Below are 144,179 nucleotides of genomic sequence, written 5' to 3'. Positions count from 1 at the left end.
TGATGTAGGAATGTGAAAGTCTATTGCATGAAAACTTTCGAGTATCGTCATTTGAATATCCAATTGATGCATTTTCATTGGAAGACATTATAGGCATTGAAGGAATATTCAACAACCATTTGGCATCAGATTTCCAAACGAGGGTTGGATAAGGCTCTAGTAGATGGAAAGTCGGACATAAAGATGAGCTTGTTTCAAGATGCTAAAAGGGAGAAGCATAAAACATTCCCTAGAATTGCAAAGGTTGATGGCAGGAAGTGTAAATTTGATTTTGAAGTTCCAGATTCGAGGACGAATCCTTTCGAAATGTGAGAGGATGATGTGATCCGGGGCAAATCATTCCAATTTTTCGCGGAGTCTTCTATTATGGTTAAAACACTTTATTTTGGTAACTAATATATTTGTTTGGACTTCCCTTCCGTGTCGGACACTATACATAGAATTTTATTCTTTTTAAAATAGGTTTTAGAATTTTAATTCCTTTTTAATTATTCCCTAGGTTTTTTGTATAAATAGGAGTTTTCTTCATAATTGTAAGAAGAATTTTGATATTGAATTAATTGAGAGGAAGGATTGCTTTCTTCTTATTCTTCATGAACAATCAACGAACTTAAAAAGATTAATTTTGTGGCTTTCACCAATCAAGGGAGATTCGTAGATTATTTTGTGTTCACAGGAGTCTATGTATTCTTGTAATTGTCTTGGTTTCTTGGCTCAATAATTTATTGGATCAATCTTACAAATCCGTGTTTTGGCTTTATAAATCTTGTAATCAAAAGGTCAGCATATCATTGTGATTGTGTTGGTTGTTTGATTAATTATTTTTGGGTCAAATCCATAAACCTTACTGTTTGGAACTTTCTTGGGTTCGATTTCATTCTTCTACGGGTTCCATAGTGTTTTGCTACGTGGGTCCGCATCTGGTAGCCAATAGGAGATTCCACTTTGCAAAAATCGCACAGTAGCAAGCAAGGAGGGTTTCCTTTTACAATTATGTGATTTGGAGTTTTGGACAATGACAATCAAAATATATGGATTGGACCTAATATTTTTAAATAAAAGAGACCCATCAATCACTCATGAGCCCAAATAAAAGGGCCTAAACTGAAAAATAAAAATAAAATTAAACCAGTTTAAACTTGTCTTTCCCTACTTCTTTCATCCATAATTCTTCGACCTCTGCAACTGCAAGATTGGTGTGGCTTTCGGCACCCGGCGGCTATTGATGATTCTGGCGGAGCTAGCACTTGCGGCTACACCCCTTCGTCGGGTGTTGGCTCCGCCACTGCTAAGGTTGCTTTTCATGACACGATTTTTTGCTAAACTCTTGTATGTATTTAAGCTTTTGTGTCTTGGTTTCTGTGACAAATAATCTCACATTTGCTTCAAGCCTTTCTTATTTATTTATTTATTTATTTTTTGCGTATTTGCACATCTGTCGGGATTGAAAACTTACTATCACAATAGTACCATTTGTGGTTGTCTAAGGTAAAAGTTTCAAATGATACAATTTGGTATGTTTGCATATGTTTTGAATCTTCTGTTCAAAATGCTAGCTTAAATTCTTATTTTGAACCAGTATTCACTGTGCACATTGATCAGAATATGGATAATTTTGAAGTAGTTCTGCTAATTGCTTGGGTGTGTATTATTCAACTGCGATTTTTTTCAAGAATGACGTTATCTAGCACCACCAGTCTAGATGATTACACTCGATAGATTTAATTAAATGAATAATGGACATTGCATTTAAGTGAATATATAATTTAATGTGATACATTTGACACCTAAATTAGTGCTTGACACCAGTTGTGTTGCATAGCATTCCTCTATTTTCGATGCAAGATTTTTCAATTAGCTTTAGTTGATTTTTGACAGTGTGCAATGACTTTACTTGTATCAGTGGAACTATCCGTTAAATCCTATTTTGTAAGAACTAAAATTCTATCCTTGTGTCTCAAGACTTATTTGAGAGAGAAAACTCCTTGCAAGGTTCTATATATTTCTCTGAAAGATTTGATGTTATAGTCAATATAACCAATGTACATGTCTATTCACAAAGCAAGCCTCTTATGAGTTATATGAGATTCATTTACAAAGTTGTTTCTTATTCATACAAAAGTTAATGTCCGTCAATCAAAACTTGCGAGTTACATAAGATTCATTATTCAATCTTTTTACTGAGTAATATTATTCATAGTCAACGACTGTAGTAGTAGTCAGCGAATGCAGTATCATCCTTATGTGATAGTTTATTATTTAAGCCAACATAATTATAGAAAATTAATGCATCAAATAATAAGCTACTACATAGGATGACTATTGCACCACTGATTATGAAGTGCATTATTCAAAAAGAAAGGTTCATCTTGTTAATATTATATTTCGATTTTTTGACCCGACAGTCTAATTATTATAAAATATTGATAAATACACACTATAAGCATATCTGTCCCACATATTTTTTGAAAGTTAATATTTTACTAGCTAATTTTCATTTTTTTTTTTAAATCTTGACTTGAATATTGTTACAAAAAAAGTGTATATCAAATTTAAACACGTCCAAACATATTCATTGAAAAGAAACATGTAATGATAATCAAAATTTAAAAAATGTTTTTCCGAAGACAAACGTAAGACTTAACAGATAATCTACAAAGTAACATCAAAAAGTTTAATATTGTTTTATTTGTCAGCTTCATAACCCAGGAACATGACACTGTGCAATAATAGTGTAAAATTTTAATTAAAAGATATCTTATTAAATTTCTCTTAATGCACTTAAAAATCCACATAAGTGGTACGTGTTTACTGCGTGGGCTTCAGTTGGATTATGAGATTAATATATTCCATTAGAGGGACAAAATACAGCTTTCAAGTAACGTCATTTACTACCATCAATATTTAATTATAATTATTTCATTAATTAATTAATTTGAATTGTTTATTATCACTTAGACTAAAAATATAATTTTGTTGAAGATAAAGGGTCTGTTTGGAAGTGATTTTGCGAATTGATTTTTTGACCGTTAGGAGAAAAATGGGGTCCACTTGTGAGAGAAGAAGTCAAATATGACGGCTGAAATAGTGAAATAACGGTCAAAAAATCAATTTTTTGAGTGAAAAAATGGGCCCAAACAGACCCAAAATATAAAATTTCCAGATTTCTGGTTGTGATCGATCGGCCGACAGTCCCCATACAAAATAAGTGATTATTGCTTTAATGTTTCTAGAACATTTTACTTGTATGAAGTTACGTGCCAGCAAATATATGGTGGGGGATTAAGATGTACTTTTATAAAACTTGGGAGTAACGACGATATAACATTCAAAATTAAATTTTAAAGTAATTGAGTATATGCCTCGATAGAATAATGTTACACGGTACTAGTGGGCAGTTGAATCATCCCACATTGTTTAAAGAATAAAAATGCATTATAATTTCATTGGACAGTAATTTAACCGTCACATTAATTGGTACTAAGCACTACTAAGAATCCGTTTGACATCGCTTTTGAAGGACAAAAGGATCTTTCAAGATTCAAAAGCTACTTTAAATCTGTTTGACTAATTTTATAATAGAATTTCTTCTAATTAGAAGAGTTTTTAGAGAAAAATTGTAACGTCCCAATTTTTTTATTAAGCATGAACACGGGAACGTTACGAAAACTCATTTTTCTTTAATTAAAAAAAAAATGCGGAATTATATAAAATTCTTCAATAAATAAATAATTGTAACGTTTAAATTAAAATTATTGAAAGCGTATCTAACCATAAACATAAACTCCTAAGTAATTCAAATAATGCGTTCTAAATTAAAATAAACAAATTGCTAAATTTAAAATGGCAAACTTATTTCTTTTTCTCTATTCTTTATCCACTTGGCAGTCCGCATCAACAATTCTCCACTGTTCCAATCGACCCGAACTAATCTGAAAAATTAATGTAAGAGTGAGTATTAAAAATACCCAGTAAGATACGTGCAAATTTCCATACACAGGTATATAACAAATAAATAATACACTTCATACCGCTCTTCTCTTATGGAGTATATCGGTGACCAAGCGACACACCCATCTTAGGTCCTCTTAATTTTCATGTAGAAATTTCATCTCTTTCTCTAGAACCCGAAGGTCCACTAGCATTCCATGTATATTTAATCGCATATAAGAGTATAAGGAAACGTAAACACTTTGCACATAAATGTATCTTACTTCGTTGAATCTACAGTATGTTGAAAATCGTTCCTCCGCTTTGAAAGTATGTGATTAAAATACTCGATGTATGAAATTCTATTTCTAATGCTGCTTTCTATCTTCGTTTTTCTCTCCTTTCTCTCTCTTTTATCTTTCTCTTTCTCTATTTCACGTGTGAATTTTTGGTGTGGTAAAATGTGGGATTCTAGCCTACTAATTAGTCAGCACTGCCTAGAATATTTAATTAAAGGGAATTATATTAATTCTTAATTCTATTTAATCTTGTTTCATTATTCCATGACGGCTTTTCCCGTAAAATGCCTCAATCCAGTATAATCTACAGTTATTTTTCCCTTATCTAAACATCACGTGGAGTCTATCAACTCATAAAGTCAAGTAATTAAATAATACTAAAATAATCAATCCCTAAAATCAAGGAAACCTACCCTTCTTTTTCTCCAAAATCAAAGCAAATAATTATTAAAATAAACCTACTTCTTTTTATTTATAACCATTTCTATACGTACACACCATACAAAATCAAGACAATTCCATGTACACGTGTCAACATCACATCTTCCTTCCAAGTTTTAATTGAATTTGAAAACCAATTTCTTCAAATCGAAATTTCTTGGTGCTGGGTTATCCAAATCGACTATTTCTCGAGCCTAAAATTCATAATTAAATACTGGCTATCCAACGAGTATAATATTAATATACTTATTTTTTACTCTATCGAAATTTAATTTTGACTCAAAGTATAAGAATTTAAAATATATTACCTCTTAGTCCCTCAACTTTTGAAATAATATAATATAGATATTAAATAAATTTTTATCAAAAATTTTGAGATGTTACAAAAATGATTTGACGTGACTTTCTTTAAAAGTATTTTCGAAATAAGAAGCTCTTTTAAAAGTTATTTTTCAAACAAAACTAAGACAGCTTCCTAAAAAACTCTTTTACAAGATGTGAAAGTGAAATTAAAAGCAAAAATCATGTTAAACGGACATTAAATTGCTAGATAGCATTAGGAGCAATGGCATCTAACACTTATATATAGCCTCCGTTTGTTTTTCATTATTTGTCCATTAAAATAAAAAATACGATCGTTATCCATCACATTAAGCCGTTATATTTGACTTTCTATCTCTTGTGTGGAGTCCATTTTTACATTAATATTTATCAAACGGGACCATAACACCAATCTCCGCGACAAGATAAATCTAATTTTTAATAGTTCAATTTATCAGACATTGCTATATATATTGTCGTTTAAATTAAAGTTAAATCATAAACAGGATGTAAGAAAAGACTGACTCGTGTTAAATAATGTTATTGTATTTTGGAAAAATATAATTGGCGAACTAGAATACTAATCATTTCCCTTTTGACCCACAAAGTCAAATCATCAACACTGAAAAACCTTTATTAAAAAATGTGCAAAAAACTATATACCACGTGGCATAATAAAAATGGTTGAGCTGAATTATAAATATCAAATCATGGAGACCCTTTCATGAGTACACAGCAATTTATACGAGCATCGGCACTCGGCCGTCCTTAATTTCTGGTCCTGAGAAGTAGCAGAAAAAGCAATTCACATTGCAAGTGCAGGCTAGCAATCCAATTTCTTAAAATATTTTAAGGTACGTTGATCTTGCTTAAAAGTCGCTTAAAAATTGTTAAAAGTGACACTTTTGTAGAGTCGGCCATGCGATAATATAGTATTTTTGTATATTGGTTCAGTACATATTTTTCAGCTGGAATTCATTTCTGCTATGAGTTCTTATTCCTCCTTATACATATGGAGTTTATGATTTTCTTGATTAAAAGATTTTGCTTCTGATAATCTGTTTGAAAGATTTTTTGCTTATTTTCTGTTAATCTGTTTTAACTTTTTTAGTCAAAAAAATGTTTGAGCTTTTTTAGAATATACTCGAAAGTTTGTAAAAAAGTAGTTTTACTTTCTTTTAAGAAAAAGCCAAGCATGTTCTTCAAATGATGCCAATTCCTATAATGTACACAAGCAATGATTATAAGAAGAACTATGAATAACGCAAATTGCAAGGTAAATAATTACGCAATCCTCATTATTATGATTTAGCACCCATTCTCCTTTTAAGTTAAAAGGATTATTTTTAACTTATTCGAAAATCCAGAAAAACGAAAAATAATCAAGATTATAATTCAAGATATATTACATTTTCCTTCTTTCATTTTTTGGGTCAACATTATGATCAATGAAATTTTAATTTCTTCACTTTTTTATTGCGACTTGTTACTCTTTTGATCAAGACAAGTGAATCTGACTATAACCACCACTGTATAGGTGTTATGTATATCAATCATGTTACATGTACAATTGACATTGACAATTTCGATTGACAACTACGCACATGAGAGAAGGGCTGATGAATAAAAAAATCGTGAACCCTTTTTTGTAAGAAAGTTGTCAATCGGAGTTGTCAATCTCAATTGTACAATTAGAAAAATTCTATGTACATTAATAGGAATGAGAACAGTTTGGAAATTTGTGTGTGTGTGTGGAGAATTTTGTCTGGTTTTAGATAAAAGAAAAATTAAATAAAAAATCAGCCACAAAAATGGAGAATTCAGATCCACCTATTCATGGCAGATGTCCAGATTTATTTTCACATGTAATAGGATGAACTGTTATCAACCTCCCTTATTCTATCCCCCAACATCCAGGATTAATAGAATCATATTAAAACCATAATTTTTTCGATTAAGCATTTTTATTTTTATTTTTTGAAATCCTCTTGAAATAGTAAATTCAATTAGAATTTTATTACTGTAAATTAATGTCAGAGTTTAAACTCCTTCCCCAAGCACACTACTCGCTCGCGTTAATAATAATACTATAAGGGTATAATCAACAAACCACTCGAGCTCCGGGTTCGATCATTATGATAATTTTTTCCCCATTTTATCTGATATTTTTCACAATTTTCCGTTTAGACTTTTTGTTTAAACATGAGGAAGCAGAATTCAAGACCTCGTCGCCAACAATCTGAGGTATTGTTATATCTTTTTTCAGATTTCCCATTTTTAGAATGATTACTTTCTGTATGTATGTATTTTATTTTATTATTATTTTTTCCCCCGTTTTCTTGTTTCCTTTGGATAACTTTAGAGAGATTGCAGAGAAGTTGGGCTGAAAAATTGTGTTTCGGTTGCACATGCCTGCAGCTTTTCTGGGCTCGAGTGGTTATGCGCAAGTGGCTCAACCTCACCACCAACAATTCCGATTTCTCCGCTGACACAGACTCCGATGCCGATTCCGATTCCGATTCGAACTCCGACCCAGGTCCACTTCCGTAGACCATGATCCTTTTGTATTTCTCACTTCACATTTGACATATTTAGTACATAACATTGGACACACCGAATGTTATGCTAAATAGAATTTTGATTGTGTAGTAATATTTGATTTACAATGCCAAACAATCGAATAATGTATTATTTCTGCTTTAAAAGTTTTAGTTTTTCTTTTTGGGTTTAGCAGAAAATTGTCAATGGCCGGGAGAATCGCGGTTTAAGAATGATAGAAATGATGCCTATGGCTAATGGTAGTCTGCCTTTTTCTAATTCAGGGTTTATATTTTCCCTTCAACTTTGTTAAGACCAGTTTTAATGTCTGATGCAATTTTGATGAACTTCTTCATTAGAGGGAAAAAAAAAAAAAAAAAACCCCAGAAGAAGAAGAAGAAGAATTTTGTCTTATAACTTTTTGGTAATAAATTGGTCTCAGACACCTGGGCCCCATTTGGTGTTCTTTTAAGTTTTTAGTTTTGAATTCATTTTCAATTTTCTGTTTTGAGGATCTTTTTTAAAATTGCAGAAATCTCATTTGATTTGTCATTTCTTTTGGTTTGGAATTTTTAGAAATTGTTTTATGACACTTATTCAATGAATTTGATTATTTGGTTAAATTTAATAAATTATGCTGTTATAGTATTAAACTATATATACATTTTAAGTGCTTGATTTTCCATTGGAAGGAGGAATTGGATTACTTTTACTTCTCATGTTTAGAGTGTTTTCAGTCTTTAGTCAAAAGTATGTTTTGAATTTTGTGTTATAAATTCAATCTCGTTTTCAAAAATGCATTTTCAAAACTACCAAACCAAATAAGTTATGAGTGTTTTACCAAAATGAAAATTGAAAACATTTTGAGAACAACCAACTAAATATTCCTACCTTTTCGGGCTGTGTGAATTTTTAACATTATATTATCGTGCATTTGAAATGGATAATTAACGTTGTCCATTTTAAATAAATAAATAACTAAAGGTTTTGTGTCTTCTTTGTCGAAAGGATTATGTTTTGTCTATCTAAGTGAGAAATTTTAAAGGTTCGAACCTTTTGAATTGCTCGCTAGGGGATTTAGAGCTTAAAATCTTTTGGCAACGTGGATACACATTTTAAAATACAAAATTTAATTTCTATTGATACTTTAGAGTTAATTGAATCAATGCAATAGACGGTGCCAAGTGCTCAATGAGAAAGTTCATGCTCCTTTGGCTGTTTTCTTCTAGGCTTATAGTGTGTATTAACCTTTCCTCCAAAATCAAACTTTCAAGATCCTTTAATTCCTAAATGTGAGTATTACCTATGCACTTTTGTATTCCAGAGGTTCTTCCCAGGATAAGAAGAAAGTCGGAGACATTTAGGTCTCAGTATATAAACACAAAGGAAATCAGGTAGAATTTCCTTGCATTTTGATGAGATAATGGTAAAGCTAATTTACAAATGCAAGCATCATTAAATTTAGGTTGAGTTAGTGGATTAGCTTTATTCTTTCTATTATGTCTTGGTCTTTTGCTAGAATATGTGCGGGCACATGGAATGTTGGAGGAAGAGTTCCTCCAGACGACCTGGATCTAGATGGCTGGTTAGATGTTGATGACCCCGCTGACATATATGTAATTGGGTAAGTATGTCACTTTTTCTTTCTTTTGAACGCTTCTTGTTTGTCATCTACAGTAGAACAGTCTCTAAGTTCATTTGTTTCACTTACATCAGTTTCCAACAGTTAATTATACTGCCTATCCATTTCTATCAAGGCCTCCTACTAGAATTAGGTTAACTTGCATAGGAATCAATCTTGGAATCAGCCTTAACGATCAAAGTCAAGTCAAGTCATGAGCCTGTATTAAATGAAGTAAAATTATTGGTCTTGATATGTTGAATTCCCTACACATTTCTTGTAAAAAATCCTCTTTTAAATAGCCAAGTTTCCACTAAATATTTATTATAGGGCTACAAAATTGTTGGTGCTTTCTTTTGATGCATGCATTATATACACAGTCTACAGGAGATTATACCATTAAGTGCTGGTAATATATTTGGCGCTGAAGACCGGCGCCCTGTTTCAATATGGGAAAACAGAATTCGTGAAACTCTGAACAAAATTCCGCAAGTCACTAAATTCAGATGCTATAGTGACCCTCCTTCTCCATCAAGGTTTAAGCCATCTGAAGATGCCCCAAACATAGATGAAATCTTACAGACTGACAGTGACATTGAGGAAGAAATCTGCCCACTAAATGAAGAATCGAATTTTGTTGATGAAATCAAGGATGGAACAGTCACAGGAGATAATGTTGTTGATCTCAATGCCCCTGTTTCCATTGACAAACACAACTTGGGAGTTTCAGTTGAAAAGGAGTTGCAAAGCCAATTTTCTTCTCCAGTCACCCTGGACAGATTGAACTGCTTCAGGGCAGAGGATTCTGAAGAAAATGTAGCGATACCAAGCACCCAGTACATCAATAAGTTAGCCAGAACGCTAAGTGGGACAGAACGGATTGGTTTAAGCTGGCCAGAGCCACCTCTACATCTTTTGGGTCAGCATGTTTTAGGGAAAACTAATTCCTTCAAATCCTTCAAAGCCTCCAAATCTTTCAGGACATATAGTTCTTTCAAGTCAAACATGGCTGGTGAAAATAGAATGAGACCAGATATAGCATCACTTGCCGAGCTTGACCTTGAAAGGCTGATAAACCGGAAAAAAAGGTCCCCTTACGTTAAAATAGTAAGCAAGCAAATGGTTGGAATTTTCCTTACCATCTGGGTTCGTAGAAGCATGCGAAGACACATAAAGAACTTAAATGTGTCTTCTGTCGGTGTTGGTGCTATGGGCTATATAGGGAACAAGGTTAGTTCCTTGTGTCTTCTGTCGGTGTTGGTGCTATGGGCTATATAGGGAACAAGGTTAGTTCCTTTTTTAAATCGTAGTTTGGAATTATAATAGTACTTCTGGATGTTCTTATTACTTTTTACTTTTCAATGTTATAGAATATAGATTGGGAATCTATCTTGTTATCTACTACTATTAACTACCCTCTGTGCTGTCATATACTTCAGATAGTTATTTTCTTATGGCAGTACAAGGATATATTTTCGTATACGAACTGCCAACTATACTTCACATTTGTGCTCTGAAGATTATTCAAATATAAACATACACGTATCTAGGATGAGAATATTGTATTTCTGACTCAAGAATCTACATTTGAATTTAGGATGATAATAAACGAAAAGCTGAAAATCCTAATCAAACTTTCTTCGGCAACCAGGATTCCCAGTACGATGGCTTGTATAGTCTTATTCATGTTTTATTGTTCTTCCCTTATCATTCAATTGTTTGAGCTGGCTGAACAAATGATCTAGGGAGAGGGAAGTATAAAAAAGGATGAAAAGTGTCAATCTTTAAGGTGACTGTTGATGAAGGTATCCATCTTAAAAGTTAATTTTCAGGAATTTTTTGAGCTGGCCGGATAAGCAATCTAGGGAGAAAGAAATATAAAAGAGGATGAGAAGTATCAAGGTCTACAAGACTTAAGGTTACTGTTTGTGAAGGTGTCCATCCTTGAAAAGTTAATTTTTAGATCAGCACTATAGGTCTTGAAGCTTTTCCTGAAACCTTCAATGCTGCCAGTATATGGGGTTCTTGTATTAATAAATTGGAGTCTTAGTTTCTAGTTATGTATTGAACACACATCTGACGACTGATCAACATAATTTCTACTTTTAGGATTTCCTTGTCACCCTGTAAAACTCATGAAGGCCTTCTTAGTTTTTTGCTATACTGTGAATGATGATGAGTATTTTTTTCATTTTAGAACCACGATATTTTTGCTCTGCTTAATAGAATTCTAAGTAGACAGAGCTGACATCCCCAATTTAGCTTAGCTAAGCTTTCCCTATATTATGCTTTGATGAGATAACATCAGAGAACAAAAGCAGCTGTGTTTGCTACTATTTTTGGTGTAAAATGAGCTAGCAATCTCTCTACACCAACATTCTTGAATCTTTTTTTTTTTTTACTTTATGAATATCCAAAAGTTGAATGTCCTAAGAAGCTAATCCTGGCAGTCCAGGCCTTGTTCAAACTAGATGTCAGATAGTTCTATAATCTGCTTTAGGAACTTCTTTTGGCACTTTAAGCTCTCATTGTATCAAGAAAATGATCAATGCTTTGTGCTTTTTCAAATATCATAACCGTCATTTATGCTTTCAGGGATCAATATCTGTTAGCATGTCTATATATCAGACGCTCTTCTGTTTCATTTGTACTCATCTCACGTCAGGTGAGAAGGATGTTGATGTAGCCAAGAGAATCACTGATGTCCAAGAAATACATAGACGGACGTGCTTTAATTCGCTTTCTAGTATTGGGCTTCCTCAAAGCATCCGTGACCATGAGTAAGCATACGGAGTTCTACCCATTTAGACGAGGCATTTGAGGAGAAACTTAGATACTTGTATTTTGCAAAAATTAGCAAAGTGGGGGAGATGAGTTGCTAAATGCTACATACTAAAGGCAGCAATTAATGGAGGGAAATGAGATAAGTTTTATAAATAATCTGTCACGAATGTCAAATAGAATAAAAAATTTGAAGAGTTGAATTTCTTGGATGATTGTTGACCATTACCTGATCATTGGTTCTCTGATTCCATGCTTTAGTTGATTCTAGATTGGAGGGTCTTCTAAAATGTTGTTTAATTTTTCAAATTCTAATAAATTGATGAAGGCTGTTTGCTCTGACCGATGTATTGAAATTTTCTGCTTGAAGAAAGCTCATATTTTATGCTCGGCAATGTCTTTGTTCCAGGTTTCCACTAAAATGGAAGCTTCATTTCGAATATGGGATTTGAATTAGATTCCTTCTATTTTCACCTAAATTTGTTTGTGTTATAATTAACCTTGTGGTAGTGGATCTCAACAGTAGACTTGTAATGAAGGTGTTAAGGAAATTTTATAGAGTTATGATTTTAAATTCTCAGTGCTGATAATTGAAGATTCAACTCCAATTTTCATATTTATAGCTCTACTTCAACTCACTTTTATGTGAATAAACCTTCATTTTGTTACGTGATTTTCTGTGACTTTCTTATCTGATCGCAGAAGGATAATCTGGCTGGGAGACCTAAATTATCGTATTAATTTGTCATATGAGGAAACAAAAGAGCTAATTTTGAAGGAGGACTGGGCTAAGTTAGTTGAGCATGATCAGGTGATTTTTTATTTATTTTTAGCTTATTACTATCCTAAGGTAGATTGAATATCAAAAGTTAAGTCTTGCTATGTGCTATGTATTTTATTTATTTATTTATTTTTTTTTTGGGAACTGCCAGTCAATTAATTTTCTAGAACCAGATGAGGCAACTCATGCATTTATGTGCGAATAAATATTTTTTAGAGGAATACAACAAAATCAGGGAATAACATTAATAAGCCAAAAGGCGTTGAACTGTAATGTAATTTTGGCTTATATTTTGATTTAATTAGTATTTGTATAATGAAAAACCTGGTTCATGTCATTTTTCATATTTTCAAATCAATGTTGACACCTTTCTCTTTTGGCAGCTCATCAGAGAGTTTAGGAAAGGTCGGGCATTTGATGGATGGTCTGAAGGTACTTTGAACTTTGCTCCAACTTACAAATATCAGACAAATTCAGACACTTACTGTGGAGAGGATTCTAGGGCTGGGAGGCGCACTCCAGCATGGTATGTATGTAGAATTTTTGCTTATTGAGGGTCTTGACACTTCCACTAAAATATATCTCTTGTTGTTTTTTAAGATGCAAACACTATTCTCTTAAAATACATCCACAAAGAATTGTTTGTTTCCTTTTTTGTCTTTATTCTTTTTATATTTTGTCGACTAATCTTGAGCCTGATAGAACTAATTGTAGTAGCATTGCTTATTTGCTTGTTTCTCGGATTTTGTTCTGATTTTGTCGTGCCTCTTACTAAATCTACATTTCCTCTTAATTTTGCTTCACTTATTTATGTTTTGGGGTCTTTGAACAGCTATATCTTATCAATGTAATATTTTAAAAGATACTTGGGGTAGGTAGACTGACATGGCATGAACTAGTTTGGATGTTTTAGAAATTACTTTCCCTATACAGAATATTAATCTCTATTATTCTTTAAAACTTTGCCTTAAAAAAAAAAAAGAAGAAAAAAAAGAATTTGCCTTTTTTATGTGTGTGTGTGTGTGTGTGTACGTCTACATTTGGAGACTGAAATTTGTCTTCCTCAAGAGAATAGTATTTTTTTTCAGTAAATAAAGAAACCAATATTTTTTTGAGACGTTTATGCTGGCATGGACTTTAGAAGAAAAGAGTAATTCTTAAAAGTTACCATGAATATTTTGAAGACACAGGAGCTGTATATGGGCATGGATTTTAGAAGAATAGAATAGTTCTCAAGATTATCTGTAATATGTTTATATGTGTGTGTTTCTTTTTCCATATTAATATTCACGTGCATGACCCGTGTAAATATTTTGTATATGCAAGAATACTTCGGAAGACTGGTTAGATAAACAAATCTTAGGTAATTTTTTTATTATTTACTGTTATCTGCTAATAGCAGCATGCAGGTTTGACTAATATATAGATGAGTTGGGGTGTTAGCAAGTTGAGCTAGCTCGGGCTCGGTTCGAACTTTTTTTGGCCCGAGCCTAGCTAAGCAAAAGCTCGGCCAAAAAATTAAGGTTGGATCTGAGCTTTTGGCTTAGGCCTTATCGAGCAGAGCCAGTTGGTTTTTTTTATTTTTTTTTTAAATTCTTTTTTTCCATATCTTGTTGCTGCTTGTTGAGGCAGCAAATCTGCTGCCGGTTAAGGCAGTAAGCTAACTCAACAGGCAACTTGATTTTTCTTCTCTTTTTATTTTATTTTGTTGTTATTATTTTTTTCAATTTAAATGAGCCAGCCCGGGCTCGAGCCGGCTTTCCAAAATGGGGCTCGGTGCCTTCGAGCCTCGAGCCAAGCCGGCTCGGGCTTTTTCGAGCTGAGCCACGGGCGGCCGTTGACATCTCTAGATGAGCATTTATATGTACTGGATAACAGTTGTACTCATCACGTGAAGAAGATACATGTTTTGTGTCTCTTACCTTCTATGTGGAAATCCATCTCTTTTTATTCATGTAATTTTTGTGAAGTGTCTTGTAACTTCCTTAATTTACCGAATTGGTGTGTTCATCATAGTCATACCTTAAACTTGCATTTCTACTTGCCATCCAGGTGTGATCGCATTCTTTCTTTTGGGAAGGGAATGAAGCTACTAAGCTATAGGAGAAGTGAACTTAGGCTATCTGATCATCGACCTGTGACTGCCTCTTATATGGTGGAAGTTGAAGTATTTTCCCCAAAGAAGTTGCAACGGGCACTCATTTTCACTGATGCAGAAATTGCAGAAGAGGACATTGAACTAGATGGAAATTGGTAGTGATTTGAGTCGGTGTAGATCAGGATAGGTGAGTACTGTACCTACATGGTAATGCGTTTCAAGTTTACAAATTTCGTGTGACGATCTTTTTCTGTATCGATGTGCAAATATTCACTTCTCTTGTAGTTGCTATGCGATATGACAACAGATAAAAAAAAAATTATGGCATTTTTGTAAGGTGGATTAGATAGCATTAAATAGTATGAAGAAAGAAAGAATAAGCTAAAATGTTGTTCATTGTATTTTCTAGTTGCTGATTACCGAGTGTAGCAGATGATCATTTAGAATCAAATCCAGAAATTGAAGGCAAGTCTTAGTTGGCTTTTGTGTATCACTATTACTTAACTACTCTTTGGAATGTATGTATTATGGCACTGGATATTTTACTTACTGTACAATGCATTTTTTCAGCAGCCTTAGGAATGTCAACTTGTGAAAAATGCAAGTCAGAACACTCTTGACAATCTTCAGAGGACAGAGATAAGAGAGCATCCAAGACATGACGGATCTCCTGGGGTCGTTTTCTATTGATTCTTCATTGTGACAGTGATTGAGCTTGTACATGAAATGGTTAGTTTGTCAACGTGCTGTAAATTCTTATTTTCCTTCCATTTTTGCTTGTAAGGTATTATTTATTGAAGGCATATATTTTTTTTTAATATTTTATTATTATTATTTTTTTATCAGTAGTTTCTATTGAAATTACAGATGAGTTCTAATGAGAGATGTTAAAGATGTAAAATATTTTCCTTATTTTTTTGTATAATCAGTTTCATGCTACTTTGATATTTCAATAATAATAAATTTTTTATTTATTTAAATAAGTACAGTTTAGATTTTCTACACTTTCTGAAAAATCTCTTTAGTTCATAATTTGTGTTAGAGAAAAACAGAAAAGCTAAGTATTTCTTTCATATTATTGTGGTGATCAAACATACAAGTAAGAAGAACTTGGGTCCGAAGGTTTTTATTTTTAAGGTAAAAATTGCGATTTCAAGTCGGAGTTTATTTAACCAGGGGCGGGAATATGAAGGGACGAGTGAGTGCGGTCACCTCCACTCGATTTTCAAATGCTGCTTGTTAAATCCAAATTTTCAGTTGGTTGTTTTCCCCCCAATTTATATGAAATAATTATTTACATAATTGTATTTCGCTCTTATTGAACCATAATCTTGGGTCTGTGCTTAGATATAACACGTGATAACTGTTAAGATTAAAGAACTCGTTGCCCAATCATTTGAAGCGTATAATGTTATGAACTTACTCTCCAAAAATTTGCTCGATGAGAACATGAATAAATGAGATATCACATTTTGGTAAAAACTATGCTAGCGGACATGCATATTTCTATGTACTTTCTACTTTGGGGTTTTGGCCACAACCTTAATACTTCAAATGGATAAAAGTACTCAAGTCACTGATCGAACGTTTTGTAACTTTTTATATCACCAAGGTAGCTTAATAGCTTTTATTGGTAATAGTTAGGCCGTCTTCCACATAGAAGGGAAAACCAAACTGACATGGTAAATAAATGCTATAGATGACAGAGAGTTACATTTTAGAATAATGCTATTAGCAATATTGGTATTGAAACACCAATTTAAGGGTCATAATGTGATATATTAAATTAAATATGAAATTATATGATTCATTTAATTGTGTTTATCATTTGATGTTACTTAGGTGTCATTTAGATTGATATTTTAACATCAGTGATGCTAAAATAGCGTAACTCTACGTTCTATTACTTTTTTGGATAAATTGCATTTGGGATCCAAATCTTTGAAGATTGTAACAATGAAGTCTCGAACATTTGATTACTAGCACCTGGAATTCCAAACCTTATAAACTTCTAAGCTTGAGGTCCTGTTGCAACGAAAATCATCGATTTGATGTTAAATGATAAAGTTCTAAGTAAAATGACCATTTTACTTTTAGTTTGATTTAAAACAAATAAGGATAAATTTCGGCTCTTGAATCTTTGATTTCTATTAACTTTAGTTCAAAAACTTACAAAAATCTGCAACCGAGGTCCTTTTGTAAAGGAAATCATTAGATAAAATGCCGTTTGAGAAGTCTATAAAATTTTATCAAAACTTTATCAAACAAACACTAAGGGTAAACTGATTATTTTATTCAAGACATAACTTTTAACGATTAAATTGATGATTTCCTTCCCAAAGGACCCATGGCACATACATTTGTAAAGTTTGAGACATTGGTTGGTCGAAATCATAGTTGCATGACCTATTGATACTATCTTCAAAGGTACGGGACCCTAGGTGCAATTTACCCTATTGCTTCATTAAAAAGTTACACATGATTTCCACATTTAAAAAATGTCAAATGTCATTATTTCATAAACTTATCTAAAAAATCTTATTTTTCTTGGGAGTCGCTATTTTCATTCTCCTTTTTTATACATCTATCCATTTTAATGAAATCTATCACTCTAAATTCATCTACAAATATTTATCCTCATTAAATATTTTTGCTAGACAAATGCTAGAAACTAAAGAAGAAATATCCACCACCAGAATGAGAATACCAACACTTTAAAGGTAAGCGTGTTAGAATTAGAGCAAAGTATCTTGAAGAAACTAGTGGTAATACGAATCTAAATAAGGCCAAAAAGGAAGATGAAGTTAATTTGTCAAAATCACATGAGAATGTAGAATTTAGTTCTCACCAATTCTCTTATGAAAGCAGCCATGTTAGCGCAGCTCAAATATATTCTACAGTAGCTTGTGAAACTGTTGACTCCAAAATTGATGAAGCTCTTGTATTTTGTCCTTTTACTCTCAGTTTTCTTACGAATCCAATAAGGTGATGAAAGTATCCATCTTATAAGTGAACAGGGGAAGATCAGGTTAACATTTGATGATTTTCATTGAGTAGGGTCCAACATGCATTTGAATTGAACGTTTTGGGTTTTGAGGGAAAAAAATATTTAAATTGAGTGGGGACTAATGTGCTTCAAGTTTTAAAGTTTGAGGACTGCATCTGCAAATTTCCCTAAATAATAAAATTTTGAGAGGTATAAGACGAGTGTTAAATTTGTTTCGAGTATCAAATTTATCTTTTTCAAACTGAAGTCTAATTTGCCTGCTTGAGTCTAATCAACCATCTCACCTATCTTTGTTGAACACGATTGGGGAATCAACCTTTATTTTGCAAGAAGTTTTTAGCTTCTCCCAAAGAAAACGGGAAGCAAAAAAATGCTAAGTACTCAATGCAAAGGTCCAAAGATACTTGTAAGAAATCATCCGGCAATTTCAAATATCTACGAGGAGAGAGTTATTTTGGTGAAATGGCATCAATGGGAAGAGATTAAATTAAATTTGGTATGGAGGGATGATGTGATGCGAATCCCGTAGCAATGTTGACTACGAAACCCACAACGAGATTGACGAACCCAAAAAAGTCAAATTAATCCAAGAGTTTAGAATTAACCCAAAAAAAGTCGAACCAAAAAATCCAACAAGAATGACGACACTTGAAAGACCCTTTGATCACGCAATTCAAGAATTAAATCCGGTTGTTTGAACGTCACAAGTTAACACTTGATAAGTTCGAAATTGTTCAATGAAGAACGAGGAAGAGAAGATAATACACCTCACTTTAATTCAATATCAATAATGTCAAAAGTTTTTAACAATTAAATGGAAACTCCTATTTATACTAAACCTAAAAACTAGGTAAAAATCGTGCAAAAGTCGATCATAATCCCTAAAATATGGAAAAGAATCAAAAACTAACAAAATATGGAAAATTGCCAAAATTAGGAATTTCGCCAAAAAAATTGTCTATGCGATCGCATAGTGTATTTTCATGCGGTTGCATGGTTCAGTTCGATTCGCTCCTTTGAGTTTCGGTAAACACCTATGCGACCGCAAGCCTCTCAAACCTATGCGACCGCATAGGCATAGGCTTATCATTTTCCTCCGTCTTCGGCTTTCGATATTAAATTGATCCAAGTTGACTCGGCCTTCGATCCGAACATGAAAGTTGCTCTATTTTGAGTCCCGAACATGGTTCCACCAATGGTTTCTTGAATGAGCAATCACATCGCTTATTTCACTTGCTTTGCCCTTGATCGCGTCATTGGTCCGCCATCGACTATCAACGGGTCTCGTCTCGCACTTGCTTTCGTCGGGCTCTACTCCTGGATCATATCATCTCCTCCCTCTTCAAAAGGATTCGTCCTCGAATCTGAACCTGCATCAAACAGAGAGAGATCAGATACATTAAAAGTAGCCGAAATATTGTACTCACCTGAAAGGTCCAACTTGTAAGTATTGTCGTTTATCTTTTTAATCACTTGAAATGGACTATCGCCCCTCGGTTGCAACTTGACCTTCCTTTGCTCCGGAAACTACTCCTTCCTAAAGTGCACCCAAACCCAATCTCCTGACTCGAATGTCACGCGCTTCCTACCTTTGTTCGCCTGTGACGCAACCAACTTACTTTTGTTTTTAATTTGCGCTTTTACCTTTTCATGGAGTGATTTAACCAATTTCGCCTTCTTTTTGCCATCTAAACTACCACGTTCATTTACAGGTAAAGAAATTAAATCCAAAAGAGTTAGTGGATTAAAATCATATACAATTTCAAATGGAGAATATGATGTAGTAGAGTGAACAACTTGATTATATGCAAATTCAACAAATGGTAGACACTCCTCCCAACTCTTCAAAATTTTATTGATTACTTTGCGTAACAATTGTGTCATAGTCCTATTCACTACCTCAATTTGCCCATCCGTTTGTGGGTGACAAGTTGTGGAAAATAGTAACTTAGTGCCTAACTTACCACACAAAACTCTCCAAAAGTGACTTAAAAATTTGACATCCTGATCCGACACTATACTTTTAGGAACCCCATGTAAATACACAATCTCTTTAAAGAATAAGTCAGCAATGTTCATGGGATCGTCAGTTTTGTGACATGATATAAAATGTATCATTTTGTTGAACCTATCTACAATCACAAAAATAGAATCCCGACCTCTCTTAGTCCTAGGTAAACCCAAAACAAAGTCCATCGAGATATCAACCCAATGCTCACTAAGTGTAGGTAAATGTGTGTACAAACCTTGAGGTAAAACCTTAGACTTAGCCTTTTTACAACCTATGCATCGACTACGAATTCGCTCGACATCACTTTTCATCTTAGGCCAGTAAAAATGCTCCTTCAATACATCTAAAGTCTTTTCAACCCCAAAGTGTCCCATCAATCCACCACTATGTGCCTCCCTTACTAACAACTCCCGAATAGAACAATTAGGAACACATAACCTACTTTCTCGAAATAAATACCCCTCATGCCTAAAGAACCTATCAATCGTCCCTTTTATGTATGACAAATAAATATCCGAAAATTCAACGTCTTTTTCATACAATTCCTTAATATGTTCAAATCCAAGTAGCTTAGAATCAAGAGTAGTTAGCAATACGTACCTTCGTGATAACGCATCCGCCACCACATTTTCCTTACCTTGTTTATACCGTATCACGTATGGAAAGGTCTCAATGAATTCCATCCACCATGCATGCCTTTTGTTCAGTTTACCTTGTCCCTGCAAGTGCTTTAGTGACTCATGATCGGTATATATTACGAACTCCTTCGGCCATAGATAATGTTGCCAAGTCTCCAAATCTCGAACAAGTGCATAAAGTTTTTTGTCATATGTAGGATAATTTAAAGCAGCTCCACTCAATCTCTCGCTGAAATATGCAATAGGCCTCCGATCCTGCATTAAAACTACTCCAATCCCTATTCCTGATGCATCACACTCAATCTCGAATATTTTATCAAAGTTAGGTAATGTCAAAACAGGTGCTTCACACAATCTACCTTTAATAGTATTAAATGCAAGTTCCTGCTCATCACCCCAATGAAAACCTATACTCTTTTTAACTATTTCCGTAAGTGGTGCGGTGATAGTGCTAAAATTTTTCACAAAACGCCTATAAAAACTAGTCAATTCATGAAAACTCCTAACTTCCGTTATGCTTTTAGGTATCAGCCAATCTTTAATAGTTTTTATCTTTTCATCGTCTACTTCTACCCCATTAGCACTAATCACAAAGCCAAGAAATATAACTCTATCCATACAAAATGTGCATTTCTTAATATTAGCATAGAGTTGTTCTTTGCTTAAAATAATTAACACACAATCTAAATGTTCCAAATGCTCTCCTAGGTCTTTGCTATAGATTAAGATGTCGTCAAAATAAACCACGACAAATTTTCCTATAAAAACACGTAAAACATGATTCATTAAACACATAAAAGTGCTAGGCGCATTTGTTAGTCCAAGCGGCATAACCAACCATTCATATAAACCATATTTAGTTTTAAAAGCCGTTTTCCATTCATCACCCTCCCACATATGAATTTGATGATACCCGCTTTTAAAATCAATTTTAGAAAATATGCAAACACCATGTAATTCATCAAGCATGTCATTTAACTTAGGTATAGGGTGACGATACTTTACCACTATGTTGTTGATAGCCCTACAATCCACGCACATTCGCCATGTTCCATCCTTTTTTGGCACAAGCAAAATCGGTACCGCACAAGGATTCATTATTTCCCTCACCTATCCTTTGCTAATTAACTCCTCTACTTGCCTTTGAAGTTCCTTAGTCTCCTCGGGATTACTTCGATAAGCCGGTTGATGCGAACCCCGTAGCAATGGAAACTACGAAACCCACAACGAGATTGATGCGGAACCTAAGAACGCCAATACTAACCCGATTTTGGATCTTGAACCCCAAGAATTGAACCAAGAAACTCTAGATTAGCGAAGAACCTAAAATCCCTTAATTACAATTAAAGAACCCACAATCCGATTGTTTAAAACGCCACAAGAAATTGAATCTTGATAAGTTCCAAGATTGTTCAAGAAGAATAAGAAATTGAAAGAACAGATTCTCTCTCTATAATATTATTCAAGCAAAAGTCCTTACAATGAAAGATATTCTGCTATTTATACTAATGAGTAAAAAAAGTCCAAAACCCATAAAATTATGGTAATAATTTGATTTCATAAGAATTCTATCGAAACTAGGAAATTCGAAAAAAAATAAAAAAAAAACGAATTTTTTTCATGTTTTTGTTCTATGCGGCCGCATAGTGTTAATCTATGCGGTCGCATAGAACAAGTCCCTACCTCCAATATTATCCTTGAGGCCATCTATGCGACCGCATAGGTTGTTTAACCATGCCGTCACATGGAACAATCTTCAGCTTCATTTTCTTTCTTTATCACGTTGATCCAAGTCCTTTCGGCCCTCAACTCCAACATGAAACTTGCTCCATTTTGCGTCTCGAACATTATGTCTTCATTGACTTGCTTGACGAGCAATCCCATCACTTCTTTCACTTGCTTCATCCTCGATCGCGTCATCGGTCCAGCTTCGACGATCAACGGATCCTTCCCGTGACTTGACGCTTGAGTTGTCTTGGCTGTTAACGCGCCTTGATTCATATCATCCCCTCCTTTTTCGAAAGGATTCGTCCTCGAATCTGAACCTGCATCGAAAAGAGAAAGATCAGCGACATTAAAAGTAGTTGAAACATTATACTTACCAGGTAAATCCACTTTATATGCATTGTCATTGATCCTCTCGATGATTTGAAACGGTCCATCGCCTCGTGGTTGCAATTTTGACTTCCTCTGTTCTGGAAAACGCTCTTTTCTGAAATGCACCCAGACCCAATCTCCAGGCTCAAATGTAACGCGTCTCCTTCCTTTATTTGCTTTTGATGCAATCAGCTTTCCTTTCTCTTCGATCTGCATCCTGACCTTTTCATGGAGTGTTTTCACCATCTTGACTTTTCGTTTCCCATCCAAGCTACCTCGTTCATGCACAAGCAAAGACATTAAATCCATAGGTGTTAGTGTATTAAAACCATAAACAACTTCAAAAGGAGAAAACGAAGTAGTAGAATGTGTAGCTCGATTATATGCAAACTCTATAAACGGTAAACACTCTTCCCATGATTTCAGATTTTTATTAATCACTGTCCTAAGTAGTTGAGTCATAGTTCGATTAACTACCTCAGTTTGTCCATCTGTTTGTGGGTGACAAGTTTTAGAAAATAATAACTTAGTTCCTAACTTCACAAAACACGCTAAAAATGACTCAAAAATTTCATGTCCCTATCAGACACTATACTTTTAGGTGCTCCATGTAAACATACTATTTCCCTAAAGAATAAGTTTGCAATATTAGTAACATCGTCGGTTTTATGACATGGTATGAAGTGCGCCATCTTACTAAACCTATCGATCACTACAAATATTGAATCCTGACCCCTTTTTGTCCTAGGCAAACCTAACACAAAATCCATAGATATATCTACCCAAGGTTCACTAGGTACAGGGAAAGTAGTATACAAACCATGGGGTTGAACCTTAGACTTAGCCTTTTTACAAGTTATGCACTTTCCACATATTTGTTCTACGTCATGTCGCATTTTAGGCCAATAAAAATGTTCCCTTAGGACATGGCTAAAGTCTTTTGAACCCCGAAGTGTCCCATTAAACCACCCCCATGTGCTTCCTTTACCAATAATTCATGCAAAAAACAATTAGGGATGCACAACTTATCTTCCCTAAACAAATATCCTTCATGCCTATAGAATTTATCAAATGCACATTTGTCACATGAAGCATGAATACTAGAAAAATCACAATCAGATTCATACATGCCCTTAATATGTTCGAAACCAAGTAATTTAGTACTTAATGAATTTAAAAGCACGTACCTTCGAGACAACGCATCAACAACTATATTTTCGTTACTTTATTTGTACTTGATGACGTAGGAAAATGTATCGATAAACTCCATCCATCTCGCATGTCTTTTGTTCAACTTACCTTGACCTCGCAAATGTTTTGAAGATTCATGATCGGTGTGTATCACGAATTCCTTTGGCCATAAGTAATGCTGCCAAGTCTCCAATGCTCGAACAAGTGAATACAGCTCCTTGTTATATGTCGGATAATTCAATGCTGCCCCACCCAACTTTTCGCTAAAGTAAGCAATAGGTCTCCTTTCCTGCATTAACACTGCTCCTATACCTATTCCTGATGCATCACACTCAACCTCGAATGTTTTATCAAAATTTGGTAATGTCAAAACAGGTGCTTTACATAGCTTATTCTTAATTGTGTTAAATGCAATTTCTTGAGATTCTCCCCAATGGAAACCTACATTCTTCTTTACTATTTTAGTCAACGGTGTGGTGATGGTGCTAACATCTCTTACAAATCGCCTATAAAAACTAACCAATCCATGAAAACTCCTAACTTCAGTTATAGTCTTAGGTGTTGGCCATTCTTTTATAGCTTTTATCTTTTCTTCATTGACTTCCACCCCGTTAGCACTAACCACAAATCCTAGGAAAACAACTCTATGCATGCAAAATGTGCACTTTTTGAAATTAGCATACAGTTGTTCCTTTCGCAACACAACAAGCACACAATTTAAATGTTCTAAATGCTCATCTAGGTTTTTGCTATAGATTAAGATGTCATCAAAATAAACTACAACAAATTTCTCAATAAAAGCACGCAAAACATGGTTCATTAAACGCATAAAAGTGCTCGGTGCATTAGTGAGTCCAAATGGCATAACTAACCATTCATACAATCCATACTTAGTCTTAAACGCTGTTTTCCATTTATCACCCTCCCGCATGCGAATTTGATGATACCCACTCTTAAGATCAATCTTACTAAAAATGCAAGCATCATGCAACTCATCAAGCATATCATCTAGCCTAGGTATTGGGTGACGATACTTTATCGTGATATTGTTAATAGCTCGGCAATCCACGCACATTCTCCAAGTCCCATCCTTCTTAGGCACCAGCAAAACAAGTACAACACATGGACTCATGCTCTCCCTGACATAACCTTTGCTCATCAACTCCTCCACTTGCTTTTGAAGTTCCTTTGTCTCCTCGAGATTGCTTCGGTAAGCTGGTCGATTCGGTATGACAGCTCCGGGTACAAAGTCAATCTGGTGCTCGATGCCTCTGATTGGTGACAATCCACTTGGCATCTCCTCAGAAAACACATCGTCGAACTCCTGCAATAAAGACTTAACCAAACTAGGGAGGGATGTGTTAGAATCCTCAAAATTGAGGAGGGACTCCTTGTACACTAACAATATCATTTGCCTATTATCGCTCATAGCCTTTTTCAACTCACTCTCTTTTGCATAGAAGTTGACCTTTGGCTTTTCTCTCCGCTCAGCTGACTCTTTTTCTCTCCTCTCAACTGACTCCTTTTCTCTTCGCTCATGTGGCTTCTCTCTCTTTTCTCCACGCTCATGTGGCTTCTCTCTCTTTTCTCCACTCTCAGCCACCTCACTATTTTCTCTCTTATTGATGGTTTCACTATTGCCTCTCCTTTTTTTCGACTCTCTTATTCTCTCGTCTTCCTCACTTTTCAGCTTGATTTGATCTCCATGCACTTGTGCCGGTGTTAATGGCGCAAGAGTAATAGTCTTCCCATCCTTGACAAAGCTATAACGATTCTTATATCCATCATGTGTGACCCTTCAATCATATTGCAAGGGTCTTCCTAACAAGATATGACCCACATGCATATGTACCACATCACATACTACTTTGTCACTATAACTCTCAATTGAGAAATTAATTAAAACTCTTCTATTCACCCTAACTTCCCCACTTTCATTCAACCATTACAACTTATAAGGCCTAGGGTGTCTTAACAATGCTAGTCCTAATTTCTCAACTAAATTTGTGCTAGCTACATTCGTGCAACTCCCACCATCAATAATCATACTACATACCTTATCGTTGATATAACAACGTGTGTGGAATATATTTTCTCGCTGCTGCTCCGAATCATCCACTTTGACTTGAGTGTTAAGAGCTCTCCTTGACACCAACGATTCCCCAACAGCAAACTCCAATTTTTCTTCTTCTTCAATGTCCTTCAATGCAGGCATGTCCTCAAACTCTCATTCACTTTCACTCACTACCTCTCCATTATCCAACAACACCATTACCCGTTTATTTGGGCATTGAGAAGCAATGTGCCCTAACCCCAAGCATCTGAAACACTTGATGTCTCGATTCCTTGATGGTTGTGAATTTGTTTTGGGTGCTGCTTTGCTAGCACTTTCTTCTTTCCCTTTCTGCCACTTATTCCTACCTTTAGGTACAGCTTTATCACCTTTGTTGTTATTGTTCCACCCTGGCTTCCAAGATGGATTAACACTCGAAGTTCTAAACGGCTGCCTAGCTACCCTTTTCCTCTTCAATTGTCTCTCTACCTTCATAGACACATGCAACATGTCTTCCAACTCCACATAATGTTGCAACTCCACTACATTGGCAATTTTCCTATTCAACCCATTCAAGAATCGTGCCATGGTAGCCTCCCGATCCTCCACCACATTGGCCCTAATCATGAGTATTTCCATCTTCTTATGATAGTCCTCTACACTTTTCGACCCTTGATATAGACCTTGCAGTTTTTTATGGATCTCTCTGTAATAGTGGCTAGGAACAAACCTCTTTCTCATCAATGATTTCAATTCCTCCCAAGTGCTAATTGGTCTTCCCCCACTCCTATGTTGTGAAATAATCACTTGATCCCACCATGAAATTGCATAGTCACTGAACTCCAAAACTGCTAACTTCACTTTTTTCTCCTCCGAGTAGTTATAACACTCGAAGATCATTTCAACCTTCCTTTCCCACTCCAGGTATGTCTCGGGATCACTCTTTCCTTTGAATGAAAGAACTGTCATTTTTATATTTTCCAAGTTTCCATTCAACTTCTCCCCGTGATCATTCCGACCCCGTCTGTCGAACATATCGCCTCTATTCCTCATCCTTCCCATCTCAACACTGTGAAATTCATCTTCGCCCATGTCACTCCCATATCCATACTCCTCTCGCCTTTCCTTCCTAGGCACCATCTATCCGGTCTTCTGACATTGGATACATCCACTCGATGCTCCCGACTAAAATTAGCCACCGATGTATCTAATCTATTCATCCAAGCCTCCTGCTTCTCCAACCTATCTCTCACATCTCCAAACGCCCTCTCAAACCTCTGCATCAAGTCCTCCGATGCATTATTATTATTACCTTGTCGGCTTGAGTTTGATTCTACTTTTTCTGACATCCTAACACTAAAAATTTTATTTTACTGCCTCACCAAAAGTCACTCGAAAACACACAAGAGCTTTTACCCTTTATTAAGCTCACCTCGCTGTCTTTTACCACTCAGTTCTTTCAGCAATTACTTCTAGGAACAATCAATGAACTCAATCAATCAATCAATCAAATCGTGTAGAATTCCCCAAACCGGATGTGACTCAATAATTGTAACAAAGGACTCAAAGAAAACTTTTAAAACTTGACTTGAATTGAAGGAATGGAATGATTCAATGTGTCCAAGTAATTTAGAAACGATATTGAATAATAAAAGTTGGTATTTGACGGATCAATAATATTTAACAAATTTTTTTTTACTATACGGATGAACAGTATTTTTTTTCAGATCCGAAAATTAAGAACAAAACCAACGAAGAAAACGAAAATTGATTTGGGCGAAAATTGAGCCCAAAAATGAAATTTGAAGATTTTTTATGAAACTTTTGGATCAAAGAATCAAGAAAACCTTCTGAACATAAGAACACAAGGAATTGAAAAAAAATTAGAAAACAAAGTATATAACCTGATTAAATTGGAGCCAAAACTCTGATACCAACTGATGCGAACCCCGTAGCAATGGAAACTACGAAACCCACAACTAGATTGATGCGAAACCCAAGAACGCCAATATTAACCCAATTTTGGATCTTGAACCCCAAGAATTGAACCAAGAAATCCTAGATTAGCGAAAAACCTAAAACCCCTTGATTACAATTAAAAGAACCCACAATTCGATTGTTTAGAACGCCACAAGGAATTGAATCTTGATAAGTTTCAAGATTGTTCAAGAAGAACAAGAAATTGAAAGAATAAATTCTCTCTCTATAATATTATTCAAGCAAAAGTCCTTACAATGAAAAATATTCTCCTATTTATACTAATGAGTAAAAAAACGTCCAAAACCCATAAAATTATGGTAATAAATTGATTTCATAAGAATTCTATCGGAACTAGGAAATTCGGAAAAAAAATAAAAAAACGAATCTTTTTTTCATGTTTTTGTTCTATGCGGCCGCATAGTGTTAATCTATGCGGTCACATAGAACAAGTCCCTGCCCCCAATATTATCCCTGAGGCCGCGACCGCATAGGTTGTTTAACCATGCGGTCACATGGAACAATCTTCGGCTTCATTTTCTTCCGTCTTTATCACGTTGATCCAAGTCCTTTCGGCCCTCGACTCCAACATGAAACTTGCTTCATTTTGCGCCCCGAACATTGTGTCTTCATTGACTTGCTTGACAAGCAATCCCATCGCTTCTTTCACTTGCTTCATCCTCGATCGCGTCATCGGTCTACCTTCGACGATCAACGGATCCTTCCCGTGACTTGACGCTTGAGTTGTCTTGGTTGTTGATGCGCCCTGATTCATATCACCGGTCGATTTGGAATCACAGCTCTGGGAATGAAGTCAATTTGATGTTCAATGCCTCGAATAGGGGCAATCCACTTGGTGCATCCTCCAAAAATACATCGTCGAATTCCTGCAACAAAGACTTAGCCAAACTAGGGATGGGTGGGTTAGTTTTCTCAAAATTGAGGAGTGATTCCTCATAAACGAACAAGATCATCTCTTTTCTCTCAACTACTGCCCTCCTCAAATCACTCTTTTTTGCAAAGAAATTCGCTCGTGCTTTCTCTCTTCTCTCAGGGCACTCTCTTTCTTTTATCTTTTATGATTGCTCTCTCTTTTTCTCTCTAATGGCCATCTCAATATTTTTTCTCTTTTTCTCCAACTCACTATTTGCTCTCATTTTTTTAACTCTTTTGCTCTCCTCTCTTCCTCACTTCTCAATTTTAATTAGTCCTCATAGACTTGCGCCGGTGTTAATGGCACAAGAGTAATGGTCATTCCATCCTTAATGAAACGATATCGATTTTTGTACCCATCATGCATAGCCTTCCTATCGTATTGCCATTGTCGCCCCAATAAAATATGTCCCGCTTGCATTGACACCACATCACACACTAACTCATCCTTATAACTCCCAATTGAAAAATTAAGTAACACCCTTCGATTCACCCTCACCTCGCCACTCTCATTCAACCATTACAATTTATAAGGTCTCGGGGTGTCTCAACAATGTTAAACCCAATTTTTCTATAAGAGATACGTTAGCTACATTAGTGCAACTACCACCATCAATTATAACACTACATAACGTATTGTTAACATGGCATCGAGTGTGAAAAATGTTCTCCCATTGCAACTCCAAATCATTCGCTTGTGACTAGTAGATCCCCAACCGGCCCTTCAACTTTTTCTTCTTCACTAACATCCTCCAACGCCGGCATGTCATCAAACTCGTCATCACTATCGCTCGCAATCTCTCCACTATCCCACAACACCATCGTTCGTTTGTTTGGGCATTGAGCAGCAATATGCCACGTTCCCAAACACCTAAAACATTTGATGTCCCGATTACGTGACGGTTGTGCCTCCGGTTTTGATATTGGTTTGCTAGCATTTTCATCCTTGTCCTTTTGCCAATCATTTTTACCTCTAGGTGCAGCCTCGTTTTTGTTGTTGAAATCCCACTTCGATTTCCATGTTGAATTAGGAGTTGAAGTACCTAACGGTTGCCTAGACGTCCCCTTCCTCTTCAATTGCCTCTCGACCTTAATTGCCACATGTAACATGTCCTCGATTTCCACATAGTGTTGAACTCTACAACATTCGCAATATCCCGATTTAACCCATTCAAGAACCGTGCCATGGTAGCTTCCCAACCTTCCTCCACATTAGCCCGAATCATAAGAATTTCTATCTCCTTGTGATAATCCTCTACGTTTTTCGATCCTTGATACAAACCTTACAATTTTTGATGGATTTCCCTATAATAGTGACTCGGAACAAACCTCCTCCTCATTAACACCTTCAATTCATCCCAAGTGGTAATTGGTCTTTCCCGACTCCTACGCCGTGATGTAAGTACTTGATCCCACCAAGATATCGCGTAATCCACAAATTCAAGCACCGCCAATTTTACCTTTTTCTCCTCCGAATAATTATAGCACTCAAAAATCACTCAACCTTCATTTCCCACTCTAAATATGCTTCCTGATAGCTTCTCCCCTTAAATTGTGGAATAGTCATTTTAATACTCTCCAAATTTCCATCTACTTCATCTCCCAAATTATTTCTACCCCGTCTTTCCATCTTATCGCACCTATGCCTCGCTCGACCCATATCAAAGACATTTTCATCAAAATCATCCTCATCACTACAATACTCATCTCGCCTTCCTCTCCTAGATTCACGCCTACCTGGCTCCCTAGCATTTGACATCTCCACTCGTCCCCAGCTAAAATTAACAATTGTAGTACCTATTTGCACCATCCATTCCCCTTGCCTATCCACCCTCTTCCTAACATCACCAAGTACCCGTTCAAACCTCCGTATCATATCCTCCAAAGCATTGTTTTCATTACCATTTCGGCTTGAGTTGGAACCTTCTCTTTCCGACATCATATCACACAATTTTTTTTTTATGCCTCACAAAAATTTCACTCGGAAAACACTCACTATGGCCTTTTCCCTCTATTAAACTCACCACTCGGCCTTTTACCACTCAAAGTCTCCCTCCAAGCACTTCAAAGAACCAAGTGAACTAAATCAATTGTTTTACCGGGAATTCAAACAAACCGAATATTAATCGAAGACCACGAGACTCAAAGGATTTAAATAAATGGAATAGATGAATGTTTTGACAAGAATATGTGAATAGACTCAATAGAAGATTGAAAGAATAGAACCCAATTGAATATCCCAAAGTCAAACACAATGTAAGAAGTGTTGTTGGTAGAAAAAACAAAATCAAACAATAATAATGTCAATTTTTTTTTTGTATTTTTTTTTTACTCCTTGATGAAAGAAGATGATTAAACTACCAACAATTTAACAAAACGACGAAAAGAAAAACAAGAACTAAGAAAACAAACTTAACGACTCAAACAAATAAAGAAAAGATATAACCTTCAATTAATTTGGAGCCAAAGCTCTGATACCAACTGATGCGAACCCCGTAGTAACGTTGACTACGAAACCCACAACGAGATTGACGAATCCAAGAAAGCCAAATTAATCAAAGAGTTTAGGATTAACCCAAAAGAAAGTCGAACCAAAAAATCCAACAAGAACGACGACGCTTGAAAGACCCCTTGATCACGCAATCCAAGAATTAAATCCGGTTATTTGAACGTCACAAGTTAACATTTGATAAGTTCGAAATTGTTCAATGAAGAATGATGAATAGAAGACAATACGCCTCACTTTAATTCAATATCAATAATGCCAAAAGTTTTTAACAATTGAATGGAAACTCCTATTTATACTAAACCTAAAAATTAGATAAAAATCGTGCAAAAGTCGATCATAATCTCCAAAATATGGCAAAAAAAATAAAAAACTAAAAAAATATGGAAAATTGCCAAAATTAGAAATTTCGCCAGAAAAATGGTCTATGCGACCGCATAGTGTATTTCCATGCGGTTGCATGGTTCAGTTCAATTGGCTCCTTTGAGTTTCGGTAAGCACCTATGTGATCGCAAACCTCTCAAGCCTATACGGCCGCATAGGCTTATCATTTTCCTCCGTCTTCGGCCTTCGATATTAAATTGATCCAAGTTGATTCGGCTTTCGATCCGAACATGAAAGTTGCTCCATTTTGAGTCCCGAACATGGTTTCACCAATGATTTCTTGAATGAATAATCTCATCGCTTGTTTCACTTGCTTTGCCCTTGATCGCGTCATTGGTTCGCTATCGACTATCAACGGGTCTCGTCTCCCACTTGCCTTCGTCGGGCTCGATTCCTGGATCATATCATGATGGTAGTGAACACACTGTATATAATGTAAGAGCAAAAAAGCAGAATTCGAGAGGAACATGCAAAGATAGGGAAAATAGAAAGTCGAGAACAAGAATTGATGAGAAAGGAGATGGGCAATGGAAAAACAGTGATGAATAGAAAAGAGTAGCGGGACGATGACAAAAACAATAAGATTGTATATTTGATTAACACTTGATTATTATAGATGCTTCAATAGTTACAAGTAAAAACTAATATTACGAATTTTAATTTTAATGCGCTCTCTCTCTCTCTTTTCCGATCACACATTCTACGATAAAATAGTATTATACGTAAACTCAAAACTTTTTTTTTTTAAATCACACATTCTCCAAAAATCACTATTTCAAATCACTTTTTTTTTTTTCAAAAATACATTTAGAGCATATTTGGTAATGATTATAAGAATTGATTTTTTGATCATTAAAGAAAAAAGTGAGTCCCACCTGTAAGTGAAACAATAAAAAATGACGGCTGAAATAGTAAAATAACGATAAAAAATTTGATTTTTTAGGACGAAAAATTGCTACCAAACCGGGGTTTAATGTAGCCAAACAGAGGCCAAAAGGCTAAGAGAGTAGACAAATTGATTAACGAATTAACGCTTTTTTTTTTTTCCTCAAAAAGCATAGAAAATATTTATTTTGAATTGTAGTTTACATTATATGGATGTTATAAAAATCCCTATGTTAAAAGAAGATTTAACTAAATGCTTGGAGTAGCTAGAAACTCTATGGAGCATTTCCATACGTCCAGCTTGAGTCTTTCGTGTCGCCAACTTGGATTAAGATCATAATTATAACATATTTGACCAGACTTAAAGAAGCTTCTTTTTGTTTTGTTCGACTTCAAGTAGAGTCATACTAATAAAAAAGACATTTTTTGACCCATTTATTTATCATTTCAACTAGGCCAAATGTGCCCTAATCAGTTAGGCCCTATTTGATTTAGAGAAAAATTAAAATTTTAATTATGAAATGTATGGTTGAAAATTTGATAAAAGTTGTGGACCTCATAGATGTGGTTGAAACTGTTGAAATTTTGCTTGAAATTTTGTATTATTTGGTGAATGAAAAATTAAGCCAAATTTAAATCACTTAAATACATGAATTATTGGAAAAGTGCGTCAAATATTATGAAATATTCTAAAAATTATTTGGCTGAAAATGTGTCTTTCTATATGAAAGATTATGACCATTGACATTATCATTTTCCAAAAGACGTGTCTCGTCTCTTTAAATATAGAAACTAATTCCAATAGTTATGTCTCTTCCATAGGTTGTGTCTTTTGAGACAAACATTTTCAACAACTATGTATTGACCTCATATGTTTGGATTTAATTTTTTTAGGAATTTCAATTCATTCCATAATTCTATATTATTAATTTTATGTCAAGTTACTTAAAATACTTTGTAGAAATGATTATGTCTTGCATCAAAGTCATGTTTATGGTAGAGAGGAAATTTCGTTCGAGTTCGCTGGTCAAAGTCATTTGGAGTGCTCATATGGCCTGACGTGATCGTTGTATCTTGGATGATGATTGCTGGAAAATCGTTAGCACCGATGCGAAGCAAATTCATTTTAAGGACCAAGTGTCAAATACTTACCTCAACCAAAAATTCATCACTTTCATCTTTCTTCCTTCATTTTCTGATTTCTCTTAATTATGGTTTGATTTCACAAACTGATTAACATTATTTACATGTTTGTTCTACGAGATTTGATTCAAAGAATAACTTGCTTTCGTTCAAGAATTGAAAGAGATGAATCCATATTTATGTATTCAGATTCGGTAACTATTATTGTTTTGCTTCACAAATTTTATTTCGGTAAGTCGAAATTACGTTTCGATTTCATGCAAATAAACGTTATGCTTTTGTAAATATAATATGCACATAATCGGTGTATTCCTTAACAGAAACTGAATTTAAGGAAAAATTAATTTTAAAAATAATGGATACAAAATTGGGGCCAAGTCCATGGTGACCCATAGTGGTAGTTTGTCCAACGCTTAGGGGTGACAATGGATCGAGTCGGCATCTACCCATGAGCTCAAGATTTTATTTTATTTTTTAACATTTAAAAAAAAAAAATTACTCTTTTGTTTCCATTTTTTTGTGAGTCCACGAGCTCGTGAACTTTAGGCTCATGGGCCCGGTGGTGAGTCGAGCGGATTTGGCTCACCTAACAAGTAGGCCCCTAGATTCGGGCTCGTCCAAATACGAGCCGAGCAATCAAGCCGACGAGCCGCTCGACTTGCTTGCCACCCCTACCAACACTTGGTGGTGAAAGTTAGGCCAAGAGTGTAGTACCTACATGAACTTTTTCTTCCTTGTCCTTGGTTTCTTAGATCTCTTGCACAAAGGCTTAAAACACATCCAATTCGACAATCTAACTAATAAACCAAGAGACGAAAACGTTAAGGGATGAATCATACATTGGTTAAATACCGAAATATAAATAAATATATGAGTTTGAATTATTCCTCTTTATATATTGAGCTCTTAAGATGAAATCAGTTGTAGATGAAGGCCTCTATTTTTTTCTTTAATTTAGGACAACAAAAATGTGTTCTGTATTCAATTTTATCCATATGAAACATTGGTAACAGGATAAAAATAAATGCGAATACACACACACACACACATATCCATTCCACATGATCATTAAAATTTAATTCTATTCATGGCTGACAACGTATTCAAATTTTTTTTTTTATAAACTTAGTATAGACGTTTTGATACATACTTAGCTCATGAAATGTCAAGTTATGCTTGGGAAACAGGCCAACGTAGGCCCTGTTTTTCCCCGGGGCAGGCACCCAACCAATATGTGTACCCTTGGAAAAACAGGGCCTATGTGGCCCTGTTTGAGAAGAATTATTGTGAAATGTCTATATACACATGCTTGTTTATCTAAAAATCTCAGTGTTGACATCGTATCATTTGTTGCCATCAATCATATGTCCATCATTTGGAGTCATTATCTAAACCATAATCAAGCAATCCTGAGTCTCTGAGAAATCTACCAGGATTTTGACCATTCTTTCTCCTTTGAACTTCACATAATAAACCTGACAGTATCAATAAATGTCGAGAATCTATCAGAATTTTTAGAATATGTTGCCGTTATCTAAAATTAAACTGTTCAAATTTTAGATAATGAAAACAGATGATGCATGTCAACACTGAGAATTTGGATAATCACGTGTGTGCATATATATACATTTTTTTTTGGGCATATATTATCTAGCCATGAATAGAATTTTGTTATTATGTATCATGTGTATCTACAGGTTTTTTTGGTGAGTTAAGCTACGCGTACATGATTTGTTTGCCAAAATTCTTACAGATGCACACTTGTCAAGATTTGATTCGTAGTTAGTAAAAAAATAAAAAGAAAAAAAAATACCAATCAGGTGTAGTTAGGGATGACAATCAAGCTCGTCGGCTCGGGCCGTCCGTTACTAGGCTCGGGGCTCGGTAGACCCGAGCCTAGGCTAGGGCCGAGCCCCATTTTGGGGACACGGGCTTTACCCGAGCCGGCCCTTGAGCTCACGAGCTTTTAAAAAAAAATTAAAATTTTGAGGCTGCTGCCTTTTAAGGCAGTAGTTTACCAGCAAAAAAGCTCGGCCATTTTAACCGGGCCGAGCCCGAACCGAAACTTTAGGCTTGTAAGCCGGCTCGGTCCGGCTCGTTTACATCCCTAGATGTAGCTATTGTTAAACAATAACAATCAACTTTAACTATTTATTAACCTATTTTCTCATCAAATGAAGGTTACGAAATCAATTTGATTGATTTTTCGATCAAAAGTACAATGTGAAATCTTTGATTTTTTCCTCTTCTTCTGTCCCTATCCCACTTGTAAAGAATCTATAAGGAAAAAGGCTTGTATACTTGGTTGGCTTTTTCCACTTTAGGTATCTATTTCCAATTATTATGTTACCATCTCGTAAGATATTTCTGTTGTCCAAAATAATAATCAAGATATTATTGCTGCCCCGCTCCAAGATAACAAGGGTTCTAGATTTTTCCATTTTGCCACTTAACTTTCTGTAAAATCTCAAATAGGTTACTTAATTGTAATTTGTGACAATCAAATTAATCACTTCATTAATCCCTTTACTAAATTTAACGTTTCAATCCTCCACTAGTAGCATGTTTAGATAAATAGACATTTAATCATGTTATGGAGGCAAAATCTTTAAATTTGGTATAAATAAAATGTTTGCTCCGTATTGAATTGTTGTCAATTTTTAAACACGGTTTATTCTCAAATTTTAGAATCACGACATAATTGGACTACGTGTTCATTGCAAACACAAGACATGTCACATTGTGGTCAATTTCTAATATCAACATAAGAGCCTAAGAATTATTTTCAATGTGGGTAAATTTCATTTTTGGTTGTTGAACTTTTCGGGAAATTTCAAGTCAACTATTAAACTTTTACTCGTCTTAATTGGATCTGGTTTTACATTGACTTAATAAAGTCACAAGACTTCTATTTAGTTTCAACTGGATCATTCAACTTCAATTTTGTTTTAGATTTTATCACTCAATTACCGACCCTCCAAGTTGAAGAAAAATAATTAATTAACAATCATATCACAATATATCTTCATAAAATCAACGTGTTACGTGCCAACTACAACTATTGCACGTACAAAAAATGTTAAATAAAAAAACTCATTATAGAACCTTTTAATCTAAACATATTGCAATAACTCTTGTGTTTCATTTTCGTTTTCAAGATACTAGTAGGTATTTGGGAAAAAAATAAGTTTAGTGACTCGATTGGGATAAATCAAAATTTAGTGGCCTAATTAAAATTTTAATAAAAGTTCAATGACTGTTGATGAAATTTACCCTGTAAAATCACTATCTTATACAGCTGTACTTGACAGAGGACCACAATTAATACGAAAGCCACTTGTCTAAGCTTAAGAACACAGGAGTGAAAAGACAGACTGATGTATTAAAAAATAATTGAGTGTTTTTGTTTTAATTTTTCAAATTGTCAAATCATGTATCTTTTGTGTACAGAAGTGTACAGACGATAGGGGGAACTCGTGATCCAATTGAGGTATAACCCGCGATTTACCCCCTCCAAAATTCTAGGAACAAGGATCTTGGGGGGTCCAGAATTTAGTCTAGTGTAAATTGGGATACATAGATATTAAAAAAAAAAGGGATTATAAAGATTTTTCTTCATTTGAGGGTTTGTCATTTTCAGTAAAAATAATGCCTGATAGAATCTTCACCACAGATTCTTTGCATCCCATCACTTCAATTCTTTATATTTTTAGCTGATTCTCTTTATCTTTATTTATATATTTTTTAAATTTACACTTTCCGTCCTCAATCTTTGGAATCTACCCCCAACCTTTTTTACCACCAAATATTCCCTAACCTTTCACATAACAACAAATCACGTCCCCATTGACACAGTTTGTGAGAAACAATCGTTTTATCATCCATGTACACCCTGCATGTTATTTCATTTCTCTCATCGTGTCTGAGACCAATGAAACCCAACTTTACGGTTGAAAATTGCCCACCAGACACCAAACCCTTTTTTTTGTTCTAGAATCGAATGAAGAAGATGACGAATTAAATTCAATGCCGCTTTCTCTGATAGAGAGCGTCTTCTTCTTTTTCATTTGATTCTTGAACCAAAAAGAGGGTTTGGTGTTGATGCTAATATGCACACGAAAAGCTAGGGATTCAAACTTGAAAGGAAGCTTTTCGTGGATGTACCGTTTGCCCCTTTCGACCTCAGATGCTGTGGAAGAAGTGAAATAATGTGTAGAATGTATGTAGGTGAGATAATGACAATTTCTCAAGAATTCTGTGAATAGAGACGTGATTTCCAATTAAGTGAAAGTTAGGAACATCTAAGGGTAAAAAAATGATAAGGGTATATTAGTAACTGATTGTAAAAGTTGGGGAGTAAAGTACAAATTTCCTTATTTTTTAGAAAAAAATACAAGTCCACTCTACATAAATTTATTCCATAACCCAATATTTTAGTCATTGCAGACAAGTGCCATGTCCTGTGTCTGTGTATATTCAAAGTAAGAACAAATGTTATTCCAATAATACATGGCTAAGGTCAAAGGCTTCTTGTATGGTGTATGTTTTGTAAGCTCAGTTGCTCTTAATTTCTTCTTTGTAACCAACTCTCTTTTTGCTGGTTATGAGAATAAGCAGTTGAGTTGGAGCCAAAGGGCTGCTGCAGAAGCTGAAGCAGTGGCCTCAGTCTCATGCTCTGGCCATGGAAGAGCATATTTGGATGGTTTAATTGTTGAAGGGAAACCAGTTTGTGAATGCAACACTTGCTATGAAGGTCCTGACTGCTCTCAATTCTTGCCGGACTGCGCTGCTAACGCAGAAAGGTACAAATCACTCCCCCTCTCTATATCGTGCGTCTGAACTCATTTTCAATCAGATTTAGATGAGTCTGGCAAGAACTCATAATCTGGTAATGAATTGTTGATCATATTTCATTTAAAAAAACCATTTTTTAACAATTCATTTGATAACTAGTGGGAGGCGACCATATTAATTAAAGTTTGTTAGGTCCAAATTGTATTGGCTAGTTCTGTGCCCAAAATCATAGTTTATTGAGTTGTAATTGAAGTAAAAGAGTTGAAGGTTCGAAATATGTTTTGAAGGTGTCAAAGACGGAACAATGAGAAAAAATCGCAGCAAAAACGCTCACTTCACGTCTAGCCACCACTAGAGTGGACGTGTGACCGCTTGAGCATACTCATTATTTGGCAACCCTAGTTTTGCGATTTTCAACAGAATTTAGAGTCCCAAACACTACATATTTTATAAATCCAAGGCCATAGTTTGTCCCAAACATTTCTGAAAATTAGTTGAGCCTTTATTTCAATCAAGATAAAACCTACAGAAATAAAATACATATTCTATAAATCTCTTGTCTCAACCTCAAGATCAAAACACAAAAGATCCAAAAATCAAATCTTCTACCAATAATCCTTTATAGCGAAGTTCAAGAGAGGTAGCTGGAGTTCCAATTGGAGAAGAACGAGGTTCATTCTTCGGTGATTTACAGATTGAATGGTCAAAGTTTACTAAGATTAAGTTGTGTCCAGACCAACTATAAGTTATTTTTTCTAGTGGATCGTTTTCACAAGGCTTGCCTAGAGGTTTTAAATCCTGTGAAGAATTCTTCAAAGATTTTTCCTTTATTACCATATTTGATGTTGATTTACTCTTCTGCTTTGCCATATGTCTCTTGATGGATAATTAGAGTTTAATTGGATTTAACTCTTCTTTCCATGACCTCTCTTAATTGAGATGAGAGGAGATTCAATGCTTACCAATGCTTCCATGAATTTGATCATGGTTTACAATTATAGCTTCCATATCTGTTTGTTTTCTTAAACATCTAGAGACAATAATTTGTGACTTGTTACTTATTATTATTTATTATTTTTAAATTTCTCATTATGCATCTATTCACTCCCTCAAGATTTTATTTGATCTAAGCATCAATTATTTCAAACTCAAACCAATATGTATTATATGGCAGATCCAATTGTCAGCACTGGCCTAGAAATAGTCCACTTGCCAACTTATAATCCTGTTAAAGATTATATTGATGTGACTACTGATTAATCCAATGGACCGGTCAATAGGGTGACGCCACATTGACCCCCTTATAGGTAGGGCCTACGTGGGCAAAACCCTAATCCAATTAGTGACTCTCCCCGTGGACAACATAGTGGGATCTCTTCGGATGTGACTTTCATGATTAATTAATCAACATAGTAGATAACTAGAAAAACAAAATACTGCAAGAGAACATAGGCTATAATCCAATAAAAAATGTGATTATATATCTAATTCTAATATAGTTGCTTGCTCGACAAGTGAACTGTAGAGAGTATTAGAAAAAGAAAAAGTATACTTATGTCGAGTTAAGCATACCAACCAACCAAGATTGACAATAAATTTATCTAATGCAGTGGGGATCCATTATTTTTGGAGCCCTTTTGGATGCAACATGCAGAAAGCAGTGCAGTCATAGTTGCAGGATGGCACAGAATGAGCTATGTATTCGCAGATCATACTTCAATATCACAAGTGCTTCAAAACCACATTCACAAAGTCCATTCCATTGCCAGAAATGCAATTACAAAAGGAAAATACATTGTTTTTGGTGTTGGCTCCACTCAACTCCTCTCAGCTGCAGTTTTTGCTCTTTCCCTCAAATCATCGTCACTTGCAAGGGTCTTTGCATCATCGCCTTATTATCCGGTTCGTATATTTACAATCTTCACTTTCAGGAAAAATTCTTGCAACTATTGAAGAACCTGGAATCCACGATCCACAGGTATATAAAACGCAAACGGACTTCTTCGAAACTGTTCACTTTGAGTTTCAAGGAGATGCATCGGTGATGAAAAATACTTCAGATTCTGGTGGAAATGTGATTGAATTTGTAACTTCTCCAAATAATCCAGATGGTCATTTAAGAAAGGCGGTTCTACCATCAGCGAACGCCATTTATGATCGTGCCTATTACTGGCCGCATTTTACAGCAATTCCTGCACCAGCAGATGAAGATATCATGATTTTCACAATTTCCAAGCTCACCGGCCACGCTGGAAGTAGATTCGGGTAATCACAGACTTACCTTTCCAGCTCTTCACTATTCTTATATTCTCGAAAATCTTAAACAGCCGGAATATTTCGATCTTTCGGTCGATTTTTTCCGCCTTTCACTAAATTTTAATTGCGGGGTGGGGTGGGTTGGGGAAATAGAAAATTACAAGGAATTTTTTTGAAAGTCTCGTGTAAAATCTTGAAAAATCTATTGCAAAATCTTGGATTTCAACTTTAGTGTGGGGACAGTGGACCACTGATATTCTAGCTACATTTGACAGAAGATTCCAGTATTTCTTAATGCAGATGGGCTTTAGTGAAGGATAAGGATGTTTACCTTAACATGTGCGAGTATTTGGAACTGGCAGAAATGGGCGTCTCAAGGGATACTCAGTTGAGAGCTCTCCAACTTCTCAAAGTAGTTCTTGAAGGTGATGGCAGCGAAATATTTCACTTTGCATATGAGAAAATGAGGGACCGGTGGGAAAAGATTAGCCAGACTGTATCATTTTCGAAGCGTTTTACTATCCAAGAAATTCCACCTCAATACTGCAACTTCTTTGAGAAAATCAGGGGTCCATCTCCAGGTGATCTTCACTTGACACATTCATTCCCGCACATGAAAGTTAGATTTTTGGTTCGTCAAATTTTGGCATGGTTTTGAAAAATCAAAAGGAGCTTTTGAAATTCAAAAGTTGCTTTTGGACTTGTTTGACTAATTTTATGAAACTGCTTCGGATAGTTAAAAGAGCTTTTAAAGGAATCTGATCCGTTGTGGCTTCCCCTAAAACCAAATAAATGTGTGTGTGGCTCTAGATAGGAAAACTTTCAAAGCTGACAGTTTTATACTAATGATCACAGCATATGTATGGTTGAAATGTGAGAGGGAAGAAGACACAAATTGCAATGATGTCCTAGGTGCAGCAAACATCATAGGTCGTTCGGGTAGGTTGTTCAATTCTGAAGATCGCTATGTACGTCTCAGCCTTCTTAAGAGCGATGATGACTTCAACTTGCTGCTATATCGTTTGAAAGAACTTGTTACCAAGGAAAATGGCACAGAAACAATGTGTTGCTGATGATCAATATCTGATTGATTGTTCAGCATATTATCATTGTGCAAGTAATAAAATAATGTAATTATCATATCTTGATGGAAAGTTCAATGCATACTGACCTTCTGTATGCTAAAACACATCCGGGGAGATTTCAGTATTTGATATCCGCACCTGTAAATTTCTTGAACTGCCCTATATTGGTTGCAAGTTGTAAGGTGTCATGAAACGATCTTTATCTTGAAAGTTCAGATCTTTTACTGCATAGATGCAGATAAATTGAATACAAATAACTTCTATAGAAATGAAGCCCCTTTTTGACTATCATTATTTGGGAAAAACTATGTTTTGAATAATGATTTTTAGGATAATGCATGGTTAGAAATGAAAGAAAAGTTTTGAATTTACGTGTAGAATATTTTTTTGTGTGAATGTATTGTTGAAAATGAGTGTGTAGAAAAAAAGTTTTCAAATAATAGATGTCAAACATGGGCTAAGCATGCAAGTAGCGATGATGATGCACTAGGCGATTAGCTAAACAGGATGCCGGTTAATTTTTTTGGGCTCTACTTGAGACATCTGAAAGAAGTAAAAGTCCAACAAGACCAGAAAATTCCACCTTATAAGGTAAACTTTCAAGTGCAAACTGGTGTTATTATTCGTTCGTCTTGTTCTCTACAAATACTGACTTTGGCATTATTGGAGAAGCGAAGAACTTCGCTCATTTTTTCAGGTGCTATCGACACCATAAGAAAACCATTATGTTGAGGAAAAATTAAGTCCCACAAGGAAATCCTCATACTCAAGTTTTGTCCACAACTAGCTTTATTTAAAATTATGTTAGTTGTACATCATTTGTGTACAATTTGGATCGTATTTAATAGGTGGCAAAATCGAGGTCATTGATTATTTAAGTGTTGGAGAAATCAATGGTAAAATTATGTGCCACATGGTAAAATGTAAAACAGAATGTCAATTTGAATGTATGTATAACAAAATTGCTTTATTTAACAATGTTTTCAAAATTGACTCGATCATTGACTTGAAAATGTAAATGGGTTAAGGGCCAAAAGGTCAAACTAGTGTAAAACTTAGGTTGAACTAGTTGTAATAAAAAATATATATACATACTAGAAAAACAAGTTAATTTTCAAATTAATTAATATATAGAGATGAAAAACAAATATATATACTTTGCTACATAAAATTTTCATTATGCCCACTTTTAATATCAATAGAGAATGAGACAATAAATATAGCAAAATCTTCAACTCATTTTAGTGTAATATAAAAATAAAATTAAACAAGTACAACATAATTCGATTATGAAGATCAATATTTCTAAATTATTTAACAACCTCATTCAATTAGAATTAAATTAATTCTTACATCTGATTTGACTATATTTTTATGACAGTTGCGACTATATAAGAATGCATTTGTGATTTATGAATACTTAAAAATCACGTAAAGTATAATAGTATATTTCTATTCCAATTAAACTCTACGATAATTGACACTATATCCAACTTATTTCTATCCCTTATCAATCTTTCAAAGGTAAAATAAGGTACCAAATTTATACAAGAGAAGCATAAACTCATGTCAATTATTCAAAATTAAAAACGTGCTTTGAATGTCAAAAATAAATAAAATCAAGAGTTAAAAATTTATGATACAAGATTCATCATAATCCCAACTCAAAATTAGTTAAGCCTAACATGCTCAGGATGATGATGATGATGATAATTCATCACCCAAAATTCTTGAATTTGATATTTAAATTTCTTGAATTCGATCTTACGTTCTTCTCAATCAATTCTCCCCTAAATATGTGTTGATAATTGGCTTTTATGCTAGTCTTCGAGAGGACCCATCCATATTCACTCAGTTATAACGCTATTTCCCAATTTTTACATTTTGGTCCTCATCTTCATTATTTTCTTGATTTTGTACATTTCACTTTGAATTAGTTCTATTTTGCCCCTTCTTGCATTAAATTTGAACCCATAAAAATTTTCAATCTTCATTTTGTGGTCCGAATCAACCATTAGAATGTTGTAATTTAGTCCCCATACTTTGTATTTTGTCATTTTTTGCTAATTTTTACTTCTTTCTTTCATTTTATCTTCCAAAATACACAATAAATTTGGCCATAATTTATCAAAAAATTTTGAAATATATATATTTAAAGCCCCGAACAAGTGTATAAAGTACACTTATCCCATATAGCACTTCATGTCACATAACATTTAGTTTCCTCTTGTACTATTATGTCGTGCCCCAAGACATCAAAGAGAAAGTTAAACCTCGGTTATATACAAAACAAATATCCCAAGACTTCTTGTTAACTATTTACATTTTTGTCTTCAACAAGCTTGGTTAATTGCAACAAGATTCACTTTTTGATCAATCATCTTAAGGGTGCACAATTTTTATTGGCAGCAAGATGGAACCCCAAGCCTTTTATGTGGCTCTACTACCATCTAATACTCTCCCATAGGTGATTTGCAACAAATGATACCAAAGCAGGATGCATGAAACACTGCGCCACGTACAGATTGCAATTTTGGTTTGCAAGCAATGGAAACTATGGCGAAAGAGGATTTGGGCATGGTGCAACGGGATGGGTGTAACAGTGAATGAGCTTATTTTCATGCTTGTTCGCTTTGTTCAAGTTCACGGTAGTTAGTACTTCAACATGTGGACAAGGACGAAAAGTTATATATATTCATTTAAATATGATCTTCAACATATTCAACCATATCAAAACACATAATTAGCTTGCCAAATGTCTAAAAAATGCAAGAAATGAAAGTTTCAAAAACCAAATATGAGAAGCTATGCTTTCTAATTACTTCAGCTAAACATAATTATATGAAATCGAAATTGGCTTGTGCTTTGAAACAAGAAGCTTAAGATGCGTTTGGTTTGTTATTCTCAAGCTATTCTTAGTTTTGAATTTTGCAAAATACTAAAAACATATTTGGTATGATATTTTTGAAAATACATTTTTAACATTTTGAGTGTGCCTAGCAAAATATGAAAAATAAAAATTTAAATAAAATTTTATTAAATAAATTTTAAAAATTGAAAATTTTACAAAATAAAAACACAAATTCTAACAATAAAATTTAAAAATGTTAAAAAAATAAAATCGATAAATTCTAAAAAAAAATAAAATTTATAAAATAAAAAATAAAAATTTTAGCAAAATAAAATTATAAAAATTCTCAAAAAAATTAAAAAAAAAATAGTTCAAGATATTAATGGTATTTGCATAAAAAGTCAAGAAAAAATATTGTAAAATTCACCAACTTTAAAATGTATATATTACTTAATAAAATATTAACATATGATTATTCTATTTTTATTGAATAATTAAATTTTAATGAATAAAATGTTATAAAATTCAAAATTTCAAATGAAACATGTTTTCTAATTTTCTATTTTGAGAAATAATTTTACAAAATGACATACCAAACGTATTTTTAGCAATCTTAAAACAGCCTATAGAAACAAAAAACTCAAAATAAATTCAAAACTCAAAATTGAAAACTGAAACATAAACAAAACGAGCATTTAGCTTCATTCTACCTCTACCCACGACAGGGTAATCTTGAAAAGTAACTTAAAGTAAATTTAAAATAGATATTTTTATTGACAAATAAGTTATTTAGATAGTAAAATAAGAATTATTTTTGAAAAAGGTAACTAGTTTACTTATTTTGTACTATGTAATCTGTGTTACTAAGCTGGCCATTGACATATATTTTAGTAAGAACATGTTTGTCACTTTGTCTAAACCTAAAATAAAATCATATTTTAATTCTAAAGGTGTGGAACCCTTCGTACAATTTACCCTATGGATAAAGAAGCCTGCTACAAAACTCGGGTTTAAATCCAGTGTCAAAATAACAACATCTCAACTTGCGATCTCGACCAACAATCAAGGGTCAAGGTGGTGCCAACACCTCGGCCAATCAACAGGACCTATCATAGGCCCTATTTGAATGGCAAAACTCATGGATAAAACTCCATTACTAGGGCCACATAGGCCTTGGCATTATGGCCTGGTAATACTAGGGGGCCCATTCAAATAGGGCCTATGATAGGTCCTGTTGATTGGCCGAGGTGTTGGCACCACCTTAACCCCCATTGGCCCCCTGTGATAGGTGGGGGGATATAGCAGGTTCTTTACCCTATTGCTTTATTAAAAAGTTACACATAATTTCCATATTTTAAACTTATTTAAAAATGTCAAATGTAATTATTTCATAAACTTAGCTGAAAAATCATTTTTCTTTGGGAGTGGCAATTTTAGTCACCATTTTTATATATCTATCCATTTTATTGACATCTACTAATATTTATCCTCATTAAATATTTTTCCTGGACAAATGCCGGAAACTAAAGAAGAAATATCCACCACCAAAATGGGAATACCAATACTCTAAAGGTAAGTATGTTAAAAGTAGAGCGAAGTATCTTGAAGAAACTATTGGTAATACGAATCTAAATAAAAAAGGAAGATGAAGTTAATTCGTCAAAATCACATGAGAATGCAGCAGTTAGTACTCACCAATTCTCTGATGAAAGCAGCCATGTTAGTGTAGTTAAAATATATTCTATTGTACCTTGTGAAACTATTGACTCCAAAATCGATGAAGCTATTGTATTTTGTCCTTTTACTCTCTATTTTCTTATGAATCCAATAAGGTGATCAAAATACCCATGTTATAAGTGAACAGGTGAAGATCAGGTTAACATTTAACAATTTTGATTGAGCAGGGTCCAGCTTGCATCTAAATTGAACGTTTGGGCTTTGAAGGAAAAAATATTTAAATTAAGTGGGGACTAATGTGCTTCAGGTTTTAAAGTTTGAGGACTGCACCTGCAAATTTCCATAAAACAATAAAATTTGGAGAGTTATAAGACGAGTGTTAAATATGTTTCAAGCATCAAATTTATCTTTTTCAAACTAAAGTCTAATATGCCTGCTTGAGTCAAATGAGTTATTCTTGGGTGACTCAGTGATATTCCCCGAGTCAAATCAACCATCTCACCGATCTTTTTTTAACACGATTGAGGAATCGACCTTTATTTTATAAGAAGTTTTTAGCTTCTCCCAAAGAAAATGAGAAGCCAAAAATGCTAAGTACTCAACACAAAAGGTTCAAAAATACTTGTAATCACAGAGCAATTTCAAACATCCACGAAGAGATTGTCATTTTGGTGAAACAACATCAATGGCAAGAATTTAAATTAAATTTAGTATGGAGGGACGATGATAGTGAACACACTGTACATAATGTAAGAGCAAAAAAGTATAACACGCGAGGAACATCAGAAGATAGGAAAAAAGAAAGTCGAGGACAAAAAGTGATGGGCAATCGAAAAGCGGTGATGGATAGAAAAGAATACCAGGACAATGACAAAAACAATAAGATTGTTTATTTGATTAATACTTAATTATTATAAATGCTTTAGTCGTTAAATGTAAAAACTAATATTACGAATTTTAGTAAGGGAAAATACAACTAAAATTTTACACGAATGATCTCTTGATCAAAATTGTGCGTAAATAATAAATACTAAACATGATGCCATTTTTTGTAAAATTGCATAGAGATTTTCGCTTTTTAATTCTATACAATTTTTAAAATTGTGAAAAAAATCGTTGCACCAGCCGGGAATCGAACCCGAGTCTGTACCATGGCAGGGTGCTATTCTACCACTAGATTTAAACAAATTTGATAGTCTAAAATATTTACAAATAAAATTGCCATTTTTTCCCTAATTTTCATGTACATATAAAAATTTCATGAACAAATTTCAATATTTTAATATTTAGAACAGAAGGAAGAGTAGTGTAACAAAGTTGTCGTACAATGTGATATAGCCCCCGTTTGGGTTTCATTTTAATTTGAATATATTTTCTTCTTTCTTTTTTTCATTCACATATTTTTCAGTAAATTTAAAACTTTTCTTTCTTTTTTAACTACACATTCTCCAAAAATCACTATTCTAAAACACATTTTAATGTAGCCAAACAAGGACCAAAAGGCTAAGAGAGGAGACAAATTGATTAATGAACTAATGCATTTTTTTCTTTCTCAAAAAGCGTAGAAAATATTTATTTTGAATTGTAGTTTACATTATATGGATGTTATAAAAATCCATATGTTAAAAGAAAATTTAATTAAATGCTTAGATTTGCTAGAAACTCTACGGAGCATTTCCATACGTCCAGCTTGATTCTTTCGTGTTGCCAACTTGGATTAAGATCATAATTATAACATATTTGACCAGACTTAGCTTCTTATATTTTTCGACTTCATCTAGAATCATACTAATAAAAAAGACACTTTTTTTGACTTATTTATTTGGCATTTCAACTAGGCCAAATGTGCCCTAATCACTTTAAGCCCTATTTGATTTAGAGAAAAATTAAATTTTTAATTATGAAGTTTACGATTGAAAAGTTGTGAACCTCATAAAATGTGGTTGAAACTGAATTTAAGGAAAAATTAATTTTTAAAAAAGGGATACAAAACCGGGGCTAAGTCCTTGGTGACCCATAGTGGGAGTTTGTTGAAAGTTAGGCCAAGAGTCTAGTACCTAGGTGAACTCTTTTCTTCCTTGTCCTTGGTTTCTTAGATCTCTTGCACAAAGGCTTAGAGCACATCCGATGCAAACAATCTAACTAATAAACCAAGAGATGAGAAAGAGCTAATATATGTTAAGGGATGAATCATATGCTGGTTAAAAATCGAAGTACAAATAAGTATATTAAGGTTTGAATTATTCCTCTTAATATATTGATCTTTTAAGATGAAGTTAGTTGTAACTGAAGTCCTTATTCGTGGTTCGTAAAAAAAAAACAAGAAACCAAAAAAACAAAACAAAACCAATCAAGCGTTGCCATTATTAAATAAGAACAATCAACTTTAACTATTTATTGACCCTTTTTCTTATTGAACGAAGGGTACAAAATCAATCTGGTTAATCTTTCAATCAAAAGTACTATGTGAAATTTTCGATTTTTTCCTCTTCTCCCATCCCTATCCCACTTGTAAAGAACTTGTAAGGAAAAAGCTTGTACACTTGCCTTTTTCCTTTTTAGGTATCTATTTCCATTTATTCTATTACCATTTTTTTCCTACATAACTAAAATAGGTAAGATATTTCTATTGTCCAAAATAATAGTAAAGATATTATTGCTGCCACTGCTCCAAGATAACAAGGGTACTAGAATTTTTCCATTTTGCCACTGAACTTTCTGTAAAATCTCAAATAGGTTGCTTAATTTTAATTTGTCACAATCAGACTACTAAACTTTAATTTATTAATCACTTCGTTAATCCCTTTACTAAATTTAACGTTTCAATCCTCCACTAGTAGCATATTTAGGTAAACAGACATTCTGTCTATTCAATCATGTTATGGAGGCAAAATCTTTAAATTTCGTATGAATAAAACTGTATGTATGCTCCGAATTGAATTGTTGTCAATTTTTAAATACGATTTATTCTCAAGTTTTAGAACCACAACATAATTGGACAACATATTTATTGGAAACATAAAGACATGTCACATTGTGGTCAATTTCTAATATCAAAATAAGATTGAGACATTAATAAGAGCGCAAAGAGACTAATATTGAAACTAAAGTGAAATTGTCACCAAATTGAGATTTTACTAATAGTCCATTGATTAAAAGTGAAACTAACCCTACGAATTATTTTCAATGTGGGCAAGTTTCATTTGAGGTCGTAGAACTTTTCGGGAAATTTCAATTCAATTATTAAACTTTTACTCGTCTCAATTGGATCTGAGTTTAGATTGTCTCAATAAAGTCACAAGACTTCTATTTAGTTTCAATTGGATCATTAAACTTCAATTTTGTTTTAGATTTTATCACTCAATTACCGACCCTCCAAGTGAAGAAAATTAATTAATTAACAATCATATCACAATGTATCTTAATAAAATCAACGTGTTACATGCCAACTACAACTACAGCACGTAAAAAAAATTTAAATTTAAAAAACTCATTATAGAACCTTTTAATCTAAACATATTGCAATAACTCTTGTTTTTCATTTTCAAGATATCAAATAGGGATTACTTAAGGCTTGGTATGATTTTCAGTAAGTAATTTTCTTCCGTTTGGAAGACAATATGAGACTAAATGTGACAAAGTAAGACTCAATCAGTGATTCATTTGGGAAAAAAATAAGTTTAGTAACTCAATTGGGATAAATCAAAATTTAGTGGCCTAATTAAAATTTTAATAAAAGTTTTTCCCTTTGATTATTGAATATAAAAGAGGGTTTGGTGTCTGATGCTAATATGCATATGAAAAGTTGGGTTTTCAAATTTGAAAGGAAGCTTTTTGTGGATGTACCATTTGCCCCTTTCGATCTCGGATGCGGTGGAAGAAGTGAAAAAATGCGTGGGATGTATGTAGGTGAGTTAACGACAATTTCTCAACGATTCTGTGAATAGAGACGTGATTTGCAATTAAGTGAAAGTTAGGAACATCTAAGGGTCAAAAAAATGTTAAGGGTGTATTAGTGACTGATTGTAAAAGTTGGGGAATAAAGTACAAATTTCCTTATTTTTCAGAATAAAATACAAGTCCACTCTACATAAATTTATTCCATAACCCAATATATTTTAGTCATTGCAGACAAGTGGCATGTCATGTGTCTGAGTAAATACAAATTAAGAACAAATTTTATTCCAATAATACATGGCGAAGGTCAAAGGCTTCTTGTATGTTGTATGTTTTGTAGGCTCAATTGCTCTTAATATCTTCTTTGTAATCAACTATCTTTTTGCTGTTTATGAGAATAAGCAGTTGAGCTGGAGCCAAAGGGCTGCTGCAGAAGCTGAAGCAGTGGCCTCAGTCTCATGCTCTGGCCATGGAAGGGCATATTTGGATGGTTTAATTGTTGAAGAGAAACCAGTTTGTGAATGCAACACTTGCTATGAAGGTCCTGACTGCTCTCAATTCTTGCCAGACTGCGCTGCTAACGCTGACGGGTACACATCACTCCCCCTCTCTATATCGCGCTTCTGAACTCATTTTCTATCAGATTTAGATGAGACCGGCAAGATCTCATCATCTGGTAAAGAATTGTTGATCATAATTCATTTAAAATACCATTCTTTAACAATTCATTTGATAATTAGTGGGATGCCACCAAATTAATTAAAGTTTGTTAGGTCCAAATTGTATTGGGTAGTTCTGTGCCTAAAATCATAGTTTATTGAGTTGTAATTAAAGTTAAAAAGTTGAAGGTTGGGAGTTTGTTTGAAGGCGTCAAAGACGGAATGAAAAAAATCGCAGCAAAACCAGTCGCTTCACGCCTAACCACTGCTCGAGTGAACATGTGACCCCTTGAGCATACGTATTATTTGGCAACCCTAGTTTGCGATTTTCAACAGAATTTAGAGTCCCAAACAACCCGAACACTACATATTATATATATATATATCCTAGGCCATAGTTTGTCCAAAACATTTTTGAAAATTAGTTGAGCCTTTATTTCAATCAAGAGAAATCCTACAGAAATAAAATACATATTCTATAAATTTCTTATCTCAACCTTAAGATCAAAACACAAAAGATCCAATTACTAAATACCAAAAATCAAATCTTTTACCAAATAATCCTTCATAGTAAAGTTTGGGAGAGGCAGTTGGAGTTCCCGTTGGAGAAGAACGAGGTTCGTTCTTAGGGTTGTCAATGGATTGGATTTTGATTCGAATCCGATTCGAATCCGATGAAATTAACGGGAGATGGATTTAAGGTTTCAATCCGATTAAGATCCGTATTCGATAATCCGTTAACTAAATGGAGCAAATATGGATATATGTCGATCCGATCCGATTTATTATAATAATATTATATATTTTATATATTATATCATAATTTATTAAACATAATTTTTTCCATTTTGAAACTTATATTATGCTTTACGCATAATTTTCAAATAATAAATAATATTAGATAATAGTATAATATTTTTAGTTGAAATATTCAAAGAGGTTTAATTTTTTATTAATTAAAATAAGATAAAAATAACTACAGTAATTTGTTTTATAACATCAAAAACTAATAATTAATATGTCCAAAAATAATTTACTTTGTTAAAATTGATATTGTTTTTTATTTTAATTTTGTTAAGGCTATGATTTTTAGTGAAAATAATAAAATAAACTAGTAAACACTTAGAATTGACAATTGAGTAGTATCCCACATTGAAAGACCACTAAAACATTAGAAGAGAAGTACCCTTTAAAAATGTAGTATCCTACATAGGAAGATTATTAAAATATTCCAAGAGAAATCTTCTTTAAAAAGAACTAAAAGAGCATCACTTGGATAAAAAAATTGATTTTGGCCTTCTAGTATATTAGGTGAGCCCATCAAGATAGTTTAAAAAAAAAAAAAATTTGGAAAAAATTGTTGGCAAAAAATTCGGATCGGATATCCGATAATATAGCAAATTGGATATGGATTTAACAATTAAATACCCGTTGGATTATTGGATTGGATAATTTTTCTTAACGGATCGGATCGAATTTGGACAGATCTGTTCCATATCCGATCCATTGACAGCCCTATTCGTTCTTGGTGATCAACACGAAGGGAAAAGAAATCCAGAGCTTTTGAAAAGTGCATGAGAGACAATTGAAGATTTTTCTGTGATTTACAGATTGAGTGGTTCGACTTTAATAAGGTTAAGTTGTATTCGAACCAACTGTAGGTTATCTTTTCTAGTGGATCGTTTGACAAGATTTGTTTTTATTTATTTATTTATTTTTATTTTTTTGAGAATCCCTGTGGAGAATCCTTCTAAGGGTTTTCGTTTATTATCTTATTTGGTGTTGATTTACTTTTGTTCTTTGCTATATATCTCATGATTGATGATTATAGTTTAATTGGATTTAACTAAATCATTTAGAAACAATAATTTGTGACTTGTTGCTTATTATTATTTATTATTTTTAAATTCACATTATGCACCTATTCACTCCCAATAGATTTTATTGGGTCTAAACATCAATTATTTCAATTATACGACAGAGCCAATTGTCAGCACTGGCCTAGAAATAGTCCACTTGCCAACTTATAATCATGTTAAAGATAATATTTGTTGACTCCAAAAAGTGCGCCAACAGATGCCGGTCCCACCCGCGCTTGCGTGGGCGAATGTCCAACACGCTAAGACACGTGGATGGTCTAAAACGAGCGGTTTAAAGGGGCGTGGGAGTAGCCCAACGACGCGGGACGGTGACGTTCGGAATCCGGCGGGTAGTTCGTAATCCGATTGTACAATAATTACCAACCGGTGCTCGTAAATGTATATGTAAAAGTGTATAAACTCGATTTGTGTATTGCAAGTAACTGAGAGAGAGTTGAGTAAATATAGTCTTTAGTATTGATTCTTGCATTAGCCTTTGACATTACACAATGGAAGTATTTATAGTGACACACATGAAATGGGAGCCCTTGGATGAAGTGGCACGTGGCGTCATCTCTTTAGTTCAAACGTCTTTTCTTAGGTATGGGGCTTGACTTGCTAGCTTACGGCGCATTTATTGCTTGCGCAGGTCCTCCATACTAGTGACAAAACTTGACCTTTATGCTTGTGACAAACGTTTCATCAATCATTCGAATAATATCTCTGAGCAGACGATCTCTTGGGAGGAGTGACTATGGAGGAAGCTCCTTGTGGTTAAGAGACTCGTGTATCAGCTTCGGGGTTTCGACCATTTGACAAATACTTCCACCTAAGGACCTCAGCTAAATTCAACAGGTTCCATGCTTTGGGTCATGGGGCTCGGTAGTTGGACTTCGGCAGAGTACGTCGGATCGTGGAGCCTCGGCGGATGGACCTCGGCTTGAAGCACTTTAGATATAACCCACCTCGGCAATGTGTGCCACCTCGGCGGGAATGCCACGTGGATCAGGATGAGTGGGCCATTGGCCCAGGTGGGTAGGACAGGTGTGACAATACGCAACAATAGTCCCCCAAGTCCAGGTATAATCATTAATGTAATACGTGGACTTTAATGGAGTAAAAGTTGAAAGAATTTTTGAACCCCAAATAATAGTCCCCCAAATCCAAATATAGATATTTATATCATGGTTGGGGTTTGAGAAGTGCTGCTGTGGATGAGCGATGGAGTAGGCGAGGTGTTTTATTTCCGAAGACGAGCCGAGGTGGTTGAGAGGCCGAACCTGCGAGGCTTTGATGCTGAATGGTGAGGAAAGAGGCCGAGGTGGTTCAGGAACCAAACCTGCGAGGCTTTGATGCTGAATGGTGAAGATAAGCCGAGGTGGTTGAGGAACCGAACCTGCGAGGCTTGATTGCTGAATGGCGAGGAGAGAAGCCGAGGTGGTTCAGGAATCGAACCTGCGAGGCTTTGATGCTGAATGGCGGAGAGGAAGCCGAGGTGGTTGAGGAACCGAACCTGCGAGGCTTGATTGCTGAATGGCGAGGAGAGAAGCTGAGGTGATTCAGGAACCGAACCTTCGAGGCTTGCCGAGGTCCAATGGTAATGATTGTGCGTTGGCTGCTGTGCCAATGATTTGATGTTTTGTGCTTGTTTTTTAGGAAAGGTGGCTAAACCGTTACGACTTCCAAGGCGCTGCTGCCGTCGAATTAAAAATGTAATTATGAGGGCAGCTGGCACTTCTAGAAGCAGACGCATTGGAGAGGTTCATGGGAGGCACGTATAAATCTGAAGCATAGGATTTAAAAACCGTTTGAATTCAACGCTTCGGATTGGATCTGAAATGGAGGGCTTGGATTGACTGAGACTTGATCTGACGGCTGGGGTTCGTCTTGGACCTTTATAAAAGGCGAGAAAATCCCAATTTTCAGGATTTTTGAACACTTTGCACTCTGAAACTCTCTCAAATCTCCAATTTTTCCCGCGTCGAGGTTGACTGTGATATTGAATTTCGGCCAGTCTCCGTTTGTGTCGAATTCCCTTAGGTATTGTTTGTATAAAAAACCCTTGTTACTGTCTTTTTACTGACAAAATGGAGTCCACTTCGGGTAGGGAGCTTGTTACAGTGGCGTCTTTAGACTATGGGGTCGTTCATGGGGGGATGTCCAAGGTGGATAGGTATGCCATGGCCGAGGAGCCTGTAGATTATACCCAGGAGTGGGGGGCTTCTAGAGTGCTCTCGAATATGACGAGGAAGAGGTTGGGGGAACTTAGGGAGAGGTACAGTGTACCCCACTACATAGAAATGTTAGTCCCCGAGCCGAACGAGCGGGCCTGCTATCCGAGGCCCGGCTGCGTGGCCGTGAGTGAATACCTGTTCAAGGCAGGTATGCGTCTTCCTCTGCACCCCTTCTTTAGGGTGGTGCTTAGGAAATTCATGCTGTCACTGACCCAGGTTCTGCCGAATGGGTGGAGCCAGCTGGTCGGCTCGTACTTCCTGTGGAAGGAAGTGTCACTTGGGGAGGACATGCCTCTTCATGTGTTCATGACCCTGTTCCAGCCCCGGGTAATTGGGAAGGAGTCAAGGGGGTGGTACTACCTCACGCCTTGGGGGGCTCACGCGTCCTTTGCGATGGGACTTCCTTCCTCTATCAAGGGGTGGAAGGAGTCCTAGTTATGGGTGCGAGGTAAATGGCAGGCAGTGGAGGGTGACAAAGCGCTGGCATGCACAGTGCCGACCCAGTACTACGAAGCTCGTGAGTCTCCCGACCTCTGCTTGTCTTTTGAAGTCAGAATATGAATTCGTCTAACTGTTGGGGGTTCCTTTGCAGATAGTAGTACGAGGTTCGAGCTCAGCAGGGAGGAATTCGAGGTGATAGAGGACATTTACAAGAGGCCTCTGAAGCTTCGCCACTTCGATCACCTAATTGATAAGAGCAGATACTTTTTGGACTTCGAGCTGATGGCATCTAGAGGTATGAGGCCCCAACACTTTATCCCTTGTTTTTATCCTTATTGTTTTTTATACTGATGATGATCTGACCTATTGTGCAGATAAATTCAAGAAGAGGGAGTACCCAGCCCCGGACATGGCCTCTATCTTGAAGGCCACGTCTACTGTGAAGGCGAGGCCCCTGACGCCTGGGTCCAACGGGGCAAAGGAAGTCCGAGGCAGGGTTGAGCGCCTGTCCAAGGACTGTACTCCCAGGGCTTCGGAGGAGGCAACTATTCAGAGGCCAGAGAAGCCTAAGGAGCCTCGGGGCAAGGAGAAAGTCCCTGAGGAAACTAAGAAGAGGAAGCTGGTACACATGTCCAGCTCAGCTGCAAGTTTGGGACCTCAGTGTCCCATAGGGCCAAACAGACTGGAGAGCCGAAACTTCTTGCTGCAGCCTCCAAAGCCATCAAAATGGAGATGGTAAGAGAGGTAGAGGCTGAAGAGGCTAGAGTAGAGGCCGCAAGGCGAGCAGCAGAAGTCGCCAAAAAGGAGGCAGCAAAGGAGAAGCTGATTCGGGAGAAGGGGAAGTCTCCAAACTTCCTATCTAGGAGGGAGGAGGAGCTGGCCCCAGCCTTGGTGGAGGCTCTCCCTGAGGAAATCAGAAGTGCCACCGAGAGCTTTTACAAGTTCTGGACAGAGAGGTGGCAGCTGCATGCCTCGTCTTGTGATGCCACCGAATTGACAAGGGCATTGGTGAGCCAAAGCGCCCGGACCTTTGGCCTCGCGCTCGAATGCAGGGAGATCTTGAGCGAATTCCAGACAAGGACCCACGCCTCGGAGGGGAAGGCTGCCTCCCTTGCAGGGGAAGTTAAAGCTGCTAAGGCCGAGGCCGAAGAAGCCAAAGCCCAGAGAGTTGAAGAGGCGGCGAAGCTTGAGTCTACTTTGGCCCAAATTGAGGTCCTAAAGAAGGAAGTGTATAAGTCACAGTGCGAGTGGCCTCCTTGACAAAGAAGGTAGAGGTCTCCAATGAGCACCAAAAGGTGACTGCTGAGGCTTTTGAGAAGGCGAATCTCTCCTTGGCCGGTGCTCGAGATGCCTATCAGTTTCTCGAAGGCCATGCGAAGTGGTACATGAACGACGCCTCGGTTGCCAGAGAAGAGGCCCGAACTGCAAGGGAAGAGGCGGTGAAGGAATACATCGCCAATTTCCACACTACAGAGGAGTATAAAAGCTTCAGCTCGTACTGGAGGAACTTCGCCTATGCCGAAGTGCTAGAGAGGGCAGAGGAGCTGTATCCCAATTTGGACCTGGCTCAACTTAGGTCCGAATTTGTGGATGAGGTACCTCAGACCCCAGCTGAGGAGGTCCTGGGTGATGAAGAAGTTGATGCCGAAGCCCCAAGTGCCGAAGCAGAGAAAACAACTACTGATGCCCAAGTTGCCGAAGCCCCTAGTGCCGAGGCGCCTCCGTTATCTAGCCAAGCATAGACTAGGTTTTATTTTTCAGTAATTTGGATGTAATGACCAGAGGCCCTCCTTTGTAACCTTCTTTGAAATATCAATATAATGTCTTTCTTCTTTCATTGTTGCTTTTTGTCCAAGTTTTTATACCTCGTTAAACAAATTTACTGGAACTTGATAGAAGCATGAACTAAATAACTTTGTGAGCCTCAGACTGAAATAAATGAACATAACTTGAGTGACTGAACTGTACGAACCTCGGACTTAAGCAAAATAACATGACTTAAGGAGATGAACCGTGTGAGCCTCGGACTTAAGCACATTATCATAACTTAAGGAGATGAACAGTGCGAACCTCAGACTTAAGCACATTAATATAACTTAAGGAAATGAACTGTGCGAACCTCGGACTTAAGCACATTAACATAACTTAAGGAGATGAACAGTGTGAGCCTCGGACTGTAGCAGTTGTGGCTTCTCCCCTTGGCGTTCAGCACGGGCAAAGGGAGGCATGTGCTAGCGCCTCGAAATTCAAGCGAGGTGGCCTAGAGGTGGGTCCCGAGCCTCGCCTCCGGGGTGACGACGCATCCCAGACATGGTGGATGGTGCAGCCATGTTGAGGGTTCTCTCCTTGGCGTTCAGCAAGGCCAAGGGGAGGCATGTGCTAGCGCCTTGGAGTTCAAGCGAGGTGGCCCAGAGGTGGGTCCTGAGCCTCTCCTCCGAGGTGACGACGCATCCCAAACATGATGGATGGTGCAGCCATGTTGAGGCTTCTCTCCTTGGTGTTCAGCAAGGCCAAAGGGAGGCATGTGCTAGCGCCTCGGAGTTCAAGCGAGGTGGCCCGCATGTGGGTCTCAAGCCTCTCCTCCGAGGCGACGACGCAGTATGACACGATTTAATCAATGCATTTTATTGAGCCATAGAAATATTACAAAGGCTGGGAAAGTCATCCAGCATGATACAATTCATTGATAAAAGATTCTGAGGTGTTCAATATTCCATGGACGGGGTTGTGCCTTGCCATCCATGTCTTCAATCCAGTAGATTCTAGGTCAGATTTCTTCTTTGATCTTGTATAGACCTTCCCAGTTCGGCCCCAGGGAGCCGGAACCAGGTTCTTTTGAAGATGGGAAGACCCTCCTGAGCACAAGGTCGTTGATTCGGAACGACTTCTTCTTGACTTTGGAGTTGAAGTACCTTGTCATCTTTCTTTGATAGGTGCCTAGCCTCAGCTGGGAGTCACCCCTTCTTTCCTCAATGAAATCGAGGTCGAGCTTCCGAAGCTCGTCGTTGGTCACTTCGCTGAAGTGCAGACGCCATGGAGATAGGAGTCCGACCTCCACGGGGCTCATCGCCTCAGTCCCAAAAGCCATGAGAAAAGAGGTCTCTCCAGTTGGGGTCCTGGTGGTGGTTCGGATTGTCCAAAGTACTTGGGACAGCTCATCAACCCGAGCTCCCTTGGATACATCAAGCTTCCTTTTCAGGACGTGCTTGATTGTCTTGTTTACGGCTTCAACTTGGCCATTAGCTTGTGGGTGGTGAGGTGTAGAGAAGTGCTTCTTTATGCCAAGATCTTCACACAGTTCTCTAACCTTCTTGTTATCGAATTGCTTGCCATTGTCTGAGATGATCGAGTATGGAATTCCGAACCGGCAAATAATATTCTTCCATAGGAACTTGGAGGTGTTTGCTTCTGTGATTTTTGCCAGTAGTTCAGCCTCGACCCACTTTGTGAAGTAATCAATGGCCACTATTGCAAAACTTGCACATCCTCTACCCTTAGGTAGGGGGCCTATGAGGTCCATACCCCATTTCAAGAAGGGCCAGAGGCTGGAGACTGCAGTCAAATCCTGTGATGGTCGTCTTTGTACGGGAGAGAATCGTTGGCACTTATCACATTTTCGCACAAATTTGAGGGCATCCCGTTTCAGGGTAGGCCAGTAGTACCCTTGCCTCAGTATTTTTTGTGCCAGAGATAGGCCTCCAGAGTGGTTGCCGCACACTCCCTCGTGGACTTCTCTTAGTACGTAGGTAGCCTCTTCTCCCCCGACGCATCGTAAGAGTGGAGAGGAGAAGCTTCTCTTGTAGAGAATATCATCAATGAAGAGGAAGTGGGCTGACCTCCTTCTCAGCTTATAAGCGTCATTCTTGTTGGTGGGCAGCGCCTGGTCTTTCAGATATGCTATGATTGGTTGCATCGAGGTGGGAGTTCCAACGACCCACATGACATTAGGGTCCTCAGTAGAAGGCAGGAGGAGGTGCTCGATAGGCACTACAGTGAGTAGCTCCGAGTCTTTGCTACTAGCTAGCTTCGAGAGTGCATCCGCATGAGCGTTTTCGATGCAGGGAATTTGGGTTAACTCGAACTTCTCAAAGGATGGGATGAGGTTTATCACCATTTTCAGATAGGAGGCCATCGTTTTGTCTTTGGCTGAGAAGTTACCATTGACTTGGCTAACAACTAGCTAGGAGTCACTACTGACGAGTAGCTTCTTTACTTGCATTTCCTTGGCCAGTCTGAGGCCTGCAAGGAGTGCTTCATACTCTGCAACATTGTTGGTGGCTTTGAATCCGAACCTCACGGCCGAGGTGAGTTTGTGACCCTCGGGGCTGATGAGGACAACCCCGGCACTTGAGCCGACCTTTCCAGCTGAGCCATCGACGAAGAGGCTCCACGTGGGGGGTTCGACGGATTTCATGATTTCATCCACCTCGAGTAGGTTGGCGAATTCAGCAACAAAGTCAGCTAAAGCTTGCCCTTTGATGGCTGCCCTGGCTTTGAATATAAGGTCAAATTCACTTAGTTCCACCGCCCATTTCAACAATCTTCCCGAGGCATCGGGCTTTTGGAGAACTTACCTTAGGGGAAAATTTGTAAGTACATGGATGGTATGAGCTTGGAAGTAGGGTCTCAACTTCTTAGAGGCCGTGATTAAGGCCAAAGCAAGCTTCTCCATATCGGGGTATTGGGTCTCCGGTGATAGGAGCGCTTTACTCGTATGGTAGACAGGAAGTTGGGTGGACCCTTCTTCTCGAATCAGTACCGAACTGATGGCGTCATTGGAGACGACAAGATATAGTTGCAAGATGTCATCGGGCTTCGGCTTGGAGAGGAGGGGGGCCTGCCCCAAATGCCTTTTCAGTCCTTGGAAGGCCTCTTCACATTCCTCAGTCCATTAGAATTTCTTCCCAGCCTTGAGCACTTTGAAAAATGGGAGGCACTTTTTCAGTTGCTTTGGAGACGAAGCAACTAAGTGCTGCCACTCATCCAGTTAAGCTTTGCACCTCCTTTGGCTTTTGAGGGGACCTCATCTGGCACAGAGCCTCAATCTTCTCGGGATTTGCTTTAATTCCTCGCTGGTTGACCATGTACCCCAAGAACTTGCCGGAAGCCACCCCAAAGGCACATTTCAAGGGGTTGAGCCTCATCCTGTACCTTCTTAGGATTGGGAAGGTGTTGTTGAGGTGCGCTACGTGATTTTTTGCTTCTAAACTCTTCACCAGCATGTCATCCACGTAGACCTCCATTGTCTTGCCAATGAGGTCGGTAAACATTTTGTTCACGAGTCTTTGCTAGGTTGCTCCGGCGTTTTTCAACCCGAAAGGCATCATTCTATAGCAATAGAGGCCTCGGTCCGTGATGAAAGAGGTGTGCTCTTCATCGGCCGGGTGCATGGGGATCTGGTTGTAGCCGGAGTATGCATCCATGAAGCTCAACAACTCATGCCCAGCCGTAGAGTCCACCAATTGGTCAATCCTTGGAAGCGGAAAGCTGTCTTTCGGGCAAGCTCTAATAAGGTTGGTAAAGTCGATGCATACCCTCCATTTGCCATTGTGTTTCTTAACCAAGACCGGGTTGGAGACCCACCTCGGATAGGTGGCCTCCCTGATGAAGTCATTTTAGATGAGCTTCTGAACCTCTTCCTTTAGGGCCTCATACCTCTCAGGGTTGAGGGCTCTCCTTTTTTGTCTATGCGTGGCAACATTAGGATCAATTTTCAAGTGGTGGCCGCTGATCTTGGGGTCTATGCCCACCATGTCCTCATACCTCCAAACAAAGATGTCAAAGTTCTTGCCTAAGAAGTCCTTAATCTTTTCTCTCAAAATGTTGAATAGGCCTCTGCCTACTTTCAATACCTTGGACGGATCTTGGGGGTCGGCTGAGAAGCTCTCAAGTTCCTCTACAGGGGATGCTTGAGGCTCATGTTCCATTATGCAGGGGTCGATCTCATCAACGATCAACACCTCCTGAATAAGCGGTGCGTCAATCATTTCAACATCTTCCTAGTTAGTGGGAGCGTCACCTAGGACATCCGCCATGACCACATCAGCCATGATCACGTGGACATCCCGGGGCTCTACCTTCTTAATGGAGCTCAGATAGCACTCTCTTGAACCTCTCTGGTCGCCTCTCACCATTGTTACCCCATTTTCTGTTGGGAATTTCATGCATAGGTGGTGGATGGAGGTGACTGCTCCTAATTCCTTTAGGGCCGGTCTGCCCAAGACTCCGTGGTAAGCCTACCGGCTGTCAACTACGAGGAATTCCATGAAGTTCATCGTAGTTTGAGGAGATTCTCCCATCTCCACTGCCAGTGTTATCTTTCCTCTCGGAGTGATGCTATCTCCGATAAATCCGTACAACGGAGTGGTGATGGGCGTCAACTGATGGTCCAATATCATTTTGTCAAAGGCGGACCCGAATAGGATGTTGACGGAGCTGCCGTTGTCGACTAGCATTCGTTTGAGCCCATTTCGGGCTATGACAGCTCTCACCACCAGCGCATCGTAGTGGGGGTAATGAACTCCCTCGACGTCTTCCTGGGTGAAGACAATTGGTGGTACTTGGTTTCTTCGAGAGCTACCGTCCACAATGTAACTCGTCATAGGGGGTGCTTAGCCTCCCTAGCATAATTTCTTTTGGCGTTCCGTGTTTCACCGCCAACATAATGGCCTCCAAATATGGTATCTATCTCGTGGATAGAGACCTCATCTTGAGCTTGCCTATTTCTTTGGCGTCTACGCCCTTCCCTGGGCCTCTCTGTGTTTTGCTCTCTTCGCCTTGGGGATACATCCCTTTGATGAGGAGCGGCCGCCTCACGCCCATGTCGGTTGTCTTGGCTGGGCGGGGGCCTGTTCGCCTGGGGCGAGTTATGTCTTTCTCTGGCGGGTTCCTGCCGGGAGCGGTGTGCATAGTCTCTGCAATCTGAAGTGTCGATCCCGTAGGACCTATGGTGCAAATAGTATCCAGTGAGGTTCGAATTGGACCTATTTCTAGGTGCAAAACCTCGGCCTCGGCCTCTTCCTCTACGGGGTCCCTGCTGGGCCTCCATTTGATGTGGAACAGCAGTTGGGTTGACATCCTCATATGCCAAGGTTGGAACCGCGTTCAGAGTTGTGGTGGCCAGGGCTTAGCCGGAGTTCTCATTTCCGGCTCGATTCATCTGGTAGTCCATGAGGTGGGAGGTCGGTCCCCTACCTCGCTGTCTTTGAGGAGGTGGGAGGCCTCTGCTTGCTCTGTTCCTATGCTCAATCAATTCTTCATTGATTATCTCCCTTCTCATCATCTGTAGTAGGGCGTCATAGGTGGTGGGGTCTTGATTCTGCACATCCCTCCAGAATAGGGTGTTTATGTTCAAGCCTCTTCTCAATGCAGATAGTGCTTCTCTGTCGGTGACTTGTACGCAGTAGGTCATCTCGTCGGTGAAGCGGGATAGGAAGCTTTTCAGGGACTCGCCATGTGCCTGTCTCATGTCTTGGAGACGCTGGATAGGGACCTCTCCTTCCTTGCTCACTGCGAACCTCTTCAAGAAGGTAGTCTTGAACTCGGGCCAGCTTCGGATGCTCCCAGGTGGTAGCCTACTATACCAGATTTTAGTCGCTCCACTGAGGGTTAAATGGAATGCTCTGCACTTCACGGCTGGGGTGGCGCCCCTCAGGCTCATGTGAGTTTTGTAAGCGTTGAGGTGCTTTTCTGGGTCACCTCTCCCATCATACTTTGGTATTTTTGGCATGACATAGTGGCTCAGGACCTGGGCATTTCTTAGTTCTCTTGAGAATGGTAGGTTCTCATCATCATCGTCCAAGTCACAGGACCTCTGCTGCTCATCAGAATCGTAGTCTTCGAGCTCGTACCTCGGTTGTTGGTGAGAGGGTCCGGACCGGTTCATGGCCTCTTCCTCCCTCCTTTGCGGCCTACTTCTAGGCGGGATAGCACGGGGGGCATTTTCATGTCTTCTCTCCGGTTGCTGGGGCATCGGAGATGGAGGCTGTGACCTCGTCCGAGGCTGCTGTGCCTGCTGTTGACTGGGTCTCGGTTCGGCAGGGCTGATTCTGTCAAAAACACTTCCTGCTCTCCTATGTCTTGGGTCTTGCTCATATGGAGGTGGAAAGTTATCATGGCTCATTTAGACCTCGGTGGGTCGGCCAGATACATAGTTGGAGGAAATGTCGACTCCCACTTCCCTCTTGAATGGGCTTTCACCCCGGCCATAGTCTGGCGAGGCAGCCCTATGACTCTGGACCTCTTCCTCTTGTTGATAGTGCCCGTGGGTGGCATATGGAGGAATGGGGAAGCCTCCCTGGCCTTGCATTTGGGCCATGAACTCCCTCATGTCCAACACGCTAAGACACGTGGATGGTCTAAAACGAGCGGTTTAAAGGGGCGTGGGAGTAGCCCAACGACGCGGGACGGTGACGTTCGGAATCCGGCGGGTAGTTCGTAATCCGATTGTACAATAATTACCAATCGGTGCTCGTAAATGTATATGTAAAAGTGTATAAACTCGATTTGTGTATTGCAAGTAACTGAGAGAGAGTTGAGTAAATATAGTCTTTAGTATTGATTCTTGCATTAGCCTTTGACATTACACAATGGAAGTATTTATAGTGACACACATGAAATGGGAGCCCTTGGATGAAGTGGCACGTGGCGTCATCTCTTTAGTTCAAACGTCTTTTCTTAGGTATGGGGCTTGACTTGCTAGCTTACGGCGCATTTATTGCTTGCGCAAGTCCTCCATACTAGTGACAAAACTTGACCTTTATGCTTGTGACAAACGTTTCATCAATCATTCGAATAATATCTCTGAGCAGACGATCTCTTGGAAGGAGTGACTGTGAAGGAAGCTCCTTGTGGTTAAGAGACTCGTGTATCAGCTTCGGGGTTTCGACCATTTGACAAATACTTCCACCTGAGGACCTCAGCTAAATTCAACAAGTTCCATGCTTTGGGTCATGGGGCTCGGTAGTTGGACTTCGGCAGAGTACGTCGGATCGTGGAGCCTCGACGGATGGACCTCGGCTTGAAGCACTTTAGATATAACCCACCTCGACAATGTGTGCCACTTCGGCAGGAATGCCACGTGGATCAGGATGAGTGGGCCATTGGCCCAGATGGATAGGACAGGTTTGACAATACGCAACAATATTGATGCTGAAACAATTGATTAATCCAATTAGTGACTCTCCCCGTGGACAACATAATGGGATCTCTTCTGATGTGACTTTCATGATTTAATTAATCAACATAGTAGATAACCAGAAGAACAAAATACTGTTACTAGAAGAACAAAATACTGCAAGAGAACGTAGGCTATAATCCAATAAAAAATGTGATTATATATCTAATTCTAATATAGTTGCTTGCTCGACAAGTGAACTGTACGACATTGGAGAGTGTTAGAAAAAGAAAAAGTATACTTATGTCAAGTCAAGCATACCAACCAACCAAGATTGACAATAAATTTATCTAATGCAGTGGGGATCCATTATTTTTGGAGCCCTTTTGGATGCAACATGCAGAAAGCAGTGCAGTCCTAGTTGCAGGATGGCACAGAATGAGCTATGTATTTGCAGATCATACTTCAATATCACAAGTGCTTGTAAACCACATTCTCAAAGTCCATTCCATTGCCAGAAATGCAATTACAAAAGGAAAATACATTGTTTTTGGTGTTGGCTCCACTCAACTCCTCTCAGCAGCAGTTTTTGCTCTTTCCCTCAAATCTTCGTCGCCTGCAAGAGTCGTTGCAGCATCGCCTTATTATCCGGTTCGTATACTTACAATCTTCACTTTCAATAGGAAAAATTGTTGCAAGTATTGAAAAACTTGGAATCCATGATCCACAGGTATATAAAACGCAGACGGACTTCTTCGAAACTGTTCACTTTGAGTTTCAAGGAGATGCATTGGTATTGAAAAATACTTCAGATTCTGGTGAAAATGTGATTGAATTTGTAACTTCTCCAAATAATCCAGATGGTCATTTAAGAAAGGCGGTTCTACCATCAGCGAACGCCATTTATGATCGTGCCTATTACTGGCCGCATTTTACAGCAATTCCTGCACCAGCAGATGAAGATATCATGATTTTCACAATTTCCAAGCTCACTGGCCATGCTGGAAGTAGATTCGGGTAATCGCTTACTTTTCCAGCTCTTCACTATACTTATATTCTCGAAAATCTTAAACAGCCGAAATATTTCAATAATTGGGTCGATTTTTCCACCTGTACCGCACAGGCGGAACCAGGAGGGTAGAGTTGTGGGGGACAAATTTCACAAAATTTTAATTGTGGAGGCAAATAGAAAATTACTAGGAATATTTTTGAAAATCTCGTGTAAAATCTTCAAAAATCTATTGCAAAATCTTGGATTTCAAATTTAGTGTGGGACAGCGGACTACTAATATTCTAGCTACATTTGACAGAAGATTCAAGTATTTCTTAATGCAGTTGGGCTATAGTGAAGGATAAGGATGTTTACCTTAATATGTGCGAGTATTTTCAACTGGCAGAAATGGGCGTCTCAAGGGATACTCAGTTGAGAGCTCTCCAACTTCTCAAAGTAGTTCTTGAAGGTGATGGCAGCGAAATATTTCACTTTGCATATGAGAAAATGAGGGACCGGTGGGAAAAGATTAGCCAGACTGTATCATTTTCGAAGCGTTTTACTATCCAAGAAATTCCACCTCAATACTGCAACTTCTTTGAGAAAATCAGGGGTCCATCTCCAGGTGATCTTCACTTGACACATTCATTCCTGCACATGAAAGTTAGAATTTAGGTTCGTCAAAATTTATAATTTTAAATAGAAATTTTGTTATATAAATCCCTTCAATGTGATCTTAATAGATTAAGGGCACATTCAGCATGGCTTTTGAAAATCCAAAAGGAGCTTTTGAGACTCAAAAGCTGCTTTTGGACATATTTGGCTAATTTTATGAAAGTGATTCGAATAGTTAGAAAGCTTTTAAAGGAAGTTGGTCTGATATGATTTCGTCTAAAGGCAAATAGACGTGTATGTGGCTCTAGATAGGAAAACTTTCAAAGCTGACAGTTTTATACTGATGACAGCATATGTCTGGTTCAAATGTGAGAGGGAAGAAGACACAAATTGTAATGATGTCCTAGGTGCAGCAAACATCATAGGTCGTTCGGGTAGCTTGTTCAATTCTGAAGATCGCTATGTACGTCTCAGCCTTCTTAAGAGCGACGATGACTTCCATTTGCTGCTATATCGTTTGAAAGAACTTGTTGCCAGGGAAGATGGCACAGAAACTATGTGAAGCTGATGATCAATATCTGATTGATTGTTCAGCATATTATCATTATGCAACTAATAAAGTAATGTAATTATCATCTCTTGATGGAAAGTTCAGTGACTTATGTATGCTTAAACACATCTGTGGAGATTTCAATATTTGATTTCCGCACCTGTAAATTTATTGAACTGCTATATTGCTTGCAAGTTGTAAGGTGCCATGAAACGATCTTTATTTTGTAAGTTCAGATCTTTTACTGCATAGATGCAGATAAATTGAATACCAATAACTTCAATAGAAATTAAGCCCCGGTTTGATTATCATTATTTGGGGAGGAATTACCCCCAATGGTCACTGAACTTTGCAAAAAATCTCCTAGGAGATCTTCGAACTTCAATACGCCCTTGAATAGTCATTGAACTTTTCCAAAGTCTCCCAAGAAGTCACCGAATATCAAAACGCCCCTGAATGGTCGCTGAACTTTGCCGAAGTCTCTGGGAGGTCACTAAACTAATTATGTAAGGGGTCCCAATTTATGACCATTCAGGGACGTTTTGAAGTTCGGTAACCTCTTGGGGGACTTCGAAAAAGTTCAATGACTATTCAGGGACGTAATGAAGTTCGGTGACCTCATAGGAGATTTTCTGCAAAGTTCATTGACCATTTGGAGGGATTTTCTCTTATTTAGAAAAAACAATGTTTTGAATAGTGATTTTTAAGAAAATATGTGGTTAAAAAGTAAGAAAAAGTTTTGTAGTTACGTGTAGAATATTTTATTATGTGAATATATTGTTGAAAATGAGTATGTAAAAAAAAAAATTTCAAGTAATAGTTGTCAAACAGGGGCTAAGTATGAAAGTAGCGATGATGATACACCAGGCGATTAGCTAAACAGTATGTCGGTTAATCTTTTTTGGGCTCCACTTGAGACATCTGAAGTAAGTAAAAGTCCAACACCAGCAGAAAACTCCACTTTATAAGGTACACTTTTCAAGTGCAAACTGGTGTTATTATTCGTTCGTTTGTTCTCTACAAATACCGACTTTGGCATTATTGGAGAAGCGAAGAACTCCGCTCATTTTTTCCAGCTGCTATCGACACCATAAGCAAACCATTATGTTGAGGAAAAATTAGTTCCCACAAGGAAATCGTCATACTCAAGTTGTTGTGTCCACAACTAGCTTTATTTAGAATTATGTTAGTCGTACATCATTTGTGTACAACTTGGATGACATTTGAATAAGTGGAAAAATCGAGATCATTGATTGTTTAAGTGTTGGACAAATCAATAGTGAAATTATGTGCCACATCACAGAATGTAAATCAGAACGTCAACTAGAATGTATGTATAATAAAATTGCTTTATTTAACAATATTTTCAAAAGTAAAAAGGTTAAGGGTCAAAATGTCGAACTAGTGTTAAACCTAGATTGAACTGGTTATAATAAAATTATATATACACATACTAGAAAAATAAGTTAATTTTCAAATTAATTAATATACAAAGATGAAAAACATTTATATACTTTGCTACATTTAATTTTCATTATGCCCACTTTTATCATCAATAGAGAATGAGATAATAAATATAGCAAAATCTTCAACTCATTTTAGTGTAATATAAAAATAAAATTAAACAAGTAAAATATGATTCCATTATGAAGATCAATATTCCTAAATTATTTAACAACTTCACTCGATTAGAATTAAATTTATTCTACATGTGATTTGACTATATTTCTATGACAGATGGGAACATATAAGAATGTATTAATAATTTATAAATACTTAAATATTACGTAAAGTATAGCAGTATATTCCTATCTTTCATCAAACGTTGCGATCATTGACACCATGTCTAACTTATTTTCAATTTTTCAAATGTAAAATAAGGTACAAAATTCATACAACTATTGTACATATAATTGTAGAGAAGCATAAACATGTGTCAATTATTAAAAATTGAAAACGTGCTTCGAATGTCAAAAATAAATAAAATCAAGAGTTAAAGATTTATGATATAAGATTCATCATAATCTCAGTTCAAGAATAATTTAGCCTAACGTATTGAGAAGAAGAAAATAAAAGAAATAAAGATAATTCATCACCCACGATTCTTGATTGTGATATTTGAATTTCATGAATTCGATCTTACGTTATTCACAATCAATTCTTCCCCTAATTATGTGTTGATAATTGTTATTTATGCTACTCTTCAAGGAGTACCAAAAGTCTCTAAAATTCGTGCAAATAATGGCCCCAAAAAGAACTTTCCTTGTTTGAGTAAAATTCTTAACGAAAAAAATTATTTTGGCCGCGAGCCCTGATACTCAAATGTTCTTTATTTCAAGGTCCGGGCATGTGCCTGATCCATATTCACCCAGTTATAACGATTTCCCAATTTTTGCGTTTTGGTCCTCTTCTTCATTCTTTTCTTGATTTTGAACATTTCAATTTGAATTATTCTATTTTGCTCCTTTAACTTCTATTTGCATTAAATTTGAACCATACAATTTTTCAATCTTCATTTTGTGGACCGAATCAACTATTAGAATGTTATAATTTAGTCCCCATACTCTGTATTTTGCCATTTTTTTTATTTTTTTGTTAATTTTCGCTTCTTTCTTTCATTTTATCTTCCAAAATATACAATAAATTAGGCCATAATTAATCAAAGTTTTTTTTGAAACATCTATATTTAAAGACCCGAGTAAGTGTATAATATACACTTACCACATATAACACTTCATGTCACATAACACTTAGTTTCCTCTTATACTATTATGTCGTGCCCCAAGATATCAAAGGGAAAGTTAAACCTCGATTATATACTAAACAAATATCCCAAGAGGTCTTGTTAACCATTTACATTTTGTCTTCAACAAGCTCGGTTAACTGCAACAAGATTCACTTTTTGATCCATGATCTTAAAGATGCACAATTTTTATTGGCAGCAAGATGGAACCTCAAGCCTTTTATGTGGCTTTACTACTATCTAGTACTCTCTCATAGGAGATTCGCAACAAATTATACCAAAGCAGGTTGCATGAAATGCTGCGACACATACAGATTGCAATTTTGGTTTGCAAGCAATGGAAACTATGGCAAAAATGGATTTGGGGCATGGTGCAACGAGATGGGTGTCACAGTGAGTGAGCTTATTCGCATACTTGTTCACTTTGTTCAAGTGCACGGTAGTCAGTACTTCGACACGTGGACAAGGTCGAAAAGTTTTATATATTCATTTAAATATTATCCTCAATGTATTCAATCATATCAAAACACATAATAAGCTTGCCACATGTCTCAAAAATGCAAGATATGAATGTTTCACAAAAACCAAATATGAGAAGCCATCCTTTCTAATTACTTCAGTTAAACATAATTATGTGAAATCGAAATTGGCTTATGCTTTGAAACAAGAAGCTTAAGATGCGTTTGGTTTGCTGTTCTTAGTTTTCAATTTGCAAAATACTAAAAACATATTTTATAAGATATTTTTGAAAATGCATTTGCGAAAACAATGATAAATTTATAACATAAAACTCAAAATGCATTTTAATGTTTTGAGTGTTTTTAGCAAAACATGAAAAATAAGAGTTTTAATAAAATTTTATTAAATAAATTTTAAAAATTGAAAATTTTACAAAATACAAATACAAATTCTAACAAATAAAAATTGAAAATGTTAAAAAATAAGATTCAGAAAATAAAATTGATAAATTCTAAAAAATTAAAAATTAAAATTAAAATTTTAACAAAATAAAATTATAAAAATTCTAGAAAAAATAAAAAATAAAAATAGTTCAAGATATTAATGATATTTACATAAAAATTCGAGAAAAAATATTGTAAAATTTACCAACTTAAAATGTATATATTACTTAATAAAATATTAACATAAGATTATTCTATTTTTATTGAATAATTAATTTTCAATGAATAAAATGTCATAAAATTCAGAATTTCAAATCAAACGTGTTTTCTAATTTTTTTATTTTGATAAATAATTTTACAAAATGATATACCAAACATATTTTTAGCAATCTAAAAACATCCTATAGAAACAAAAATCTGAAATTAAATTCAAAACACAAAATTGAAACATAAATCAAATGAGCATTTAGCTTCCGGATGCCTTTCATTCTACGTCTACTCATGACGGGGTAATCTTGAAATGTAACTTAAAGTAAATTTAAAATAAACAACTCAATTTTAAAATAAATATTTTTATTGATAAATAAGTTATTTAGATAGTAAAATAAGAATTATTTTTCAATAGGGACAATTAGTACAAAACGTCCTCACCTTTCATGATTTTTGTGGAAAAAAGTCTATACCTTTCATTTTTTGAAGCAGTTCATCCCTACATTTATTTTTTCTTGTGTAAAACATCATTTTCATCATTTTTTTCAAAAAAATCTATAAAATGACTAATATACCCTTCTATTTAAATAAAAAAAAATAAAGAACTATTTGCAATTATAGTCCCAATTTTTTTTAAAAAGTTCAAAAGAGTCCCAAATAAAAAATAAAATAAAAAGCTCTAAAAGTCCCAATACAGTTGTAAAGACAATATGAGACACTCCATGTTCACACCAAACAGCCTAAGTCGTTTTTTCTGCACCCGTCCCTTGGACCACCGGCATTAATTCAAACACCATTCGCTCAACCCCAACCCCACCCACCGTTTGCATCTACACCGTTCCAAGCTGATGTGGAGCTAATGCTCTTGTTCTAACTCCAGCTCTAGCTCTGGCTATAACATTACTATTGTAACCGTAAGTTCCATTACCATATCCATAAAGTATTACTGGATTTCATCAAGTGTGAATAATCCCTGGTCAACGGTGACCCTTGTGACTGAAAATATGGAGGATTGAACGGGTGAAGAGTCCTCTGGAAAGAGAATTGGTGTGGAACTGAGAGAGGAGGAATAGGAGGAGAAAGCGGAAGCACATCTGCCCAAGAAGAATTTGTGTAGAATTGCTTTGAAAAATTGGATCAATTGGAGGTTGGATTGAATCAATTGAATGCACACCCAAGGTCTTATGAGGTTGCTGGACACTCGACTGGTGGCAATTTGGTGGAAAAATAGCTTGGGCCCATTAATTGGAAGAGGTGCTACTGCTTCATTGTGCTCGCGAATCAGGTTGGTTTTACTAAAAAATTCAGCAATATTTAAGGCCTATTTTGGTGATGTTAATCCATTACGACGTTGGCGTAGATAAGGGGAGATGACCGGTGGCAGTGGATGGCCATGAGTGTTGTCAAAAGTTGTGGAATCAATTTGTATAGGGCGCAAAAAATCAAGGTTGTTTTCCACTAATTTTTGTCTCTAAATGGATGTTTGGATGGGATGTTTGTTCAAATTGTGTTGTAGGTGAGAGGCCGTCGGCATGGAGGGTAGTTTTCGGTGGTCGGGGTAGCTAACGAAAATTGGTGGTGGTAGTGGTGGAGGAGGTGGAGGTGGAGAATTTTTTTTTTTTATTTGGGACTCTTTTGAACTTTTTTAAAAATTGGGACTATGATTGCAATTAGTTCTTCAATTTTTTTATTTAAATAGAAAGGTATATTAGTCATTTTATAGCTTTTTATTGAGAAAAATGATAAAAATGATGTTTTTCATAAGAAAACGTAAAGGTAGTGATGAAATGCGCCAAAAAAGAAAGGTATGAACGTTTTCCACAAAAAATGATGAAAGATAGAGATATTTTGTGCTAATTACTCTTTTGAAAAGTGACTAGTTTACTTAATTTGTACTATGAATCTGTGTTACTAAGCTGGCCATTGACATATATTTTAGTACTAGTGTACTTAATTTGTACTAGGAGTCTGCGTTACTAAGGATACCACTTGTGCATACGGCATACCATAAACTCCAAACCATGAACTTCCTTTGACCCTTACCAAACCAAGCAAGCAAGAGAGAGGAAGGGGAATATTTGATGGAGAATTGATAAACCTCTTCCCTATTATCGAGAGATTAGCTTGTACTTTTTTCTTCTTCCCTTTTAAAGTTTTCTCCTATTGAAGGATATTAGGATATGGTTAAACAGTAGCAGTGGTGCTATCCAAAGAAGCCCTGAAAGTAAAGGTGCTATACTAACTGTGCTTATGAATAACCCTCAAATTTGTCGAGTAAATATGGAAGGTATATGTTTGTTTATTTAGATATGTGGATTACATTTCAATTTTACATATTTTTTACCTTTCCAACTTTTTTTTCCCTTAATTCCCAAATTAATATCCCTGAAATTTTATTTAAAGGAAAATATACACTTGATAATTGATGTGTACATTTTTGTTGCATGTGTTTACTCTTTTTGCTAGTTAATTTTATTGCTGAATTCCTATTAATTAACCCGTTTTATTTAAAATAATCAAACGACAAAAATTGAAAAAGGAAAAGATGACAAAGATAATATAAAGAATGGGAAGTAAATACTAAATAGGCAAAGGCCCACTAAAGAGGATTGCTTTCACAATATCAGGGTAAATACCAATTCTCATTCATAAAATTGAAATGTGCTAATATATCTATAGATCATTACTGGTTTACAGTATAACATTATTTATTTTAGTTTTTATTTATTTTCAAATCAGTTTCATATTTTAGGGATAACAATCCGTTCTGCCTAGGTGTTAAGCTTTTTTTCAAATCGATTTTTGCTAGAATCGATTCTCAAACCCTTTACTATTTCCCCCAATTATTTTAAAAAATGTTGAACCCCAACTTTGAGGGCCCCTACCGCCCCACCCCTAGAGCATCGTGAGGGAGTTAATTCGAGGGATATGTCCCAACAGACCAGAGAATAAGAGCTTGTCCATATACTAGTTCCCACTCAAATTTCATATCTTAGAAATCAAACTCTCACACTGCGACTGCCAGCAAAGTTGAGACTACCTCACTCCTATCCTTTTATACCACTGGGTTATGCCCCGTGAAGCAATTTCCCCCCATTATTTACTGGTATTAAGGATTGTCGAACTTGAGTACATCTTTAATATAGGTTTTTTAATTATAACATATACGTTAACATCTAGTAATGATCTTGAATTAAAGATTTATTTTTTTATTTTCCATGTAATTATTGTTCCGCATTTCAACAACTGATATTAGAGTAATTTAGATCATTCATATGCTTATTATTTCTAAATCTTGATTGCATAATCACCGAGCAATATTTATGTATAATTGCTTGTATAATGATTGAACGATTGAAATTATTTTAAATTGTTTGCCCATTTGCAATCAGTTTTTCTATTTTAAATCGTTACTATTGGATCATTTGGGCTTAAGACTTAGATTAAATATAGAGTTTAGGCCCCATTAGTTTTTAATTTGATTCAATCATTTTTGCACCACAAATAGTTTTTAATTTATTGCTTATAAATGTTTTAAATTGTTATTTGAAATTTTATTATTTTAGAAATCATAACATATAAATTTATTTTTGATATCATTCGTGAAACTATGAATAGAATGTATATCATTGGAGATCAATTTTTCCCTCGATTAATTAATTTAGACTAAATTTTTTTGGAAAGGGAAATGTCTAAGAATTAAAATGCATATTAATATTAGTAATGTAAACAATTCATAATTATTTAAAATCAAAATTCATTACTTTAATATTGAGGAAGAAATAGTGTTTTATTTAAATAAAAATTTATTCTTTCTTTCTATCAATCCATAAATAAAGAAATGTGTTAGCATCGTGCCACAACGGACTTCCTATAGAAGGGACATGTAGTTCGATTATTTGATGGACACGGTGACGTTTCTTATGGATGTGCATGTTGGATCACAATAAACAAAAATTGTGAAATCATTTTAGTTTTATGGATTTAGATATGCGTTCATTCATCATATGCAAAATTGTTATTTAATATCGGTATATGGTTATTTTTCAGCAAAATGTCTGTTAAGTCACTTTTTGTTATTCTAACATAAAACCAACTTAAAGGAAAAAATTGTGTGGATTGGAAACGTATTTTGGTTTTTATACTTATTGTGGAGAAACTTGATTTTATGCTTGAGGAGGAATGTCGTGTGGAATCTACTAAGAGCACAAACAAATCTAAGATGATTGCGTATTATAAGTGTGTGAATGGAGATAAGACGACTTCTTGTTACATTTAGGTTTCAATATCAAGATGTTATAGCAAAATCTTGAAGGTTATAGTACCTCCTATGATATGCTACAAAGTCTTCGGGACGTGTATGTTCATTAAAGTAGGAGGATTCGTTTTGAAGTCATTCATACCTTAAATAACATTCGCATGAAACTCGAAACGCCTTCATATGGTCGTATGTTGATTATGATTGCACACTTCAACATGGCGGATAATTTGGGTTCAACCATTGACTTTAAAGACTCAGATTGATATGATGTTGAACTCTTTATATGATATGTTCCAACAGTTCACCATGAACTGCTATACTACATGAGCCTTGCGAGCCTTTACTGATTTGAACTACCTTGTTTGACTCTAGGTGCTTTGATGTATTCTTGGAGCCGAGTTCTTGTCGTTCAACCTCATTGTCTCATTGAGTGAGTTTGGGGTATATTGACTCAGTATTGTTGATTGATCTCATATTCGCTATGAGACTTGCTTTCTGTATCAACTTGAGCCTCCAAAGTTAATAATATGGGAATAGACTTGAATTAAAAGGTATCACCTTAAATAATTAAATCAAAGTATAACAAAACAATTATTCAAGTCATATTTCTCCCATGAGCCTCCACTCCACTCCACTCACACTTTTCTTTTCATGTAACTACGAACTTTCCTCTCTCCTTGAGCACTTTAATATTATTCTATAATTCACGTGACATAGGTGCTTCAACACCATTGGCACACTTGGTTTGTTAGTGGTCAATTCCAACCGTCCAAAGCTTATCCACTAAAGTTTAAAGGGCCCATAGAACTTGATGCTAAAATAGCATGGACGGCTATTATGTGGCCACGATGTTTACCAATTCACCTCCTTTTTTGATTAAAATTAAGATGTTGGTTAATTTTCGACCGACCTAATCTCTCTAATTTAATATTTTATTAATTAAAGAGAGTTTGCTTGGAAGTTTCACCACGTTAACTCACTTTCCATTCTTCTGGATTCTTCTATTGGGATTTAATTGTGTATGAAATATGGATGTTCGAATATCGGAATATGAACGTCCAACGTGGGTCCTTTAAATGATTTAACGATCAAACTGTGCTTACAAAGAGTTCAATTTCATGTCTCAGGAATCGAACTCCCACACTGTGACTGTCAGCAAAAATTGAGATAACCTCACTACTGTCATTTTCACCATTGGACTATGTCCCGAGAGGTTTTATATACATATATATATGCTGAGAACATAATATACATAATCGAAATAATATATTAATTTTAACATCTTGTTTATTATAAATTTAAAATTATATATGGCAGTATTAAATAAAGAAAATTTGCAGTGGCGCAAATATGAGCTTACCTATTCGGTAGACAGGATTAGACAACATTAAATAATGAAAAAAATAAAATATTATCTATTATACCAACATTTCATATTTAAATTTGAGGTTTATTTTTCTAAAACTGCTGTGTTAAAAATGTATTGGAAAGAGCACCTATAAAAATAATATTTAATTGTGGAATTAATAATATTTATGTTTCCAACCAATGAGAGGATGACACGTATGTAACAAAAAACTATGATACAACATGTACATGTACATGCAAATGCAATATGCACTATCATTCAATTCATTCAATAATTGAATCATACGATGCGCACTACCACCCAATTGACATATGGACCCCATGGGGAAATTAAGTATCTGAAAAGATTGGAATATAAATCTGGCACCTGATTAAGCCACGTGTTGGATTTGGTCGGCCTTGATCTAAAGTTGGAGTGTAATCAGATGCTACGTTACTATTGGTTGCAGTACCCCAAATATGAAGAGAGAATCTGCTGCGTGGTGAGTATTGCACCGATAGACACTAATCATGCCCGTTAAATCTCGGCCACTTAAAGCATTTACCAATCGGGTAGATGATCCACGGGTAACTTCCGCGTCTCCTTTTGAGTAGGTCTACCTGGAAGAATGGTCTGCTTATATAAAAAGTAAACAAGGTGCTTGGCCAAGTTCTAAACATCTACCTGAAATTTTGTAGTGTTCATTATAGTACTCTCTCTCGAAAGTTTTATCGATATTTGTACTGATTGCTAAAGATCAAGACGAGAGTCTAGCAGTCAAACTTTAAATAAATATCAAAGATTATGCTTTTTTAGACATAATGTAAATGTACTAATACTTTGATATTTAGTATTTACCAACGAATGTTTAAAGCTCAAAAACCAATTTGTGCACGAAAAGCTATTTTGATTATTACTTGCATAAAGTATTTTTATCAAAAGTAAAAATGATATTTGAACTTAGATCATATTTTTAAAACATCAACTACCTTGAAAAATAGTTAAAAACACATTCCGAAGGTCTACATTTGTCAAGACATTCAAATCGAATCAAACGGGATTAGAAATGAGAAAATTGATAGAGCTAGCCGAATGTCTGATTTGAGCATATAGACATTCAGATACTCGTTCAGACATCCAAAAAATTTTGCAAAATCTTTCTCTATAAATTCACGAAGACGGACATGTAGTTTGTCCATGAGGACATTGGTTAATACGATGGTTAGATTTTTTACCATTATGATTTCAAACACATATCGATTATTTTGATCGTCCGAATGTAAGGGCAGGCATTCGGTTTGTCGTTTGATTCAAAAGATTATTTTGCTTTTTGAACTCTATAAATAAAGTTACTCTTTCCATTCTTCAAGACAAATTTTAGAGAGAATTTTTGTGAGATACATTTGAGCTTATATTATATTTCATTTATTTTTTCATATAAAAAACTTTGATTGATTCAAAATCTTTAATTATCATCTTCATTAAAAAAATTCATCTTTCTTTTTGTACTTAACTTATTTTTATCATTCATAGAAAATATATATTTTTGAAAAATAAAAATTGAACTTATATGTTATCTAATTCTTCTACTTCTTTATATTAAGAACTTTGATTGATCATATTCTTCAAAGTTTTTCATCTCTCTCTTGGTACTTAATTTAGTATAATCATTCATTAAAAGAGAGATATTTTGAGAAGATTTGTTGAACTTACATTGTATTTCTTTTTTTCATATTCTCATTGAAAATTTTTGATTGATTGAATAAAACTTTAAAATCATCATATTCACAAAATTTTCTCACTAACACTTGAACTATCATTTATTGTTATTCATTGAAGTGTTAATCTTTCTTAGTATCTAATTCATTTATATCTTTTATTAAAAGATAAATTTTATTGTAAAATTATTGCTCTAAACTTTTGCATCGTATTGAGATCTCAATAGTCTGAGGATCGATGCTTCTTATTATAAGTCATCATGTGGGTCATATTCAGGTCTCATAAAGCTCAATAATATGGGTTATGTTGAGGTTCCATAAAGTTCAATAGTGTGAATTATAATGAGATCCCATAAAACTCAATAGTGTGGATTATATTAAGGTCCCGTAAAACTCATTATTGTATAAGGATAAAGAGTTGGATTGCACTATAAGACAATTAATATAGCGAAAAAGTCATTGCCAGTGCCGAAGAGTTTGAAGAGTTTTTTAGAGAACTTCAAATTAAAGAACTTACATTTCTTAACTACAAGAATTAGAAAAATGTAATTGAAACATGATACCCGAATTTTCTAAATCAATATATTTTAGTATTCATTATTGGAGTTGACATATGTTGTTCAAAGCTTGTTACTTTTTAGTTTCTCTCAGTATATTTTTCAAATCTGGAAATATAATACCTTCTTAATAAATAATAAGAAATCAATATATTTTTATAACAACTCTACACATTATAATTTATCATATTCTTGTTAGCTAAGAATAAAAATGTATTGAAGGCAACATAGTTGAGGTCTCATTACTAAATAAAAGAGCACAATATTTAACTAAGAGAATATGAGAGACACCCTCACATTTTGACAATATCAAAGACACATTCATGTTTCAAAAATATCACTAACCTCCCACATTTTTAAATTTGAGTATCACATTCACCTCCTAGCCACATTTTGAGTAATATATCATCTAAAATTATACAAATATACCTAAAAATGTCATTGCCAAGAAAGCGATGAATTTTTTTATGCGATTAGATGCAATTTAATTCATTTAAAGTAAACTATAAGAATAGAAATTGGCACGTTATATATTGGGTTTTTTTGACACAGTTTAAATTCTAATAATGTTACGCCTCTTCCAACGAGGCTCCAAGCACGATCATTTGACAACCACATAGCAAGTGAACTTGGAGTCGCACTCCACATCATTCTATCCAAGTGACAATTTCAACCTCCCATGAAGAGGTCGAGCCCCTTTGAAGTCATCGAACTCATTTATTGGAGTTGACCCCATATGGAGAATCGAACTCTCATGGACAAGGCGAGGTTGCTAGAGGCTGGACAGTAGATCTTTCATATAGAATTTGCAATGAGTGATTGACGTGAAAACTCATTACAACAGTCACCCTACTAAGTCAAATGGTTAAGTTTAAGCCCCATGCAATAGCTTTAGGGTGGCAAAAAGGCCTTAACATTAAATGCATTGGATTGATTGGTAACTACGATAAGAGGCCTCGATTGTTCATAAGAGACCACTTGTTTTTTATCCAATGGTTCTCATTCATCCTCTTCTATTATAAAAGCTCACACATTGGGTCATCCCAAAGATAATGTAAGTTTAGACTCAAAAGATAACTTTGCTCTCCACTTCTACTCACATATTCTCCCAAAGTTGAACCCCCTTTTTCACTAGTGGTTCATATTTAAATCACGCTCCACATTCAAATACTTATTTCTTAAACTCTATTTCTGGAGTAGTCACGTGCGGTTAACGGTTTGTCATATTGTGCAAGAGCAATTTTACGTGGACGCGGACGCGTGAGATTTTGGAATCTGTTGGTCACGTCACTGCTATAAAAAACAAGGTTAACAAATAATATAAACTTTCTTATTTTATTTTGAAATATTGCAATGACTATTATATCACGATAGCATGACATTCTATTATATTAATACATAAATTTTGAAGATGTGTAACATCTTAATGAACAAATGTATGCTATTGTTTAGCTAATTTACTTGAATTGATAAAATTACATGTTTATAACATATTGTTTTAGTTTATAATTTTTTAAATATGAATTTTTATTGATAAATTTGTATTTTGTAATATTTGAACTATGTATACATAACATATATAACTATTAAAATTTTTAATTAAGTGTACTAATTAATTTAGGCTTAAGTTTTCACTATCACGAGTTAGATGTGAACATGTTTTGGTTTAGGTGGTAATTTTTGACCTATTTTTTAACCAAATAATTTTAAACGATTTAGAAAATTCCTTACAAAATGAAGTCATTTCATATTTCAATTGGGTGAACTGTTCGATTTGTTCCAAGCAGTTTTAACGATCAAAAACTAAATCGAACAATTTTTCAGATCAACGATTTCGATTGGATTTGACGGCGGATTGACTATTTTTTTAAATTTACGCCTTGTATGCATCTATAAAGTCTTTATGTATAACCTAAAATTATTAAATGGAACAAATTAAATTACAACTAATCGTAGAAAATTTAGTCTTTTTTGTGCAAGGATATTTTGAAACGTAAAAATATCAATGATATTCTCTTTAATTAAACAATGACAACATTTGTCGTCGTCGTCACATCAGACCAGAAAGTGTTAACGTGCTTTTTTACATACTATATAAAACTTAAAAGTCAGCTCAACCTTCTCTAAGATGATAAGATGATGAAGTGTATTTGCAAATTCAGCATCGACCATTGGCAGCCTCCTTTAGTGGCCTCACTTAGGCTGACTTGCTTGGCATCCCACTATGGAAATAAAAAGTTTTATCAATAATATACTAATTATTTATATATAATTTTAAAGTCCACTCCTCTTTAGATGTTGCTACCGACTCAATCAATGAAGTTTCTTTGTCGGGATACAATTTATAAATTTAGTTATGGACATTTATTCACGATCAAGACGAAATTAAGTGAAAGTCCTAGTCGATTGATGTTATAGATTCAGAAGATGAGTTTTCATTAAGGGTGTCACTTGAACCCAAGTTCTCCCCTAAAATGCATTGAGTCGCAGCAGTTGATTGAATATCTAGAAATCCAAATCGATCGATGTTAAAGATTCAGAAGATGAGTTTTGATTAAGGGTGTCACTTGAACCCAAGTTCTCCCCTAAAATGCATTGAGTCGCAGCAGTTGATTGAATATCTAGAAATCCAAATCGATCGATGTTAAAGATTCAGAAGATGAGTTTTGATTAAGGGTGTCACTTGAACCCAAGTTTTCCTCTAAAATACTTTGAGTCGCAGCAGTCGAATGAATATTTAGGGATAAAGTATTGTTTCAATGCGATTCAATGCGATCTACGAAAATGGTATCAAATCAAGATAAACTCTGAATAGTAGATATGAACACATTTTGTGAGATCCAATGTTAAAATAAATAAATTTAAAGATAGTTTTGATAATTACTTTTCTTATTCACGTGGTTTCAACTTTCATCTTAAATAAAACATTGACAAGAAAGATGACATGAGCACTGACGTCTACTTTGACCTCATAAGACTTTTGTAGAAAATATCTAGGCATGAATTAATTATTTTAGTTATCTTCCGCCTCCACTTGCAAATACAAAACCGTGTCCTTCCCTTTTCTCCCATAGGCCTAACGAATATGACATTTTAGGACAAATGGTATAAAATTCAAATAAATACGTCGATATGTCAGTTCGATAAAAAAAAAATTTGAAAATTGATCGAAAATTCAATTGGATTATAAGCTAGTCGATTGATCTCAAAATTGGTCAATCATCTTTACTTTCAAAGTTATCTTCCGTTTGTTACTCCAAATAATTTGAAAAATTAACGACTCCGTTTATCACATCATCAAAATCACTATTTTTAGAGGGTGTTTGTAAGTGATTTTTCACTCCAAACAAATTGAATTTTTTACCGTTATTTCATTATTTCAATCGTAAAGTTTGACTCTTCTCTCACATGTGACCTCCGTTTTTCTTCTAACGGTTAGACAATCAATTCTTAAACTAACGAAAAATAGGGATGACAACGAAAAATAACATTGAATGAACATCGACTATTCAAAATAATTTTAAAGTTGGGTTGGAAAATAACTTTGAAAAGTTAATGCTAAGATTCAACATTTCATGACTTTATTTATGAATGATTAATGATATGCCATGACATGCATGTCCATGGAAGATGTTGGCATGACAAATGCCATCTTGAGGCATTAGGAAAATATCATAGCCACGTATGCTTCTCAGAGAAACCAGCTAAAGATCTCCTCTCTCTCTCTCTCTCTCTCTCTCTGGCATCTTTCTCTCTACACTCTGTTCTCCGATTTCTCTCATAATCTCCACCAGAATATCTATTCATTCTCACAAAGAATTTCTGCATTTACGTCGCTTCAGAGGAACTGGATCGGCTCGTTTGCTCAAACAGGAAATTCTTGATTTTGATGCAGCCTTCAAAATTCCTGGAAAACTGAACCAAGGTCAGATATTATATTCTGTTTTTTTTTTTTTTTTATTTCTGTTTCAAAATATTTATTTACGACAAGATATTTTGTTCGGGAATCCTAATATTTCGGTGTATTTTTGGTTTTGGGTTGAAAGTTCCTGTGAAAAAAAAGTTAAAAATGTTATGACTGGCTTCACATCGATTGAACTTGAGAAAATAATCGAGCTCTGGTTTAGTAGAGTCTGTGTTTGATAGGTTTAATTTCCACTTTTTTATAACTTGGAAGAGAGGAATTATAGTTTATCTAGTAATAAATTTTGGGACGTGATATTTAGATATTTTCACTTAATTTCAACCAAGGCATAAATTGGGTCAACTTCTTGTGCTATATGATCTGAAGTTTGTGTTTTCTCAACATTTTTGGAAAATAAATAAATATTTTTCTAACAAAATTCTAATTTTTTAGGGATTTTAATGAACTAATGGAGTGGCAGGGTAACGAGCACAATTATTGATCCTACCAGGAAGTTTGCGTGCAATAAATTGTGTGTTCTAATATTTGATTACTAATGTTGAAGCGTTATTGTAACTGATTGATGAAGGGATTTTTTCAAGCTCTCTGTTTGGTTTCAGGAAAATTTTGAATTAGTCTTTGATACTTGATTGGTAGCAGTTCACGTGGAGGTTTATGATTTTTTACATTGTGACCATACTTATGGGATAAAAAGATTTATGGCGACATCAAAGGAGAGGTGGATTGACAGTTTGCAGTTCTCCTCATTGTTTTGGCCACCTCCACAAGATGCTGGGCAACGGAAGGTATGGGTTTTCTATCTTACACATTTCTTAAATTTGCATTCATCTCGATATATTTTATCTGATTGTGTTGAATGATGTAGTTTCCCGCTGATTGCATGCTGCATGTTTTAGTTGCTGATTAGGTCCATGGCGCATGACTTTATTTATTTATTTTATTTTTTATTTTTTTATGTTTGAGCAGGGTCGTGTTTTATTAAATGGGCTCCTTATAATTTAGTACATTTAAAAATTTGCCTTACCATTGCTGAAGGTTTTCACTGCTATTTGTTATGGGAAAGGTCTCATGTGCCCAACATTAAAGTTTTAGGTGTTTGTTTCTATGTTCTGGACCATTGATTTCCATCTTACGTGGAGCTCCTGACTCCCAAAAGAAAATTTTGTGAACTTGGGTACTTGCGCATCTATAATTTGTATTTTGTGTTGTAACTACTTTTGAGTTCAAGCACAAATATTGCTGTTTCAGATAGTGCTACTTTCATTAGTTCAGGTGCTCATTTAACAGTCAAAAGCTTTTGGCTTTAGGCATGTTAGGTAATGACTTCGTCTTGTAGGGTGCCCAGAACAGGTATTGTTGAAGTGAGTTTTTGAAGAAATTAGAATAAAAATGCAGAATTTTCAGAATCTAGAAAGGAAGAAAAACTATGGGAAGCAACACTGACTGTGGAGATGAGTGTTATAGATGTTTTGAAAGAGCAAATTATCATAATTGAATGTTGAACAATGGTTTGTACTCCAGGGAGGTGAAATTTATGTTGAAAAAATAAAGTATTCTCAAAGGAATCCTTGTCTTCAATGCATCACCTCGCGTGTAGGCAGTGTTCATTTCTTTCCATCACAGTCTGTATATGTATACAATTTCATTAAATAGGTGGTGGTGATGTCGAACCGCTTGATTTAAATGTTAAAGCTGTTAGATAGGTTCACGTGTATATTATTTAAATCTTGTCTTTACCACACCCCTTCACGTGCGCCGACGAGGTTTATTTTTTTACATCAAAGCCAAACACGTGCACAATTTGATTAAATGGAGGCAGGAGACTCGAGCCCTCTATGTCTGTCTCTGAAGGGACTTGTTGTAAATAGTATTTAAATAATACACATTATTTTCTCTGTAAGTTCCTAGATTTAATGGTTCAACAACAAGGATAAGATACGAAAGCGTTTGTAGTATCATAATACAATTGATTGTATAAATGCAAAGGTCCCAGTACTTCTTCTTTTCTTGAAGATTTGAACTTCTAGTTTTTACATATCTAGTTCCTCCAATGGTGAGAAGCCATTTTATTACTATAACTTTTTAATTAAATCATACTGTTTATATGTAAATTTTTTATTTTTGATGTCTTCCTTTAGGTTACATGTGAACATTTTAACAATTTTGTCTTTTCTTGTCCATAGGCACAAATTACTGCCTATGTTGAGTACTTTGGTCAGTTCACATCAGAACAATTTCCTGAAGATATGTCGGAGGTTTGTCTATTCTTTTATATTTGATACCCTTTTTATGGGGATCAAACAATGAAGGGAACTTTTCAACTCTCTTTCATCACACTACGTTTAGGTACTTCTTTACAGTCATAAGGTATATGATTCTAACTGGTAACTTACTGGTTTTGCAGCTGATCCGGAGCCGATATCCCTCCAAGGAAAATCGACTTTTTGATGATGTTTTGGGTATAATTATTTCTTTTAATGACTATATTATGATTAATCCCCACTTATAACTTTATCATGCCAAAATATAATGTTTCCAGCCCAGTTTATGCTGCAGAATGACTTGTGTGTTTCACTGGTTTCCAGCAACGTTTGTTCTTCACCATCCGGAGCATGGTCATGCTGTTATTCTTCCCATTATTTCGTGTATCATTGATGGTACAATAAAGTATGATAGAAGTGGTCCTCCATTTGCTTCTTTCATTTTTTTGGTCTGCCCCAGCAGTGAGGTATTAAAACACTGGAGCAAATTATTGCTTGATGTAGTTATCTGTTTCCTTAATGAAAAAGGTTTTAGCACGTTTAGAGCTTCTGTTATTGGATTTTTCTCTTTTCATTTCACTAGTAGTATTGACTAAAGATTATCAATTGTTAAAGAAATTCACCAATTGTATTCTGAGCAGTGGGCGCTTGCATGTGGGGAGATACTAATGACTCAATCTTTGATTTCAGAATGAGTATTCTGAGCAGTGGGCGCTTGCATGTGGGGAGATACTACGAATCTTGACTCACTATAATCGCCCACTTCACAAGATTGAATACCCCAATAATGAGGCAGATAGAAGCAGCACTGGAATTCATGCTTCAACAAGTAAATCAACAGATGCAGAACCTTCTTTGCCTTTCTCCCAACAAGAAAAGAAACCATTGAGGCCATTGTCTCCCTGGATTACTGATATATTGCTTGCTGCACCTGTTGGTATTAGAAGTGATTACTTCCGTTGGTAAGTGAGTGAATTTGATTTCATAGTGTTTATTTAATCAAATTATATTCATAAGTAGTACATGTATTGAATAAAATTATATTCATAACAATAAATAATGAAAATTTACTAAGGCCCCGTTTGATTCCTATTTTTATCAAAATGCATTTTTTTCTTTCTTCTTTTTAACCACACATTCTTCATTGAAATAATAGTACACCTAAATCAAAAACTTTTCTTTATTTTTCATCCACACATTCCCCATCAATCTACTATTCTAAAATTCATTTTTCCAACAAAATGGGTGTGAAACACCCTCTAATATTTTTTTTATAACAATAACTAATGAAAATTTAGTAAATTTTATTCTTTTTCATGGCGGATGAAGCAAGCTTTTCCAAAAACTAGTTCTTGAGAATACTAATATGAAATCTTTACAAAGCATAGTTTGTACTTGATAAAGTGAGTTGGATACTTCATATGTGGGGGGAAAGAAGAGATTGATCATTGTTGTGAATCATGAGTTTATGACCATCCATCTTACAACTGTGCTATTTGGGAAGGGAAATCAGTCAATTGATTTCCCTAAGTCGGTTTAATTTTTTTTTTTTGCTTGCACATTATCTAATATTCTTAAGATTTTGATAGGGTTCTAACTGAAATATGAGAGCAAAATCAGACTAGAGAATAAACTGCTGTTTGATTGATGAAAACTGAAGAAAATTACAAAACTGAAAAAGAAATAGTAGCCATTGGAGAGGCTAAACTCGCCTTGGGTATCACTTCTCACTACATAAAAGCCTGCCTTCCCTATCTATTCCCCTCTCTATTTATGAAGTCCTAACTGTTTTTGTCCACCTCAGCCTGGCCCTTCCCTTCTCCAGCCTTCTTGATCCTTCTAGAATAGGTGTACTTGATTGGGGCTTATCAGATTTTTGTAGTTACATTTTACAGCTATAGTGTATCCGAGGTTGCGTGTTGTTTTTCCTTCAAATATCATGTAATTCTTGCAAATCAATCAGTGTAAAATATTCTAATTCTCACCATGTTATCTTACCGCTCCTGGGGTTGTAGGACTGCCATTTCTTTCCGACTGATAGCCTTCATTGCAAGCCATTTCAGCCATCCTATTTACGTGCATTCTGAATTGAAAATAATGAATCACATACTTCCATCTATACTATCACATATATATACATAAACTTTCATGACTAGAACCCTAAGGATTTTAAGAATTTTTCATGGTAATTCTTCAAATCTTCAAGGCTTCTCCTCAAGCCCCTGCATTCCCTGCTTGCTAATAACTTTTTCCCATGTAGTTCCTTACAATCTATAGATTAAAATATTTGCAAACTGATTGAAAGAATTTATGAAACAACCCATAGTCTAGTTATTTCTTAATGTAGTGTTTTATCAATTTCTGTGTGTTCTGTACGATCTGGCTGGACAGGATTATTAATTATACATATTATGGCCTTACCGTCACATTATTGCCATAAGTTCCTTGATATCCACCTTCAAATTGGAATGATCTTGGTACACAAGTGTTTAAATTCCTAGAGCTATTGTTTGAAATTTTGCTCCCACACTCGAATAATAATATATTTCTTTTTTCTTTACCATGTGACAATTTTCCACCTACTACTGCACAGAATCTTGTGGTAGCTCTTCTATCAACTTCAGATGGTGCCCAATCAGCATCTTTGTACGATTCACCAGTTGGCTCTCGAGTTTTTTAAAATGAATGTCCCATTCTAAACGTAAGTTTTAGGTGCCATTGAAGTGTGGTTTGTAAGGATTGTGCATAAACTGATACACCACAATGCTTATAGATTTGAAAAGGTTCAAAAGCTTTCCTACTAACCTTTGATAGGAGTTCCGAGCCACCATAAGTTTGTTTCCAGTCTGGGAATCTATGATTTTGCTCAATAGGTAAAGGACTGGTCTATTATACATCCTACCATAATTTAGTTCTTTTGATATCATATACGTGTCGAGAAATCAATATTCCTCCCTAATTTATTCCACCTCAATACTAAAGAAATATTATAACTTGTCTCTGTTTTTGATTTCACATACTCGTACCGAGATCTATCTTAAGCTGATCATCTCTTCAGTATCATTTTCATTCCAAGTTAAGATGGTATCATCCACAATTCCACATATAGGGTTCATTTTGGCTACTGAATATTAAGATCGCAAATGCTAGTAGCCCAGCTGCCACGTTTTCTTCTTCACCATGTTTGACCTTTCCACTATTTACACAAGACATCCCACCATTACCCGTTTACTCCTCTCTAGAAATTTTGGCTCAGACTGGTGGAAGACGATTGGAATCTTTACACTTAGGAAGAAGAAAAATGGTGGCAACCCCAGTACCGGTGTTAGAAATGGAGAAGAGAAGTGATAAGGGCCTTTGTCCTTTTGGACTTCTAATTTTATTGGGATTCTGATATTTTTCTTTTGCAACTCACATACCACCCTTTTTTTTTTTTTTAAATGTAGGACAGTTCAGCTTGTTGATTTCTTAGGTTAAATTCAAGAACATAGTACCGAGTTCACTAATCAAAACCAATTCTAATTTTATCATAACCAATCTGAACCAGTTGGTTTGGTCCTAGCCCCCCATTTCACCCCTTCTAAAGTCCATTAAAATCCATTATTTGCAAAAAATTTCAATCACGTGTGGGCCCCATGTGTCCATTCCAACTGACATTGCAGGTGACATGGGGATTTGGTGGTCAATAATAATCAATGAGAATTTTTACACTTGAGGCTAAAAGACCATAATACCCTTACAAATATTAGGTGCCAAAATGGGTGCTATGCATCGAGAGGTAATGTTGTAACTTGATAGGGAAAGTGGAGGGTGGTAATGTCCTTACAACGTACAATGGTCCCTTGGATATTGATATCCTCTACAAATTGATTAGATAGGGTGCAGATATGGGCCCACTATTGTCAAAAATGTTGGGTTGAAAATTGGTGAAGAATTAAATTAAAGAGATTTGAAAGGGGGCCAAACGGGGGCTTATATTCATTATGGTTGAGTATAGTAATTCTATATTTTAAAAATCCTGGCTGCAATTATCTAGTTTATGCCGAAAATCTAGCGGTGGGCATTTTTTAACATAGCCTTATGAATCGAACCAAAATAGGCCTCCGTTTGGCCCCTTAAATCTCTTTAATTTATTTTTCACCAATTTTCAACCCTACTTTTTTGTTAATTGTGGCATGTTTGCATCCTATCTAATCACTTGGCAAAGGATATCGATATCCTAAGGGACCGTTGGACATTGTAAGAACATTATTACCCTCCATTTTCCCGGTCAATTTACAAAATTACTTCCCAATGCATAGTCCCGTTTTGACACCTAATATTTGTAGTGTGTATTATGGTCTTTTAGCCTCAAGTGTAAAAGCTCCCATTGGTTGTTATTGACCACCAAATTCACACATCACATGCAATGTCAATTGGAATGGATAGGGGCCGGCACGTGGTTGAAAAATCTGGCAAATGATGGATTGTAATTTAATGGACTTTAAAGGGGAGCCAAACGGGGACCAAACAATTAGAATCAACAACTTCAAAGATTTCAACCGTGCTAAAACTTTTGGTTTAACTCCCATTTTTGGCTTTCTCAAGTGTTCATCAATCGTCAACATAAATTTCACCAAATATCAATATCAAACTAATACTCGTGTACACAGTTGTGGACCTGTTAGCAATAACACTTCACTGCAAATAAACTTGTCGGATAATGACTTGATATGAGCATGAACTTATCTTTATCGAAGGATATCCTTGTTTCCCATGGAGAAAAAGTGACATACTATTAACGTCGTCTGTACATGAAAATATTGACTTTGAGTAATAGGTTGAAACTTCTCTACCTTTTGGACAAATTTTCTCGAGGTGTCCATGCTATTGAAGCCTACTTAAATATGGGTAGGTCTTCATTTCAAAACATTGTGTAACCCAGATTGTATCGTTGAACTTAGCACAAGCTAAAATCAATTTTCCAGTCAATTTTTTTCTTTTTATATTTTTGTTCATTGCTTCTAGCTTGATGATGCACCATACTCTACCACACAAAAGAAACTGTGTAATGATACAGTTTGTGGGGAATCTGGATCACTTTCCTGATTCACCCTAGGATGGAAATATCCTCTTCTGAAAAAAAAGGTAACAAAAATTGAGAATAATAACACCACAAACCAAACACAATAATTTGCAAGGAAAACTCGAAAAACCGGAGAAAAACTGTGGATCCTAAGAGAGAGAGATTGCTCTATGTTTAAAATTGTTCAACAACACGATCTCTCACACCCATTCCAAACCTCAAGACGCTCAATAACCTACATGCTAGAAAAATTCATAGTAAACAATAGGAGACAATGCAAGACTACTAAGGATCCAAATTTCACCCTAAGATAGTCCATGACTACCTCATGGATTGGGATGAATAAAACACTGAGAATAAGCCTTTATTTGTTGGTACATAGAAGAGAGTGTTTGGATTTGTATTAGATGTAAGATTCATGTCAATTCCGTTACGCATCCTTTTCAATGTGGGATAATAACAATCAAATTTCTCATTTAGCCCTTGTTTGAACCCTATTTTTGAATAGTGTAATGATGTAAAATGAATGGTTAAAAAATAAGGAAAAATTTTGGATTTACACGTCATATTAATTTATTGAAAAATGTGTAATTAAAATGATGTCAAAACTCTGTTTAAGAATGCATTTTTTTTAAAAAAAAAAGGCCTCAAACATGGGCTTAATTTGGGAAATATCAAGTTAATCCCGATATTGTTAGCCTCCATTGTTGACCCTTTTTTAGTCTCTTTTCATCATACTAGAAGTTAGTCCAGAAAATGCAACCATATGATTGAAAACTAAACTCTAAAATTCTATTTTATTCATCTTAACCCCTTATTTAATATTATTTCCTTCTTTGTGAACAATTGATTTTGGTCTATTCAAAATAACATTTTGAGCTATTAAAAAATTAAAGTTTAAACGACATACCCATGTACCTGTGTCCAAAATTTAGACTCTTTTTAGCCATATCCCCGTATCCTACATTTTAGAAAATAAAAAAATCCGACACTTAGGTACGTAGCCGTACCCGATACCCATGCCCGAGTCCAAGCATCATAGCTAATATCCTTGTCCAAATGAGAAGATCTATTTGCAACTTTGATTCCCCCCCCCCCCCCCAAAAAAAAAGCACGGAGAATAACTTGTAAAATTATGACACAAGCTAATGATATGATGAGAGGCACCAGACTCAATTATCCGTAAGTTTGGATTTTTAGGGAAGAGATTGGGGTTTTATACCTAATTGATCCTTTGAACAGGACCCTATTTCAGCAGAGTTGCTTTTCTTTAAATCATGTCTTCATGGACTCTTTGTTTACTTAGTGAACTGCATGGAAGAAAGTCTAGTTGTCTCTCAATCACATTAATTTTCGCCGCGTTTGATACAGAAGGTGACCAGTATTTGTGACGTCAGTCTATTATTTCATCTTTGGGCTGAGTGCTGGTTCAACTTATGGACCTTAGGAGTGCTATGGCTGATATGGTCTGCCTTAGGGAGGTTTTAAGTTGCGAAAAGCTGCTCGAGGATCTAGTTATTGCCTTGTGTGTTCTAATGCGTCCCTCAAGTCTTGGTGTGATACTTTATCAGTCTGGTGGATGACAATATTCCTCCACATTAACTTCTGTTTCATTGTTTCGGTTAGTTATTTGGCATTGTGTGCTCCAGAGCTTCTTTTGGGCCTTCTTCCTTGGGTGAAGAGTCTGCTAAAAACCACATCATGGGCCTCGGAGGGGAAAATTTGCTTCTTCTTGGACTAATTGTGCCTAGCTTAAAAGCTCAAAAGCGTGGGTGGAAATTGCAAGGAGCAAAGCACCAATTTAACCTTGAAAGTCAATTTGTTTTCTGTATTACTATCTTTAGATTGAGGGGGATTATTGAAGAATTGACTTTCCCTATATAGTAGGAACCTAGATAAGCGGGAAATAAGAAATATCTTCACACCACCTTGAGGGGAATGGTTAGAAGATTTCTCTTCTTCAATCAAATCTTAGACAATCTGGACTTTTATTTTTATTTTATTGTTACTTTTTTTTTAAGATTCAACCTAGCTTTTATCTTTGTTTATGACATATTATGGTAGGTACTCTGAGAAGATTATGGTTGGTACAAATTTATGTCGTTCTTATTTCTCTCAATTATGTTTGCTCTATATATCCAACAATCTAGAATAATATTGAGTTGGCACTATATGAAATTTTTCCTTATATTCATGAAATTGAAATATTCGGGTATTCATAGGTGTGGCGGGGTCATGGGGAGATATGAAGCTGGAGAACTAAAGCCGCCTTCGACAGGTTAGTAGATTTTCTGTTGACATTTTCTACGAGTTTTATATACCTCTTGATGTTTTTATTTTTATACTTTTTGTTCTAACAAGAGCTGGGAAGTTTTTATCAGCCATAATGTTTCTCATATGCTTTCATATTTTAATAATTATCTTTAACTCCTACTAATTTTGTTGTCCCTGCTGCTATTGCTTTTAGACATTTTCTATTTGGGATCTCTTGCATTATATAGAAAAAAGGATTACTTACTATAACTTTGGTGAATACAATTCATAATTATGTTAATATAAGCTGCCCATAATCTTTGTTGATATTATTGACATTAGGGTTCAACTTGAAACCCTAATTTTAGAACCCCTAATTCTTTAAACCTAAATGCTCTGGTTCCATGTAGAAATTTTGGCTGAACTTGATTTGTTCCAAATCCAATCAATCCTATATCAAGTATAATCCTATCTATAAAATCCTATTACCACATTGATTCCTAGCTATACTAGGATATAAGATAGATAGAGACATAACTCTTATTCAATCTGGATCTCCCATTCTAACTGAGATGATAGTTCTGATTTGAAGGCCTTATCTGTTTTTAATATCTTATGTTAGTCAACTAGTTGTTGGTACAAAAATTCAGACCCTTTTTTTCGCCTATAATTAATGACAATCACTAAATATAAAGATCTGTTAATTATAATACACCCAAGCAGACACACTTCTATAAACTAGACCTGAACCTTGTTACTACTTACATAAATAGTGAGACATAAGATTCTAGAGAACGTAGAATAACAAAATGATGCTTAATTTTCTGTCATCATGTGACTTTTTAAGTTGTTAAGTAGTAAACACAAGTTTACAGGATCCTCAATGTTTAGCCATTCTGGGAAGCAATCCAACAAATGGAAAGTTACAGGCAGCCAAAATTGTTATTGGAAATTGGCAATGCAGTGAACCATGACATGGTGCCGAATTATTTATTCATAGGAAATTCTTGTTGGAGATCTTCATGTCTCAGTGTTATGCTCAACACATTTACTTAGACGTATACTTCTAAATTCGAATCTTGAATAGAGACCCATGATGCCATATGCTTCTGTTAGTGTTTGTTCCTAATGAGTATTTATTATTTAGGTTGTTAAACATGAAAACCATTTTAGTTTGGAATGAGGATGACTCATTATTCACTTATATTGTCTTAGCTTCTTCTCAAGGATCTGGAAAGCATCCACAGCCAATACCATCAACTCCTAGATGGGCGGTTGCTAATGGTGCTGGCGTCATACTAAGTGTATGTGATGAGGAAGTAGCTCGTTATGAGACTGCTACCTTAACTGCTGCTGCTGTTCCTGCACTTCTGCTCCCTCCCCCAACAACACCTATGGATGAGCATCTTGTAGCGGGGCTACCAGCTCTTGAGCCATATGCACGCCTATTTCATCGGTATTTTTCTGGGTACTCTTAGAACAATCAATTGATTCAAATAGCTAGCTAAGTTAATCTTCTGGTGTAGGTATTATGCAATCGCTAGTCCAAGTGCTACCCAAAGACTGCTTCTTGGACTTCTAGAAGCTCCACCATCCTGGGCTCCAGATGCACTTGATGCTGCTGTACAACTTGTGGAACTCCTTCGAGCTGCAGAAGACTATGCCTCAGGCATGAGGGTAAGTTCTCTCTCTGCATTTCTTTTTCTTTTTAATATGAATCCGAACCGTTGTTATTATAAAGAGGGGAAGGTTGAATTGAGATGTCTTGAGAAAATTACATAATACTGTGCAGGTGATATCACAAAGAGCTACATATCTGCTTATTAGTTTACCTTACCATGTTTGAGCTACGTATATACTTCCACACCTTCAGATCCATGTGAAAGGAACTTTGTGAAATGATCAAGTGGCCTTATTATTATGGGCTGAATTTCTAGTTTAACGATGCTTATTGTTTATTTGAATTTTCTTTCTTTTAACTTGGGTAAATGGCTGGTTGGTTCAAATTTATGCCTTGATTATCTCAGCCTCTTGTGGCCTGCTGCAATTCCTGATGGAAAAATTGTTTTCCGCTGAATAATATTTATAACTGTTGGATTTATTCCTTTCTTTTGAACTTCATAAGCTCTATCTTAGTTTCCGCCTATTAGGATTTGTGAACCCCAAAAATGGAGACAAAGAAAGAGTAAAGGATTTAACATTGATCTGAAATGTAAAGCTCTACTGAAAGTTTTATATATGCAATGCCTAAATTGACTAAGCTAGATTAACTCTCAGCAATCAGCATTATGTACAAACTATGCCATTGAGTAATCACACACAAAAGATGCAAAAATTACAATTAGTGCCATTTGCTTAACTCCCCCACAAGCCAAAGTTAATCTAGGCCCGTACCTAGAGTTTGTTATTCAACAAAGGAATCGAAGAGCTGGATTTGGGCTTGGTGAGACCATGTGCAGTTTGTTCTTGAGAGGCAACATGAAGCCTAGATCTTTTTTTGCACAATGTTTTCTTGCATAGAATAAAGGCTTATGCATTCTGCCTCAGTAGATAACCAGGACATGGTATGTTGCTTCAGCGAATACCAGGACACCAAATTTGAGCCGATGTTTACACAATATGCGAAGTAGACCTCCTACCATCAATATTCGAGGCCCAATAGACAGAACAATAACCTGCCAAGTGTAGATGGGAACACTTTCGTAGGCACAAGCTATATTCAAAGTCTCCCAGAAAATTGAAGGATACACTTAACTGATCTTTAATGGGACTTGAGGGGGTGAAAAAAATCTATTAAAAAGAAAGAAATCAGAGTCCTGTTAATGGTGACATACTGAAGAGCTTCTACCACACTGCGGTACAATAAAGGAATACAACTAGTTTTAGCTATTTTCTATGCATCTCCTCAAGCTAGTTCAAATATATCTATCATTCCCAGCTTGCGATTGCATGAGTTGAAAGTAGGTCTTGGTAGCCACAGGCGGAGCTAGAAATCTTGTTTAGTGCAGGAAAGATTTAATTAAAAAGATTTTAAATAAGGTAATTCAAAATAAATATTAAAAATATAATAAATGTTTCATTTACTGCACCATGAAGCTTTAAATTCATTGGTACGGTTACATTGCGAATTTACATTGCCATTTCTTTGGCATAGACTATTTTGGTGTCATGCTAATGAATCGTGGAACGAGTGCCACCTCTAAGTGAGTGTAGAGTGTATTGAATTAAGCATAACACAATTTTGTTTATTAATCTTTAATATACTGGTGACTTATTTTTGGAAAAGAGCTTGTTTGACTTGCCTAAAAAGAGTTAATGTTACTTTTAATTAACTTTTTGTCTCTACTTTGAATATCTCATTTTTTCTTACCTTTGTGTTACGTTTTGAAAATATCATTTATTTATTCTAATTTCACCCCCCAAAAAAAATTTTATTTTAAATTTTACTTTTTAACTTTGAAATTAAATTTACTTTCTTAGCTTTTATTTTAGTTTTCCAGTTTGTGTTTCAAATCTTTTTTATTGCAATAAGCATGTAGTATAATGTATTCACGACAAATATGCTAATATTTTATTTTCCAAGGTGGTCCTGCACAACAGATTCTTGTTATGAGAATTACTTTATTGATGATATCAGTTCAGCCTAAAAAAATCTTAATTCTTTTGACTATTGGTGCAGCTTCCAAGGAATTGGATGCACTTACATTTCTTGCGTGCAATTGGGATTGCAATGTCCATGAGAGCAGGTATTGCTGCAGATGCTGCAGCTGCTTTGCTTTTCAGAATACTATCTCAACCTGCCTTGCTTTTTCCTCCCCTTAGACAAGTTGATGGTATAGAAGTTCAACATGAACCTCTGGGTGGCTATATTTCTAGTGAGCGAAAGCAGGTACTTCTATTTGTATTCCTTTTCCAATGAATGTCAATGTTGCTATACCATCATTTCCTTAAATATTAACGACTTCAAATAGCAACTGATAAGTATTTCAACAGAGAGAACTGCCGGCAGCGGAAGCAACAGTTGAAGCTACTGCTCAGGGAATTGCATCAATGCTTTGTGCACATGGCCCCGAGGTTGAATGGAGAATATGCACGATATGGGAAGCTGCTTATGGCTTGATTCCTCTAAGTTCCTCTGCAGTTGATCTTCCTGAAATCATTGTTGCGACCCCTCTGCAGCCTCCTATATTATCATGGAATTTGTTCATACCTCTCCTTAAAGTACTTGAGTTTCTTCCTCGTGGAAGTCCATCTGAAACTTGTCTTATGAAGATATTTGTTGCTACTGTTGAAGCAATTCTCCAGAGAACATTTCCACCAGAATCCTCAAGAGAACAAATCAGAAAAACCAGATATTCATTTGGGTCTGCCTCCAAAAATCTTGCTGTGGCCGAGCTTCGCACGATGGTCCACTCACTGTTCTTAGAGTCATCTGCCACTGTGGAACTTGCCTCTCGCCTTCTTTTTGTTGTATTAACTGTCTGTGTCAGTCACGAAGCGCAGCTAAATGTGAGTAAGCGACCCAAAGGTGAACGTTGTCGTCATTCCCACAAAGTAGATGCAGATTCACAAGGAGCCACTAGAAAGCAAAAGGACAGGGGAAGTAAACAAGGGAAGAAACAAGGGCCTGTGGCAGCATTTGATTCTTATGTTGTTGCTGCCGTTTGTGCTCTATCCTGGGAACTCCAGCTTTTTCCTTTGATTTCCAAAGGGAGTAATTACTCTGATCCCAAAACTATATCTAATATGGCAAAGCCTGCGGAAATAATTGGATCGCCCAGCGAGTTAAGGAATGGCATTGACTCTGCAGTTTATCATACTCGCCGGATATTGGCTATTCTAGAGGCACTTTTTTCTTTGAAGCCATCTTCTATTGGCACGTCATGGAGTTACAGTTCAAATGAAATTGTGGCTGCAGCAATGGTTGCTGCTCATGTTTCTGATCTGTTTAGACATTCAAAGGCTTGCATGCGTGCTCTTTCTATCTTGATAAGATGCAAATGGGACAACGAAATTCACTCAAGGGCATCTTCACTTTTTAACCTAATTGATATTCATAGCAAAGTTGTAGCATCCATTATCACCAAAGCAGAGCCACTGGAAGCACAAATACTGCATATGCCATTATTGAAGGGGATTCCTTCTTCTTTCCATGAAGAAAAACATAATACATGCTCTAGCAGTAGCCACCTAGAATCAGGGAAGCAATCGTCAATGCAGTCAACTAACTTGCCTGGTTCAAAGGCTTTACTGAACTGCGAGAAGCCTTCCCGTTCCAGTGAAGTTGAAAAGGTTCCAGTGGGAAAAGAATTTGCAAGTTTTCCAACAGATGCTTCAGATTTGGCCAACTTTTTGACAATGGACAGGCATATAGGTTTTAATTGCTGTGCTCAAGTTCTTCTTAGGTCTGTACTGGCAGAAAAACAAGAATTGTGTTTTTCTGTTGTTTCATTGCTTTGGCACAAGTTGATAGCTTCACCTGAAACACAGCCAAGTGCTGAAAGCACCTCAGCCCAGCAAGGATGGAGGCAGGTAATCTGTCAAATTCTCTATGTCAATTTTCAGCTTTACTAATCATATTTTAAGTAACACAATATGCATATAGTAAGATTTAACATTACTTGTATTCTATTCTGCTGCTCTCTGTGAAGTTCATGTATCAAAAGCCTGACCATCTTAGCTAGCTTCCCTTGCTTTATTCACTATTGGTTCTTGATATTTTCCTTTTCCATTCCTTTTCAACTTATTAGTTGAGATATTATACCTCTGCAACAGATAGTGAATATGTTGATTATGTTCACTAGCGTCAGTAGACAGTAAATAAATGGATGCAATGCATGATTTCAGAGGACTCCAATCTATGGAAAGACATAACTAATTTTGTTCTGTAACTATAGGTGGTTGATGCATTATGCAATGTTGTAGCGGCATCACCAGCGAAAGCTGCGACAGCTATCATTCTCCAGGTCCAGAATACTCAACGAGTTTGTTAACTTCAATTTCGACTATTTTTACCATATTTTTTATTATGGGACGCGAAAGAGCTTGAAAAATCATTTCGTCCTTTGGTTTTAAGAAAATATGGATTAATGATTTCGTTAGGTTAAATGGCATTAGTGAGTTATATTTTAAGTGCCTAAATGTCAGTCTTCCGATTATGGTTTAGTTTGATTTCAGTTTCTGTCATTTTGTCACATCCATTGTTGTGTGTATTTGTCAGGCTGATAGGGAAATGAAGCCTTGGGTTACTAAAGATGATGAACTTGGTCAAAAGATGTGGAGGATTAACGAACGAATTGTGAAACTGATTGTGGAGGTAATGAGAAATCATGAAGCCCTTGAATCACTGGTTATTCTGGCTAGTGCATCGGACCTCCTCCTACGAGCCACAGATGGACTGCTCATTGATGGAGGGGCATGCACTTCACCGCAGCTGGAGGTAACTTTTTAGATTAGTATCATCCTTTTTACTTTATATCTACCATGAAATCTGTGTGCGACCAGGTTAACCATTTTAAGCGTTCTCCTTAGTGTGTTTCTTGGAAAATATACTTTTATTTTGGTATTTGATGAATGAATCTCTATTTTCTATTGCTTTTGTAAATTAATAACAAGATTACACGCAAAATGTTGGACAGCTATTGGAAGTTACAGCTAGAGCAGTTCAACCAGTGCTTGGGTTGGGAGAATCGGGGCTAGCGGTTGCTGATGGCCTCTTAAACTTGTTAAAGGTATAAAATTTCTGTAATTAACACGTTCAATGATATGCCAAAAAGTTTTAGGAACAGAAGCTGTTGTGAACTTTCAACTGAGGGGTTTCTTATTTGGCGAAGGCTCGTCTCACTGGGATCCACAATAAATCCTTTTCGTGTCATATGATGTTATGTCCCCACATGAAACCTTCAGAATAAGTATGCATATACATGCATACTTGTATATATATAGTAAAACCTTGATAAATGTTCAATAAATTAATAACCTCATTTAAATAATAAAATTTCCTAATCTTGACTCGGGCCACCGTACTCAAACCGAACTCAACTCATCCCTAATTTTTTTGCAATGCATACACACGTTTGGCATACTTTCCATTTCTAGTAAGTAATTCATAAAAATTAGAATGCTTGAAATGCTTCTTTTGGAGAAATTGGTAGAACACATCTATTATCTGAATTATGATCATCTTCGGTGAACGTATTTAGTACTCCTTGAATAATTTCTTTGCCAGTAATCTCCTCACATGATCTATCGATAAATGAATAATTTATTTATTTATCAATGAACTTCTAACTCTAAAATAAAAGTTTCTCGGTCCCAACATTATTATTTTATAGAGGTGTTACTTTATTTTGTGAAATGGAATCTCATTTTCCCTGATGAGGAGGTGATGCATCGTGATGAATATAATGAATGCTGTGGTACATATTGCAACTCTTGACTGTACAATTTAAAATGGAAGCCGACTAATATGGTTTATCTGGGATTAATATATGCAGTGTCGCCTCCCAGCTACAGTTCGTTGCATTTCTCATCCAAGTGCGCATCTCCGTGCTCTCAGCACATCAGTTCTTCGTGCTATTTTACATGCTAGTTCACTAAAATCAAGTAGCGAACAAGTGGATAGAAGTGGCATTTGCAGTCCATATCAGTATCTAAATGTAAGCATTACCAATTGGCAAGCAGATATTGAAAAGTGTTTGATATGGGAATCCCGAAGCCGTCTAGCAACTGGCCTGCCTGTCCAATTTGTTGGTTCTGCCGCAAAGGAATTAGGCTTCACTATACCCGTTTTGTAACTACCCTAACACATGGCGACCCCATAAGGTTTGTGTTATGAATTACATAACTGGTTTGTTAGCAGAGTCTACATACCTGCAGGAGATTATGATTCATGTATAGTGAATTCTTGGACCACGTCTTTTTGCTTGCTCTTCTTTGATTTATTTGGAAGTCTTGAATTTGATTCCAAGTAGATGTATAATGGTACCAATATTTGTCAGATGTTGAAGTGTGGATCTGATTTGGGTATTTACCACTTAAATTCTCATGTAACTATACTTTTCTTTATTTCCTCCAGTCCCATTGCTCTTTTCGTATGGTTGTCGTATGGTTGAAATGGTGACAAATCTTTATGATATTAATAGTGGCAATACGTCACTGGCATGCTTCTTATACGGTAGGAATGGACAGTAAGCACGTAGGATAAGCTTTTAGCTTCATTTTATTTAGCAACACTGTCCACAGAAATGATCTCCTACCCATGTTGGGTAGGAATTATCGTCCACCGCTGACGTGGCAACATTAAATATTCAAAAATTGTAGGCTTGATCCTTGATGCCCACGTTAACAGTTGGCATGTTTTATCTTATCAACCATTGGTAGGAGATCATTTCTAATACTGTCCAAATACCAAATGCGGTAAATGGAGAAAGTGAGGGGTGAACTGTCTCTCTATGCCTGACAGCAGAACTAAAGTGTGCATTAAAACAATAAAATCCCCTTTAGCATTTTGGGGGATAAGAGAGCTTTTCAGATTTATAGTTCGTTCTTTTGTTTGAATCGACAAAATCTTAGGATGTAGAATAAGCGTGTCAGCTGGGGAAAGTTGGTCTTCGAAGATGGATCTCGTCTGATGTTTTTTTGTAATGAGTTGTAATTCTCTCAATTCGAAGACAAAACTTGTACAATAAATTTAATGATTGAATTATCTTACCAAATCAATGGCACATTCAAACAAAGGAACCAAAATATTGCAGCAGATAATCTTGTAAAATTGAGAAAATATAACGTCAATCCTGAAAAGCGAGGAAAATTACAGTATTATAGGAGATTTTCCTTGAAAGATTGCAACACTTACGAACTATGTTCAAGATAATGTCTAAATAACTACTTGTACTTAACTCGTTCTGTAAACAAGTTAATTAAAAAAGATCGAGCACCAATGCAATGTCAGTTTATTAAAAGATCCAAGCACATAAATAGAAGGTGCAAGAAATAATAAGAAGTAAATTATCACTACGTTTATGACTAAGAAACTTAAAAATGAGTTATTAAGGCCTTGTCACAATATATCCATCCACTTCAAAGAAATTAAATTAAGAAAAATGTATAAAAAAATCACTAGAAAACTGATTTTTGACAAATATATCTCAAGTCCAATGATAAAAAATTTCCTGGTATCATCTATCGTTTGTATGTTAAACTTGAGGTGCAAGAATGTTTAGACCTTTTCATCAACTTCTGAAGGTTCTGATAGTCCATGCTTTTGCTGGCTGCTTCTGGAAATTGAATGACTTCGTCGTTCCTTCCCTCCGGGTTTTGACGAGGCTTTTCCATACAAAATCATTCCAAAAACGGCAATGATCATGCCAAAAACGACTTGTAAATTAAGGCCTTCTCTCCCGAAAAATAAGAATCCAAGGATCAGTACAAGGATGGTCTTCATATGACCTAGAACTTGGAATGAGACAGCAGTAAATCTGCCAATGCAGATGAACTGACTAAGGTTAGTCCCCACGGCAATAGTGCACGAAAGGATTATGAACACCTGCAGGAGCCAATGGAAGGAGAGCAGTGAGAGATTATATATGCGAAACAATGACACTTCGTAATGTCTTGAGAAACCAAGCAGATGTCGATACAGAAAATTGGACGATTTTCCTCAATGCTCTAAGTTTATAAGATGCTACAATTATTTGATTTGTCTCTCTAGAAAGAGGTGAAAGAATATTACAAAAATTTCAAAAAGAATTATATTGTGCAATAGAAATATATCAAATATGTTTAAAACGAGTATATATCTGGTAGATCTACCATCTTCACACGGTTACTACTTAATTTTAGTCAATTAGTTTTTAAAGACTAAAGAGGATGCAGCCCATAGAATTTGAGAGGGAAAATACAAGATGCTAAGCATTATTTCGAATATAAGATTGAGATGGGTTATATAAATCCTTTTTCGATGCCCCCATTTGGTCATTGCTACATATATTATTGGAAGATCCAACGTACTAACCATAATAGGCATGTTAATTTTGATCACGTCTTCCTCTTCTAACATGGTCTATTGGGACAGCATTACCCTGTGAAGGAGCTTCCTTAGATGTATGCAATACATACCCCCTTCCACCCCAACCACCTTAGTCGTCCTTCCCTTAATTTATCCTTAATGACGGGCAGTTTACTTTGACTAGTACGGAATCACATCCATCTTACCATCTTCATTTCTGGTAATTTTAATTCTACTTACCCTAAAACCTTCGTATCTAAAGTGTTCCTTCAAAGTTTTAATCTACAATTTAACCCTCTTCCAGTTTCATACTAAACTATGTCCCCGTGAATAATATACACGAAGGTACCTCATCTTCGATGTGTCTACTAAGCAGTATTCCCCACCCTAACAAAAAAGGAAAAATAAATAAATAATCTAAATTCCTCTTACAAATGTGAGACTAAACAATTGCTTTTCTATAATAATCGGGCAAAGGATACTGTTGTAGCTTATGCCTAACCTGTTAAAATTAATTTGCAAGCTTCAATAAAATGGGAATTTTTTTAAGAATAATTACAACATTAAAGATGACTTCGGAAAAATAGAAGTCTCAACATTGGAAGATGGCCTTGGTTATCAGCAAGTCATGCAAGTTAATACACTTTGACTTTTTGATTCACAAGAACTCTTCTAGAGTGTCTCTCGTACATTATATAAAGAGTTGAGATTGTAGTGTTGAATCATTAGAGTGAAGTGAGCAAAACAAATCAGTTTAAATAGAGCGTGCAGGAACAAATTTTTTATCAATATTCAAATTTCATAATTATAATTCAGATTCCAATCATTATCTATTTTCGGCACTCAACAAACAAAGGTGCCAAAAAAATAGTGATACATTGAATTTCAGTTATGGAAATTTGGAGGAGAGCGATAAAAGAGCTGCTACTGCATATAATTTTTGCTGATATATTTTCTCGAGCACTTTCCTCTTCACCATTCAGTCTAATTACAACTTCTTCATATAAAGAACATGGGAAAGTTCTAGATGCTTTGGTTTACAGCTAGTTAAAAACTGACGATTCTACACTAGTTTTTTTCCAAAGCCAACTTCTTGTTTTTCAAAGCTAAGACTTCGTCTTCCAAAGCCATCTTTTAATATAATGGTCTTTAACAATTACAAGCTTCTCAAGATTTCCAATTTAACATTTAAGACCTATAAAGCGCATGAAGTGTATGTCCTTTTAGGGTGAATGGTGATATTGCTCATAGTGTATTTGATTGCACATCCTTCAGTCATTATATAAATTATCTTATTCAATAACCATTCTACTAACCAAATACTGTTTTCTTGTGTGGGATGGATTTTCCATTTTTGCTTTATTTCTTCTTTCTTATTTTCTATTATTTTTGGGTGGGAAGGTGTGGTGTGGGTTAGGAGGGGTAGCACCAATGCACGGAATTCATAAATTAACAAGAATCAGATATCAAGATTTGCCATATTCTGAAATACAATGTTAAAAAATAAGAACAAAAAAAATATGACGATATCGTGCAGATACACTTACCATGGACGGTATATTAAAGTCAAAGGCATCAACCCTTTTGTTAGTCAACCAATAATCCAGAAAGGGACCTAACAGCAGCAGAGATGCAGCCTGTACTGGTGCAGTGTGTCCCAACAGATTGAAGGAACTAAGCGAATAGTTACGTTGTAAGTAATGAACATACTGCATATACAAACCCGGAGTTACAGAACCATCTCTGGAGCTTGCAACAGAATATTAGAAAGCAAAACACAATCGAGAACCTCCACATTGTATATAACAAAATAGGACTACATTCAGGCCAAACAGAATATTTATTTTCTTTCCAACAAGTAATGAACACAGCAGATCTTGTCAAGGTCTATTTCAGTCAAATTCTTCAGTGATGGCAATAGAATATCTCATCTCACTAGGTCAAAACGTTTACAGGAATGGATAACTTACATACTGTTGAAGAGAGGTACTCCAGACTGCAATAAATGCAGCAATGAACCCTTTTGCATTAACACTAACATCTGTCACTGTGCAGACAGCAACCCCAAGGAGAACAACCACAATACCAAGCTTTGTATCTCTCGAATATCGGATCTTGTCGAACACAACTTCTAATAAGCAGGACACAGGGATCATACTCAGCTTTGCAATCTGAATTCATATTGGAGATAATAATATCTTAAAAAACTGTAAATATTTGGAAGAAGACAGCAAGATTGAAGGGCATCAAAATTACCTGATAGAATCCCACTGAATTCCACATTAGACTGACATTCATCCCAACAATAGAAAAATTTGCAAATAAGACAAACTTGAGAAGCTCTGGAAGAGGTAGATGAGAAGGTTGTATGTATCCCAGCCATCTAAGAACAACCGTCATCAAGGTTGTGGTAGCAAAATGCAAACCAGTTAACGTTGTAGCTGCAACGATTGTAATAATCAAAAAGCAGTAAACCCTAAAAATGGTTACGAGGATTGGGATAGGTTAAAAAATAATATTGATTACAGCCAAGCAAGATAAAACAATAAAGCAATTAAAAGAAAAATATGACAGAATGAAGTCCTCTATAGTTGTTATATTTACATTATCATCAAAAATGAAACTAACAAAGATTATCTTCAGATTGGGTGACCAATGGATCAACTTATCATCCTATCAATATCCTTCCCCCTGACTCCGAACCTCACCCCCTACAGACAAATCCCTACAATTTGACATCAACAAAATCACGATGGATCTATTGCTTCACATAGTAATGTCACACATTAAATTTCCCCTAGGCTCCATTAACACCTTACCCAAACCCTAAGTTGAAATCTGCTATCCAATTTTTACTGTACAATAATTCAATCTGCCGTCTACCCAATTAATTATTGACTCATCATTTCGTGAGAGGGGGATTGTATTTAATAGTGTTAAATAATTGTTAAAGTGGGAAATTAAAATTGATGGCACGTTAATTTAAAATGATATGTCAACAATTCATTGGGTATACAGCAAATTGGACATCAAAGGTTGGAAAACATATCTCAATTCACCCGGTGTATGTTTGTATTTGGGTTACTCTACTTTCCAACTAAATGTGATGGCTCCCTTTTTCTCTTCACCTTGCAACTCCAACATCATCAATCTCATAATACATAGAACTCTATTAAGCCATTTGGCAGAATGAGGTTGTGGCTTTGGAATTGAAACTATCAACAATTTTATTCAAATACAAATTGATTTTTCATGAATTTCAATTCTAGGCATCTGCTCCTCAAACAGTCAAGAATTCTGAACTGTTAATTCTAGTGAAGTATGGCTCCACAAAATCTCCTTTTATTATTGTAACAATTTCTTTAAGTGAGATTTTCAGCATCACAACAGACAAAAGGTTGAAAAATCAACCGAAAGCTAGGATCTGAAAACCATATTTGGTATTCCTGGTCTTCCATCAATTTTACCACGGACAAAAGGTAAGTAATGTTAACTTCTTTAAGACAGAAGTGTTGAAACTTGATACTTGTGAGACCACAATATTTATAGTCATATAATAAGCAGCTCATATTATTGAAAACATTTCTCTCATTTCAATAAGCATGTCCTTACAAGTAGATCATGTATCACAAGATATGAATATTACAGACAGTAACAAGTACTACTCTAGTTTGATCAAATGTAAGGCAAATAAATTTTCAAATAAAATGTATGATAAGTTCTTCAAAAACATCTAAGAACAACCGTCATCAAGGTTGTGGTAGCAAAATGCAAACCAGTTAACGTTGTAGCTGCAACGATTGTAATAATCAAAAGGCAGTAAACCCTAAAAATGGTTACGAGGATTGGGATAGATTAAAAAATAATATTGATTACAACCAAGCAAGATAAAACAATAAAGCAATTAAAAGAAAAATGTAACAGAATGAAGTCCTCTATAGTTGCTATATTTACATTATCATCAAAAATGAAACTAACAAAGATTATCTTCAGATTGGGTGACCAATGAGATCAACTTATCATCCTATCAATATCCTTCCCCCTGACTCCGAACCTCACCCCCTCCAAACAAATCCCTACAATTTGACATCAACAAAATCACGATGGATCTATTGCTTCACATAGTAATGTCACACATTAAATTTCCCCTAGGTTCCATTAACACCTTACCCAAACCCTGAGTTGAGATCTACTATCCAATTTTTACTGTACAATAATTCAATCTGCCGTCTACCCAATTAATTATTGACTCATCATTTCGTGAGAGGGGGAATGTATTCAATAGTGTTAAATAGTTGTTAAAGTGGGAAATTAAAATTGATGGCATGTTAATTTAAAATGATATGTCAACAATTAATTGGGTATATAGCAAATTGGACATCAAAGATTGGATAGTAGATCTCAATTTACCCTGTGTATGTTTGTATTTAGGTTACTCTACTTTCCAACTAAATGTGATGGCTCCCTTTTTCTCTTCACCTTGCAACTCCAACATCATCAATCTCATAATACACAGAACTCTATTAAGCTGCATTTGGCAGAATGAGGTTGTGGCTTTGGAATTGAAACTATCAACAATTTTATTCAAATACAAATTGATTTTTCATGAATTTCAATTCTAGGCATCTGCTCCTCAAACAGTCAAGAATTCTGATCTCTTAATTCTAGTGAAGTATGGCTCCACAAAATCTCCTTTTATTATTGTGACAATTTCTTTAAGTGAGATTTTCAGCATCACAACAGGGAAAAGGTTGAAAAATCAACCGAAAGCTAGGATCTGAACACCATATTTGGTATTCCTGGTCTTCCATCAATTTTACCACGGACAAAAGGTAAGTAATGTTAACTTCTTTAAGCACCCGTTGGCCCCCATTAAATTATATTTCATTTCATTCTATTTTTCTCTATCCTATTTTCAACCACACAATCTTTCATAAAATAATATTACACGTAAATCGAAAACTTTTACTTCTTTTTCAACCACTCATTTTTCAAAGAAATGCTATTCCACTCATTTTCATTTCCAGAAAATGGGGGCCAAACGGGGGCTAAGACAGAAGTGTTGAAACTTGATACTTCTGAGGACCAAAATATTTATAGTCATATAATAAATAGATCGTATTATTGAAAACATTTCTCTCATTTCAATAAGCATGTCCTTACAAGTAGATCAAGTATCACAAGATATGAATATTACAGACAGTAAAAAGTACCACTCTAGTTTGATCATATATAAGGCAAATAAATTTTCAAATAAAATGTATGATAAGAAGTTCAAAAATTAAATTCTCCTTCCATCAGGACAAGAAATTTACCAAAGCTGAAGCCATAAGTAGCCATTAACGCCTTATTGACAATGATGATACCAACTGAAGTGACTACATTAAACATCCATGCTGCTGCATCAACTGCAGCCTTCTTCTCAGCTTTGCTTGAAGGAGCCATTATCCTTTTTTATTTCTACAGAACTGTCTACAGTTTATTTTTCACTCTTCCACACCATAAAGCTAAATTCACACTTTCGCTTCAAGTTTCCTGCACAAGCCCCATTAAGAACCGAACCAATTAGCCAGATAGTAAATTTTCCATTCAACAATTTCAACACTAATCGCAAAAAGTAATTGACAATTAAGTTGTGAAATAAATGAGGCACTGCCTTGAGGGATAAAATTTTTTGGTCGAAATTAATGCTTGACTCGACAATGCTATAGTAATTAACAAAATATAGAAATTAAAAAAAAAACAAATTAAGGGAAAATGAACTTCTTAATCAAATTGATCAATTCTTCATGTCAATAGCACTCTAAATATGGAAACAAAAGGTTAGACGGCACATAATTTCGATAAAATTGAGGAAAATTTTCCATTGACCAGAAAATTTCCATACACTTCAATACCGAGCGGACCAAAACTCTTCCATATTTAATAACTTAACCAAAATTTACACTATTCCATTATCAGATCTAAAAAAAATCAGAAACCTCCATTTCTAAGATCTCATTTAATTCCGCAAATCTACTTCCACAACTCCACAAATTACAGATCTAGCCACGCACAAACTTTATTTCAACTCCAATGCTTAAATTAACATCAATTACATTGATAATCATTAACATTAATATGTTCGATTTTTGTTAGAAAAAACAATTGAGGAAAAATGAGTACCGCTGAGAAGTTTTAACGGAAATGAAAGTGATATTTGGCGTGATTTTCAGATCCTCAGAATCAGAGCTGCTTTATCTCTCTACAAGAATCAGTTAAACGTGATTTCATGTGAGTTTGTATGCATGTATTTATACGAATAAGTGCGTATTTACATACATATAATGTGTATATAACTATGTATAGAACTGAGAAGGGAAGGTTACAGTTAAAGGGAAGTTGCTTTTCTTGTTTCTTCAGCTACTATTTATTATTATTATTATTAAGGGAATTAAGAGGAATATTACAAAAAATGGAATATTTACGTAAAATTACAGTTCGGTCCCCAATAAATGGGTAACATATCCTCAATCTTTTATTTTGGAGTGCTGCTATATAAACAGGGCCACATGGTCCCTATTTTTCAGGGTATTTTGACGGTTGAGTCAATAACATTCTTTTAGTACTCGAGTCCCAATTAAAAGATAATTTTACCATTATATTTAGCCTCTGTTTGATGATTATTATAAAGGAAAATTGTGAAAAAAAAATGATGTTTTGAATAGTATTTTTTGAGAGAATGTGTGATTAAAAATTAGAAAAAAAGTTTTGAATTTGCGTTGTAAAAATATTTTAATACGTGAATATATAATTTAAAAAAAAGTATGAGAAATAAAGAAAGTAAAAAAGGAACTTAAATAAGGGAAGAAGGCGAGATATAAGTGATAAGAAAAATAAATAAATAAATAAATAAAATCAGTGAGAGTTTCTTTGATAGACTCTTTAAAAGTAACATGTTCTCTAAAATAAGGGTTAAAGATAAATAGTATGTTAGAGTATTTAAAAATTTCTGCTATAAATTTATAAATGTTATCTAAATTTATAAACTACAAAATGCTTCGTTCGTAGAACAAAGATAAATTTGCTTTCATATATGTGTGTGTATATATATATATATAACTCTTATGTTAAATAATGATTAAAATAGTAATAATTCATATTTGTTGATAAAAAGGTACCTTAAAATGTATATTAAAAATCATTCATCTTTTCAACAAAGAAAGGGATCTATAATTTAGAGAAGACGAAAAAAAGGTAAGTCTATCTTATGGGACGAAATGAGTATGCTCTTTAAAAATAAAAGTGTCTCATGATAATACTCTAAAGGGTTGGGGCTATTTTGAGAGGCTAAATAGGTTTTTATTTATTTATTAATTTATTTATAGGTTGTACTTGGTGTATATAATTTATGTACATAACGATATCCACACCCCTTACATTAAGTGGGACTAGTGTGAGGTGGCCCCACCCCATGTGAGGGGTATGAACACTCGTATGTACATAAATTATGTACACCAAAATTTTTTCCTTTAATTATTAGTTATTTAAACATAAGTGTAAATTTCACTTTTAAAAGATTTAAATTTAAAAAAAAAAAGTAAAATCGTAAAATGTTATTTAAAAAAAAAAAAAAAGGTGATTGGGGACTGATGTTACCATAATATTATGTTAGAGACCTACTCAATATATCTTCAATAAGTTGAGGGGTAAGCTTGAAAATTATGTCCAGGGCCTGGCCCAACTTCTAGCCCATGAAGAACGGCCCTTTAGGCTCGCAATCACAATCGGCTAATTTTGGAATTTTACCACGACTTTGTGCCCCTCTTTGGCTTATTCGTTGTGACAACGCCGCAATTGATAATAAATTCTGATTATTTATATGCTCTGAAACATTTTTGTTACGTGGTAGTTCTTGTGTAGTAGTTTGTTCGACGTATGTTCTTCTCAATACAAGATGAAGTTGTTATTAAAATTATAGTTTTTTCGACGTATGATTGTTAATATAAAAATTAAGTTGAAAATTTGTAACACAAATGATAAAAGTAACGACTAATATTAAAATATGTAACTGACTGCGTACGAGCTCAAATTGCATGGACTCGGGCTAAGATCACAAACAAAGCTTCTTATAACCTAAAGCAAAGGTCTGGGATGTTGACAATGGCTCTTGATGCTGAAGTGAGAACAATAATGAGCATGTGACTTATTTTTAAAACATTTTGCTGTGTAATCCTAAGAGGATTAGGACACATGTGGATGGTGGATAATTTGATGGACCTAGGGGTCATACGGACTCTTTGAGTTGTAATAGAAATTTTCTTTCTTGATTGAAGAGACTTTGATGGTATAGTCCAAGTAGGATTAGTGGACGGACCAAGGGTGCAGCACATAACCAATAGAGCGTGACGTCAAGGTCCCCTCCCATAAGACCTTTTTCGAGGTCCTCGAAGAAAGGTCGTTGCTGATCTATGATTATTTAATATGGACAGTATGACTAAGGATGAAACATGATCTATACGCATTTCTAAAGAAATCATGTATTAAGGTATTCATGATATCGATCTCTAGATAGGGACCCTCAAGTTTATGCCACTTTTCTCTAGAAGGTGGGATGTGAGCCCTGTGCACATGGAGTTCAAAGTTGAGGTTGGGGATGACCAAACTCTCAATAATTGCCTCATTGATTCGTAATAAATAATTAATATTGCAAATGTTGGTCTAGTGGCATTCATGGGCTCTCTCTATGTTCGTGGTGGCATGTTGAATTCCACCCACCACATTGTGCTAAAGAAAAGAGTATCAAATATTTAATCTTCACGTTTCCATCACCTACACAAAAGTTTAATACATTAATTAGAAACGTGCTATGCATTACGATTTAAGGAAAATAATAAATTTAAAGATAAAATAAAAATTAAAATGAAAGAAAATTCATCATCTCGAACCCACCCGCTAGCTGCCACCACAGTCACCACCAAGGAAGGAGTAATAACACTGGTATTTTTTTATTTGTTTTGTTTCTTTCTCCTCTTTTAATATTGATCTTCCTTTTATTCAAGATAGATGAGACATTGTTAACTTCACGGGCTATGTCAACTTTATATAAAATTGATTAGTGTAGTTTCTATACTTATTCGAGGGTCTAAATGATAGTATTTTGTTATTCTTTAGACGGATTATTGCTTAATTTGTTATTTATTACTTTTATTAGGAGAAACTCATATTTTGACGAAGAATTGAAAAAAGAACAGAGAATGGATAAAATAAAGTAAATTCAAAGTTTGGGGACTAAAATTTAAATACTCAAAAGTCGTGTCAGACCTCACGATGAAGTTTAGAGAGTGCCAGGGGTCAACTGGATGAGGAAAAAATTCAAAGTGATGAACTATTGCAAAAAGTAGTCTATGCATTAATTGAGGGAGAACCATACAAGGATTTTGAATATTCATAGCCCGATTTTATGATTTGAGCCAAGAGCGTAGATTTCTCATACTTCTTCTATCATTTTATTTTCGGGTGATGTTTTTCCAATAATTTTGTATAATTTAATTATAAGAACGTTTGGTTAAGGTCTTCATTGTATTGGATGAATGATAAACCATATTATTTGTTTATTTTTATTTAAAACAATTAGTTTAGTATTTATTGATTTTTCTTAGGTGGTTTTACGTTCCCATTGAATTGTTTGACTACTTGATCACCAATTAGATAATAAGTTGTTTGTTGTAATGTAGGAATATTCACAATAAATCTAAAACGCAGCAAAATAACACATGAGCAATATGTATTAGGAATAATACGTATGACATCCTGTAAATCAGTGCATGTTTTCATATGAATTTGGACTAGAAATAGGATGTGGTCGTCTTAAACATAAGTTTAATATATCTTGAAAATGAATATTAAATAAAAGTGGATTATCGATTATCTCGAATGCGTGAATTTACTAGATTACAAATTAAAAATTGATATTAAATGACAATAGGAGAATTCACGATTCCAGTACAAACATTTACATATTAGATAAATACTTTATTTGCTTTCTTAATTTAGGATTATTATTAAAAAGCATACAAACCATCTGTTTTGATGTTACATGATTTTGAATTTGATAAAAGTTATTGAAATAGATATTAGACATTATTTCTCGTGGGAACAATAAACTCGAAAGTCACTAATTTCTATTACTTGTTAACGATTTCGTACGCTTGCAAATTTCAACGTAACAAGTTTTTAATCTCCAAACTAGAATTTTTGTATATTCTCAAGCAAAACTAAAACCCAACTATAGAACAAACATACGAAAAATATTTAGCTAGCTAATCTGACATTTTATCTCAAAATTCAAATCATGACATTAAATCTAAGTACAACTTCAAAATTATAATATAGAAATCAAAATCTACTTTTCCACATGACGTGTCTGTGTGAATAATTAATCATAGTATCATGAATTCACAAATTGTTCCATTCCCAATCTTTAATAGTCAAATATGTTCTTATCCTCACTTGTGAAATTTACAAATCCCCAAACTTATTTTTTCGCTCTTTTCAAGTGTGTGATATAAGGTTAAATTTTATATTATCCTCACATATTTAATTTAGATAAATCTCATCAATTGTAGTTCAACATGTCAATAAAACAAGGATTTTCCTTTAATTTTTTATTACTTTAATCTCCAGAACTTAATTAGGCTAATAATCCCTTATCAAAAGTTAAATTTCACTAAATAAGTGTTTGGAACTTAACCAAGGTATTTGATGTGTTTTCTATTTCATGCACTTGCTTTTTCTGATTTTCTACATATTTTTTTCTCAAATTTTTCTCAATACTTTTTATTTTCTTTATTCGCAACATTCTCTCTCTTAAATGTTTCTAAATGAGCCATGTAAAAAGTTTTTGGCCGATGACTCCCAAGTCAGTTGACTTTAAGACAACAAGTTTTAACACCCTTTCAAACTTAATAACATGAGTCACAAAGGCTACGACCAGAAATTTTCAAATAAAATATTTTTTTATGCATTAATTAATGTAATGTCTCTCATTAAACACCTATCTAAGTAAACCGACATATAACTTAAGACTTTTACCCAAATTCATCCTGTTGATCTCAAACAATCCACACAAGATTTTAATTTCGAATTTGTCTAGTGGTACATAATGGGATGTACCGAATGGTGTACACCCTACTCACATCGGTGTGGGACCTATGTGAAATAAAGGATATTTTATTCGAGTGAGTCATTCGTCCATGTGAGTGGGGTGTACACCATTAGGTACACCCCGTTGTACCACTGACAAAACCGTTTAATTTCACACATGAAACTCTCATTTACTTCAACATATTCCTATTATAGTGGAATCCCCCAAACTATTCTAAATTTGGGCTAACGATGAAAAATATATTGGTTTTGGGTTTATCATCTATTGTCCACTATTTCATTTTATCCAAATATGAAATCAACTTATTCCTACAAAATGCATAACTTAATTGATGTACTCAATATATATCAAACACATGGAAAAGTAAAAATTAACTTAAACATAAAATTTATTCACCATTCATAGATCAATTTATAACTCAATATATCTATACCAACTAACTCATGTAAGCATACAAAAAGAAAATATTTTTGAAATTTTTTAGTTTATTATTTTTTATATTTTTCTAATATCTAAAGCAATAAAGCACATACAAAAATACACAAAATAAAAGAAAATTCATGTTTTCCACCCCAAACTTAAATTAGACATTGTTATCAATGTCTTAAATTTTAATTCCCATATAAAAGGGTGGGGAAGAAAAGAAAGAGAATACTCCCCCAATATAACGTAAAATTCAATGGCTAGCTTTTTCTATTGGTCATGTTGTCTCTTGAGTCAATCTATGCTTAAGTATTCTGTGACGTCATGGTCATGCATAATGCGTTAAATAACACATTAAGGATATAAAAAATTTGGAACATGTGTTACTTAACTCAAACATCCAGTACTCCGTTAATATCTCAAGGACCTAAGGGGAAACGAGAAGTGGGTGATGATTTCCTAACTAAAACTAATAGCTAATCTAAATTATCCTATAAATAAAAAGCATAATAAATAAAAGGGAAGAAAGATTAGATTGCCTCACAATAAGAGCTTTATTTTAAAGTCCTTAGCTTGACTCATATTGTTTCTAGGCTCTTCATGGTGGTTTGAAAACAGAGTTCTCACCCTTATACTTGATACAGTCATTGTACATCATTGGCTCATCATTAGTCTCCAAACAATCATGTTTCCATTATTGTCCCTACCAATAATTTCTCCTGTATCTGGCGTGCCTATCTCTCCCAATAATCCACTCGTTGACAATCTTCAAACTAGAAGGGTTGCTTGATTAGATTCTCCATAGTGAAACTCTGTTAATTACTGTCTACCCTCAGGACTATCTCATTAGTATCGAAATCCAACAAGGTTCGACTTGTAGACAAGAATGACCTTCCAGGATTACTAACAATTAATATGTCTCTTTCATGTCAAGGATGATGAAATCAACTGAAAAAATAAACTCCCACGCCTTGATAAGCATGTCTTTGACTATTTTGTAGGGATGCTTCAGTGATTGGTCTACTAGCTAAAGGATAATAAATGCTGTCTTAGGATCTCCTAATCCCAATTTCCCATAAAGAGGCAAAGGAATTAATTAATACTCGCTCCTAAATAATTTATATCATGTAAATTTTCTATAGAGCAAGGTAGAGTAAAATTCCTTGGATCTTTAAGTTTGAGAGGGATCCCGTGCTGAATGATTTTACTGCACTCTTCAAATAGAGCTATTGTTTCATGCTTGGATAGCTTCCTCTTCTTAGTCAACATCTCCTTCAAGAACTCGAAATAGTTTAGAACTTAAAAGATCTCATCAATGAAAGGACATTAACATGCAGCTTTTTGAGGACATCCAGAAACTTTGTGAACTGTTTCTCCAACCTGGTATTTTTCAAACTTTGATGAAATGAGACTGGTTGTGCAAATTCTTTAATAGGAATTGTTATCTCAACCTATAGATTGCCTGAATGCGTTTATTGATCATTCTCTATTGATTTTTTAAAATACTCCACTTGTTCATTGCCCTTTGCAGATAACTGATTACTCTCGGTATTGTTCCTTCTTATAGTAATTTCGGTAGCCGAACCCTACTTTTAGTGTGATGGCCTGAACTTGAGTGGTGAGGATAAATGATGGTGACTTTTTAGATTCAGAACTCACTGCCTCAACTACTAGTATCTACTCTCGTGGATTTTTCTTTATGTTGCTAGGCAAGATACTTTGTGGTCTATTGGCTATTGCAACTACTATCTGTCCCACCCACCATTCCAAATTCTTGATAGAAGCCTGCTAATTTCGAAAATTGGTCTCAGTCTTCGTGATGTACTGAGGTTGCAAACCTTCCAAAGATGGCCTTCGCTCTTGCGGATGTTGTTGCTGCTGTTGGAACCTTGGTAGTCTATTATGATAATTTTGGCCATGATTAGTAGCCCATATGGAGAAGGAGTCTAGCTGTTTGTTCCAGTTTAGGTGGTAATTGTTGGGGTAGTTCTGCTGCCTATTGAAGTTTTGTGCATAATTGACCTCTATTGGCTGAACCATGTAAGTAGATGCCAAAGGGCAGCTTGCAGTGTTATGATTTGCACCATAACCTGTGCACACTGGAACTGGAGTTTGTGTCATATTTATAGAAGTGTCAAGCTTTTTCGTTATTATCTCTATATGTGCTATCATCACTGTTACTGTGTCTACAATATATATACAAGCTATTTTCCTTTGGACTTTCTTGTCGCTTGACCACGTCGATTGATTTTCTAATTCTATCATATAGCTCATAAGTATTGTCCACATCCATAGTCATTATCGATCCTCCCCTACCATGTTCTTGATTTTTGGAGTACTCCGTCGTAAAAGAGGTATACTTGTGCTAGCTTAGGAATGTCAAAATTGGGATACTTCCTGAAGAAGTTATTGTACCTTTCCCATGCCTCTAGATAGCTCTCGAGGTCTTTCTACTTAAATGTGCAGATTTCATTCTGAATTTGGTGGACTCAAAATTGTCGGAATAATTTCATCTTGAACTTTTGCACTATGTTATTTCATGACTAAATGCTTTGGGAGAAATGTGCAGACCCACTCTCTTGCAGCATCCTTCAGATCTAGAGGAATAATTGCATCCGAAATGCATTTGCTGACATTCCTTCATGATTGATGACTTCACACAACATGAGAAAAGTTTGTATGTGTTCATGTGGATTCTCCATGGCTTTCCCGTAGAACCTGATGTCTTGATGATTCTAGAAGAAATTGATGACATCCGATTAGATGTGAAAGTTAGAATTGTTAGAAGGGCGGTAGATAATTATAGGTTGCACTAGTGCAGGTACTCAATTCATATAATCCCTCTCTAATATTCGACCCTCATTGGCAATGGGTATTTGTGGAGCTAGTGGTGGTTGTTGAATCGGATCCTGAATCTGGTTCTGATTTTCAACCATTGCCCTTGTTTCTCTTTTAAATTGTCTGAATATTCTTTCGATTTGGGGATCCAATAGTACGAACTCGATTTCTTCATAATATTGCATAAATGTTAACAACCTAAAAGAAGAAAAATTGAAAGAAATTGGATAGTGATATGAATAGTATAAACAAACAAAAAATAAAAATAAAATATTGAATCTAATGTAAACTAACAAACTAAAATTAAAACCGTTATTCTCCGAAGAGGGTGTCAAAAATTTGTTACGTTGAAACCTGCAAGCGTACGAAATCGTTGACAAGTATATAAATCGGCAAGTTTCAAATTTACCGTTCATACGAAGAATAAGGTTTAATATCTATTTCAGTAGTTTTTATCAAATTCGAAGTCATATAACACCAAAAGAAATTATTTATATGTTTTCTATACTGATCCTAAACTAAGAAAGCAAAAACCATTCGTTGGACTAAACAAAGATAGATACAGTGACCAACATAAATCAAAGTGACTATATTGAAACTATTTACTTCACTTAGAAATTATGAAGTTTCAAAAGTTCTTGTAGTTCATAGGGGTTGTCGATAAAATTCATTCAACATGAATGGTCATCACATTTAGGTCTACTCGCTCTGTTGACAACTTAGACAATATTTAGTAGTGTCAATCACGTTATTTATTTTCCTTTTCTTGGTATTATTCGAGAAATTTGTTCATTATTTTATTGCATAAATTGACAGTAAAAAAGGTTATTCACATTTATCGATATGAATTCACTTTAAATAACAACAACTTTACTATCCAAAAGTGCTTGACATCTTTTTTTTTTTTTTTTTTTTCATATTAATAAATATTCCCCTAGCATGGTACTTCAATTTATAAATTGTACTTGACATTTTGAAATATGCGGCAAAGAAATTTATGACTGAGATTATGTTGGAGACAATTTAAAAATAGATAGGAGAGTGACATAATCCATTATAAAAATGTGTTCAACTGGGCATCAATGTATTTTGCTCTGTAGATCGTAGATAACATCGTTACTCCTTTACCCTCTATTTAAAGTTTTGAAAATTCTATTTGACTGAGTTTTTATCACTTATCAAACTTCTCGAGTTCAAGAAGTAGTTCACTTATCTATCAAAGTAAAATCGAATATCCATATATAGCTTTAGTGGATAAGTCTCTAAAGTAGTTTTTATTCCGTTACCAATTTAAGATCTCGATTAACGTAACATTTTTTTTTTTTTTTTTTTTTGTGTAATCTGGAAATCGTAAGAGACTTTTATGCTTGTAGGTACAATTTTACTAGTTAAAAAGGAGACAGGAATGATGGGGTTCAATCCTTTCAAGTCCAGATGCACCCCTTTTGGGGCTTCTTCCCCTTAGAGGCCTCACATCAAGTGAAAATGCACCTCACCTACCTTCAATATTCATAAAATTAAACATCTATGGTAGGGAATCCCATGCAACTTGTTACTCCTTTGTGAGTCTTACAAAATCATTGATGTTTCTCATTTTAACCATATGATATGATTTGCAAATCTTTGAATAACTTTATATTTGCCAATGAAACTTTTAACTCGGGACCATTTTATGTAGATTCTTTTATAATAAATTTCCTGAAAAGTGATAATTTTGGAAGGTGTGTGGTTAAAAAGTAAAGAAAAATTATGGGCTTAAGTACAAAATTATTTTATTGGGAGAATATGTGCTTAAAAATAAGTTTGAAGGAAATGAGTTTTAAAGAATTTGTATCAATCAGAAGCTTATTTTAATTATTAATATAGGATGAATAAAATATCACGAGCATGATAACATTAGAATAAATTCTATTTAGACAAGAAAAGTTTAGTAAATTATATAATATCTCATAGGAATTCTCTACCATCATTATATTAGAGCATTTATAATGCACTTTATTTATATGTGTCTTTTGTTTTTAAAATAAAAACAAAGTTAAATCGAAATTTGGATACAAAATATAAATAAAAAAATTAAATATAAATTTCGTTGAGTCAACATTTCTAACTACGCTTATGAATCTAGATAGAGCTCTAGACCATTTTCCCCCCTCCCTTTGCCACCTCAACTTGATTGCATTGAGTAAAAATATTTTCAATATTATCCTAGCAATTTATATACTTTTTAATAAGCATAAAGCATTGGAGATGCGTATAGAATACAAATTTTTGTTATGGGTTTTAATCATTTCAATCAATCGAAAGAATAAATCCAATATCTCAAATCAATTAGAGGGAAGAATCTGCTTCCTCAAGATATTTCATTCAAGGATTTTTAGTTCCTCCCCACTTTAATATAAATAGGAATAATACAAGCCAGAGAAATATGTATATTTTAGGTTTTACACCAAATCAAACTGTAAAAAATGGTTTGATTTGGTTTCGTGTAAAATGATTTGATTTAAAAATAATTCAAAAATTGTCCAAATCGAACCATTTTCATTCTCATTCTTTTATGTTCGTAATCAAACATAAAGAACCATATATTTGATGCCCTAATTACCGTATTTTTTTCTTAATTGATTTGTTGCTTTTAAAAGTGTGAATTTGATGCATTTTTTGTGTGTGTTACATTTGACTTGTCAATTTTAGAACAATTCATGATATTACCTAACACTTTAAACATCCCAAACAAAATATGAAAAGAATGTTTGCAAATTTATAATAAAATTACCCATATCATGAGAATCATACAAGATTCGTTAGCTTAGCTAGAGCTATCATGAACTTGGTCAAGAACACATGTCGGTACATTGCAAAGTTCGAAAACTTAAAAATCAATAAAAGAACCTTAGAACCGATTGGTCGTTCACTTGAGGTTGTAGATGATCGCGAACAAATTTTAATATTTTATCAAGTTCTATTTTTCTACAAAAAGAAAGGGGCGGGGAGGGGGGGGTTTAATTTTTTAAATCTTTTATATCACTCGTTGTATTCCGATTTAATTCCATTTTCTTATTGAGTATTTAAGTCTTAAACTTTTTATTTTTTTAAGGCCGACGTCAATGAGATACAACTCTCACGTGACCAAGTAAACTATATCATGTTATACTTTTTCTTCTTATTTCTTAACTTATCCATCTATCTCAACATTTTATAAATATATATAAATGAGTAATACATGGTAAGTTATGAATTGCGAAAATCAGTATCTTAATGTTGTTCGTTGAATTGGTATCAAGCTTTGCTCGAACTGGTTGACGGCGTGGCAAAAACATTGACAAATTGGATTCGGAATTACCTATTGAATAAATGAAGAGTAACAGTTAAATAAAAAAGGTCAAACATGCTTAGCTTGCCAAAACAAAGATTAACTTATTTGTATGAAAGAAACTTTTTTGATATTTAGTATGAATAATGCTATAGTTTCTCTAAGAGAAAATCGATTTTACTATTCTCAAAAGATTGTAAAAAGAATAATGCATAACGAAATAAAAGACTACCATATTCATGCATCAAATAAAAAAGAATAATGTATTATTGTAACCGCCCTACGTGGTATACATCTGGCAGTTAGTGATTTGATATATGAAGTAAGAAAAACTACTACATTAATATATCAAATCACAAATCGTCATGTAGGATGCTACATAGGGCGACTATCGCAGTAAACGATTATGAATAGCTTTACTCAATAAAAAATTGTCATGTGTATACCACGCAAGGTAACTACCAGTAATCTTTACTATGAATAACATTATTCAAAAGATATTAAATTAACATATAGTTGAAATCTAAGCAATATTCATATTAAATAAACAAAACCTGCAAAATAATAAATCTCTTGGTTATATGCACAATGTCTAAAGGGGTATCCTCAATTCAAATTTTAATAGATCATAAATTCTAATGAACTTCACGAATTTGAATAAATTTCAAGGTTGTCAATTGCTTCTTCATAATTGTATACCTTTTTGTCTTTCTTTCGGTGCTAGCTGCTTGGGGCATGGACTCAATTTCAACTTTTTAGGCAATCATGTTGAGCAGAATAGTCATAAAGTTGAGCGGCGAAAGAGATCATCATCATCTCGATAGGGCCGATCTGATTGTCAGGGTTCGAGACGAATTTCACAAATTAGGCCCTGGAGAAATCAATGTAAATGCAAAATTCATCAGTATATTATACGATATATTGCTAACTTAAAACTAGCATTTAAACAATAACCAAATATATTATAAAAAGGATTTATATTATAAAATAACAAAACCAAAGATTTAATCATAGAGTTAAGGAACTTGTGGGAAGTGTGGAAGTGCATATTAAGAAATCGGCATAATTGATTAAAGATTTATTATCAACTAAAATTAAACAAAAATATACATATAGATTAAAATATGACTTTCTATCCATTTTAAAGCAGATTTAGAATGAAAGAATTGTAAAATGTAGTAATATCTTTGCAAAGTTTTTGTACAAAAATAAGACGACGACGTGGATTTAAGAAATACAATCACATAAATATCTATCTTCACAAAGTTTTTGTACAAAAATAAGACAACGAAATGAATATTTGTAGACACCCATTTACAAAACTCATCAAATTCCACATCATTTTCAAGAAAATAAACCCTTTTTTTTATATAAAAAAAAAATCCTGGGGTGGAATGAAGCCCCTTATGATCTTGGGCCTGAGGCGAGAGCCTAATTTGCCTCGCCTCAGGACCGCCCATGCATCTCAATTAGATCACATTAATATATGACTCCCCTCTCAAATGATTCATCATGCCATAACCAAAAAATAAAAAACAGAAAAAATAAAAAGAAGACCTTATTTATAAGTTATTATTTATATTCTAAGAACCTAAACCAAACAATATAAGTATGTGGTGTACAAGGTATACAAGCATGCATATGAATATCATTGCAATAGACTGTACAATGGGAGAGAAGGTGTGCCTAAAGGCGAAGCAGCCGCAGACAAGCAAACAAAAGCAACCTTTCTTCTTTAATTACACCTTAATTCTCCACCTTTTTTGCAAAAGTAGATGATTTAGAGCGAGAAGGAAGTATCACTAGTTTACATTTTTTAAATAGAGTAGCATAAAATAAGTGAAATTTTGTATGAATCAATAAGGATCATCTTGCGAAGTTAAATAATTTTGAATGACCGTGAGCAGGGGCGGAGCCATATACAGTTGAGTGTAGGCCAATGCCTACACTCAACTTTGGGCTGCCCCAGTTAAAGAATCCTATAAGAAAGAGTGGTTGGGAGAAAAGTTTGTAGGAGAAATAGTGGTTTGGAGAAAAATTACTAAGTTGGTTGCCATTGTTTTCTTTTTATAAAAGGCCTAGCGAAGGTCTTGGTTAACTAAGCTGGTTCCAAAAAAAACTTTTATAGGCCTTTTACGAGTCACTTTGTTATAAAGAGAATTTTTTTACACTTCAAATTTAACCGTAAATTTTGCCCGTACTGAAAATTTTTTCTGACTCCGCCCCTGATCGTGAGGAAATGGCAAAAAGAGTGAAATAAAACATGAAACAGTAAACTCCCAGGTACTGAGAAAAGATATGTTTGGCATGGTGCATATTGAAGTATGAGAGCCGTCTAGAGAGAGAGAGTACAAATTTTAGAATTAAAAAAAGGGGAAAACAAAATATTACTTTTCCACCAAGTTATTGCACGACGTTATTACATGAACAAGTAGGTACAATTTGATGCCTTAACAAGCCTAGCACCTCTTGACATCGACATCAATCATAACTTTATTAAAGATATAAATAAGTAGATATACTGAAACTTCCCAGTAAATCTGACACATTTTGACACCCAAGTCATCACAATATATTTTTTTTTTTTTTTGAGATAGGAAAAAGTAAATGCATTGAGTCGCTCACATCTTGATATCCACGTCAATAACAATTGCAGGTAAAAATAAGTAGATATATTGAGACGTCCTTGTAGCTTCACATTGAGACATTTAGCCCCTGCTTGGCCCCCATTACGGGGAAAATTTAATGTATAGAATAGTATTTTTCGAAAAATGAGTGGTTGAAAAAGAAAGAAAAAATTTCGATTTACGTGTAATATTATTTTATGGAAGATTGTGTGGTTGAAAATAGGAGAGAAAAAAATAGAATATAATGTAATGAAAATCAAACAAGGGCTTAATAATGTTATTCATAATCAATGACTGTTAAGATCGGATTGACTAGTATTACTTTGTGTCATCTCTTGATAATGAAATAAGCCGCCTATCCCGACATTTGAATGATGATGATTAAAAAAGCAAAATGTCAATGGACCCGCTATCAGATTCAGTCTCTCCCCAATATTTCCTTAAATTTGTAATGACAATTTTGCACTCATTCCATTTCATCACTCGAATAAATTCTCCAGCTGTGCCTATAATTGTAGCGGAAATCTTTTTCGTTCAACTTTTCGAACAATTATTTTACTGGTTTTAGACGTCTACTCAAGATTTTTGTGGGCAGCAGGAGATGCATCGCTGGTCCGGTGAATTGTCGCCGGAGATCGCTGTTAGTGTCTTCTTTGTATATCCTGTATTAATCTATAGTGAAGTATATTCATGTTTGTGTTGTGTTGCTACTGTTCCCTACCCGTTACATAGTAAAGAGATCTTCGACTTATAGCTGCTGCCGCTGCGAAAATATGGCGAATTTTAGTTAAAAAGCATGGTAAATCTTTAAAATTTCATTCCATGTGTTTGACGGAAGGTTATTTGCTGGCAATTTCCAAGGACACGGACCTTTTTAGTTGAATCTGAGAGTATTTTCCCCCTTTTCCTCTGTATTTTTTGAAATGCTTGTTTAATTGATCTCAACGTATTAAGGTGGTATTGTTGGTAAATCTCGAGGAGAGGATGTCATCAAATGAAGTAGAACTAGTACTTACACTCATGTTGGTGTATATTCCCCATTTTCAATGACATGGGCTCAGACCATTTTGTAATCTCGCTGACATTTCATCAGGAATTCGATAAATTTATGTAATTGTACTGAAAGTTGGGGAAAAAGTTAATTTGTTTCATCTTTTGAAGTTATTTTTCATTTAACAGGTGACTTAGGTCGATTTGAGGCTAACTTAGTGGAGAGATAGTAATTGGGTGGTGCAACTGATGAGAAGAACTGATGTTATTGACAGTGGAAGGAGGAGGGTTTTTCTCTTCTTCAGCTTCTGGTTACAGTAAGGGCCTAACCCTTCTTTTTTTGGGTCAGAGGAGCGAAGGGAAACCCATGAGAGTGACGCCGTGGAATCAGTACCAGTTGGTGGACCAAGGGACAGATCCTGATCTCCAGCTGGCTTCTGCGAAGAATGGGGCTGTCCGCGGGTGTGCCTCCTTTGTGTGCTTGGGTCACACTGCCGCAGGACTTGAGAGCCCGTCCCCTCTGAAAGTGGGCTCTAGCCAACAAAAAGAAGTCTCGCCAGAGCCTCCTGTTTTTGATGAGAATAAGGATGAAATTGATTCAGCTGATCTTGTTGATGATGATAATGGGAATAGAGAGATAGATCTCAAGAGTAGCTTAAAGAAACCATCGAATGACATTCAACCTACTACCACTGGGGGGATTGGTGATGGCGATGAACATGAAGAATCATCTGGAAAGAGTAACACTGTTGATAGTCAAATGGAAAGGAGGAAAGTGCAGTGGACGGATACATCTGGAGGGGAACTTTATGAGATCCGGGAATTTGAGATGAGGTGAGAGAGCTTTGGATGCTTCTTTTATGTTAAAAATATAGCTCAAGAATAATTCTGGGTTTTTGCATTTCTGGATATGTGAATATAGCAATCTAGAATTTTCCTTTCCTGCAGTAATGAATTGCATTATCTTATATGTTATTTCATGCTTTTTAGATAACTAAGGTCACGAAATTCAGAGCCCACAGTAATGTTAAAATGAGCGTTTCTATGAAATTATCAAATTTTCAGGGCAATGGCTGTTTGGCATAGATTATGTTAATGCCAAATTATAACTTCTTTCACGGCAGCCCAAAAAATGTTGCAATGATCAATGACACTCCTTATATGCCGTATACATGTTCTACTGTGACTTGACTGGCCATCATTTATGTTGTATTTGCTTGCCATATGATTTGAAGTTTGGTTAATAGTCTATAGCTTCAAAAATATAGATAGCTTGGAATTTTCGGCGCTAAGTTGTAGTTTGACAACTTAAGACACATAAAAACCATCTTATCGAAGCAAGAACCTTTGAGAAATTCGGTTGATGTTCCTGCTTTTATTTGAAGTCTCTTTGGGGTTGGGGAAACTAGTAGAGTTCAGAATTTGAGATTAACAATGACAATTTTAAGGACTAAATAACATTGGTTGAATTTTGTCTAAAAGTGGCAGTCTAGTTAATATTCTAAGTATTCCAAATTTTACATAAGACCTTTTTGGTGAATGTAAAGCCCTTTGAGACTCTGATTCCTTTCTTATGATTATTTTGGCTTGTCAAAAGAAGAAAAATACCTGTATTAATAGACCTCCCAACATAGAAAGTCTTAGATGCAGGACAAGATCATGCATAAAGAGATATATGTTGATTTCTTAAAGCTATTGATTGAAGTTGATCTTGTATCCAAGACTGTTAGGAGACTATTAGCATTCAATTATATGTTCTATACAAAACATGTATCTTTTTAGAAGCAGTTTTATCCCTTAAAAAGATACTAAGAGTTGAATTGAGGAGTTTGTAGGCTGTGGCTGATTGTCTTGGTAAGATATGGCCTTCACTTCTTCATTTTATGCGCCCATGTAACAGGCATGAATGCTACAGAGGAGGCATCATGTGCTATTTAGTTATATAACTTGTCCTTGGGATATCATAGCGTTAATCCTTTAGTCCCTTCTGTCAATGTTATCTTGGTCCATCCCCCCCCCCCCCCCTCTCTCTCTCTCTCTCTCTCTCTCTCTCTCTCTCTCTCTCTCTCAGAGAGACACACACAAAAAAATAATAATAATAAAAATGCTGATAATAATAACAATGATGCATTACTTGTTCCCCATGATGAACCTGTCATGTTGAGTCTTTTTTCACATTTTATCCATGTTGAGTCAGGTCTTGCTGACAGATATGATGTTCTCCATTACATATTTGTGTAGCTGCTACTACGGAAAATCTATTTGTCCAGCTATGGTTTGCCATACAGGGTGCTGGGTTATGAAGAAACTAATTATAGCCCCTGTTTGGCCCCCATTTTTAGGATTGGAAATGGGTGAAATAGTATTTTTTTTTTAAAATGAGTGGTTGAAAAAGAAGGAAAAATTTTTGATTTACGTGTAATATTATTTCATAGAAGATTGTGTGGTTGAAAATAGGAGAGAGAAAAATAAAATATAATGTAATAGAATTTAATGGGGGCCAAACATGGCTATAGTAAGTATTAGGATGTTGGATATCCATATTTATGTATGAATAGGTGAAGGAACTCGATAGCATTAAGCCCCCGTTTGTTTTCCATTATTTTCTCATTAAAATAAAAAATATGATCGTTATACATTACATCAAGTCATCAAATTTGAATTTTTATCTCTTGTGTAGGGCCTGTAACAGCTATATTTTTCATTATCATTCTTCCAAAAATGAGAAACAAACGGGGCTTAAATTTAGAAATGAATTTATGATATGATTAAATGTTACTCTTAGGAAGTTAATTAGAAGAAGTTTAGAATTTTTTTGGCATGTTGAAATGAGACCTGTGAATGTTTTGATAACAATTAAGTAACGTGAATGAGTATTACTGGGAAAGAGAATGAAGATTAGGACTTAAGTCCTAAATAAGGTCTTTCTACAGTCTAGTAATCTATTAATTTATTAAGGAATTTGTCTGGCAAAAAAGAGAACAGATGAAAACTCTAGGGATAAAGCTTCGTAACTTGCTTTGAGTCTGTGTTCTTTATAATTTCTGCGTTTCCATGTATATAATCAATATCAGCATCAGCATCCAAAATTAGTATGCTAAACTTTTGGGTCCTCTTATTTGATGTCAATGTTGAGTTAGATGCTTTGCTAATGAGTAATGTGCATATACCATTTGCTGTTCCATTTGTTTTATAATCGTTTTTGTTAATAATGGACCTATATATAGTTCAAAAGTTAGATTTATCTTTATTTGATTATGCTGCCTTGGCTTACTTCTTATTGTTCTGTAATTTAGTTGTGATTTGGTTTCCACAGTCCGTGCTTGTCATTGCTAATAATATTATGTATATACTATATAGGAGTTAATGATCTAATTGATGCTTTATCAATTTTTGGCATCTGTATTTTCAGTTAAGCTCATAAATCATTACTACTTTATATGCAATGACTTGACTAATGTTTGTTCTGCATCTATCAAATTTATTTTCACGGAGATGTGCACTGTTTATGTGTAGTGAGTAGTGATTAATATTCGACATTTGTTTGTAACATCTTTTTTTTTTTTATTTTTTTTTATTTTACATGAATGCTCGTCTAGTGTGTTAATTATGCACTCTATGTGATTGCAGTGAGTTAAGATCTGCTTATCAGAGCTTTCTGTCACGATCGGAGCAACACAAATGAAATTTTTGGGGCCCCAAGAACAGAGATCATATCCTGTGGCTTTTGTTGACTGATCTTTTGCATTTATATTCTTGCTTGAAATTCAATTCTCTATTTTTCTCATCTTGATTTGAAATGTTCTCTGTCTATTCTTCTGCTGGGAGGATGTATCGAATTATCATTCTGTATGTTAGTTGCCGATGTCAACATGTATGATTTTTAACCGAAACTGATGTATAATTTGTGTGGACTGATTTGGTATAAAAGGCAGAAATTACCTGTGGGTTGCAACTAACAGCAGTTCGCTGCTTTCCTTAGCGATTTTGTAAGGGATATATACTTTTATCTATACCGGATTGCCAGTGTGTGAATCAAACATATATTGCTTATTCACTGGAAATGACTATTTTGGCAAGTCTATATGTTCATTTATTTAGCTCTGGTTTAAATGCTATGCCAGACCGTTCTTGTTTTAAATTTTACTATTACATCGTATTTTTCGAAGACCATTGTTCTCACGTGAAGGCTGAAGCTCTCTCTACTACGTAAGGGGACTTGACACTTTGGCATGACATCTATTTTTGCTTTCGCTTTATGTAGAAAAGCTTCTTGAGAAAATTGTCTCAGGTCAATATCTTTTCAAAGTTCTTTTAATCAGACAAAGTATTTTCAAAAAATTATTCGAACATATTGAAAAGTAGTTTGTTAATTTCATAAATGGTCTTTGACTTTTCAAGGGTCATGTCAAATAGTTTATAAGATCAGTTTTTTTTTTTTTTTTTTTTTTTTAACTCAACAAATTATTTTTAAAAAATTGTCAAACTAAATTTAAAATTAGTTTTTTTAAATATATAATTTTAAAAGTAATTTTTGACTATTCAAAGGTCTAATTGGATCCTGAATGATTTGAAGTTTAGATTAGGTGGTTCATGTAAAGTAAACATTGTGAAAATTCATAAGTTGGCCACTTTATGTGGCTTGTAAGCTAACCACCGTTGCACAAACTTGGCCATGTCTTATCCACAAAAACACATACGCACCACACTATCTTCTCTACCAGTTCTTCACTCTTCAGCCATACAAAACAAACCTATCAAGATTGTCAAGTACACAACAAAACCAGAAACAAAGAATTATACATAGAAAAAATGTCAGTAGCATCATCATCTTCTTTTCCATGCATCAAATTTCGCAACCCTTTATCTTCTTCCTCATCTTCACCTTGTTCATCTTCATCATCCACTTTTAGATTCTCTGCAACCAATCCTACCACCATTTTTACGATCAGGAACTCTCAGGCTGAAGGCCCTTTTAGAAGACCAGTGGCTCCTCCACCTGTAAAGCCAGTTCCACCATCTCCACCACCATCCGCACCAATTTCGTCAACTCCGGTCACTTCTCCTCCTCCTCCGCCGCCTACGCCGACTCCAAGTGCGCGGGTGGCGGATAAGGGTGTGATTACTTTGGAGTTTCAGAGACAGAAGGCTAAGGAGCTGCAAGAGTATTTCAAGAAGAAGAAGCTTGAAGAAGCTGATCAGGGCCCTTTCTTTGGGTTCATTGGCAAGAATGAAATTGCCAATGGCAGGTAATAATCTTCTCTTTCTCTGCTTATCTTTCAGTTTTCATGATCATATTTCGTGGAATTGGATTAGGACAATAGGACCCATTTTTATATGATTACATTTAATAGATTTATTTTTCGGATTACTGAAATCTTGATAGAAGTTCAGTTATTGAATAATGAACTGAAGATAATTGAGATGAAAATTATTCACCCACCATGTTGCTTGTTGGAAATCATATACCCTGGGTTCCCAGATTGACTTCTGATCCCAACTCCTTAGTCGTTTCCAGGCTGCAAACATTTAGAGTGTGTTTGATTACATTTATTTTTCATGAAAAATATCAATTTTCCACCCAAATTCCTATTTGGAGTGTTTGATTGCTTTTTTTTTTCATGGAAAACATTTTCCAACTTTTGAAAATATGCCTAATTTTCCTTGGGTAGAGGTGGTTTTTATTTTCCACAAAAGATGGAAAATATTTTCTTTCCTAGGTAATATTTTTCATGCCAATCAAACACACTCTTACTTATTAGCTAAGTGGAACCTAGGCTGGTTAGAAAATGGTCGGATAGTTGAATCATTCTGCTTTGATTCTCAATTAAGCCCTTCTTTGATTCTCATTTTGGGGGAAATAATGCATTTTGAATAGTAGATTGATGGAGAATGTGTGGTTAAAAATTAAGGAAAAGTTTTGGATTTGCTGTAATATTATTTTATTGAAAAATGTGTGGTTGAAAATGAATTTTGAAAAAATGAATTTTTAGAATAACGAGAATCAAACAAGGGCTAAATTACAAAAGCAATGTTAAATTGCTACTTGAAAAACATAGAGGTTTGATTGTAAATGGTTATATGCTATACAATGAGGAATTTAATACTTATTGATGTGTGTTTTGACCATGAATACAGGCCTATACTAAAAAAACATTTGGGATTGTGTGTATTTGTTGTTAGGTTGGTATCAATGATCATGAACAAACATAATAAAGAGATATAAAGCTGGAGAGTTCTTTTATAATGTTGGAATGGGTGGGAAGACACTTCTTTGTAGAATCATAAACCCACAAGAATGGTTGAGTCTTCCAATAAAATTTTCCTCTGTGAAAATGTCACTACTTTGATGATTGGTTGTCATCAATTAAAGCCTTTAAACGGTTTATTGCTTTCGATTTCTTGCTTGAGAGTACAGCCAATTGATTATATGACATTACATGATTTTGTGATATTAAGTACCTTAATTCTTCATTCCATCTATCCAGTGTTTTGATTTGGATAACTCTTAAGTGAAAACAATTTTCTTGAACCCTTAATTCAACTACATGCCTTTTTTTCATGAATATTTGATCCCATCTTAAGTTCTCAAAATAAGAATTATTAAAAAGAATGTATAGAAAGGTACTCTGTAAAACAATGCTTCTATTCCTAGAGAAATGGTACATGCCATTGTCTCTCATTCATTTCAGCAATGCTTTCCCATTCTCCCGATGGTGTGACATGATCATTCCTAAAACTGTTAAAACTCATTTTCTATAATCTTCTTAGTTTTATAATTCGACTTGATTGTTTGATTATTTCTGCGTAAAAGTGGAAGACATTAAACTAGAGAAATCTTATGGGAAGGAATTTGAAGACTTTTTTGGACGAGAGGAGACTAGGACAAAAGGGGAAGGGAGACAGTGGTATTCAGAATAAACATGTCAAATTGGTCATTGTTCATTAATCAACTTTGTTTAAAAATAATCACTGTCAAGTGTCAAGTTCGGAACCTAATAACGTTTTCGAATTAATGAACATGACTGTGTTGTTGAATAAAATTAGAAGACAATGCATGTATCTTACAATCACATGAGATTCATTCTACCTACCATTCATAGTATAGTTGAGGGCATACTAGCATCTGCTTGTACACTCACAAGATTAATGAGAAAATTAATCTCGAGATGATTTTACCATCGCTCTCATTGCCCTTTAGTTCCGAAAATTTAAGAGGAAAGAAAAAAAATTGAGTTGTGTGCCATACAAAAAATTGATTCTTCGTTGAAATCATGCTTAGGTTGTTAGTTGTCGCAGTCTCTTTATCTAGCCTGAACTAATTGCAGAAGAGGTGCTCTAAGTGCTTTATAATTAGCCTCAATGCACTTGCTAATGCTAGCTGCCTGTTTCTTCTTCCCTTAGATGAATCTTGGAATTATTTTTTAAGGTTGTATTCTCTTGTCCTTAACATTCTGGTTCTTTGAATTGAATTCCTATACTGCAACAATGTAAATACACAGTATGAACAAAACCTAGCATGATTAAGAGGCATAGAAACCATAAGATAACATTGGAAAAGCTCTACTAAAGTTGACATTCTTTTTAGTGAACAAAGTACATCACAACCAATTTCTTGAGTGTGTCCACACGTTTCCATCGCGTGTTGAAAACTTATAAAAATATATGAATAAAATAGATAGTGGTGATCAACTTATGAATGAAGGTTTGATTCTCTTCACCTCAGCCGGAGGTTTGAGTGATCTGCCAGATAACCAAAAACAAGATTTATCAAAAACTTCCTTTGAGGGTTTCGTGTCAATTCGTACATAGATAATGAAATTCAGTTTTCATTTTTTTTAACCAAAAAATGCTCTTTCAGAATTAACGTGGTGAAGAAACAGAATAAACCTTTTTTTATGTTTCTTCTGCTAGCAAGCAGAGAAACAACTTACTTGAGATGATAAAGAACTAAGAGAAATAGACAGAAGAATGAATCACCTAAGCTAAATGCTTTTGTGGCCTTAATGTATAGGACATTTGGGAATTCATGCTTAGAAGAATAAGCAAAAGAAAGATATTTTCCATTTGTGTGCAATAAAATCAAACATGCCTTCGAACGAATGCATTCATATTATTTTTCACTGGATTCAGCTATTAGTCTGGTTATGTTTCATCTGGCTTTGTGTGTAAATTATTGATTGAGCAGATGGGCAATGTTTGGCTTTGCTGTGGGAATGTTGACAGAGTATGCAACAGGCTCGGACTTTGTCGATCAAGTTAAAATTCTCCTCTCCAACTTTGGAATCGTAGATCTGGACTGAATTTTTCTTGACATTTGAGGCTCGAACTACTGTCAAATTTGTGGCGAATGTTTCAGTGTATTTGGATTAATTTGTTCAATAGCTTTTGCATTATTCCACTTAGCATGTGTCACAGATATTTCAGTCCTTCAAAAATACAGAGCATTTTTTTTTTCCTCGTATTTCTATGGAATCTTGTCCTTTTCGACTTTTCCGAAGGTGAAGCAATTCAGTAGAATGCGTGAAAAGAATGCGAGATGTGCTAAATTAGTACGTCTTTTTTGGTTGCAAGAAGTAGCATAGAGTTGTTCATTGGATGTTGTATAGTTAGGCTTTGAGTACGGGAAAATACCTCACACCCTTTATTGCAGGTTATTAAAACTTTAGGTTTCATCTTAAAATGTCAATATTATTAAGAAAGAGCAATCTAATGCCTTATGAGTTGGTTAATGTTTTCATCTTTATTCGATATGGCATTTTATATAGATATCGTCAAAGGATAAAGGAGGATGAACTGACGAAGCAGATTTTGATAGCTAGAATGCTCACCCTTTATTCAATAGATTATAGTAGGTATTAACAAAGCTTATATTACACATTGATAACTTTTGTTTCAGTCTCCATCTCTGCCAAAAGCATTCATCTTTTAAAATAAAACACACATTACTGGAAATATTTTCACTTAAAAGGAGCACTTCAACAAGTAAACAAGAACAACCTACAAAATGCAGACCAGCTTCCCTTTTCCTCTTTCAAAACAGAAGACAGTGATAGATTATCAGAATTTCGAACTAAGCACTTCTCACGAATCTCGCCTTGCGTCCCGGTTAACACATTCAACTGCGACATCTTTATCATAGATATCACAAACCTCTCGAAGAACAACCTTTGATTACTAGCAAAGCTCGTAACAATGCTCCAAGTCCTTCTATCAGTGTACAAATCTTGATCCGACGTGAAAAGGCCTTGTCGGTTCACGAGATCAACATAGTAACTATTATCGAACGTGTTGGGGGATCGGAAATCAAGTACGTTGGTGTTAGAAGAGTTAGCAACGGGACAAACGACTCTAAGATTGTTGGCAAAGTTCTGGTCCATTGTAGGGTCTTGTGTGGGATAAAGTCTGTCAGTGAAGGAAGTGCAATGGCCAAGGCCAATGGTGTGGCCACCAGAAAGCGCGACTACGTCGGTGCGGTCGAAATTCTTGGTTGCAAGGAAGGTAAGAAGTGGACTTGTGTTGCTTGATGGTGGAGGAAGGTTAGTCAATGTTTCTTTTCTTGTTGCAAAGTTGAGTCCATCTCTTCTTCCCAAAGGAACTCTATAGTTAGGGCCACCGGACTGCAATAGTCAAAAGAATCATAGTTAGCATGTTGGCTTAAGTGATGGTCAACCTAGACTCAAAAGGCTCGATTCAACTCGACCTCTATGCATCAAGTGTAAATTGGTTAGTTGATGGGCAATCTAGACCCAGAGGTTCAACACGACCTATATGCATTGAGTGTAAGTTGGCTAAGTAATAGTCAACCTAAACTCAACGCAGCTCCAATCTAAGTATAGGGGCTTGAGCCACCTTAATACCCTTAAGTCCAACATAAAGGAAATATTTAAATTCTTGTAAGGTACCTTCGTTCCTAAAATTATTTTTAGATTTTCTTATAATATAAAATAATGATATTCATTATTATCGGTGATTATTATTAATTTAGTTGCCGGTGGCTAACTAGGGGACCTATTGGCAAGAAATCTTAATATCCAGGGTTATTCATAATCATTATTAATGAATAACATTAGTTAAAGCTTATCGAATTCACTTTATAGACTTCAAAAAATATTGAATTTGTCAATGTAATGCTACAAAATGCTTATAATAATAGTAATTATTTTTTATTGTTTTTTTTTTTTTTACACCAACGGGTGTGGAAGGCCTAATCCGCTGTCTTGATGTTGATGTCTCTCTTTGACTGTTTCATTAATGGTTTTAATACAACGAAGCATCACATCTTCATAGCAAATTGATCCAATTTAGCACTACTTTGATCTCGATCCGATATTTCATAGAAAATCATGTGATCTAAAATTCAAAATTGTTTTTAATAAATTAGAAAAAAATATTCATGATATTAGATTTACCAGAAATAGAGCATCACGAGCTGCAATGGCAACGATATCAGCGCATACGAACGAAACGGCTGAGATCATCGATGATTCTAAAAGCCTGAGCCCTCAAGGTCAAATTCGATGGTGCCTCCTGGTCATTGGGCCCGCTCGCCGATCCGGCTAGAAGAATTGAAGCATCACACCCCTGTATGCATAATCATATATTAAGAATTTCTTCTCTTGGGTCACTGAATTTTATGCCAAATTTTACGTTTATTATTATTATTTAAATTGATCGCTTAAGCCCCTATTTGGTAGCAATTTCATCCAAAAAAATCAAATTTTTTTTTTACCATAATTTCACAATTTCAACCGTCATTTTTTACTTCTTCACTCACATGTGAGATCTACTTTTCCCTCTAACGTTCAAAAAATCAATTTTCATAATCACTATCGAACAGATCTTAAATATTATTTGTTCTACAATTAGACTCCTAATATGCTATAAAAAAATTTTATACGTGACCTATGAAAATTACGATTTGATTTGGTCTCCAAGAATCGAAATATGTTATTATCAATTACACTAGTGTAGAATATGTGGCCAGTTAAATAAAAGTGTGCTTTATTTGAGCCCAACGGGGTCCACTACAGGATCATAAATACCTTATCACAAAACTATGAGCTTGTTTGGGCCCGATTTTCACGAGAATGAAAAGTATAGTGGTTATGAGTCCTACACAAGATATAAAAATTCAAATTTGATAGCTTGATGTGATAGATAACGGTTATATTTTTCATTTTAATGAGAAAAGAATCATTGAATAATTTATTTATTCTTAGCTTTAGCGCATTATATCATATACATGATGAGTTCATTTTCAAAAATATTGATCGACAAAACTTGAATCGAAATCTTTATAAACTTTTAACAACATATTTAGTTATTATCTCTTCTAAAATCTTACTTATTTTAAGATGAAGAATATATTTATATATAGTTGTATCCTATAAGCTAAAGTGTGTTAAGAAAAGAGAGAGAGAGAGAGAGAGAGAGAGAGAGAGAGAGAGAGAGAGAGAGAGAGAGAGAGAAATCCTCTCCGCTTGACCAATCATGGAAATGGAGTCGAAGCAAGCCAGCCGCTTGACCAATATCATCCTTAAAAACCTTTTGCAGCTGTTTCCTCACAATGGATTCCAACGTAGGACATGAAGAATCATAGAAACTCCATGAGAGTCCCTGCACTAATTGCTTTGCTTCTGTCAAATGTAAAACAGTAGAAGAAAACACCAGAAAAATAACCAAAGAGATAGAAAAACCAGAAGATATTGAATCCATGATTAACTGAAATGGGGTATACGTATATCTTCTTCTGGTTCAATGGAACAGGCCTTCTTATAGCCATATTAAAGTCACTATTTTTCTGAAATATATATACTGAAAGCGTGTCTGCCACCACTTCAGTAAACCCTTTCTCTTTTTTCCTTTCTTTTTTTTTTTCCTACTTACCCAGGGTTATTGAAATAGGTTGAGAATTGAATGAAAATAACCTAAACTTATTGCACTTACACTATCCTAAGTTTTGGCTTCAACGACCCACAGCTGCCTCGTCTAAAAATTTTATCAGTTAAACAATGATCAAATATATTCCTTTAAATCTTAATGAGCAAAACAATTTTAAATTTTTATCAAAAATTTGAAAATTTTATAAATAGATGACCGCATTACTTGAACATAGATATTATGTTTGGTTGGAATACTGTGTTACCCATCATAACTATAAGATTAAATTGTTGGAGATTAATTCGTAGATTTATTTAAATCTTATCTTCATCAATAATTAATGGCTAAATACCTAGTGAATTGAATAATCTACTTTTTTATTTTTAGAATGGATACTTTAATTAAAGTAACCTTTTTAGAATTTAGAATTCTCTACATGAAATCAAGTCAGTGATGACTAATAAATGATCATGCGAGGGAATAAGAATAAAGGTTTTCAAATTTCCTTCGTCCCACAAAGATATGTATGTTTTTCTTTTCTAATATACTTATATTTAATGTATCTTCTTATCAACAAATATGAATTATCATTATTCCATGTAGGGGTATATATAGTAGAAAAATGTAAATAAAATTTATAGTTCTAACATATATTTATTAATTTTTCCCGTGAAAATAGAATAAATTTATTTTTATGGGATGGAGATAGTATATTATTAATTGATATAAAGTTTAATAGTTTCATACACATTAAAACCCTTTTTCTTCATTAATGCACATCTCCTTTCAAATTTAGAAACGAGTTGAATAATCAAATATAATAATCTTATATTCTTGAATTTTGAAGTAAAATACTAAAATGTGATTCTTGATGGTGCCACTTTTCTGAACCAAAAACTAGTTTATAATTAAACAAGCCATGTTCCAACCACGCACACTTAATTTATCATTTTTAAAATTTTTATTCTTAATGGTGAAGGAAGGTTGAGATTTCAACAAGGATTTGTCATTGAATTCACATTATACTATTGTACTAATTTTGAAAAAAGTTTCTTTCAATCGAAACCAATTAATCTCTCGAAGATGCCTACATTTCATACTTTAGTTGGTCTCGAGATCCTTTCATAGTGTTGAAGGACCATTGGTTTCTTAATAAAAGAGTATGTGTAAGTATTTATTTCAAAAATAGACTCAACTGTAAGTTTTTCTTTTATATTGAAGTTTTTTATTGTTAATTGTATGCATTAACAATATCCTAGACACTATGGATATGCAAAAGTTTGTTTGTATAATGAATTTGAGTGACTTCTTTAAAAGTGAACTTTCCAACCTTACCTAAATTAGACGTAGTAACGGCAAGGAATTGAGTAATAAACACCAAAGAAATGGAAGTTAAAATGCCAACGAAATTGGACAAAGTAATACTAAGAAAATGGATGCAAAGTCGAGGTGCGAGTTAAATTCTTTGTCCTTAAATCGACTTTGCCCCGCAACGATGCCTAAGGATAATGGCAATCAACTTCCAAGATATAACAATTACCTTCTTATAATTGTAGCACTCCAACACACAAGAAACAACGAACTAAAAAGATGGCTTTTGTACTTCTTTCAGATGAAATTGAAACAAACCCCGCAACGATGCCCAAGGATAATGGCAATCAACTTCCAAGATATAACAATTACCTTCTTATAATTGTAGCACTCCAACACACAAGAAACAACGAACTAAAAAGATGGCTTTTGTACTTCTTTCAGATGAAATTGAAACAAACCCCGCAACGATGCCCAAGGATAATGGCAATCAACTTCCAAGATATAACAATTACCTTCTTATAATTGTAGCACTCCAACACACAAGAAACAACGAACTAAAAAGATGGCTTTTGTACTTCTTTCAGATGAAATTGAAACAAACCCCGCAACGATGCCCAAGGATAATGGCAATCAACTTCCAAGATATAACAATTACCTTCTTATAATTGTAGCACTCCAACACACAAGAAACAACGAACTAAAAAGATGGCTTTTGTACTTCTTTCAGATGAAATTGAAACAAACCCCGCAACGATGCCCAAGGATAATGGCAATCAACTTCCAAGATATAACAATTACCTTCTTATAATTGTAGCACTCCAACACACAAGAAACAACGAACTAAAAAGATGGCTTTTGTACTTCTTTCAGATGAAATTGAAACAAACCCCGCAACGATGCCCAAGGATAATGGCAATCAACTTCCAAGATATAACAATTACCTTCTTATAATTGTAGCACTCCAACACACAAGAAACAACGAACTAAAAAGATGGCTTTTGTACTTATTTCGGATGAAATTGAAACAAATTTTTTTATGCAGAATTTAAGCTAAGGAAATATGGTTTTTATGTTATGCTACGATTGCATATGGTTGGGATATTGTAAAGGACATCCCCAAAAGTTTTATTGATAGAAGAAGAGATGTTTTGAGTGAAAAGACACACCTTAAAACTCACCAGCCTTTACAAAGGGCTGCAAACCAGTCCATCGCTCACATACTGCTGGCGCGCTACTCGAATGCCATTAGAGTTTTTTATGCATGGACTTTTTCGTTCGCCTGGGGCTCGACTTTCACTCAAGCGATGTCATTGCTGCTCACTCACTGGTCAAGCATTAGTCAAGCATTAGAGTTAGGCAAATGTTCGGCCAGTTTTTCTTTTTTTCTTTTCAATTTGAATCGTAATTTCTCATTCATCCGAAATTATTTTTGAGATTTCAAATATACCAAGACAATCAACTCAACAAGTAGAAAAGTTAATCTATTTTTTTTTCATAATTTGACTATCAGATCAAATTCGAATAGTTAGCCGAAGTTGACTCAATGACTTTTCTCACTCTATGGTTTCGTACTAAACCATTTTACTTCTCTTTTAAACCAATTTCCAACAATTCCCCACATAAATTAAAATTTCACAATATGTAAATAATATGCAGACTCTAACAACAAATGAGTACACAGGACAAGGTATAGCATTAGGATAGGTGGCTGGCGGCTTTGAACCTTCTTTAATCGAATACAATCGAATTTACTAGGCTAATTGGTGAATGGATATTTTGAACCGTTCAGTCACTCATGGATATCAAAACAACTGTATTAACATCATAACTCATCTAACTACTTCGGTTCTCATGGTTTTGTTCATTTTGATCTTGAACAACTTTTGATTTCATAAGTGCTTTAAGATAAATTAAGCCTCAAATTCTTGTAGAAGCTATCTCACTTCACACTTACAAAGGTGATCTCCTATAGTATCGCATCATACATCTCTTGGCTACTTCCGAGATAAAATCATTAAAAGTATACGTGTATCTTTATACACTTTTTATTCTAGCACTTTAAGTCTATAAGAATGAGAAAAAGTGTTTTACCTCGAATATTTCATAACTTAGTTTTCCCATTGAACTAAGATCTGGGGATCTTCAACCTACAAAATTGGGTTATCACTATGGTGATTCTATTCAATGGGCTTCATGCCCATTCCCCTCGAAAGATGGTATACTTGATCTCTTGTAGTCTTTTTGTCAAATGATCCGCTATATTTTCTTTTTATTTAACATAGCTAATTGAGATTATATAATTCAATATCAATTGTTTAATGATATTATGTCTCCAATAGATATGTTGAGATTTACCATTATACGTATTATTTTGTGCCCTTGGTATTGCCGATTGATTATCACGATATATATTAATTGCAGAAACCAGCTTTCACAAACATGGAATATCCTCGAGAAAATTACAAAGCCGTTCCACTTTTTCTCCGATTTATCTAAGGCAATAAATTCTCATTCCATCGTGGATTGATCTATACAAGTTTGCTTAGATAATTCCACAACACAGCTCCGTCATCAATTGTTGTATATTTTAGCTTCGCAAGTGTACAAATCGTAACAAGTAATAGTGGACCTAAGAGTCCGGATCGTCGATCCCACAAGGACTATTTTCTAGCACTTAATTTAATTTTCATTTAACCACTATTTGATGAAAACAATTTAAAAGTTATAATAATTTGAGTTTAAATCTTAATTCTAGACAATAAATAAATGCTTACACCAAAAACTTGTAAGATCAAATAATTAGAGGACGTTAGGGCAGAATAATTTCATTTATTAATCACCTTTACATCTTAAATTAAGACTCAATTCTATTGTAGTGCTCGATCGAATTCTCCTATCCCATTCAATTTACCCCTCTCGAGTTCTCATTGAGCCTATTCAACTAATTAAATTTCACATCTCTATGCAAATTTAACTTAGTTAAACAAGTACTTTGTCCTAGAAATTCAATTATGGCCACAATAACTGGCATAAGTATATTTACATGTTATACCAATGTACTGGATTTTACTACATGGTCTAAATCCTAAACTCATATCTCTATTTGTAAATGATTCACAAAATTCATCAAATTACTGATCAGATAATTTAATGCAATCAATTTATAGCAAGAATCAACATATGGAAAAATTAAAAACCAAGAATCTTAATAAGAAAATATAAAAAATCTCAAATGGGTTACATTATTTGTCCTAACAATAGATTTAGCTATGCATAATAAAAGAAGAGCAACAACAAATTATCTTAGAGTACATCACCGAATTTTAATAAGAATATGTAGAAGAAAATGTGGATCTTGTACCAAGAATTCCTCCTTCCAATTTATGCTTCACACGATGAATTTGGCGTTATCTTCTCTCTTTGAATCTCTTTCCCTTTCTCTCAAAAAGTGTTTCTGCCTCTAGAATGTTTGGAACCCTTCAAAGTCTCAGAAAAAACGTATTTATAGGTCCCTTACCATGTGGGAATAATAGGTTTCTCGCATGGGCTCCAAAACAGGCTGAAACTTTGAGCCCTAGCGATCCTGTGCTTGAGACGCCGTGACACCTAGAATATGGCGCCACAACGTCGCGTTAATTGATAGGTGGCACTGCAGCGCCAAGGGTGTGGCACCACAGCACCACTTTTTTCCAGCGCCCACACTCTGGTTCTTCTTGATTTTTTGCATTCTGGTGCGGTTCGTCTCATCTTTGCTTTGTCTATTTCGCCCCTGTGTTACAACTTCTCTTCCGTACATACCAATAACTTCAATTTAATGATCTTTCTTTGTATCCTTCGCCATCTTGACAAACCTATAAAACAAAATTAATATACTCATTAAAAACGTTATATACTTGTGAATTATAGCTTAAAATCAAGTTAAAATTTGCATAAACTCATGAGTAAAACACACTCGTCATCAATCGTAAACACATAACCACTTGTGTACTTTAAATCTTTTAGGTTGAATATCCAATTTGTATCGATATATCCTTCTAACATTTCAGGATATTTCAAGTAGTATAATCCATAATCAACTGTGTGTCTTAAGTATTTAAGAACTCGATTTATTGTCTTCCAATGGTCATTACTTGGATTGCTTGTAAATCTACTCAACTCGTTGACTGCATATACTATATCCGGACGCGTGTAGTTGGTAATGTACATAAAGCTACCTATAATGCTTGAATATTCCAATTGAGATATGTGATCACCAATATTTTTGGTTAATTTTAAACTTAAGTTTACTAGTGTCTTAACCGGTTTATCATTGTACGTCTTAAACTTCTTAAATATAGCCTTCACATAGTGTGATTAAGATAATGAAAAACCGTCAAGTGTATTAGAGATTTTAATCTCTAATATGATTTCAGAAACTTCCATATCTTTTATGTCAAAATGTTTTATCAACATTTTCTTAGTTGCAGTAATAACATTCGAGTTATTTTCCATTATTAGCATATCATCAACATATAGACATACGATTATGTATTCATTAGATATTTTTTTTTATATAAACACATTTATTGCATGTATTAATTTTGAATCATTTGACAACATAGTTTTGTCAAATTTTTCATGTCATTGCTTAAGTGCTTGTTTTAATTCATACAACAATTACAAGCTTACACACACTTTTCTCCTTTTCCAGAACAACAAAACCCATAAGTTGTTCCATATATATTTTTTCTTCTAATTCACCATTTAGAAATGCGATCTTAACATCCATTAGATATGTTTCAAAAATGTGCAATGTTGCGATTGTAATCAACATACTTATAGATGTGATCTTTGTAACAGGTGGATAGGTATCGAAGAAATCTAGTCATTTCTTTTGTCTATACCCTTTGGCTTCTAATTTAGTCTTATACTTGTCATTGATCCATCCAATTTCAATTTCTTTTTGAAGATCCATTGCAGCCTAAAGCTTTGTTTCCCAGAGGGAATTCAACCAATTCCCAAGTATTGTTATCCATGATGGGTTCAATTTCATTATTAACTGCTTCTTTCCCAAAAAATATCTTCAAGAGTGAACATTGCTTCATTAAATGTCCTTGGATCATTTTCTAATAAGTACGTTAGACAATCTAGACCAAGTGTCTTATGAATCCTTTGCCTTTTACTGCGCCATAGTTCTTCATTTACTTCACGATTCCCGTCTTCTTGATTTGTAGTATCATAAGTTAGTTTATGTGAGCTAATTTCTTTCTCTTTATATGGAAAGATATCTTCAAAGAAAGCTACATTCCTTGATTCAATGATAATACCTACAAGTACATCAAGTATTTCTAATTTATGAACCAAAAATCGATATGCACTACTATTGTTTGAATATTCGATAAAGACACAATCTATTTTCTTTGGTCCAATCTTTACTTATTTAGGTATAGGTTCTTGTACCTTTGGTAAACTACCCCCGATACTTTAAAATGTTTATTGGAAGGTTTTTGTCCTTTTCCATAACTTATAAGATATTTCAACCTTACTGTTGTATAGTATTTTATTAAGGAAAGTATAGTTTCCCCCAAAAGTTTTGTGGTAAATCCGAATTTATCTGCATTGCATTCATCATTTCTTTAAGTATTCAGTTTTTGCATTTAGCAACACTCTTAGATTGAGGTGAGTATGACTTCATTGTTTGATGTATGATTCCATATTCTGAACAAAATTCTTCAAACAGTGCAACATATTCTTTACCTTGATCACTATAAACTACCTTTATTCATTTTCCAAGTTAATTTTCAACTTCATTTTTATAGTTCTTAATCACTTCCAAAGCTTCATTTTTACTTTTTAATAAGTATATATAACAATATCTTGTACAATCATCTATGTGATGAAATACTTTTTACCACCTTTTTGTTTGGACAAACCTTAAATCATATATATCGATGTGAATAAGTTCGAAAGGTGTAGTGTTTCGTTCAATCGAATAAAATGACACTTTGGCTAACTTAGCCTCTACATAAATTAGAAGATTCAAGAATATAAGCAGTAAAATATATTTTATTCCTTGAGTTTTTTGGTACAATAGTTTGGACATTCATCTTAAATAGTCCATCTTTTACATATTCTTTGCTTACATATATATTGTTCTTGGTAAGCATAAACCTATTGGATACAAAGACTAATTTAAAGCTATTCTTACTTAACAAAGAACCCGACACTAAGTTCTTGCAAATATTCGGCACATGAAGAATATTGTTAAGGTTAAGTTCTTTGCCCGATGTCATCTTCAATATCACTTTGCCTTATCCTTCAACCTTTGAACTCAAAAGCTTTCCATGGACAGTTTCTCACCATCAATTGGAATGTAGGGATGAGAACATCCTTTATCAGCATAAATATGACGGGTTGTACCCGTATCCATCCACTATTCCATAGAATTTCTAACATTGTTGCATTCTGAAATAATAGTCGATAAGTTTATATCTAATATACCATCAGATATGGCATTAGAATTGATGATATTTGCTTGGGCTTGCTTCTAAGGTTTACAACAATCTATAAAGCGATGTCCGACCTTTCCATAATTATAGCGACTACCCTTGAACTTCTTTGCTTGTACTTCCTTGCTTGAAAGGCTCGATAGAATGCTTCATCTTTTTGTTCTTGTCATTTGATTTCACCACATTAAGTCTTTGCTTGTGGTATATGACTTTCAACACATTTGTTCAACTTTTGATTATCTTCTTCAACTCTCAACCAAACAATGAGTTCTTCAAAATTCATCTCTTTGCCCTTATACTAGAGATAATTCTTGAAATCCTTCCACATGAGAGGAAGCTTCTCAATGATTGCAACCACTTGAAATGATTCACTAAGAGACATCTTCTCGACATGAATATCATGGAGAAGAACCTGTAATTCTTGTACTTGATTGATGACCGTCTTTAAATCTACCATTTTGTAGTCCAAGAACTTTTTCACAATGAACTTCTTAGTTCCAGCTTCTTTAGTCTTGTATTTCATCTCCAAAGATTTATATAGTTCCTTTGCAGACTTCATGGAACTATACACATTATACAATGTATTGTCCAACTCATACAATATGTAATTTTTGCACAAGAAATTTGAATGTTTCGAAACATCCAATGTTATCAACGATGCCCTATTATTTCCCTTTTTTAATGGCGGGAGCATCTTCATTCAAGAATTTTTCCAAAATTAGAGTTTTGAGATAGGACAACAATTTTGTCACCATTTCTTGAAACCAACCCCACTAAACTTCTCTGATTTCTTTCCATATAGAACAAAGTATGTATGAACAGTAGGAATACCAATCGCAACCTAAGGAATTACAATTATAGGAACCAAGTTAGGAACAAAAACTTCCAAAGTTCCCATATTTGAAGTATCATTCGAAGCAGTATCAATATTTTTAACCATATTCAATTCCGTTTACGCAAAACATAAGATAAACTAACAAAAATCAAAATTCAAGAAGGTGTAGAAGAAATTAAATTTAAACGAAATCAGACACATATCACTCAAACAAAAAAATTGATTTAAGATTATTGTTTGTAAAATGGATTTGAGTGATTTCTTTAAAATTAAACTTTTCTACCTTACCTAAATTGGATAGAGTAACGGCTAACATCGAATTCACTGAGCTCTAAGACCTACTTAAGTAATCCTTCTGAAGCATCGGGCTTCTGCAGCACTTGTTTGAGAAGGTAGTTGGTTAGCACTTGTATG

At 35.0% G+C, this 144,179-nt stretch overlaps 7 protein-coding genes, 1 long non-coding RNA gene and 1 pseudogene across 21 annotated transcripts; 6 read left to right on the top strand and 3 right to left on the bottom strand.

Annotated features, from left to right (window-relative positions):
• Positions 1–3,865: 3,865 nt before the first annotated feature.
• Positions 3,866–4,067, bottom strand: LOC111372243. The gene is made up of 2 exons (XR_002698719.1): positions 4,032–4,067; positions 3,866–3,932 (listed from the first exon to the last, which is right to left on the bottom strand). It is a non-coding gene; the product is annotated as an uncharacterized LOC111372243 (long non-coding RNA).
• Positions 4,068–5,722: 1,655 nt separating this feature from the next.
• Positions 5,723–15,722, top strand: LOC111372241 (type IV inositol polyphosphate 5-phosphatase 3-like). Of its 8 annotated transcripts, XM_022994477.1 has the most exons (13): positions 5,723–5,845; positions 7,179–7,235; positions 7,354–7,527; positions 7,726–7,789; positions 8,854–8,923; positions 9,049–9,153; positions 9,531–10,380; positions 11,746–11,930; positions 12,634–12,742; positions 13,096–13,238; positions 14,765–14,997; positions 15,220–15,275; positions 15,384–15,722. In XM_022994477.1, the coding sequence occupies exons 2-11, from the start codon at positions 7,194–7,196 to the stop codon at positions 14,967–14,969; spliced, it is 1,947 nt and encodes a 648-aa protein (XP_022850245.1). In that variant the 5' UTR covers positions 5,723–5,845; positions 7,179–7,193; the 3' UTR covers positions 14,970–14,997; positions 15,220–15,275; positions 15,384–15,722. The 8 variants fall into 8 exon arrangements, with proteins under 8 accessions (XP_022850245.1, XP_022850249.1, XP_022850247.1 ...); XM_022994481.1 differs by lacking the exon at positions 7,726–7,789 and having other exon boundaries at positions 5,724–5,845; positions 7,410–7,527; XM_022994479.1 differs by lacking the exon at positions 7,726–7,789 and having other exon boundaries at positions 5,724–5,845; positions 7,365–7,527.
• A 22,344-nt stretch (positions 15,723–38,066) lies between these two features.
• LOC111372240 (tryptophan aminotransferase-related protein 4-like) lies at positions 38,067–42,033 on the top strand. The gene is made up of 5 exons (XM_022994475.1): positions 38,067–38,437; positions 40,040–40,331; positions 40,408–40,694; positions 40,986–41,266; positions 41,541–42,033. Exons 1-5 carry the CDS (start codon positions 38,145–38,147, stop codon positions 41,756–41,758), a joined length of 1,371 nt encoding a protein of 456 aa, XP_022850243.1. The 5' UTR covers positions 38,067–38,144; the 3' UTR covers positions 41,759–42,033.
• An 8,372-nt stretch (positions 42,034–50,405) lies between these two features.
• Positions 50,406–66,922, top strand: LOC111372239 (tryptophan aminotransferase-related protein 4-like). The gene is made up of 5 exons (XM_022994474.1): positions 50,406–50,785; positions 64,863–65,154; positions 65,234–65,520; positions 65,839–66,119; positions 66,460–66,922. The coding sequence occupies exons 1-5, from the start codon at positions 50,493–50,495 to the stop codon at positions 66,669–66,671; spliced, it is 1,365 nt and encodes a 454-aa protein (XP_022850242.1). The 5' UTR covers positions 50,406–50,492; the 3' UTR covers positions 66,672–66,922.
• Positions 66,923–82,073: 15,151 nt separating this feature from the next.
• On the top strand, positions 82,074–99,978 carry LOC111372238 (protein GIGANTEA-like). 5 transcript variants are annotated; one of them, XM_022994470.1, is made up of 16 exons: positions 82,108–82,323; positions 82,756–82,834; positions 82,923–83,108; positions 84,507–84,578; positions 84,728–84,782; positions 84,909–85,051; positions 85,275–85,546; positions 91,872–91,927; positions 93,118–93,358; positions 93,429–93,579; positions 95,582–95,791; positions 95,896–97,434; positions 97,800–97,886; positions 98,123–98,341; positions 98,541–98,633; positions 99,399–99,978. In XM_022994470.1, the coding sequence occupies exons 3-16, from the start codon at positions 83,022–83,024 to the stop codon at positions 99,696–99,698; spliced, it is 3,525 nt and encodes a 1,174-aa protein (XP_022850238.1). In that variant the 5' UTR covers positions 82,108–82,323; positions 82,756–82,834; positions 82,923–83,021; the 3' UTR covers positions 99,699–99,978. The 5 variants fall into 5 exon arrangements, with proteins under 5 accessions (XP_022850239.1, XP_022850240.1, XP_022850237.1 ...); XM_022994471.1 differs by lacking the exon at positions 82,756–82,834 and having other exon boundaries at positions 82,074–82,323; positions 93,130–93,358; XM_022994472.1 differs by lacking the exon at positions 82,756–82,834 and having other exon boundaries at positions 82,074–82,323; positions 97,800–97,868.
• Positions 99,979–100,922: 944 nt separating this feature from the next.
• Positions 100,923–108,298, bottom strand: LOC111372237 (UDP-rhamnose/UDP-galactose transporter 6-like). Its single transcript, XM_022994467.1, has 7 exons — positions 108,280–108,298; positions 108,077–108,155; positions 107,227–107,446; positions 104,168–104,352; positions 103,882–104,082; positions 103,459–103,620; positions 100,923–101,449 (listed from the first exon to the last, which is right to left on the bottom strand). The coding sequence occupies exons 3-7, from the start codon at positions 107,354–107,356 to the stop codon at positions 101,123–101,125; spliced, it is 1,005 nt and encodes a 334-aa protein (XP_022850235.1). The 5' UTR covers positions 107,357–107,446; positions 108,077–108,155; positions 108,280–108,298; the 3' UTR covers positions 100,923–101,122.
• Positions 108,299–122,652: 14,354 nt separating this feature from the next.
• Positions 122,653–124,123, top strand: LOC111372236. 3 transcript variants are annotated; one of them, XM_022994466.1, is made up of 2 exons: positions 122,653–122,895; positions 123,417–124,123. In XM_022994466.1, the coding sequence occupies exon 2, from the start codon at positions 123,508–123,510 to the stop codon at positions 124,081–124,083; it is 576 nt and encodes a 191-aa protein (XP_022850234.1). In that variant the 5' UTR covers positions 122,653–122,895; positions 123,417–123,507; the 3' UTR covers positions 124,084–124,123. The 3 variants fall into 3 exon arrangements, with proteins under 3 accessions (XP_022850234.1, XP_022850232.1, XP_022850233.1); XM_022994464.1 differs by having other exon boundaries at positions 122,659–122,895; positions 123,435–124,111; XM_022994465.1 differs by lacking the exon at positions 122,653–122,895 and adding an exon at positions 122,902–123,054 and having other exon boundaries at positions 123,435–124,123.
• Positions 124,124–127,935: 3,812 nt separating this feature from the next.
• Positions 127,936–131,709, top strand: LOC111372233 (light-harvesting complex-like protein OHP2, chloroplastic). Its single transcript, XM_022994463.1, has 2 exons — positions 127,936–128,494; positions 131,434–131,709. Exons 1-2 carry the CDS (start codon positions 128,058–128,060, stop codon positions 131,546–131,548), a joined length of 552 nt encoding a protein of 183 aa, XP_022850231.1. The 5' UTR covers positions 127,936–128,057; the 3' UTR covers positions 131,549–131,709.
• Positions 131,626–134,963, bottom strand: LOC111372234 (annotated as a pseudogene).
• Positions 134,964–144,179: the final 9,216 nt, after the last annotated feature.

The sequence above is a fragment of the Olea europaea genome, chromosome 23 (genome assembly GCF_002742605.1).
Source record: "Olea europaea var. sylvestris chromosome 23, O_europaea_v1, whole genome shotgun sequence".
Classification (NCBI taxonomy): Eukaryota; Viridiplantae; Streptophyta; class Magnoliopsida; order Lamiales; family Oleaceae; genus Olea; species Olea europaea.
The sequence above is the reverse complement of the archived record's forward strand: the minus strand, read 5'-3'. Positions and strand labels throughout refer to the sequence as shown.

Bases quoted from the DNA above. Each gene is read 5' to 3' on its own strand.
- LOC111372241 (XM_022994477.1), top strand. From the start codon at position 7,194: ATGAGGAAGCAGAATTCAAGACCTCGTCGCCAACAATCTGAG. The intron at 7,236-7,353 runs GTATTGTTATAT...GGATAACTTTAG, and splicing joins CTCGTCGCCAACAATCTGAG to AGAGATTGCAGAGAAGTTGG. The intron at 12,743-13,095 runs GTGATTTTTTAT...CTCTTTTGGCAG, and splicing joins AGTTAGTTGAGCATGATCAG to CTCATCAGAGAGTTTAGGAA.
- LOC111372240 (XM_022994475.1), top strand. From the start codon at position 38,145: ATGGCTAAGGTCAAAGGCTTCTTGTATGGTGTATGTTTTGTAAGCTCA. The intron at 38,438-40,039 runs GTACAAATCACT...TATCTAATGCAG, and splicing joins TGCGCTGCTAACGCAGAAAG to TGGGGATCCATTATTTTTGG. The intron at 40,695-40,985 runs GTAATCACAGAC...TTCTTAATGCAG, and splicing joins CACGCTGGAAGTAGATTCGG to ATGGGCTTTAGTGAAGGATA.
- LOC111372239 (XM_022994474.1), top strand. From the start codon at position 50,493: ATGGCGAAGGTCAAAGGCTTCTTGTATGTTGTATGTTTTGTAGGCTCA. The intron at 65,155-65,233 runs GTTCGTATACTT...CATGATCCACAG, and splicing joins CAGCATCGCCTTATTATCCG to GTATATAAAACGCAGACGGA. The intron at 65,521-65,838 runs GTAATCGCTTAC...TTCTTAATGCAG, and splicing joins CATGCTGGAAGTAGATTCGG to TTGGGCTATAGTGAAGGATA.
- LOC111372238 (XM_022994469.1), top strand. From the start codon at position 83,022: ATGGCGACATCAAAGGAGAGGTGGATTGACAGTTTGCAGTTCTCCTCA. The intron at 84,579-84,727 runs GTTTGTCTATTC...CTGGTTTTGCAG, and splicing joins TTCCTGAAGATATGTCGGAG to CTGATCCGGAGCCGATATCC. The intron at 93,359-93,428 runs GTATTTTTCTGG...CTTCTGGTGTAG, and splicing joins TATGCACGCCTATTTCATCG to GTATTATGCAATCGCTAGTC.
- LOC111372237 (XM_022994467.1), bottom strand. From the start codon at position 107,356: ATGGCTCCTTCAAGCAAAGCTGAGAAGAAGGCTGCAGTTGATGCAGCA. The intron at 104,083-104,167 runs GTAATTTTGATG...ATATGAATTCAG, and splicing joins ATTCAGTGGGATTCTATCAG to ATTGCAAAGCTGAGTATGAT. The intron at 103,621-103,881 runs GTAAGTTATCCA...TTGTATATGCAG, and splicing joins GTACCTCTCTTCAACAGTAT to TATGTTCATTACTTACAACG.
- LOC111372236 (XM_022994466.1), top strand. From the start codon at position 123,508: ATGTTATTGACAGTGGAAGGAGGAGGGTTTTTCTCTTCTTCAGCTTCT.
- LOC111372233 (XM_022994463.1), top strand. From the start codon at position 128,058: ATGTCAGTAGCATCATCATCTTCTTTTCCATGCATCAAATTTCGCAAC. The intron at 128,495-131,433 runs GTAATAATCTTC...TTGATTGAGCAG, and splicing joins AATGAAATTGCCAATGGCAG to ATGGGCAATGTTTGGCTTTG.